Raw genomic sequence first — 144179 nt, forward strand, 5'->3', positions numbered from 1 at the left:
ATGTATGAAGGCAGGATTAGCAAATGGGAAGACTTGAAGGGAAATGTTTTTTGGCCTTTGTGAGGGGAAGGCTGAGCAGGTAGAGTTGGGGGAGGGGGAGGTCCTTTCTCTAGACAGAAACCACAGCTCTGCTCTGGATTTTGATTATGATAACCATTTAGTCTCAAGGACCGATTTAAATTTCTTACCCCAACAGTAAACAAAATACAAAACAATGTTCACTGACTAACTGTGAAGCATATTTTTTTTTTAACCTATTTTACTTTGTCCCACCAAAAGCATTCCATGTTTGCACTGGAGACATGTTACAGATGACTTACCTAAACTAATATCTTGGTTGAAGGCAGAGGATCATTTAAGGAAAATGGGGAGAAATCTGAAATATTAAGGAAACAACTTCTCTCCAGTCTCCTTGAAGGGAGGAAACAGATTGGCCAAGAGTGTTTATTTAAATTACTAAATTACCTTTATAGTGACTTGAGGCCAGGGAGGTACTTATTTGCAAAGCTGTAATAGAATGTCTTTAGCAGGAAATCTTAAATAAGGGCAAAACCACTTCAGGACCTTGGCTGGAATTTTGAACTATGAACATTAAGCAATCAGCAGGAAAATAATATAACATTATTTCATTGATATAGACTAAGCTATAAATAAGCAGAAATAAAGGAAGGAATAAATAGACTACATTGCTTTCAGTACTAAATTTCCCTGGCAAGGAAGAAAATAAAAGAGGAAAACATAATAATTGGTTTTAAAAGTAGAGCAATATATTTTGAAAGATCTTAAAAACCTGATCATTAACACCAAAGATCTATCAAAACTGGGAAAGGGTGAAATAAGAAGAAAAAACACATAACATGTTTTTCTTTCTTGAGCTTTTTTTAGTCTCTCAGTGCCAAGGAGTTAGGAGAGCAAGCTGAAATGATTTATGAAATGAAAATTTCCTGCCCACCCAGTTCAGAGACAGTCATGTGCAATAACTACTGTGTTCTGCTCTTTGCCATAATGTTTAGCTCAGATGTAGCCAGAAAAATCCCACTACATTCAGAAGAGTCAACCATAAAAAGAAACAGATTCCCTTGCATTTCTCTCATGTGTTTGTACACAGGCACACAGGAAAATAAAACAATCGTATTTTCGCACACATTGGCAATTTCCCTTTTATCTTATTCTTTTGCTTTTCTTTTTCTTCAAATTTAATTCACTTTTACTTTTGAAGTAATTTATATATAAACACCTCTTTTCTCCATCTCAATCCCCTCACCCTGTTTCCTCTCCAAAAGACTCAGAAACAGGTTGTTCCCTGAGTAATTTAGCAAATAACCACTCATGCAGATTGAATGATTGTGCCACAAAAGTGATTTTGTTAAATACTGGTTTTCTTTATGCTGCTAATTAGCTTTATTAGGTATGTGACTACTCAAGAGAGTATAATCTGGTCTGAAACAGTAAATAGTGCATTTGTGTGTACTGCTATGCAAAGCTTAATAAAAATATTCAGGAGAAACTGTGAATGTTGAATGGAGACACCACCATTAACTGACACATAACAAGACTATGGGCAAGTCCTTCCACACGTACATATTTAACTCAGAACAATATGAGGTGTTGTGGAAAAAAGGATTAAGTAGAAGTTAGTCATATAGATTTTCCTGTGAGGACCCTATGTTTATGTTGGAAAATCGTACATAATACATCATACACAAAAAAATAATACACAACAGATTATTTACAATGAGACCCTCCAGTAGTTCAAGGAGGTGAAGAAATTGTCCCAAACTGAGAGAACTGGAAAAAGTCAGTAGAAGTAGTGGGACTTAACATGAGTTTAAAATACGGCTTTGGATAATAATACCTGCCTACCATGTAAGGTTCTTGCCACAGTGGAATGCCTAGAAGTGATAATTACAGCCAAACTTCAGTCTTCCCAGTTAATTATATTTTCCCATATCCTCTGGATATCTGAGCACACAGGAAAGACTGAGAAACAACAAAGCCTGGTAAGCAAGAATAGTCATGGAGGAAATAGTATGATGGGGTACAGTAATGGAGTCTTAATTTCATCTCTCCCATAATCTCATTATGAGTTTTATGGGGAGGCATTTAAAGTCATCTATGCCTCAGTTTCTTAAGGATAAAAATTGTGTTGAGACTAGTAATTTTTAGAGGATGGATGGGTGGAAAGCAAAATGCTTCAAAGTGTAGGGGTCAATATGAAAACCTTGGGAAACTTTCTAACTAATTCCAAAGGAGAAAGTCTTAAGTGACATTCTAAGGAGCTTTTAGTCACCAGCCCCACCTTCCTACCCCTTTCTTGCCCAATACATGCAATGGGCTGAGGATTACCAATTGTAAAGGAGAAATGCAGAGGTGAATGGGGGTGGGTACAAAGTTGAGAAGTACTCTATTTTTTAATTCCTGCCCTTTTTGATCAGTTATTGTTTATTTGCATATTCTTATATCTCATCCTCAAAAATTGTTTTAGGCTTACAGCTGAACTCTAAGCACTTTTGAATGGAATTTCAGAATACTTTAACACTTGATCTAAAAACTAAATTTTATAATCTTATTGATCTTAGCTCAAGGTAGAAAATTTATGTCTATATGATCTCCTGATACATGAATTTGAAGTTATTATATATTTTTATATATGAAGCATATATTTTTAAGATTATTTTATCCTTGAACATAGTATATTTAGATTGATGTGCTATAATCAATTTATCAAAGATTTTTGTCATCAAGATCTATTTTTTCCAGTCTTTTCTGGCTAACCTGATTAATCCATAAATAACTGGTCCTGATAAAAACATACTTACCGAGGGGGGAATGGGAGGTAGAATGAATTGGGAAATCAGGATATATATATATATGTGTGTGTGTGTGTGTGTGTGTGTGTGTGTGTGTGTGTGTGTATACACACTACTATGTGTAAAACAGACAACTAAATAGAACCCACTGTATAGCACAGAGCACTCTTTAGTCTATACAATAAAGTTTAACAAAGCATTTTAAAAATATGTGAGCTATTTTAGCAGCTACATCTTATTGTTATCTTATGATAGGCATTTTAAAACAAGAACTGTTCCTGTAGATGTCTCTCATTATGAAACTACACAGTTGACTTTTTGAGCCATTATTCAGCCCTCTTTTTAGTCTCATCAAGTTGCATATTGTTTGTCACAATCCACTCTTCTAACTCAAGAATTTTAAAATTTATCGTCAATTATTTCCAGTAAGCTAGTGGAGGGATAAAATTCCAGTTGAGATACTTCAAATCCTAAAAGATGATGCTGTGAAAGTGCTGCACTCAATATGCCAGCAAATTTGGAAAACTCAGCAGTGGCCACAGGACTGGAAAATGTCAGTTTTCATTCCAATCCCTAAGAAAGGCAATGCCAAAGAATGTTCAAACTACCATACAATTGCACTCATCTCACACGCTAGTAAAGTAATGCTCAAAATTCTCCAAGCCAGGCTTCAGCAGACGTGAACTGTGAACTTCCAGATGTTCAAGCTGGTTTAAAAAAAAAAAAAACAGAGGAACCAGAGATCAATTTGCCAACATCTGCTGGATCATCAAAAAGCAAGAGAGTTCCAGAAAAATATCTATTTCTGCTTTATTGACTATGTCAAAGCCTTTGACTGTGTGGATCACAATAAACTGTGAAAAATTCTTCAAGAGATGGGAATACCAGACCACCTGACCTGCCTCTTGAGAAACCTGTTTGCAGGTCAGGAAGCAGCAGTTAGAACTGGACATGGAACAACAGACTGGTTCCAAATAGGAAAAGGAGTATGTCAAGGCTGTATATTGTCACCCTGCTTATTTAACTTATATGCAGAGTATATCATGAGAAACGCTGGGCTGGAGGAAGTACAAGCTGGAATCAAGACTGCTGGGAGAAATATCAATAACCTCAGATATGCAGATGACACCACCTTTATGACAGAAAGTGAAGAGGAACTAAAGAGCCTCTTGATGAAAGCGCAAGGAGAGAGTGAAAAAGTTGGTTTAAAGCTCAACATTCAGAAAACTAAGATCACGGCATCCGGTCCCATCACTTCATGGCAAATAGATGGGAAACAATGAAAACAGTGAGGGACTTTATTTTGGGGGGCTCCAAAATCACTGCAGATAGTGACTGCAGCCTTGAAATTAAAAGACGCTTGCTCCTTGGAAGGAAAGCTTCCATGACCAACCTAGATAGCATATTAAAAAGCAGAGACATTACTTTGCCAACAAAGGTCCATGTAGTCAAGACCATGGTTTTTCCAGTAGTCATGTATGGATGTGAGAGTTGGACTATAAAGAAAGCTGAGCACCAAAGAATTAATGCTTTTGAACTGTGGTGTTGGAGAAGACTCTTGAGAGTCCCTTGGACTGCAAGGAGATCCAACCAGTCCATCCTAAAGGAGATCAGTCCTGGGTGTTCATTAGAAGGACTGATGCTGAAGCTGAAACTCCAATACTTTGGCCACTTGATGCAAAGAACTGACTCATTTGAAAAAACCCTGATGTTGGGAAAGATTGAAGGTGGGAGTAGAAGGGGACAACAAAGGATGAGATGGTTGGATGGCATCACCAACTCAATGGACATGAGTTTGATAAACTCCTGGAGTTGGTGATGGACAGGGAGGCCTGGCATGCTGCAGTCCATGGGGTCACCAGGGATCGGACATGACTGAGCGACTGAACTGACTGAACTGATTTTCAGTAAATGGATCTATTCCTTAAAATAAATAAATATACATATTTAAATGTCTCTTGGTTTTGTTCTACTAGGGTAAAGTGAATCAACTGGACCCCATTTTTTCATTCTCCTTTAGCATCTAAAAGTTAAAGCAGATATGGTTAGATGCAATCACTGGAACCCTTCTAGTTAGAACTGATGAAAAACCATACTCAAAATAGCATGAGAGAAAAAATATTCAACAGTCTTTGAGGCCCTGTCACTAAAGTCCGGGGATACATTTCCTCAAACATGTCTGGGATCCAAGGTCCCATAGAATTCCATTAGGAAATAAGCCCTCTCTGTCCAATAGCTCTCTTCATGTAGCTGGATAAAGGTTAGCAATCATATAGTGGCTCACTACCACAAAGACGCTTTAGTGCCTTCCCTAAAGCTCTGGATTAAGCATTCTGATTAGCTATCTTGGTCACCTGCCCACCATGTAGCTTGGGACAAGGGGTCCAGTTTCACTCCCAATTGAATCAAGTGAGTGTTTTCCACATGAAATGGAGGTTCTATTACCAAAAGGAAGGAAAACGAAGAGGATAGGAAAAAATAATATGTCTGCTACACTGGGAAGATTTATAAATATGCTGAAATATGAGCAATCTGTCAACATTAGACTTTGTGACAGCTCCCTCTCTTCCTAAAAATTTCATAGAGAATGCCTCTTTTTTTCCTTTTATTTTAAAATTTATTTTTGTTTTTAAATAACTTGAGAGAAACAGGCATAAATAGACTACCGTGAAAGACTTGTTTAAGGGCCAATGCTTCAATTGCAGATAAAACTCTATGAATCCTACAACATTTTTATAGAATTTCTACCTGAGAAAATAATAGCTAACATTAGTTGAGCCCTTACTATGTTTATATTAAGTATAAGGCACTACTCTAAATGACTTACATGTATTAAATCTTTTATAACTCATGACCCCCCTATGATGCAGGAGCTCTTACTCTTATTTTTTAGACAGGAAAACTGAGCATTGAGAGATTAAGTAATTAACTCAAGTCATGCAATAAAGTTGGGATGTGAACCATTCAATTATTTTGTGTCATCTAACTGTTTACACAGCTTCATGGTTTTCCTATTTTTTTTTCTTTTTTTGATAAGCTGTAGACAATGACTTGCTTTCTTCTTTTATAGGGCCTAAACTACATATTCTAGAAAACCTATAAAAATGCATAGACTTATTTCTTCCTTCAACCATCAGCAGACTTTTCACAGGTAAACCAACAAAAATTCTCATTATGTTTTAGACTATTTATTGGTCAAACCAAAATTAAATGCAGTGAATATGAGCTTATATAATTTTTAATATCTCTCTGATTATTAGAAAGCTTCCTAGAATGAAGTTTCCATTTGGTATTTTGAAGTTATAAACACATGGTTCACTTCTTGTGCCTCAATTCTTAAATGAAACCACATGGAAGAGAAATGACTTAAGGCTAGTGAGAAATATGAAGTCATTTGCTCCCTATGCAGTATAGTAATAGAGTCTATCTGAATCAGCCTGGCATAAAAGACACTAAGGACTATTGTTTAGTGCTTGTTTGGTTGCAAGTAACATAAACCTAAGCCAAAAGGAGAAAGGATAGTATTAGTATTTCTCATGATCATGAAATGCACATTTAACTGAGCCTTGGTAACAACTGAAACCAAGAACTCAAGTTCTATTAAGATATTTGGTTTCTATTTCTGATTTTTCTGTTTTATTTGTTTAATGCTGAGCAATATTTTCTCTCACCTCAGTCTGTACAGTAGAGCAAAAATACTACTAATCTAAATTTATACAGTCCTCGCAGATACCTGTAATCTTAGTCCTGATTCCAAATTCCCAGAGAAACTAACAAATTCCACTTGAATAATTTACTTATTCCTGATCCAATGAGTTGTCACTACAGAGAAGATTAGAGTTGACTCAGATTTGGTCAGCTACAAACTGCTGGAAAAGAGTAACACATGTGAATAGGTGAAGTGACAGTTTTCAGAATAAGATGATTCTAGAAAGTCAAAACAATATGAATCTACAGTTCTGAGCCTGCTATTTAAAGTCACTTATCTGATATCTACCTTTTTGGCTGATTGGGAACTTAAGAATTATTTTTCAATACTTTTTACAAAGATAATACTTTTTTAAACAAATTTCAAAAGACAAAAGCCACATATTTAACTTTGGAAACTCTTCCATTGTGTGTAAAAGATTTTGACAAGCTTTGCAGAGGAATATATGTATAGGGTTGGCCTAAAGACTCATTCAGGTTTTCCATAAGATGCTACAGAAAAATCCAAACAAATATTTTGGCCAGCCCAATAAAATTACTCAATTGGAAAACACTAGAAAATTATACAGAATATCATCTGATTTACATTTATTCTCATCCAAAGTACACCAGTTGCTAAGAAAGAGAAAATTTAGCTGATACAATTTTTCACCTTTCTTCCTCCTTTCTTACCACAAGAGAAAAACTAATAAAGATTTGAAAGCCAAACATAAGACAAACAGCTAGAAGGAGAGGGAGAAAGAAAATGAATTCCCCAACTGACTGAGGAAATTCTGATTATAGTGAAATTATTTTAAACAGTAATTGTGATTTTATCACTAATGGAATATAGACTTGAGATGGAAATAAAGTTATAACAAAATATAGAAAAGTCCATTTCTTGGACATTTATGTTTATATACTAAAATTTGTAGTAATTACTCAAACAGCAGAATTGAGAAAATGTTGCCCATTAACTATTTTTCACTTAGTTTTCCTTTAAAAAAAAAAATGTGTTCTCTAAGCCAGAGGTTGAAAATAAGGGTTAAAAAAAAGACCAAACTGATCCCCATGCCTGACAGTGCTTTTTTTTACTTTTTAAGATTTTTCTCCCTTTGTTTAAAGGCCTTGAGAACCAAACTCTCCAACAGTTTAACTATTTGGTTATATGTTCAAATGGGATGATTTCATGTGCTAGAGATTTTTATTTGTTCCTTTGAGATTTGATCTTACTTAAAACTTAATATATGAATCTTTCTTCTTTTATCTACTTATTATCCTCACTTCCTACAACCTTCTAGTACTTAAACAGCAGCACCAGAATGAGACCTCCTTGTGTGTTATTCTTCAGTTTGCTAGTGATAAAAAAAGAATTTTTTAAATATACTTCCATAGAGACCACATGTGTACCATTTAGGGCTTAATATAAATCATGAGTGGGCCTCCAGCATCCCATGAGTAAAGTCTTGAACTTGGTATGCTATAGTAGTTGGTCTTTGATCCAAGGAAACCCACAATTGAATTAGCAGAGATGATTTCTTCTTTTTTTTTTTTTTTTTGGTTTCTTCTCTTTCTCATGCCCTTGGTAGATTTGTAGCTCAGAAAACTGTATCCCTAGAGACATATGAGGAAGCAGTGTCTGCAACTTCTCTGACTCAATAAATGGCTATTAGCAAGGGAAAGTGACAAAACTAGACAGTTCAAGAGAATGAAGCTTGTCATGGCCCTATGGTAATAGCCTGTCATTATTCCAGAGTGGGGAGCAGAATAAAGTGGTCACTATTTCCAAGTGATAAGTCAGATTACACTAAAGATCCCACTCAATCACAAAGCCTTTTAGATTTACATTTTCCTTATTTGTAGCTCTAATGGACTTGAAAGGGAGTATCATGTGGAAGATATTCATGAAACAGAATTTCACAGTGTGGTACTTCTGGTCTAAGTTGTCAGTTGTCCTCTACTCACTGATCCTATCAGGCTTTCAGCAAAAAGGGATCAAGGAAACATAAGCTTATGTGCCTAAGCATGTTGGGTTACAGATAAATAGGTCTCTAAGTACACTGCAAGCTTCCTTATAAACACCTAGACTTCTCCTGAGTATACCCCAACATTTTGTTTTATTTCTATGTTTTTGTTTTATCTTACTCCCAAAAGGATTTAAAGTGACTTCTAAGATATATAAAATACTTCAAATTGATATAAATTATAAGTGGGTAAGAAATAAGAAAAAGAAGTGTTGGGACATTAAAGACATTAAATAAAGTTAAGAATGAGGCTAATTCAAAAGCCTTTATCACGTGATCCTAGAAAGAGTCACAAAATTCATCTAACTATACAACAGGAAAAGGAAAAGGGGGCATCTGATGGATTAGTTATACTTGATTTGTCAAGATGTTTACCAGCTCATAACAATTATTTAGAAGAAGCAAAAGGAAAATATCTGAAGGCTCCTCCAGGTGGAAAAAATTCCCAAGCATTTGGCACAGTGCTAGAGACACAGGCTTATTGGTTAGCAGAAAAACCGAATCTATGACTACCATCTTAAAGAATTATTTTGGATCACCCATGCTTCTGAAATAAAAAGAAAAATCAAAATGACTTTAAAATTTTTTTTTCTTTTTTGTATTTAAACAGTTTGGCAGAGACAAATTTAAGGACACAAATGTTTAATGACACTAGAATGTAAAAGTACCTTTACTATCTTAGGAGACTTTTTGCACTGCAAGTTGGAATTAGCTTGTGTGGAAATTTATGTAGGCCTTTATACCTAATTGGTTATATCTCAACTTAAAATCTGGATGGAACAATGTGGGAAAACATGAATAGTTGGGAACAGTCCTTCCAGTTTTCACCATTTGATACATCACTCATTTCTTTAGACTATAACATGGGCTTACCATGTGAGTATGCCCTGGAATCCTTCACCATTCCACCAGGGAACTGATTTAAACTGTGTTAGAAATGTGACAGACTTTATTTTCTTGGGCTCCAAAATCACTGCAAATGGTGACCGTGGTCATGAAATTTAAAGACACTTGCTCCTTGGAAGAAAAGCTATGACAAACTAGACAGTATGTTAAAAAGCAGAGACATCACTTTGCTGACAAATGTCTGTATAGTCAAAGCTATGGTTTTTCCAGTAGTCATGTACAGATGTAGAGTTGGACCAGAAAGAAGGCTGAGTGCCAAAGAATTGCTGCTTTGAAACTGTGGTGCTAGAGAAGACTCTTGAGAGTCCCTTGAACAGCAAGGAGATCAAACCAGTCAACCCTAAAGGAAATCAACCCTGAAAATTCTTTGGAAGGACTGATGATGAAGCTGAAGGTCCACTACTTTGGCCACCTGATGCAAAGAGCTGACTCATTGGAAAAGGCCCTGATGCTGGGAAAGACTGGGGCAGGAAGAGAAGGAGACAACACAGGATGAAATGGTTGGTTGGATGGCATCACTGATTCAATGGGCATGAGTTTGAGAAAACTCCAGGAGATAGTGAAGTACAGGGAAGCCTGGTGTGCTGCAGTTATGAGGTCACAAAATGTCAGACACGACTTAGCGACTGAACAACAGAAATTTTCATTTTAATGATTTTATGAAAGTTGATGTATATCTTTATATGTTTGAAATACATGAAAATGAATAGATGAACATATATAAAATTAACTGAACTGCTTAATCTATTAATTAAGTTGCTTAATCTGTTAAACTTGATTTGCTAGTGTCTACTTTATTGACTCCTGACCAATAAAAGTGTGTGCTTAATCACTCAGTTGTGTCTGACTCTTTGCAACCGCAGGCTCAGGAGACCACCAGGCCCCTCTGCCCATAGAATTTTCCAGGCAAGAATATTGGAGTGTGTTGCCATTTCCTACTTCAGGGGATCTTCCTGATCTAGGGATTGAACCTGTGTCTCCTATATTGCAGGCAGATTCTTTAACCACTAAGCCACCAGGGAAGCCCCAATAAAAAGCCATAGAACAATGTTTGAAAGACTCTTGAGCCCTCCAAGAGGCAGAGATTAATCCTATTCTACTCTCCTTGAGGACAGACTTAATGACTTGCTTCCAAATGTTGGAGCGTGGAAAGAGGGAAAAAATAGTAAAGAAATATGGCAAATACTAGCTTAATCAAGTGATAGTTAACATCCCTAGTGATATCATGTGGATATCTTTTACTCCCAATATGATATGATGAGAAGGGCACGTCCCCTGGGATATACTTCTGCATAATCTGTAAATGCAGCCTAATCATGAAAAAGCATCAGATAAACCCAGAATAACAGACATCCTACCAGATACCTAATTCATCTTCAAGACCATCAAGGTCATAAAAACTAAGGAAAGACCAAGAAACTGCCACAGACCAGAAGAGAATGAGGAGATAACATAACTAAATGCACTATAATAGGCTCCATAGGGTCCTGGAACAGAAAGAGGATAATAGTGGGAAAACTGGTGGAATCTAAGTAATTTCTGAAATTTAGTTAGTAATAAAATATCAATGTCAATGTCTTAGTTTGACCAATATACCATGGAAACATAAGATATTAACACTGTCAAAACTGGGTTAAGAGAATAGAGGAACTCTGCGTTATCTTTGACCATTTTTTAAATCTAAAATTAAAGCTTATTTTTAAGAAGATTCTGGAGATATCTAATATTAAATAGGCTTGTGATTATTCATTTTGGGTAAAGGATAATATCTTTACATTTTAGAAGGAAAACCAGTAGCAAGAGAAAGTGAATTTTCAAATTAGCATAAGTTAGCCAAGAAATTTAAAAAGCATACTAGCTAAGACACAACAAACAAAACAAAGTTCTTTGAAGCGCAGTGAATGTGAAAAATGACTTGTGATAATTCTGCATAAAGGTAAAATTCTACATATTCTTTTATAACTCCTCAGAGACATGTATTCTCCTTATAGTTCCTCCCCTGTAACATGAACTTCTTCATATTAACCACATACACTTATCCCCATTATACATAGTCCCCTGAGTCTTTCTTTAGAAAGTTCAAAGGGGATTTTTTTTTTCACACCCAAATTATTCTGAGGTATTTTCCCTCTTTCTTCTTCTGGCATGTTTATCTTGTTTTAATCACCTTGACTCTACCATGAAAAACAACAAATGGTGTCTGAGGTTCTGCTCTGTCAAACTAGTAAGCAGTACAGGGAAGCTGGTGAGCAGCTGTTTTCCATTTCTGCTATGAGTAGAAAGAGCAAAGATCAATGGCTGCCTGAAAGAACTGTATACCTAGTCCTATGAAATCCTCTTTAAGTATCCTGTTAGAGCAGGTATCAAAGTGAAATCCACTCCCATATTTTATAAGGACTGTCATGCATTTGAAACAAAATTGACAGACAAACATTGTTCTATTGGTTCAAAATGAAAGAATGGAGGGTAAAAAGGGTTTTGGAAATACACTACATTTTTCTACAAGAATATAGATACAGGACCCTTATTTAATAAATTAGTCAAATCTTTCTCTACAAAATAGAGATGTTTGGAAATGGGAAAAGGTAACAAAGAATTGTATTCTTTTGTAGTACATTTAATCACTAACATGTGCAGAGAACTCTAATAGTTTGCTGACATAAAAAAGTACAAGCTTCATAAGCCTCAGAGGAGAAGCAATATATCATGAGGTATGAGATAAATGTTAACATTTATAATAACAAACACAGTACTGTTTTATGAGAAGCATATTGACCCGATGGCACTAATAATATGTCTGTTTTTTAAAAGTGTTTTTTACAGTATTTTAATAATTTGAATTTATAGTAGGAAGCTATCATCATCTACTCATTTCCTGCAGGGGGCAGAATTACCCTAGAGGAAATAGATGGTATGAAAACATGAGGAAACAAGAAACAAAGTGGAATAATAATGTTTGTATTTTTGGGAATCTGTCCTATTTGAAAACTACTTACATTACCAATTTCTAAGAATAAAAAGATTCTTCATAAAATATTTAGCTATTGCTACCCTAGCATTTACCACTAAAAGCAATTTCTTTCAGCTACTCAATAGAAAGATTGATTTTGTGCAATAAGTCAAAGAGAATAATTGAAGCTTTACCAGGAAGAGGACAGAATAGTTGACTCTTTCACAAGAAAATGACCCAGTGCCTTCTGAGCTTGTATGCTTGCTTTCTTATGCTGACTTGACATCTCAAACATTGTTGAAAATTTCTTATTTTTCTAACTAAGCCTTTAATGAATCAAGTAAAAAGTACAGTAAACAGTTGTAATCAGTGGTGTACTGGTAATCATTTAATAATAACTTCTCTGGAAAAAAGATTGTGTATGTGTGCATGAATATGTACATTGGTTTATTATAAGTTATACTGATATAAAGACTGTAAATACTTCTGTTGATTTTTCTAAGCTTTTGTAACCTTACCAAGCAACCTGTTGACTGCAATTGATAAGTGTGTCTGGTCCAGATATGGATGTAGATTGATATTTTTCTTTTCTTTACCCATTAAGATAAAAGTAAAACAATGAAGACCAATGTTAGAGCTTCAACCCTTCACCATGATGTGTGCAACATGATAATTCTAGTTTTAAAATACTAGATCATTTCCTTAATTTTTTTGTGACTCACAATGGAACAGCTGTACAACTGACACACTTTTAAGTTTAATCTGCAATGTTTTCTCCATCACTTTCTCAAATCTAGAGACTATAAAGAAATTAATTGAAGCCAGTGTTTGTAGCATTGCTTATTTCTGTGATATAAATATTCTTACTATGGCTCATTTTAAACTAATAATGTAATATCATTGAACACAGAGTTAGAAAGTGTTGCTCAGTAGTTTACAATCATATAGCATTGCCAGTATGTAGATACAATGAACAACCTAAAGAGCATAGATAATAGCATTATGTGTAAAAAATTTAAAAGTGCTGAGTTTTGAGTATTTATTAGCTTTGTTTTTAATGTAACAATTATTACTAAATTTAGTTGATTATAAATTTCTACAATTTTTTTTTAAATGAACTTTAAAAAAAATTTATTTATTTTTGGCTGTGCTGGGTCTTCATTGCTGCATGAACTTTTCTCTAGTTGCAGTGAGCAGGATCGACCCTTTAATTGCCATATGCAGGCTTCTCATTGCCATGGCTTCTCTTGTAGAGCACAGGCTCTAGGGCATGTGGGCTTCAGTAGCTGCAGCATGTAGACTCAGTAGTTGCTGCCTTCAGGATCCAGGGCACAGGTTCAGTAGCTGTGGCACAGGGGTTTAGTTACTCTGTGGAATGTTGAATCTTCTCAGATCAGGGATTGAACCTGTGTCTCCTGCATTGGCAGGCAGGTTCTTTACCACTGGGCCACCAGGGAAGCCCCAAATTTATATAATTTTATTTTTAATAATGGCTCATTTAAAAACTAGCTTTTAAAATTATGTAAAATTTAGCAATCCACTATTGCAATATGAGCCAGTTCCAGCACACCACTGAATGCAGCAAGAAATTTTGTGAGTTCTTTGGACAAAGGTTTAACATAAAAATTAATAAAAATTAAAGCCAATCAAGATAGACTACATTCTAGGCCATAAAATAAATCATAATAAATTTAAAATAATAGATATCATACAATGTCTGCTCTTAGCCCACAAAGAAATTGAACTAGAAATCATTAGCAGAAAGATAAATGGAAATTTTCAAAATATTAGATAACACTTATCTAAATAACACATGAATCATGGGGAAAAATCTCAAGAGAAATAAAAAAATTTTGAACTAGATGAAAATGAAAACACAACTGATCAAAATTTGTGGGATGCAATGAAACCAGTACTTAGAGGGAAATTTATAGCACTGATTATATATAATAGAAAAGGAGAAAAACATCAATAATCTAAGCCTTCACCTTAGGAAGCCAGAAAAAGAAGAGTAAATTAAATCCAAGGTAAGCATAAGAAATAGTTGGAGCAGGGGTCAATAAAATTGGAAACAGAATATCATTAGAGAAAAATCAATGAAGCCAAAAGCTAGTTCTTTGAAAAGATCAAAGAAGTAGGGACACAAATATTCTTGTTTGACACAAAATAACAAAGTTCTGTAAAGCAATTATCCTTCAATTAAAAAATAAAGTGGGAAAACAACAAAAAATTACTAATAGCAAATATGATATCCCATCACTTCATGGTGAATATATGGGGGAAAAGTGGAAGCAGTGGCAATTTTTATTCTCTTGGGCTCCAAGACAATGACTGCAGCCATGAAATTAAAAGACACTTGCTCGTTGGATAGGAAAGCTATGACAAACCTAGACAGCATAATAAAAAGCAAAAACATCAGTCTGCCAACAAAGATCCATTAGGCAAAACTATGGCTTTTCCAGTAGTCATTTACAGATGTGAGTTGGACCATAAAGAATGCTGAGGGCCGAAGAATTGACGCCTTCAAACTGTGGTGTTGAAGAAGACTTAGTCTTCAGAGTCCCATGGTCAGCAAGGAGATCAAACCTGTCAATCCTAAAGGAAATCAATCCTGAATATTCCTTGGGAGGACTAATGCTGAAGCTGAAGCTCTAATACTTTGGCCACCTGATGCAAAGAGCCAACTCATTGGCAAAGACTCTGATGCTGGAAAGATTGAGGGCAAGAGGAGAACGGGACAACAGAGGATGAGATGGTTGGATGGCATCACTGACTCAATGGGCGTGAGTTTGAGCAAACTCTGGGATACAGTGAAGAACAGGGAAGACTGGTGTGCTGCAGTCCATGGGGTCACAGAGAGTTGAACACAACTTAACAGCTGAACAACAACAACTATATGTGTAAGTAATGTTAGTTCCTCTTACAAGAACTATAAAGATGCATAAGGTAAGATTACTGAATTAATAGAAGAGAAAAATACACATAAGGTAGGTGCTTCAGGCCAGGCTAAACTCGTACAAAACACAGAGGAATGCTGGACTGGTAGAGAGCCTGGCAGCAAAGGCATAACCACTATGAGGACTGAGGAGGCACTCACAAATAGCCCTTTAGGAAGTTTGTAAATAAGAATAGAAGCTTGAAGAGAAAGCAGAATTGAGAGAATCTGTGTTTAGAATACAACTAATGAAGAAGAAGTCAAGAGAACAATTGCTACTGTGAGTACTGAGATCAATCTAAAGGAAAAGGTTCACCTTGTCAAAGAACTGGGGTGTTTTTTCTTGATAAAAAAACACAAAAAAATGTTAAATAAATAACACAATTTCTGGGGCCTCCCTCATGGGTCATAGGTAAAGAAGCCACCTGCAATGCAGAAGCCACAGGCAACATGAATTCAATCCCTGGGTCAGAAGATCCCATGGAGGAGGGCATGGCAACCCACTCCAGTATTCTTCCCTGGAGAATCCACACAGAGGAGCCTGGCAGGCTATAGTCCATAGGGTCACATAGAGTTGGACATGACTGAAGTGATTTAGCATGCACACAAGCATGCACAATATCAGCAATGTGGAAGAAGGCAAGGGTTGCCACGTGATTTAAGAAGATAGTAGTTGTGCTCATTTGGAGCTCAGGGCTGGAGTGATAATTTTAGGAATATCAAATACTGAGTTGATTGTGGTATCTGACTTTTATGTATAAATCAAAATAATATTGAAAATAAATTATTTCTGTTGAAGTTCAACAAAGTTTTGGTATTTCCCATGATGCACACTTTGGTTCCTTATTTTAAAATATTCAGTTATTTCAAAAGAAATTATGTTTACTGAGTCTGCTTTGATGCTGCCCCAAATTCATGTTTAGTCTGTCTATTGGGTTTCCAATAACAGAGTTTCTGGCTAGTTGCTTAGGACATGTACAAAGAATGGTATCAAGTTAGTGACTGCATAGAGTGATGGGTCTTTTCCTTAATTTTAGTTAGTTATTTGACTAATCCCTTAGGGATGTACCAAACTTAACAAACAAACAAGATTGTTATGTAAATGAAAAAGAAAATGAATTACTAAAGTGAGAAACATTACCAGAAATCTAGATATTCTCATTTTTAGTATATCTTTTCCTTGCACTATTTTATTCACGGTAAAAATTTTTCCAGTGCCTATAAGCTTATGTCTGCATTTTTTTCTTTATCAGAGCACCTAATGAACTGAAAAAATGATTAGAAATGTACATAATGAACAGAGAGGCAGAGCACTCATTCCTTCCCTGAATTTTCACATGTCATAAACCAAGCACGGGGCATGCATTGAAAAATAAAGGAAGCACATTATCAACCCCAAGGGTTTTAGAGCCTAGAAGTGGAGATAAACATTGAAGTAATAATCATAAAAAATAGAATTCTAAGAGAGTACATTATTAGAGGAATTTATTTAATTGATGTGACCAGTGGAGACCTCTCTGAGAAAGCATATTTTAATTAACATTTTATGATATAGTCTTGAAGTATATTTTACCTAACTTGATATTTCAGAAAAACATGTGTCCAATGACTATAAACCTTGTATCATGCACACTGGAAGTGTCAGATGGTTAAAAAAAAAAATGGTGCTTAGTAGTCATGAAGAAGGTGTGTTCTGGGGTTTAACCATCTGGTTAGAGGTGCTTTCTGCTTGTAAAACCTTGGACCTATGATTCAACTTTGTGCTATAGGTATAGTATATGCCTTGCAAATCATTGTCAAGATGAATTGGGTTAACCTGTGCAATGTAGTTAGCACAATGACTGACCAGGTGGTAAATATTCTATACTCACTGCTGTTGTGGTTAACATTAGGTTTGCCCTTTGCAAGGGCTGCATGATTTCTGCCAATTTTTGCTCTCAGGAGGGTGGGTTTTTTTTTTTTTGAATATTCATTGAGAATATTCCTGTTTGTTGAGACTTTTTTTCTTTAAATATTGTTAGCATCAGACTAAGGTAGAGACTTTGACTTGGAGACATTCTGTATTTATGCTTTACATATTCAGAAATTATTTCTGATAGAAACATTATGATTTCAGTAATTATTTGCCTTATAGAGAGGAAGTATTATACTAGAAGTTAAGAGCATGCCCCTTGGAAGGAAAGTTATGACCAACCTAGACAGCATATTAAAAAGCAGAGACATTACTTTGTCAACAAAGGTCCATCTAGTCAAGGTTCTGGTGTTTCCACTAGTCACGTATGTATGTGAGAGTTGGACTATAAAGAAAGCTGAGCTCCAAAGAATTGATGCTTTTGAACTGTGGTGTTGGAAAAGACTCTTGAGAGGTCCCTTGGACTGCAAGGAGATCCAACCAGTCCAACCTAAAGGAGATCAGTCCTGAGTGTTCATTGGAAGGACTGATGCTGAAGCTGAAACTCCAATACTTTGGCCACCTGATGCAAAGAGCTGACTCATTTGAAAAGACCCTGATGCTGGGAAAGATTGAATGTGGGAGGAAAAGGGGACTACAGAGGATGAGATGGTTGGATGGCATCACTGACTCAATGAACATGAATTTGAGAAAACTCCGGGAGTTGGTGATGGACAGGGAGGCCTGGCATGCTGCAGTCCATGGGGTCACAAAGAGACTGACACGACTGAGCGACTGACCTGAACTGAACTGAAGAGCATACATTCTACACATAGGCCACCTGGTTGGAAATTCCAACATTACCACTTACTGAGTGACCTAGAAGAAAATGCTTAAAGTTTCTACAGTTCAATTTAAGCATATGTAAAAAGAAAATAATAATAGTACCTACCTCATACTGTTGTTATAAAAATAAATTAGTTAATTAGACAGAGTGCTTAAAACCTTGCCTGGCACTTAAAATCTAGTAAATGTGTTAGCTATTACTATGCTTTTGTTTAATCCTTTCTATAGCCATATGTATTAAATACTAATACTAATTCATGGGGCAGGCACCTTTAGATCTTGGTCATTATTCTACCTTCAATACTTCAAAAAAAAAAGTAAATACAACAGTATTTAACAAATATTAAAATATAAATATGAATAAATATAAATCAATAAGTTAAATCAATGGATGGATAAATGAATGAATGATAAATGAGTCTCCATTTCCCAGATAAAGAAATTACAACAGAAAGTGGTTTAAGAATTTGTCCAACGCATAGCTAGCATGTAATAGGATCAACCTTCGTCTGTCTGACTGTAAGACACATACACTTAATGACACATTTATGGTGGAATCATTCAGTAAAGTCTTGATCTTTTGTAGCAGGGTTCAAGTCATGGAGAAGAGAAGGCAGATCAGAGAAGTTACCAATGTTGGAATTTATATGGTGTGGCAGAAGAATAAAAAGGAGTCCACATATGGTTTGTGGAAAATCCTATACCAAAGCATATTCCAAATCAGAATCTTTAGGATCATACTCTGGAATCTGCATCCCTAATGAAATCCTGGTAATTCTATGTTCATCAATGCTTTGCAAGTCCTGAGTAGAATATATTCCCAATAGACTGAAATGGTGGACACTGAAGTCGGGAAGTGAAAGGCAAGTAAGAATGGAACTGAGAGTGGAAAATTAAGAGAGGTTACAATTGGGAACTAAATACTAGTTTCAAAGAAAATCATGAAGAATCTCTCCAGCAAGAGAGCAAGTATTATCATTACTAGAGTAATCTTATTAAAGTGTCTTATGATCCATCAAAAGTATAACTTTATTACTTAAACTATCTGTTGAAAAAATTTATTTCATTGGGATTGATTTGAATAAATAGGATCATGACATTTTACAGGGGAGTTGTTGTTATGGCATGCATTTAAGCACTGTGCAATGCAAAGCTTAACTTTCCCTCAAAGTTTCTGCTTCCTGGGAACTGATTATAGTGCAGTGCCTAATTCTATGGTTGCAGTGGCAATTACAGGTATCCTAACTGCACTAAGTGGCCCCAACGTTCTCACATGTCCTGTATAGACAAAAATAGCAGTGTCAAAGCTCTCATCTATACCTCACATAGTCATAAATGAAGGTCACATGTGTATAACTGGAAATGAAAGCATTTTAATATTTATTTCTCAATTATTGTTGACTACTAAGTAATAAATCTGCCTTTCAAGTCACTCTTCTTTACAGTACTCTTAAAATTACTGTGTAATTGTAATTATATAAATATAATGTAGCTATTGTTTCACAAAACACATTTATTTTAGATTTGTATAATTTTTTAAATACTCAAAGGATTTTTAATGTTCCTAAGAAATGAGAATTGAGTTTAGCAGCAGTGTGCTCACCATCTTCCACACATGATACTAATTTAGTCCTTTTCTTCAAGCTAAAGAGGAAGTGCCTTTTCAATTAATAATTTAATGCATTTGCACATGATTAGATAAATATTTTGGATGCCATACTTAATATAAGAAATGGAAGCTACATGTTGTTTAAAAGTGCTGTGTCAGCAATAAGTTACTAAATCTGCTTACACATACATCTATATATCAGCAATGTTAGGTAATTCTCAAAAACAACTGTCACATTCTTATATATGGAATGCTTCCAAAATATATTTCAAAATGCTCATTTTATTTGATCTAGATATTTGTCTACTCCTTTTTTTTTGCATTTTATTTATCAAAAATTTTAAATTGACATCTAGTTGATTTACAATGTTGTGCCAGTCTACTGTATAGCTGAACGTTATGCTCATATAGACATTCTTTTTAAAATATTGCTGTCTACTATAGTTTATCACAGGGTATTGAATATAATTCCCCGTGTTATGCAGTAGGACCTAGTTGCTTATCCATCCTGTACACAACAGTTTACATCTGCTAATCCCAAACTCCCAGTCCTTTCCTCCCCTCTCCCCCTTTGCAATCACAAGTTTGTCCTCTGTATCTGTGAGTCTGTTTCTGCTTTGTAGATAGGTTCATTTGTGCCATATTTTAGATATAAGTGATGTCGTATGGTTTCTGTCTTTCTGTTTCTGACCCACTTCACTTAGTACCATAATCTCTAGCTCCATCCATGTTGCTGCAAATGGCATTATTTCATAAAGAACCATTTTTATTCATTTAATTTTAAAGTTTTTTTTTTTTCACTTGAAGTGACCAAAATACAAATAGTTAGGAAACATCTTAAACTTGGGGACGTGTTTGTCCAATGCATAAAAATTCCCATTTCATGTCAGTTTCCAGAAATCACAGTGCTAATTTTATTTAATCTAGATATTTATCTACACTCTTTTTTATTTAATGTTTTATTGGTAAATAGGGCTTTTCAGGTGGCTCGGTGGTAAAGGTTCCACCTGCCAATGCAGGAGAAACAAGTCCGATCCCTGCGTCTAGAAGATTCCCTGAGAGAGGAAATGGCAACCCACTCTAGTATTCTTACCTGGGAATCCTTCCAACAGAGGAACCTGGCAGGCTACAGCCCATAGTGTTGCAAAGAGTCAGACATGAGTAACATGAGTGACTGAGCATACATGAATATTTCATATTGTATTCTCAAATATCTTTTCTTGTCTATTTAATGCTTTATTTCATGCTATCTAACTTTAACCTCTTCCAAGTTTCCAAAGAGCCCCTGGCTACTTTGCTGCTCACTCAACAATTTCATGATGCTACTCTTTTGAAAGTTATTACTAAACTAATCTTTTTCCCAGTCATTATTTTTAAAATGATTATTTGTTCTTACAAATTTTCTCTCATTTTACTTCCAAAATGTTGCAGCATCTGAAGTTAAACTTTTTTCTTAGCCTCCTTTCATTTTTAAAATTTTATGTTATGCAACATTCTTACAAAGTCAGAAAATAATCATTTTATCTTGTGTACTCAGCACTAAAACAGATGTTAACATTCTGTCCTATTTGCTTTAGACCTTACCTTTCTAAAAAACATTAAATCAAGAAGATGATACACAAATACCTAAAGCCCTAGCCAGAACCTTTCTCCCTCCTTCTCCTCAGAGGAAGGTGTATGATATTTTCCTGTATGACTTTATACATTTACTACATAAATATGTTCATTAAAAATATATACTATTATTATATTAATATTTGCATGAATCTTATCATACTCTGCGTCTCTTTCTACAACTTGTATTTTTACTAGTCATGTTTTTGAAGATCTTCCACATTTATGCTTGTAAATCAAGTTTATTCATTTTCACTGATGAACATAGTGGTGGTTTAGTCGCTAAGTCATGTCCAACTCTTTTGCTTCTGCATGGTCCACAGCCTACCAGACTCCTCTGCACTGTTTCACTATATGAAAAATCATGATTAATTTATTTCCCTACTGAGTGACAATTAGGATTTTTGTTTGTTTGTTTTTGCCATGAACAAGCAGCCCTGCAATTATTATCTTTGCCTATGTCTCCATGAGAATAAATTTCTCCAGGGGAGACCTTGAGAAGAATAATTTATGACTCAGAGAATATGCCTATCTTAAATTTTATTTTGTTGACATTGTTGTTGTTCAGTCACTAAGTCATGTCCAACTCTTTGTGACCCCATGGGCTGCAGCACACTAGGCTTCCCTGTCCTTTCCTATCTCTCAGAGTTTGCTCAAATTTATGTCCATTGAATCAGTGATACCATCCAACAATCTCATCTTCTGTTGCCCCCTTCTCCCCCTGCCCTCAATCTTTCCCACAAACAGGGTCTTTTCTAACGAGTCAGCTCTTTGCATCAAGTGGCCAAAGTATTGGAGCTTCAGCTTCAGTCTCAGTCCTTCCAATGAATATTCAGGGTTGATTTCCTTTAAGATTGGCTGGATTAATCTCCTTGCTGTCCAAGGGACTCTCAAGAATCTTCTCCAGTACCACAATTTGAAAGCATCAGTTCTTTAGTGCTCACCCTTCTTTGTGGTCCAAATTGTTCCCCAAAGTAGATGTACCAATTTGCATTCCACCCAGTTTTATATAAGTTTCCTCTTCTCTACCTTTTCTTCAACACTTGTCATTACCAGTGGGAGTAATGCTTTCCTAAGTGATGTATATGATGCAACCCCTCTTTCTTTTGATTTGTGCTTTCCTAGTTACAGTGGACAGCAGAGCCTGGTGGGCTACATTCCATAGGGTCACAAAAGGTAGGACACAACTGAAGTAACTTAGCACACACACAAGTTACCAGTTAAGGGTGGGATTTCCCACCCATTTGCATACAAAGTCACACATTAGGGCTTTGATTTCAGAATGTTCACAATGCCTGATACTAGCATACTACATACTAGAAGTTGTAAAACACATAAACCCATAAACAGAAAATGTGAGCCAGCTAAGTAACAACAAAAATATACATTTTTCAAGGTGTCTACTTATGCCAAGCAAGGAGAGAGTTCCAACCTCAGTGAGTTAGAAATTGCATTGGATCCACTCATAACACATATCCCCAAAGAGTAATTTAAGTAAACGTAAGCAACACTCAGAAAACTAAAATCATGGCATCTGGTCCCATCACTTCATGGGAAATAGATGGGGAAACAGTGGAAACAGTGTCAAATTTTATTTTGGGGGGCTCCAAAATCACTGCAAATGGTGATTGCAGTTAAATTAAATTAAATTTTAATTAAATTAAAGGCCCTTTAATTAAAAGGCCCTTACTCCTTGGAAGGAAAGTTATGGCCAACCTAGATAGCACATTAAAAAGCAGAGACATTACTTTGCCAACAAAGGTCCATCTAGTCAAGGCCATGGTTTTTCCAGTGGTCATGTATGGATGTGAGAGTTGGACTGTGAAGAAAGTTGAGCGCCGAAAAATGGATGCTTTTGAACTGTGGTGTTGGAGAAGACTCTTGAGAGTCCCTTGGACTGCAAGGAGATCCAACCAGTCCATCCTAAAGGGGAGCAGTCCTGGGTGTTCATTAGAAGGACTGATGCCGAAGCTGAAACTCCAATACTTTGGCCACCTGATGTGAAGAGCTGACTCATTGGAAAAGACTATGATGCTGGGAGGGATTGGGGGCAGGAGGAGAAGGGAACGACAGAAGATGAGATGGCTGGATGGCATCAGCGACTTGATGCACATGAGTTTGGGTGAACTCCAGGAGTTTGTGATGGACAGGGAGGCCTGGTGTGTTGCGATTCATGGGGTCGCAAAGAGTCAGACACGACTGAGTGACTGAACTGAACTGAAGCAAATTTGTAGTTTGAAAGTCATGAGCAAAAAACCAAACCAAAACAAAAAACCCAGTGACCACTACTTGAAAAAGCTGCAGGGGAAGGAGGATCATTAAGTGAAAGGTAGGTCTATGTGAGAGCATTAACCTTAAGCAACTGTTCAGTGAAGAGTCAGAACTGAAGAGATTCTGTGATGATGAACTATGAATTTGAGAAAAGTACAATGGAAGTGTGAATAGATGAAATATGGGGCAAAGATGGGTTTATGTAGATCCTTATAGGAATCAAAATGAGATACACACGGGATGATCTGGTAGTCCATGCATTTTTTTTTTTTTTTAGTTGAAGGCTAATTACTTTACAATATTCTATGCATTCTTGGGATGCCATACTCAAAGATAAATGTCCTGGAAGATTCAATGTTATGATTATTGGAAGATAATGATGATGGGAAATTAGTGTCCTCTGATCCTTATAACAAAGTTGAGAATACCTGAGGGAGTGGACTGATCTTCCTGTCAGAGGACAGAAGTATAAGGAGTGAGTTTAATTTCAGGGCTTGGGGATTTCTTTCAGCCTTGTTAGAAGCAGGACTGTCATATTTTTGTGTAAGCAGGAGAGCAGAGATAATTAGAACCACTGAAATATAGAAACTCAACGGACATAACAGAAAAGTATTCATTGATATAATTTAGGAGATTTTCCCTAAAATCTATAAATGCTGAATCTTTAGTTATATGTACCAGAATATTTTATACATATCAATTAATATAAAGACATTTTCTGGTTATTTAATCTAGGAATATAGACAATTTTTTTACTCATCTAAGCAGCAAAAGGTATTTTGCTACCAGATGGAAAAATTTAGTTTGGTTTTAGCCTTCTCCAAAGCAAATTTAAACAGAAAAGAAAATTGAGCAATTGCCATAGAATTTCCAAGGTAAAGAAATTGTGACCCAAGGACTGCATCCAGCCATGGTGCCATTTATTGTAAGACCAACAGGCAGGTATTTTTAAACCTCAAAGAACTCAAGAAACATAACACTCATGATCCCTCTTGAAAATACTATTCAACAATAAATTGTAGCCACTTCAGAAATAATTTATGAATAAATAATTCAGCAATGGAGGAGCTATGTTGGAAGGTTTATTTCTGATCTTTGAAACCTATTTAAATAGACTATAGAGAGTATGTTATTTTTCACATTTGGTTTTTGGAACTGCTTTGAGAGAACTGATGTGTATTATTTGAAATGCTTCTTAAGAAAATCCCTTTCTATCAATAGAACAAAGGACAGGCCCTGATCTTGCTGAAATATTCTTTGACAAAGTATAAATTTGGGAAATATTATGAAAAAAAAAAAAGCTTCTAAGTTTACTGGTTGTTTTTTTCCCCACCAAAGGAACACAAAATCAGCAACAGTGAAATTCTGGGAAGACCCTGGAACCAGATAAAACAATCTTATTAAACACTGAATCACGGTTAAAGACCAGTTACCCAGCAACCAAGGACTTCATCATTTCCTCCAAATCTTCCACAGCGCATTTTTTTAAATCTCATAAAACTAGGACAGACTGAAAAATCATGGAAAGAGGTAGGAAATTAAGAGGGCTGAGGGAAAGGGAAACTGAATATTATTTGACTGCAAATTTGATCCAGATACCCAAAGGCTGCACTGGGTCAAGCCATTCAGGCCACAAAACACATGAAATATTCTTTTACTTCAATCATCTGAAGAGCAGACAATAGAAGGAAAACAAGTGACAAAGGAAAATTACAAAACACTGAGACAGGAAAGAATCTGTGGCCCCAAACCCTTCATTCAGCAGGTGAACTAACAGAATCAGAAAGCTGGTAGAGTGAATCTATGACCCACTACATACATACAAAGGCTAAGTGGGCCCTTGGGAACTCATGGTCTTTTTTTACCAATCATACTCTTTCTTGTATTTAATACAAGTGTTGTTAATTGACAGCATGCATCATTAAGTAGTAATTAACTAGTGAAATTTGGCTGTATTATCAGTAAGTTTCTATTCTGACAGATTGAACATTTTAATATTATTTGAGCAACAGGCAACTTTCACTGGTTTTCTAGGCTCTGTTTATTTCTGAAGCTTTATAAATCACTACTTGCTCCCATGGCCACAAACACATTACCCACTACTTTCATGTCAAATTGATAAAAAAAATCTTCAGTGTAAACACCCTGGCAATCAAAATTTGAGCACACTTGGCCTCAGCCTTAAGCCTTGAATACCTGTCTAGGAATTTAAATATCTTTAACTAAGGGGATCTAGAGCCCTATCAATTTCTACCATTGCCACATCTATCAAAATATTGTCCTACCGACAAAATCTCTCACAATACCACTGAATTACTATCTTAGCCAGTTTGGGCTGCTAGGACAAATTTCCACATATTGGGAAATTAAACAACAAACATGCATATCTCGGAAAGCTAGAAGCCTGAGATCTAGCTGTCAGCACAGTTGGGTTCTTAGTGAGAGTCTTCTTCCTTGTTAAGTCCTCAGATTGCTTTTTCTTGGTGTGTACATGCAGAAAGAGAGAGAGATCACATATCCCTTCCTCCTTTTACAAGGATGCTAATCCCACAATGGTGGTCCATCTTTATGATCTCATCTAAATTAGTTTCTAAAGCCTTCACCTCCAAATATCATCACGCTCGGGATAAGGGATTTAACATAGGAATTTGAGGGAGACAAAAACATTCAGTCCACAGCAGTAATCTTATAATTAACCCTAAAGACCCTTAGGATTACATGGACACAGATGTATACTTTATATAAACACTAGAGGAATCACTTTATTTCTAATAGGTCTATTTAATTTTTCTAGAAGATTCTTTTGAGTTCAGGAGTGGGTGCTAAACAGAGCAGAAAAACAAATGTTCTAGGCATGGGATATGGCTTGTGAGAAATCTTAAAGTTGGTAGAGGATAGGATAAAAAAACCATCACTCTGTGCCTGGAATTGTGCTAAGTGCTTTATGTAGGTTAATTTTAATTATAAACCTTATAAAATCGGCTATTTTATTACTGCTATCTTGTAGCAGAGGAAATTCAGTCTTAAGAATTTGTCAGTTCTAACGAGTGACAAAGCCAAGATTTGAAGCCAGGATTCTTGATTCCAGAACTAGGCTCTTAAACACCTCACTCTGCAGCCTTTGCCAGACTATCACAATGAATAAATTTGCATCTTTAGAGTTAACTTGGTTTTTGAAAAGACAATTTCATATTTGTTTTACCTTAGCATTCAATAGCATTCTAAATTTACTTTCCTTTTCACAAAAGGTTTAATGAATAATTAACACATTTAGAAAGCTAATAATTCAACTCACAATGATTTTCTAAAGTGAAAGTGAAGTCAGTCAGTCGTGTCCGACTCTTTATGACCCCGTGGACTGTAGCCTACTAGGATCCTCTCTCCATGGGATTCTCCAGGCAAGAATACTGGAGTGGGTTGCCATTTCCTTCTCCTGGGGATCTTTCTGACCCAGGGATCAAAACCGGGTCTCCAGCATTGCAGGCAGACGCTTTAACCTCTGAGCCATCAGGGAAGCGATGATTTTCCAAAGACATTTTAAAATGTGAAGAGAACATCTGTTTCTTTTGGTTCTATTTTTTAGTGAATATAATCCACTTAAGACATAATATAGACTAGTCTGGCTTATATGCATGTGCATGCACTCTATGTTGCTTCAGTCACATCTGACTCTTCGTGACCGTATGGATCATAACTCTCCAGGCTTTTCTGTCCATGGGATTCTCTAGCCCTGAATATTAGAATGGGTTGCTATGCCTTCCTCCAGGGGATCTTCCCAACCCAGTGATCAAACCCTCATCTCTTACATTTCCTGCATTGGCAAGCGGGTTCTTTACCACTAGCACCAGCTGGGAAGCTCTAAAGCTAATAGGGAACATGAATTATTATCTTAAAAGAATATCTTAATGAAGAGGTACTTATAAAATCATGCCCTAGCCATATCTATCACTATACCATGACTGGAATGTAACTTATACAGCTGATTACTGCAAAGGCAAGGAAGAGGGAGCAATTGAACAATCTGCTGGAGAAGTGTTTCCATATGTGTCCAAATAACTATGATAACAGAAACTGCCCCTTTCCTCAAGTTAATAGGGACAGCTCCTTTAATCTAACATCATCACCAAATAATGAGGATTAAAGGAGCAAGACAGGCAAGTTCCTCAAGAACTTGCTAAGGACACACAATAAAACGAAAACATGGTAAAAGATTCACTTCTAATCACAGCTCTCTCAGTTAAGTTCTGAACTTTAAGAATCATCAGTTGGACAGATAATTTCCTGGAAAATTATGTCTATTTTTTGACAGAGCATTGACTGGTTTGCAACTCATACAAATTATGTCACTTTACAAGCTCACCAATGCCAACAAAATTAACCTTTAATGGAAAATGCTGAAGGAATCATCAAAATTCAGCTAAAATTCTAGAAATGCTTGTATTTCTTCTGTATTCTCAAATTATTTTGTGCTTTGCCACTAGTTTTCCAAGTTTCTTTAGTGGCAAGTTAAGCCTGTTAGAAATATATGCTCAAAACTAAAGTAACAAAAAAACAGACCCATCTAAAGGGGCAAATGCTATATAAATAGTTAAGCAGCATTCTTAAGACGCTATCTCAATATGTTACCTTAAATGTTGACAAATTAGAGTTACTGTTTGAATATTATTGCTAAAATAATCAACAAAAATCCAGTAATAACCAACATTCATAAAATGGCTTATCTCATTTTCTAAAACATTAAAGATAATTTTTATTTGCACTCTCCATTGCTGTCAGATTAAAGTCCAAACTTCTGCACATGGTTTAAAATCATCTGTCCTCCACTTGCCTCTCTTACTCCATATCTTGCCATTCTCTGGCCCAATCCCTCAAACTTAATGTGTCAAACAAATTGAGCTCATTTTTATTCAGCAGGTATGTTCTCCCTCCAATTCTGAACTTTGCAATATCTTCATCTGAAAAAGTGATCCCTCTTCATTTTACCTAGTTATCTTTCAATTCATACAGTTGTCACCACCTCCCAGAAGTCTATTCCACTCCTCTAAGACTGTATTAGATATCCTTCTTGCATTTATCCATATCACACTGCAGTTGTCATATATGTGTGTGCGTGCTGTCACTTCAGTCATGTCTGACTCTCTGCGACCTTATGAACTATGGTTCACCAGGCTCCTCTAGCCATGGGATTCTCCAGGCAAGAATACTGGAGTGGGTTGCCATACTCTCCTCCAGGGAATCTTCCTGACCCAGGTATTGAACTCATGTCTCCTGTGGTTCCTGCATTGAAGGTGGATTCTTTATTGCTGAATCACCAGAAAAGCCAGTTGTTATATATTCCTTCTTCATTTATATTAATATAAATCTGTTATATTTATATGAAATATAAATATTTATATTTATATAAATCTGTTATATTTATATTAAATATAAATCTGTTATATTTATATAAATCTGTTATATTTATATTAAATATAAATATTTATATTTATATAAATAAATATAAATATTTAATATATTTATATTAAATATAAATGTGTGGTTATATTAATATATAGGCAATTGCTTATCTGCAAATTCCATATATTCAAGGGGTCTCTCTTCCATCACTGCAGCCTTAGTTCCCAACATAAAATTTTGTGACAGATTTTAAAATATACAAACTGCCACAGACATTCTCTCATTTGATCATCACACCTTTGTGAATGAGAGAAATAAATGCTATTGTTATCACCTCAATTTTCAAATGAGGGGCCTCAGATTCAGGGAGGTGAAATAATTAGCTCAAAAAGAAACAGACTGGCAACAAGTGTTCGAGTCTATGGACTTCCCTGGTGGTTCAGAGGCTAAGACTCTGCAGGTTCAGTCTTTGGTCAGAGAACTTAGTCCCTCGTGCTGCAACTAAAAGTTAACAGGCTCAACTAAAGATCCCACACACCCCAACAAAGATCAAAGATCCTGCATGATACAACTAAGATCCAGCGTAGTCAGATAAATACATAAATATTTAAAAAGGAGTTTGATTCTAAATCTTCATAAGTCATATACTCTTTTCACTTAAATGAGATCCAACCTCTAAATTAACCATACTATCCAAACATGAGCTTTCAAAGCATAAGCAGTAAATGTAAAAGTATGCATCAATTCCTGAAAACTTGTTAGTGATTTCAGAAATCGACCAGCATTTAGTGACATCTATTCACTACAGTGGCACTTCAGTGTGGTTGAAACAATCCAAAAATAAAAGCATATTCATTCTACAAAAACTAACGCAACTGTTTTCCCTGAATAGATAAAACTTAATGTGTTTATGAATCTGCCTGTGGAGACAGGGACTGTCTGTGCCTCTCCTGGGCTATTAAATAAAGAATCCACAGCATTTGACATAAGTTTTTGAAGGGAGAGTGTGTTATACTCCCTTAACCTTCCCCACCAAAAATGCTTTCTGTCAAATTCTCCCACTTCACAAACTAACCTTGTTCTATGGGAAAAGGAGAAAGTAAAATAAATGACAGACAAGCAAAAAATGTCACAAATGTAATTACTTTAAAAACCATGGAACTAGGTAAAACAAAAAAGATTGAAAATGGCTAACAAAAATCCTCTGCCCAGGTGTTGTTTTATGATTTAAAATAAGGTTTAAGGGGAAATTAACAATAACACAATAATAGTGGGAGACTTTAATACCCCACTCACACCTATGGATAGATCAACTAAACAGAAAATTAACAAGGAAACACAAACTTTAAATGACACAATGGACCAGCTAAACCTAATTGATATCAATAGGACATTTCACCCCAAAACATTCAATTTCACCTTTTTCTCAAGTGCACACAGAACCTTCTGCAGAATAGATCACATCCTGGGCCATAAATCTAGCCTTGGTAAATTCAAAAAAATTGAAATCATTCCAGTCATCTTTTCTGACCACAATGCAGTAAGACTAGATCTCAATTGCAGGAAAAAAACTATTAAAAATTCAAACACATGGAGGGTAAATAACCTGCTTCTGAATAACCAACAAATCATAGAAGAAATAAAAAAAGAAATCAAAATATGCATAGAAACAAATGAAAATGAAAACACAACAACCCAAAACCTACGGGACACTGTAAAAGCAGCGCTAAGGGGAAGGTTCATAGCACTACAGGTTTACCTCAAGAAACAAGAAAAAAGTCAAATAAATAACCTAACTCTATACCTAAAGCAATTAGAGAAGGAAGAAATTAAGAACCCCAGGGTTAGTAGAAGGAAAGAAATCTTAAAAATTAGGGCATAAATAAATGAAAAAAAGACTAAAGAGACCATAGCAAAAAACAACAAAGCTAAAAGCTGGTTTTTTGAAAAGATAAACAAAACTGAGAGACCGTTAGCAAGACTCATTAAGAAACAAAGGGAGAAGAACCAAATCAACAAAATTAGAAATGAAAATGGAGAGGTCACAACAGACAACACTGAAATACAAAGGATCATAAGAGACTACTACCAGCAGCTCTATGCCACTAAAATGGACAACTTGGAAGAAATGGACAAATTCTTAGAAAAGTATAACTTTCCAAAACTGAACCAGGAAGAAATAGAAGATCTTAACAAACCCATTACAGGCATGGAAATCGAAACTGTAATCAGAAATCTTCCAGCAAACAAAAGCCCAGGACCAGATGGCTTCACAGCGGAATTCCACCAAAAATTAGAGAAGAGCTAACACCTATCTTACTCAAACTCTTCCAGAAAATTGCAGAGGAAGCTAAACTTCCAAACTCATTCTATGAGGCCACCATCACCCTAATTCCAAAACCAGACAAAGATGCCACAAAAAAAGAAAACTACAGGCCACTATCACTGCTGAACATACATGCAAAAATCCTTAACAAAATTCTAGCAAATAGAATCCAACAACACATTAAAAAGATCATACATCATGACCAAGTGGGCTTTATCCCAGGAATGCAAGGATTCTTTAATATCTGCAAATCAATCAATGTAATACACCACATTAACAAATTGAAAGATAAAAACCATATGATTATCTCAATAGATGCAGAAAAAGCCTTTGACAAAATTCAACATCCATTTATGATAAAAAAAAAAAAAAAAACTCTCCAGAAAGCAGGAATAGAAGGAACATACCTCAACATAATAAAAGCTATATATGACAAACCCATAGCAAACATTATCCTCAATGGTGAAAACTTGAAATAATTTCCCCTAAAATCAGGAACAAGACAAGGGTGCCCACTCTCACCACTACTATTCAACATAGTTTTGGAAGTTTTGGCCACAGCAATCAGAGAAGAAAAAGAAATAAAAGGAATCCAGATAGAAAAAGAAGTGAAACTCTCACTGTTTGCAGATGGCATGATCCTTTACATAGAAAACCCTAAAGACTCTACCAGAAAATTACTAGAGCTAATCAATGAGTATAGTAAAGTTGCAGGATATAAAATCAACACACAGAAATCCCTTGCATCCCTATACACTAACAATGAGAAAACAGAAAGAGAAATTAAGGAAACAATACCATTTACCACTGCAACAAAAAGAATAAAATACTTAGGAGTATATCTACCTAAAGAAACAAAAGACCTATACATAGAAAACTATAAAACAATGGTGAAACAAATCAAAGAGAACACAATAGATGGAGAAATATACTGTATTCATGGATTGGCAGAATCAATATTGTGAAAATGAGTATACTAGCTAAAGCAATCTATAGATTCAATGCAATCCCTATCAAGCTACAAACGGTATTCTTCACAGAACTAGAACAAATAATTTCATAATTTGTATGGAAATACAAAAAACCTCAAATAGCCAAAGCAACCTTGAGAAAGAAGAATGGAACTGGAGGAATCAACCTGCCTGACTTCAGGCTCTACTACAAAGCCACAGTCATCAAGACAGTATGGTACTGACACAAAGACAGAAATATAGATCAATGGAACAAAATAGAAAGCCCAGAGATAAATCCACGTACCTACGGACACCTTATCTTTGACAAAGGAGGCAAGAATGGAGAAAAGACACCTCTTTAACAAGTGGTGTTGGGAAAACTGGTCAACCACTTGTAAAAGAATGAAACTAGAACACTTTCTAACACCATACACAAATAATAAACTCAAAATGGATTAAAGATCTAAATGTAAGACCAGAAACTATAAAACTCCTAGAGGAGAACATAGGCAAAACACTCTCCGATATAAATCACAGCAGGATCCTCTATGACCCACCTCCCAGAATAATGGAAATAAAAGCAAAAATAAACAAACAGGACCTAATGAAACTTAAAAGCTTTTGCTTTTAAGGAAACTATAAGCAAGGTGAAAAGACAGATTTCAGAATGGGAGAAAATAATAGCAAATGAAGAAACAAAGGATTAATCTCAAAAATATACAAGCAGCTCCTGCAGCTCAATTCCAGAAAAATAAATGACCCAATCAAAAAATGGGCCAAAGATCTAAACAGACATTTCTCCAAAGAAGACATACAGATGGCTAACAAACACATGAAAAGATGCTCAACATCACTCATTATCAGAGAAATGCAAATCAAAACCGCAATGAGGTACCATTACACGCCAGTCAGAATGGCCACTATCCAAAAGTCTTCAAGCAATAAGTGCTGGAGAGGGTGTGGAGAAAAGGGAACCCTCTTACACTGTTGGTGGGAATGCAAACTAGTACAGCCACTATGGAGAACAGTGTGGAGATTTCTTAAAAAACTGGAAATAGAACTGCCATATGATCCAGCAATCCCACTTCTGGGCATACACACCGAGGAAACCAGATCTGAAAGAGACATGTGCACCCCAGTGTTCATCGTCGCACTGTTTATAATAGCCAGGACATGGAAGCAACCTAGATGCCCATCAGCAGATGAATGGATAAGGAAGCTGTGGTACATATATACTATGGAATATTACTCAGCCATTAAAAAGAATTCATTTGAATCAGTTCTAATGAGATGGATGAAACTGGAACCCACTATACAGAGTGAAGTAAGCCAGAAGGAAAAACACCAATACAGTATACTAATGCATTTATATGGAATTTAAAAACATGGTAGCAATAACCCTCTATGCAACACAAAAAGAGACACAGATGTACAGAACAGACTTTTAGACTCTGTGGAAGATGGCGAGGGTGGGATGTTCAGAGAGATCTGCATTGAAACAAGTACACTATCAAGGGTGAAACAGATCACCAGCCCATGTTGGATGCATGAGACATGTGCTCAGGGCTGGTGCACTGGGAAGACCCAGAGGGATGGGATGGAGAGGGAGGCAGGAGGGAGGAATGGGACAGGGAACACATGTAAATCCATGGCTGATGCATGTCAATGTATGGCAAAAACCACTACAATATTGTAAAGTAATTAGCCTCCAACTAAAAAATAAATAAATAAATAAAATAAAAAATAAAAATAAAAAACTCTTAAAAATAAAAAAATAAAATAAAGTAAGGTTTATTCATTAGCCAGAGATAGTGAGATGACTGGTTTCTATAAAGAGAAACTTATATAGAAAGATAGACTTTTACCTGTTTTGAGCATTCTTTCCTTCAACCTACTGGTTTTAGCTATGTGTACCAAAAATTTTGAATTGATGTAGAAGATTCAAGAAGTTTTGGCATGAAAAAAAAAAAAAGAAGTTCTGGCATGAAGTAGACTTGATTCAAATTCAGAAAATGCATAAGGTGGCGGAGTTAGATATCTCTACCCCTGTCTTTCAGCTTCTCTGTCAAATAGTACGTAGTACAGGGACTTCTCCAGTGGTCCAGTGGTTGAGAATCTGCCTTCCAATGCAGTGAACTTGGATTCAATCCCTGATTGGGGAACTAAGATCTCATATGCTGCAGGGCAACTAAACCCAACTAGAGAGAAGCCAGTGTGCCACTATTAAAACTTGATGCAATCAGAAAAATAAATACATAAATAAATACAAAATAATAATGTATAGATAACTCAAGAATATGTGCCTGAAAACTTTCTATGGATTGTATTTTAAACCCTGAAATTTAAACACTTACTAAGTGAAGATTTCTTATGTAGCCAATGCCACGGTGCTTATCTTGGCATGGTTTTCTTTGTATTTCATCAGGGTGGGTATCTTATATTCAGGTAATGCTGATTCCAATGCCCTTCCACGACAAGGATCTGGTGGTGATCAAAAAATAGAAAGACAAGAACAGGGAACAGGAAGGTTTTTAAGCTCATGACTAAGCTTTATGACCCCATAGCTATCCAGTGTATTAACATAAGCCCTGGCATATATGACAAACTGACAGCAAACATTATTCACAATGGTGAAAAAGCATTTCTGTTAAGATCAGGGACAAGACAAGGGTGTCCACTCTCACCACTATTATTCAACCTAGTTTTGAAAGTCCTAGCCATGGCAATCAGAGAAGAAAAAGAAATAAAATGAATCCAGATATAAAAGAAGTAAAATTCTTACTGTTTGCAGATGACATGATCCTACACATAGAAAACCCTAAAGATACCATCAGAAAACTTCTAGAGCTAATCAATGAATTTAGTAAAGTTGTGGGATACAAAATTAAGACACAGAAATCCCTTGCTTTGCTATACAATAACAGCAAAAAATAAGAAAGAGAAAGTAAGGAAATAATAACATTCACTATTAAAACAAAAAGAATAAAATATCTAGGGAAAAACCTACTAAAGGAGACTAAAGATCTGTATGCAGAAAACTATAAGACACTGATGAAAGAAATCAAAGACAACACAAACAGATGGAGAGCTATACCATGTTCTTGGATTCAAAGAATCAATATTTTCAAAATGACTATATACCAAAAGCAATCTACAGATTCAAAGCAACCCCTATCAAATTACCAATGGCATGTTTCACAGAACTAGAACAATAAATTTGACAATTTGTATGGAAATACAAAAGACCCCCAATAGCCAAAGCAATCTTGAGAAAGAAAAATGGAGCTGGAGGAATCAATCTTTCTGACTTCAAACTATAATACAAAGCTACAGTAATCAAGACAGTACAATACTGACCCAAAAACAGAAATATAAATCAATGAAATATAGATAGAAAGTCCAGAGATAAACCTATGCACCTATGGGCACTTTATCTTTGACAAAAGAGGCAAGAATATACAATGGAGAAAAGACATTCTCTTCAATAAGTGGTGCCAGGAAAACTGGACAATTACCTGCAAAAGAATGAAACTAGAACATTACCTAACATCATACACAAAAATAAACTCAAAATGGATTAAAGACCTAAATACAAGGCCAGAAATTATAAAAACTCTTAGAGGAAAACATAGACAGAACATTCTTTGACATAAATAGCAAGATCCTCTTTGACCCACCTCCTAGAGTAATGGAAATAAAAATAAAAAATAAACAAATGGGCCCAAATTAAACTTAAAAGTTTGCAGAGCAAAGGAAACTATAAAGACGATGAAAAGACAAAACTTAGAATGGGAGAAAATAATTGCAAATGAAGCAATTGAAAAAGGATTAATCTCTAAAATATATAAGCAGTTCAATATCAAAAAAGCAAACAACCCAATCAAAAAATGGGCAGAAGACTTAAACAGACACTTCTCCAAAGAAGACATATAGGTGACCAATAAACACATGAAAAAAATACTCAACATTGCTCTTTATTAGAGAAATATAAATCAAAACTACAATGAGGTGTCATCTGTCAGAATGGTCATCTACAAAAAAATCTAAAAACAATAAATGCTGAAGAGGTTGTGGAGGAAATTGAACACTCTTGAACTGATTGTGGGAATGCAAACTGGTCCAGTCACTAGAGAGAACAGTATGGAGATTCCTTAGAAAACTAGGAGTAAAACTACCACATGACCTAGCGATCCCACTACTGGACATATACTCTGAGAACTATGACTGAAAAATACATATCAATGGTCCCAATGTTCACTGCAGCACTATTTAGAAAAACCAGGACATGGAAGCCACCTAGATGTTCATCCTCAGAAGAATGGATAAAGATGTAGCACATATATACAATGGAATATTACTCATCCATAAAAAAGAGTGAATTTGAGTCATTCTAATGACATGAATGAACCTAGAGCCTATTATACAAAATGAAGTAAGTCAGAAAGAGAAGAAACAAATATCCTATATAAATGCTAAATATGCAATCTAGAAAAATGGTACTGATGAACATATTTGCAGAGCAGGAATAGAGACACAGACATAGAGAACAGACTTGAGGACACAGGTGGAAAGGAGAGGGTGGGATAAATTGATAGCATAGCACTGAAATATTAATATAAATCTTACCATATGTAAAACAGACAGCTAATAGGAAAGTAACATATAACACAGGGAGCTCAACCCAGTGTTCTGTGACAACTTAGACATGTGGGATGGGGTAGGAGGTGGATTCAAGAGAGAGAGAGGACATATGCATACTTATGGCTCATTTACTTTGTTGTATGGCAGAAAGCAACACAACATTGTAAAGCAATTATCCTCCAATTAAAAAAAAAGAACTATTAATTAAAAAAAATAAGTTCCAGGATTGGAATGTCAACTTTATATTGCTCTCTTAAAATCATAAAATTGGGAGACTATCAGAATAAGCAAGGTGTTTAAAAAATCATCTAATATTTCAACTTCTTAGTGAATAAAAATAAAAAGAGCTCTCTCATTAAATATGTTTTGTAAATCATGCATGCCACATCACCCTCTGAAATTCTCAGAAGTATTTTGCTATATTAGAAGTTTTATGAAAATCTCCAATAAAAAAAAAGCTTTCTCACTTTGTGTAACCTAATCTCCTTTTTTTTTTTTTTTTTAAACTCACTTAATGCCATATTTTACCATCCTATGAGGACACATTTGGAGAAGTGCTAACCTGGTCTAACCCTTTTCTGAACTTTGCATCCAAGGAAGCATTCCCTCTCACTGCTACTGCATTCTTCTGAAATGCTGAAGAGATGCCTGGTTCCTCCCGCCTCGTGGCAGGACAAGACAGACTGTCTGATGAGAACATTTCATCTCTGAGTAGGTAGAACAAAGTGTCACCAGTCTGAAATGCATGCCTGTCTCATTCTCTAAATCCTTATCCAGACTTGGTTGGCTAAGAATCATGGATACTGGTAATATTGTTTGTTTGGTTTAGCTTTTTTTTAATTTGTTTTTCTTTCACCCAGTAAGCTTTCTCATCCCCTTCCCTCTGGGAACAGAACCTGCTCTCTTCCACTGTAGATTCAGTTCTTGGTTCATCATGTTCTCTTTTCTTGGCAGCTGTGATGGGTCCAGAGATGAGCACATCACAAAACTGGGCTAATTAGGGTCCTTTTGCAAGATTAACACATGAACTTTGGGAAAGAGCATCTCTCTCTTTTTCTACAGAGTTCATTAAACTAGGTAGATGTGATACCTCTGGCTGTCAGTCAACTGCTGCTCAGCACATGAAAAAAGCTATGAAGCCGAGCAGAAATAAGCAGTGGAAACAAGAACAAGGTCAAGTTGGGTTCCTTGTTCTCATGCTTGAGAATCTGAGTTTCAAAATACGCTGTGACAAACAGACACATGCTTCCCAATCCATAAATAATTTCACTTAAAGATCATTTAAGTAAAGCCTATTATTAGGGAAACTCTTTTTTACAAGACTCAAATTATCAGTGCATAGCTCTGATTATGAACAAAGCTCTTGTATATGGAATAAAATTTAAATGTAAATTACATCTTGGGTAAATTATTTCTGTATTATGCTTATTTTAGCAATTAAAGAGAGTTTATTTTCAAACCTTAAAAACAGGCAAAGGTTTCTCTTTAATTATTGTATATTCTATTATTTGAATTTGGTAGTCTTAGGCAATTATTAAAATTTGTAGCTGGGATCAGCCTCAAAGTAGCAGAGAGTCAGTGTATTTCCCTGTGGAAACCCCAGCACTTTTCATTCTGGTGTGTTTGGTAGGGAGGGAATGTGCGAAATAGTGTTCTTTATTCTGACTTCTTTACAACATTCTTCAATAAACACTCTGTACAAGACATAGAAAAAAAGTGTCCCCTTGCTTTCTGTTTCTTTCTTGTTTAGCAGAAGTCATCCTCAAAGATGTTATCAACTGAACAGAATGTTTAGTGTCTGGAGCCTTAGATCAGTGAGTCAAGCATTGCTACAATGAAAATCAAAATGCCATGCTGGCTTCAACTCCTAGAGCTAGCTCCACTCTGATAGCATTTAAGAAGAAAAGTGGCAAGGCACCATGACATGTATGCTCATGTACTGATGGATGTGTCCAGAGATGTGTTTAGTTCTTGGGCTCATTCCCACATGGCACCTCCTGCTGCAATTTATTGACACCAGATGTTCTTTTGTATCAGAAAGACTTGTAGTAATGTCTATTTAAAGTTAAATGGAGTAATTGAAGCCAGAGCATCGTACTTTGAATGAAGTAAATCAAAGCACATCACAGTCATAAAAATGCAGACTAGGGAAAGCATGAATGAGAAAAATCCATTATAAAAAGCAAACCAAACTAATAGAGACCAAAAAGCTCTGATTAAAATTTATCATCTCACATTGCACTGATAGAAATCAATTGGTAACTGGTCGGGTCTCTGACGCCAGAAATAGTGAGCAAGGCCTCACTATATAAATTAGGCATGGGAAAATAAATAAATAAATAAATTAGTCAGGAATCTTTTGTCATAATGACCTCCTTCTCCACAACAGCTCATGGAAATCAATTCTCCACTTGAATTGCTATAGGGATCAGATGCAGAAACTCTAGTTAATGATAAGAGACATGGACCTGAAGTCTAATCATTTTACTAATATAATGCTTTAGACAGAGTTTGTAACAAATCAAGGCTCAACTAATGATTGACGGTAGGAAATGGAGACATGTTTTAAAGTCTGATTTAAAAGAAAGTTAAGACAGGAAGGACAGTGTGATTAGAAAAGCTCAAAGCCAACCATGAGCCATGAGCATTAATAAATGTGGATTTTAATAGGTACAAGTCTGGCAGACAGTAGAGCTTAGAATGGTTGAAAAGAAATAGAACTTTCAGTATGACCCCTACTAAATTGATTCATCAGTGGCAATCAAAAATAGGCCAAATTATAATAGTAATTTTAAAATACAGAAATCAAAGCTAATAAGATTAAAATAATAAGTATAAGCAGGGCAAGAATCCCTGGTGAAGGAAATGGCAACTCACTCCAGTATTCTTCCATGAGAAATCCCAGGGACAGAGGAACCTGTGAGCTACAGTCAATGGGATCACAAAAGATTCAGACATGGCTTGGTGATTAAATAACAACAATGGCAGGAACATATTTTTTAAAAGTTAACCTATATTTTCCTTTTCAAAAGTTTTCCAGGCATTTTTCCTCAATCTGTTGCTATATGCAGGCTAATACTCGACTCTGCATTCATCATTTGAGCAGAATGTCACAGGACACAAAGCAGACGGAGCCTGTCAGACTCTGCCTTTTGTACTCCAAAAGCTCAAACTCCTTTGGAGAAATTTTAAGGATTTAGAATAAAATATACAGGAAATACAAAATATACAGGAAACGCAAAATAAAAAGGGATGTTTCATGCCCACTACCACTTAGACTAGAAAAATAATCCGCTGGGTAGAGAGAAGAAGAGATGGTAAAGAACTTTAAAAAGAGAAATTACAGTGTTTGAGAAAGGGGCCCAGTGCCCAGATCTCAAAATAGGATGCTCAGAGTGGGGTTGGGGAAGTCAGGAAGCCATGAGGGATAGTAAAGAACATCTGTATAATGGATCCAGACAGAGACCTGGACAGACACTGGGAGTTTCCATTGCCACATCATGGAATAAAAGCTGCAGGTTGATATTTATGCCTGAAGTCTGACTCTGATGTAGAAGAGAGATGCCAGAAGACTAGAAGGAACCTTGAGGACAGGAACATGGGTTGACTCAAAAGGAATCTTAATTCATGAATAACTAAGGCCTAAATAGGAAACGGTAGGTCTCTGAGGATTCTTGCTTCAATAGATGACTCAAGGGCCAGATACGCCACAATATCTCAGTTCTACACAAGCCCTCAGAAAAACCCCTTAGTACTCCTGCAGAATGAAGTCTTTATATAAAAAATATAAAAATTAGGGTGATATAGAAAAATAAATCATTCATATACTTATGGCTAAGGACTCATATTTATACCACTATAAAAGTATTTCAAATGCCTTTGAAGAGAAAAAAAATGCCATATTCAAAACGTGTACCCAGTTGCTCAGTCATGTCTGAATCTTTACGATGCCATGGACTATAGTGGATTGAACCCATGTCTCTTGTGTCTCCTGCATTGGCAGGTGGCTTCTGGCAACCCACTCCAGTATCTTGCCTGGGAAATCCTGTGGACAGAGGAGCCTGTCAGGGTATGGTCCATGAGGTCACAAAGAGTCGGACACAACTGAGCAACTAACACACTTCTTTACCATTAGCGCTACCTGGCAAGCCCCATATTCAAAAGAGAGGGAGATACAAAATACTGAACAGAAGGATGAATTATTGCATGAATATGAATTGCTTTACTACATCAAAATGATAAGATCAGCCAAGGGAAATGTGTCATCCCTGCAATGTGTGGGTTCCCTCATCACAATAGATGGATGGCATCTAAAGTCTTTCACTTCCTAATGATCCTGAGACAACCTAGCTCTCAGTTTTGGACATGCTGAAACATGACACAACTCCATAACTGAAGTCCAGGAAGATTCAAGTAAATAACCAAAGGAAGGTTTTCTGGCTTCAGGGTAAAAGCAGTGTGTGGATCTATGAAGAGGCAGTGGTGTGCTACTAGTCAGCAGAGGGTATAGCAGAGCACAGGGCAGAAGCAGGTGAGTCATTCAGTTGTTTACAGCATTGTGAAATTCTAAAAAAAAAATAAACTAAAAGACAAAATATCACATTGCTTAGGTGTTTTTTTTTTTTTTTTTTTAAGAAATTACAAAATGTACTAGGGAAAAATGTGAACTTGGGACATTGTTAAGGAATTTCTCCTACTGTTTTCAAGCAAAAAAAAAAAAAAAAAACACCACACATTTATCCATTTTTGACAGAAACAATCTAGGTGTCCTTGTAAGTTTTAGGTATAGATGAAATTTTTAGAAGCAGAAAAATGAACTAAGACTTAGTAAGGAATAAAACAGTCTTATATATTAGCCAACTGTTTCTTTAATGAAAAGACTGCAACTATAGGAAGTTAAGAAAAAATACAGAAAATAACTGTGTGAACAGTTCTCCCAAATCATCCCACCTCGCTCTCACCCACAGAGTTCAAAAGACTGTTCTGTATATCTGTGTCTCTTTTGCTGTCTCACATACAGGGTTATCGTTACCATCTTTCTAAATTCCATACACATGCGTTATTATACTGTATTGGTGTTTTTCTTTCTGGCTTACTTCACTCTGTATAATAGGCTCCAGTTTCATCCACCTCATTAGAACTGATTCAAATGAATTCTTTTTAATGGCTGAGTGATATTCCATTGTGTATATATACCACAGCTTTCTTATCCATTCCTCTGCTGATGAGCATCTAGGTTGCTTCCATGTCCTGGCTATTATAAACAGTGCTGTGATGAACATTGGGGTGCACGTGTCTCTTTCAGATCTGGTTTCCTCAGTGTGTATGCCCAGAAGTGGGATTGCTGGATCATATGGCAGTTCTATTTCCAGTTTTTTAAGGAGCCTCCACACTGTTCTCCATAGTGGCTGTACTAGTTTGCATTCCCACCAACAGTGTAAGAGGGTTCCCTTTTCTCCACACCCTCTCCAGCATTTATTTTTTGTAGGCTTTTGGATAGCAGCCATTCTGACTGGTGTGAGATGGTACCTCACTGTTGTTTTGATTTGCATTTCTCTGATAATGAGTGATGTTGAGCATCTTTTCATGTGTTTGTTAGCCATCTGTATGTCTTCTTTGCAGAAATGTCTGTTTAGTTCTTTGGCCCATTTTTTGATTGGGTCATTTATTGTTCTGCAGGAGTCGCTTGTATATTTTTGAGATTAATCCTTTGTCTGTTTCTTCATTTGCTATTATTTTCTCCCACTCTGAAGGCTGTCTTTTCACCTTGCTTATAGTTTCCTTTGTTGTGCAAAAGCTTTTAAGTTTAATTAGGTCCCATTTGTTTATTTTTGCTTTTATTTCCATTATTCTGGGAGGTGGGTCCTAGAGGATCCTGCTGTGATTTATGTCAGAGAGTGTTTTGCCTGTGTTCTCCTCTAGGAGTTTTATAATTTCTGGTCTTACATTTAGATCTTTAATCCATTTTGAGTTTATTTTTGTGTATGGTGTTAGAAAGTGTTCTAGTTTCATTCTTTTACAAGTGGTTGACCAGTTTTCCCAGCACCACTTGTTAAAGAGATTGTCTTTTCTCCATTTTATATTCTTGCCTCCTTTGTCAAAGATAAACTGTCCATAGGTGTATGGATTTATCTCTGGGCTTTCTATTCTGTTCCATTGATCTATATTTCTGTCTTTGTGCCAGTACCATACTCTCTTGATGTAGTAGAGAGTAGTAGAGCCTGAAGTCAGGCAGGTTGATTCCTCCAGTTCCATTCTTCTTTCTCAAGATTGCTTTGTCTATTTGAGGTTTTTTGTATTTCCATACAAATTGTGAAATTATTTGTTCCTCCTCTGAAAAATACCGTTGGTAGCTTGATAGGGATTGTATTCAATTTATAGATTGCTTTGGGTAGTATACTTATTTTCACTACATTGATTCTTCCAATCCATGAACACGGTACATTTCTCCATCTCTTAGTGTCCTCTTTGATTTGTTTCACCATTGTTTTATAGTTTTCTATGTATAGGTCTTTTGTTTCTTTAGGTATATATATTACTAAGTACTTTATTCTTTTCATTGCAATGGTGAATGGAATTGTTTCCTTAATTTCTCTTTCTGTTTTCTCATTATTAGAGTATAGGAATGCAAGGGATTTCTGTGTGTTAATTTTATATCCTGCAACTTTACTATATTCATTGATTAGCTCTAGTAATTTTCTGGTACAGTCTTTAAGGTTTTCTATATAGAGGATCATGTCATCTGCAAACAGTGAGAGTTTTACTTCTTTTCCAATTTGGATTCCTTTTATTTCTTTTTCTGCTCTGATTGCTGTGGCCAAGACTTCCAAAACTATGTTGAATAGTAGTGGTGAGAGTGGGCACCCTTGTCTTGTTCCTGACTTTAGGGGAAATGCTTTCAATTTTTCACCATTGAGGATAATGTTTGCTGTGGGTTTGTCATATATAGCTTTTATTATGTTGAGGTATGTTCCTTCTATTCCTGCTTTCTGGTTGGTTTTTATCATAAATGGATGTTGAATCTTGTCAAAGGCTTTTTCTGCATCTATTGAGATAATCATATGGTTTTATTTTTCAATTTGTTAATGTGGTGTATTACATTGATTGATTTGCAGATATTGAAGAATCCTTGCATCCCTGAGATAAAGCCCACTTGGTCATGATGTATGATCTTTTTAATGTGTTGTTGGATTCTATTTGCTAGAATTTTGTTAAGGATTTTTGCATCTATGTTCAGCAGTGATAGTGGCCTGTAGTTTTCTTTTTTTGTGGCATCTTTGTCAGGTTTTAGTGTTAGGGTGATGGTGGCCTCATAGAATTAGTTTGGAAGTTTACCTTCCTCTGCAATTTTCTGGAAGAGTTCGAGTAAGATAGATGTTGGCTCTTGTCTATACTTTTGGTAGAATTCAGCTGTGAGAACGTCTGGTCCTGGGCTTTTGTTTGCTGGAAGATTTCTGAATACAGTTTCAATTTCTGGGCTTGTGATGGGTCTGTTAAGATTTTCTATTTCTTCCTGGTTCAGTTTTGGAAAGTTATACTTTTCTAAGAATTTGTCCATTTCTTCCAAGTTGTCCATTTTCTTGACATGTAGTTGCTGATAGTAGTCTCTTATGATCCTTTGTATTTCTGTGTTGTCTGATGTGATCTCTCCATTTTCATTTCTAATTTAATTGATTTGATTTTTCTCCTTTTGTTTCCTGATAAGTTAGGCTAATGGCTTGTCAATTTTATTTATCTTCTCAAAGAACTAGCTTTTGGCTTTGTTGCTTTTTGCTATGGTCTCTTTTGTTTCTTTTGCATTTATTTCTGCCCTAGTTTTTAAGATTTTTTTCCTTCTACTAACCCTGGGGTTCTTCATTTCTTCCATTTTTAGTTGCTTTAGGTGTAGTGTTAGGTTATTTATTTGACTTTTTTTCTTGTTTCTCTAGGTATGCCTGTATTGCTATGAACTGTCCCCTTAGCAGTGCTTTTACAGTGTCCCACAGGTTTTGAGTTGTTGTGTTTTCATTTTCATTCATTTCTATGCATATTTTGATTTCTTTTTGTATTTCTTCTGTGATTTGTTTGTTATTCAGCAGCGAGTTGTTCAGCCTCCATATGTTGGAATTTTTAATAGTTTTTTTCCTGTAATTGAGATCTAATCTTATTGCATTGTGATCAGAAAAGATGACTGGAAAGATTTCAATTTTTTTTTTAATTTACCAAGGCTAGATTTATGGCCCAGACGTGATCTATCCTGGAGAAGGATCCGTGTGTGCTTGAGAAAAAGGTGAAATTCATTGTTTTGGGGTGAACTGTCCAATAGATATCAATTAGGTCTGACTCGTCTGTTGTATCATTTAAAGTTTGTGTTTCCTTGTTAATTTTCTGTTTAGTTGATCTATCCATAGGTGTGAGTGGGGTGTTAAAGTCTCCCACTATTATTGTGTTATTGTTAATTTCCCCTTTCATACTTGTTAGCATTTGTCTTACATATTGCAGTGCTCCTATGTTGGGTGCATATATATTTATAATTGTTATATCTTCTTCTTGGATTGATCCTTTGATCATTATGTAGTGTCCTTCTTAGTCTCTTTTTGCAGACTTTGTTTTAAAGTCTATTTTATCTGATATGAGTATTGCTACTCCTGCTATCTTTTGGTCTCTATTTGCATGGAATATCTTTTTCCAGCCCTTCACTTTCAGTATGTATGTGTCCCGTGTTTCAAGGTGGGTCTCTTGTAGACAGCATATATAGGGGTCTTGTTTTTGTATCCATTCAGCCAGTCTTTGTCTTTTGGTTGGGGCATTCAACCCATTTACATTTAAGGTAATTATTGATAAGTATGATCCCATTGCCATTTACTTTATTGTTTTGGGTTCTAGTTTATACACCCTTTCTGTGTTTCCTGTCTAGAGAAGATCCTTTAGCATTTATAGGAGAGCTGGTTTGGTGGTGCTGAATTCTCTCAGCTTTTGCTTGTCTGTGAAGCTTTTGATTTCTCCTTCATATTTGAATGAGATCCTTGCTGGATACAGTAATCTGGGCTGTAGGTTATTTTCTTTCATCACTTTAAGTATGTCCTGCCATTCCTTCCTGGTCTGAAGTGTTTCTATTGAAAGATCAGCTGTTATCCTTTTGGGAATCCCCTTGTGTGTTATTTGTTGTTTTCCCCTTGCTGCTTTTAATATTTGTTCTTTGTGTTTGATCTTTGTTAATTTGATTAATATGTGTCTTGGGGTGTTTTGCCTTGGGTTTATCCTGTTTGGGATTCTCTGGGTTTCTTGGGCTTGGGTGATTATTTCCTTCCCCATTTTAGGGAAGTTTTCAACTATTATCTCCTCAAGTATTTTCTCATGGTCTTTCTTTTTGTCTTCTTATTCTGTGACTCCTATGACTCAAATGTTGGGGCGTTCAACATTGTCCCAGAGGTCTCTGAGATTGTCCTCATTTCTTTTAATTCATTTTTCTTTTTTCCTCTCTGTTTCATTTATTTTTACCATTCTATCTTCTACCTCACTTATCCTTTCTTCTGCCTCCATTTTTCTAACACTCCTCCAGAGTGTTTTTGATCTCATTTGTTGCATTATTCATTATATATTGATTCTTTTTTATTCTTCTAGGTCCTTGTTAAACCTTTCTTGCATCTTCTCGATCCTTGTCTCCAGGCTATTTACCTGTAACTCCAATTTGTTTTCAAGATTTTGGGTCATTTTCACTATCATTATTTGGAATTCTTTACCAGGTAGGTTCCCTATCGCCTCCTCTTTTGTTTGATTTGGAGGGCATTTATCCTGTTCCTTTGCCTGCTGGGTATTTCTCTGCCTTTTCATCTTGTTTATGTGGCTGTGTTTGGGGTGGCCTTTCCGTATTCTGACAGTTTGTGGTTCCTCTTTATTGTGGAGGTTCCTCGCTGTGGGTGGGGTTGGACAGGTGGCTTGTCAAGTTTTCCTGGTTAGGGAGGCTTGTGTCGGTGTTCTGGTGGGTGGAGCTGGATTTCTTCTCTCTGGAGTGCAGTGAAGTGTCCAGTAATGTGTTATGAGGTATCAGTGGGTTTCGTGTGACTTTTGGCAGCCTGAATATTGAAGCTCAGGGCTATGTTCCTGTGTTGCTGGAGAATTTGTGTGGTATGTCTTGCTCTGGAACTTGTTGGCCCTTGGGTGGTGCTTGGTTTTCAGTGTAGGTATGGAGGCATTTGATGAGCTCCTATAGATTAATGTTCCCTGGAGTCAGGAGTTCTCTGGTGTTCTCAGGATTTGGACTTAAGCCTCCTGCCTCTGGTTTTCCGTCTTATTCTTACAGTAGCCTCAAGATTTCTCCATCTATACAGCACTGATGATAAAACATCTAGGTTAAAGATGAAAAGTTTCTCCACAGTGAGGGACACCCAGAGAGGTTCACAGAGTTACATGGAGAAGAGAAGAGGAGGAGGGAGATAGAGGTGACCAGGAAGAGAAGAGGGGGAATCAAAAGAGGAGAGAGCAAGCTAGCCAGTAATCACTTCCTTGTGAGCTCTCCACAGTCTGGACTGCTAGGAGATGTTCACAGAGTTATACAGAGAAGAGAAGAGGGAGGAAGGAGACAGAGGTGGCCAGGAGGATAAAGAGGGGAATCAAAAGGAGAGAGGCAGATCCATCCAGTAATGAGTTACTTAAGTGTTCTCCACAGTCCAGAACACACAAAGAGATTCACAGAGTTGGGTAAAGAAGAGAAGCAGGAGGGAGGAGATAGAGGCGACCTGGTGAAGAAAAAGGAGAGTCCAAAGGGGGAGAGAGCAGTCAAGCCAGTAATCTCACTCCCAAGTAAAAATGGGTACTGAAGATTGGGTTCTTAAAGGTACAAACTTGATAACAAATACCAAAGAGCCAAGATTAAAAATCTAGAGTAGAGGTTGGATTCTCAAAAATACAATATTAAAGAAAAAAACTAAGTCAGAAAAATTCTAATATATATATATATGAAATTTGCTTTAAAAAATAAGATCTTTTTTTTTGCAAAGTAATAGTAGGTTATAAAAATGAAAATTAAAGGAGAAATATAGGACTTAAAAATTAAATTTTTTTTTTAATTTAAAAAATGATGATAGTAAAAATATATCTAGGACTTTCTCTGGTGTTGTTGTGGACTGTGGGGTCAGTTTATTTTCAGATAGTTCCTTGATCTGGCTTATGCTTCTCAAGGTCTATAGGCCCCTTCCTATGTAGTCGGTGCTAACTGCAGGGTTTTAATCTATTGCACCTGTCACTTTCAAGGCGGTTCCCTCTGCTTGTTTTATCTTCCTCTGTTTGCTGGTCTCTTCAGTGTCTAATTTCCGCCCTGACCCAAGGGGGTGGAGGTGGACACTTTTCTAGGCTCACTTGTTCAGTCGTGCTGTGGGGAGGGAGGAACACTGCAAACAAACATCACCGGTGTGTGTGGGGAGTGTTGCAGTGTCTGGGCCACACTGGGTTTGCCCCCGCTCACGGCGTGTGTGCTTTCCCAGTCTACACTGCTCAGGCTCCAGGTTGCTCTGCTGGGAACTGTCTGAGGTGGGCCCTGGGTTGCATGCACTTCCCAGGTCTAAGCCGCTCAGGTTCAGGTTCTCGGGTACTCCACAAAGGCGCAGACTCGGTTGGGCCTGCGTTTTGTGCCCATCCCAGGTCCGAGGAACTCAGGTGACCAGGTGCTTGGCGAGCGCGGTCGCTGCAACTTACCCCTTCCCCATCCCAGCCGCTCGGTTTCCTGGGTGTACAACGGGCACGCCTCCTCAGGGGTGCCGCGCGTCTCTTCTGGTGAGCTCGATCTCTGGCTATGACCCTCCCTGCAGATGTCGACTGTCCAGAATCCCAACAAGTCTTGGTTAGCAACGAAGTCCGCTTGCAGTGTGGTAGAAGATGCTTCTGTGGTGCAGTGATTGCCTCCTTCCAGCTCTGGCTGCCCTCGCCTGCCTGTCTCTGGAGGGGGATGGGCTGGTCCGCAGCTGGCTAGGTCTGCTCAGTCCTTTGTTCTGTGAGCAGGCCTGGCAGTGTCTTAGGTTAGGGCTTTTTGTGGTATAGCTATCCCACAGTCTTCTTTGCTATCACAAGTTAGTTCCCTCAGGTTGCCCTCGGGGCATTCAGGCCTGGTCCTTACCCTAAGCAATGCAGCGGGAGACTCCCTGCCCAGCTCCTGCTTGCTAGTGGCGGATGCAGGCGTCTGCGCTGCTTCTCTGCTGGGAGTTACCATTGGGCACCTAATCTGTGGGGTTTAATTATTTATTTATTTTCCTTCCTGATTATGTTGCCCTCTGTGCCCAAGGCTCGCCACAGACTTGACAGTGAGAATGTTTCCTGGTGTTTGCAAACTTCTCTCTTTTTTAAGACTCCCTTACCAGGATGGATCTCCATCCCCATCTCTTTTGTCTCTCTTTTTATCTTTTATATTTTTCCCTACCTCCTTTTGAAGACAACGGGCTGCTTTTCTGGGTGCCTGATGTCCTCAGCCAGCATTTAGTTGTTCTGTGGAATTTACTCGGCGTTCAAATGTTCTTTTGATGAGTTTGTGGGGGAGAAAGTGGTCTCCCCGTCTTATTCCTCTGCCATCTTAGGACTGCCCAGCATTTTTATATTTTATAAAAGAACAAAAATAGAAAATCAGGAAATAACACAAGGTACTCATTTCCCTTCTCAAAAAATATATTTAAGAGATAATTTTGGAACCCAAGACCTAAAATTGAACAGATTCCAAGTGTCATAATCAAGTACACAAATTGAGTCAATTTTTATTGTATTAAAATAAGACTTCTTTAAATGTCTTAGGAGAGTAAAGGTATTGTTTTGCCAACTTCTTGGGTCATTTCATAAATTTTTCTTTAAATACCTCAAATCCAAGGTGGACTCCAAAATAAAAGTTCAATTATTTTATTAAAATAAATATATCACATCTTGCTAGGTTGAAAGAAAGGGAATTATCAAAGTGGATACATTTTTTAGCCTTGGGGAAATAAAAACCTCATTCATTATGTTCAGCATTAAATGTAAAGCACTTACTTATGTCAAAATTGTACCAGTATCTACACTGCATAGGACAGACACTGAATGCATGGAGACTTTGTTCATAGAGAAGAGGATACACGAGTAGAAAACAAAGGCAATCGCATGATGATTATATTAGTTTCCCGGCTTTCACAACAAAGCACCACAAACTAGCTTAAAATGACACAAATTCATGGTCTCACAGTTCTGGAGGCTAGAAGTCAAAAATCAAGAAACTGGCAAGGTTGGTCACCTTATTTTCGACAAAGGAGGCAAGGATATACAATGGAAAAAAGACAACCTCTTTAACAAGCGGTGTTGGGAAAACTGGTCAACCACTTGTAAAAGAATGAAACTAGAACACTTTCTAACACCATACTCAAAAATAAACTCAAAATGGATTAAAGATCTAAATGTAAGACCAGAAACTATAAAACTCCTAGAGGAGAACATAGGCAAAACACTCTCCGACATAAATCACAGCAGGATCCTCTATGACCCACATCCCAGAATATTAGAAACAAAAGCAGAAATAAACAAATGGGACCTAATGAAACTTAATAGCTTTTGTACAACAAAGGAAACTATAAGCAAAGTGAAAAGACAGCCCTCAGATTGGGAGAAAATAATAGCAATTGAAGCAACAGACAAAGGATTAATCTCAAAAATATACAAGCAACTTCTCCAGCTCAACTCCAGAAAAATAAATGACCCAATTAAAAAATGGGCCAAAGAACTAAACAGACATTTCTCCAAGGAAGACATACAGATGGCTAACAAACACATGGAAAGATGCTCAACATCACTCATTATCAGAGAAATGCAAATCAAAACCACAATGAGGTACCATTACACACCAGTCAGGATGGCTGCTATCCAGAAGTCTACAAGCAATAAATGCTGGAGAGGGTATGGAGAAAAGGGAACCCTCTTACACTGTTGGTGGGAATGCAAACTAGTACAGCCACTATGGAGAACAGTGTGGAGATTTCTTAAAAAACTGGAAATAGAACTGCCATATGATCCAGCAATCCCACTTCTGGTCATACACACTGAGGAAACCAGATCTGAAAGAGACATGTGCACCCCAATGTTCATTGCAGCACTGTTTATAATAGCCAGGACATGGAAGCAACCTAGATGCCCATCAGCAGATGAATGGATAAGGAAGCTGTGGTACATATACACCATGGAATATTACTCAGCCATTAAAAAGAATTCATTTGAATCAGTTCTAATGAGATGGATGAAACTGGAGCCCATTATTCAGAGTGAAGTAAGCCAGAAAGATAAAGACCATTACAGTATACTAACATATATATATGGAATTTAGAAAGATGGTAACGATAACCCAATATGCAAAACAGAAAAAGAGACACAGATGTACAGAACAGACTTTTGGACTCAGTGGGAGAAGGCGAGGGTGGGATGTTTCAAGAGAGCAGCATCAAAACATGTATATTATCTAGGGTGAAACAGATCACCAGCCCAGGTTGGATGCATGAGACAAGTGCTCGGACCTGGTGCACTGGGAAGACCCAGAGGGATGGGATGGAGATGGAGGTGGGAGCGGGGATCGGGATGGGGAATACATGTGTATCCATGGCTGATTCATGTCAGTGTATGAAAAAAACCAGTACAATATTGTAATTAGCCTCCAACTAATAAAAAATTTAAAAAAAAAAGAAAATTGGAAAAAAAAAAAAAAAGAAACTGGCAAGGTCAGTTCCATCTAAGAGTTCTGAGGGAGAAGCTGTGCTTCTTGCTTCTATTGACAGCCTGGGCATTCCTTGGAGTGACTCTATCACTCCATCTTTCCTCCATCTTCACGAGTTCAAATTTTCTGTCATCATACAGAGACACTAGTCATAGTGCATGAAATCCAACCTAATAATCTCATCTTAACTTGTTTAAATCTATAAGAACTTATTTCCGAATAAGGTCATGTTCATTGGCACTAGTGGTTAGTACTTCAGCATAGTTTTTGTGGGAGTTGCATGCTTGCTAAGTCATCTCAACTTAGTGTCCAACTGTTTGCACTGTAATAGACTGTAGCCCACCAGTCTCCTCTGTCCATGGGATTCTCCAGGTAAGAACAGTGGAGTGGCTTGCCATGTACTCCTCCAGGGGATCTTCCCGACCCAGGGATCAAACCCACATCTCTTATTTCTTCTTCATTGGTAGGCAGGTTCTTTACCACTAGCACCACCTGGGAAGCCTGTGGATGGTGGAAGGGGACAGAATTCAACCTATAACAATATATAGCTCAAAATCTCTTTAAAAAGGCAATAAGAACTGTGCGCGGTGGAAATTGCTTCTTTTTTTAACTTTTTATTTATATTGTATCCATTCTTCCCCACACTTCCCTCTCACACAGTCTGCCACATAAACTTGAGAGAGTTCCCTATGCTATACTGTAGGACCTTGTTGGTTATCCATTTTAAACACAGCAGTATGTCCATGATGATCCCAAACTTCCTAACTATAGAGATGTTTCTTTAAATAGATGAGACTTGAACTAGAGACTAGAAAAAACTTTTACAAGTAAGGAATATTCTAGGTCACAGGACTCAAGAATGAAAAGTGATACATTGACAAAAATCACATGCATTTAAAAAAATTATTTTATGGCTTAGAATTGGGATTTTCAGTGCTTGGGAGAACATTAGCCATTATGGGATCTGGCCCCTCATTATTGCATTCAATAAATAATTATTTAATAACATTATCAACAGTCAGGCACTGCCAATGTGCAGGAGATATGATGCTAAGAATAGGCACAGCTCTTGTCCTCGTGGAGGAAACAGAGTTAAAAAAATTATCACACAGACAAATCTAAAGCCTGTTGACAAATGCTGAGATATGAAAAGCATAGAAATCCTGTATGACTATACAGTGGAAGTGAGAAATAGATTTAAGGGACTAGATCTGATAGACAGAGTGCCTGATGAATTATGGACAGAGGTTCATGACGTTCTACAGGAGACAGGGATCAAGACCATCCCCAAGAAAAAGAAATGCAAAAAAGCAAAATGGCTGTCTAAGGAGGCCTTACAAATAGCTGTGAAAAGAAGAGAAGTGAAAAGCAGGGGGAAAAGGAAAGATATTCCCATTTGATGCAGAGTTCCAAAGAATAGCAAGGAGAGATAAGAAAGTCTTCCTCACCAATCAATGCAAATAAATAGAGGAAAACAATAGAATGGGAAAGACTGGAGATCTCTTCAAGAAAATTAGAGATACCAAGGGAACATTTCATGCAAAGATGTGCTCAATAAAGGACAGAGATGGTATGGACCCAACAGAAGCAGAAGATATTAAGAAGAGGTGGCAAGAATACACAGAAGAACTGTACAAAAAGATCTCCATGACCCAGATAACCACAATGGTGTGATCACTCACACTCACCTAGAGCCAGATATCCTGGAATGTGAAGTCAAGTGGGCCTTAGGAAGCATCACTACGAACAAAGCTAGTGGAGGTGATGGAATCCCCGTTGAGCTATTTCAAATCCTAAAAGATTATGCTGTGAAAGTGCTGCACTCAATATGTCAGCAAATTTAGAAAACTCAACAGTGGCCACAGGACTGGAAAAGATCAGTTTTCATTTCAGTCCCAAAGAAAGGCAATTCCAAAGAATGCTCAAACTATCACACAATTGCTCTCATCTCACATGCTACTAAAGTAATGCTCAAAATTCTCCAAACCAGGCTTCCACAATACGTGAACCATGAACTTCCAGATGTTCAAGATGGTTTTAGAAAAGGCAGAGGAACCAGAGATCAAATTGCCAACATCTGCTGAATAATCAAAAAAGTAAGAGAGTTCCAGAAAAACATCTATTTCTGCTTTATTGACTATGCCAAAGCCTTTGACTGTGTGGATCACAATAAACTGTGAAAAATTCTGAAAGAGATGGGAATACCAGACCATCTGACCTACCTCTTGAGAAACCTGTATGCAGGTCAGGAAGGAAGTTAGAACTAACATGTAACAACAGACTGGTTCCAAATAGGAAAAGGAGTATGTCAAGGCTGTATATGGTCACCCTGCTTATTTAACTTATATGCAGAGTACATCATAAGAAACTCTGGGATGGAGGAAGCACAAGGTGGAATCAAGATTGCCGGGAGAAATATCAGTAACCTCAGATATGCAGATGACACCACTCTTATGGAAGAAAGTGAAGAAGAACTAAAGAGTCTCTTGATGAAAGTGAAAGAGGAGAGTGAAAAAGTTGGCTTAAAGCTCAGATTTCAGAAAACTAAGATCATGGCATCCAGTCCCATCACTTCATGGCAAATAGATGGGGTAACAGTGGAAACAGTGGATGACTTTATTTGGGGGGGCTCCAAAATCACTGCAGATGGTGACTTCAGCCATGAAATCAAAAGATGCTTACTCCTTGGAAGGAAGGTTTTGACCAACCTAGACAGCATATTACAAAGTGGAGACATTACTTTGTCAACAAAGGTCTGTCTAGTCAAAGCTATGGTTTTTCCAGTAGTCATGTATGTATGTGAGAGTTGGACTATAAAGAAAGCTGAGTGCCAAAGAATTTATGCTTTTGAACTGTGGTGTTGGAGAAGGCTCTTGAGAGTCCCTTGGGACTGCAAGGAGGTCCAACCAGTACATCTTATGGAGATTAGTCCTGGGTGTTCATTGGAAGGACTGATTTTGAAGCTGAAACTCCAATATTTTGGCCACTTGATGAGAAGAGCTGACTCATTTGAGAAGACCCTGATGCTGGGAAAGATTGAGGGCAGGAAGAGAAGGGGTGGACAGAGGATGAGATAGTTGGATGGCATCACCAACTTGATGGATATGAGTTTGAGCAAGATCCGGGAGCTGGTGATGGATAAGGAGGCCTGGTATACTGCGGTTCATGGGGTCACAAAGAGTCAGACACAACTGAAAGGTTGAACTGAACTGAACTGAACTGATGACAACATATAAAAAGTCCATTTGATCTAATCAAGGCAACAGTGTTTCCCTGAGGAAGTGACAATTTAATCCACATCTGAAGCAGAAGGAAAGTTCAGTAGTCCAAGGAAGGAAAATTCAGCGTCCAAAAGAGAAGGAAAGCATGTGCAAGCATTCTGCTAGACAGGAGCTTGATGAGAACAAGGGACCAGAGGAAGCCATGATGGCTGAGACAGAGAGGGTGAGAGGAGGCATGGTAGAAGATGAAGCTAGAAATTCAAGAAAGAGTCAGAACATGCAAAAATGTGTGAGTCATACCAAAAATGGGAACAGGAGCCAGGTTTAAATATTTTTAAACCAAGTAGTGGAATTACACTTTATAAAATAAGCACTCTGGCCGAATATTATAATTTACAAATGGAACACTAAGAGCCAAATACATTGTGTCAGGCCAAAATCAAAGAGCTTTTTAGAAAGAGAATAGAGCAAAAACCAAGAGTTCTTGCCTTGTCCTTTGTGAAAAGCAAAACTGTAGGGGTTTCTCAAACACCTAAAAACATTTGGCTTCTCCCCTAGCCTTCTCCCATGTAAGTAACTGTCATCTACCACATTGCCCATATCCAAATCTTTCAGCCATTTCCAGCTCTATTTCTCACTACCATATTTAATCCGTTAGCAAACACTGTCAGTCTTAGAAAAAATTCCTCGAATCCATTGCTTTTCTCCAAAGCCCTGCTTCCACATTAGTCAATACCATCATTCGTGGTGGCCTGAACAATGACATGGCTAAATGCTCTCCTAATCACCATCCTTGCCCCCTCATCTCTCACAACAAAAAGATCTACTCTCCATACTGCTACAAAATTGATTTTTTTTTTTTGAGGGGGAGTTTAATTGGGAAGATCCCCTGGAGAAGGGATCAGCTACCCACATAGTATTCTGGCCTGCAGAATTCCATGGATAGAGGAGCCTAGCAGGCTACAGTCCATGGGGTCACAAAGAGTTGGACACGACTGTGTGACTTTCACTTCTTCCTTCATAACTGCTTTTCAACATTGTATTAGTCCCTGCTGTACAGTGAAGTGAATCAGCCATATACATTCATAATCCCTTCCCCTCTTGTACTTCCCAACCCCTCATCCTACCCATCCACCCTAAGAAAACCATAATTCAAAAAGACAAGTGTACCCTGATGTCCACTGCCTCACAATTACAATAGCCAGGACATAGAAACAATCTAAATGTCCAATGTCAGATTGATGCTTCTCATTTTTTGAAGAACATATAGTATGTAATGTCACTCCTCTACTAACCACCCCCGTCCCGTGGCTTAACAAAACTCCTAAAACTCCTAATTCAAAACAATTTACCATGGCCTAGTAGATCCTACATTTTCTAGCTCCTCTTCAACTTGAACTCAGACATTTTCTCCTTAACCATGCTTGGGTCTTGTTCATTTCTCCAACATACCAAGGTCATTCCCAACTCAAGGCCTTTATATTTGCTCTTCCTTCTGGTAAGTTCTCCTGGTTCTTTGTAAAACCGGATTCTTCTCATATTTCAGATGTCAACTTTCAGCATTTGAGAGAGAAATTTTTGGCCATTGTATCTAAAGTGGGCAATGAATCTGCATCTCAAAACTATGTTTTCTTCTTGGCTCTTTATATATATATATATATCCTCTAATATTATCTGCTTTACCCCATCAAATATGAGATCCCCTAAGAAGGAACTTTCAGTGCTACATCTCCAACATTTACCATAGTCAATGTCAAACACAGAAGTTGCTCAGTATAAATACATACAGTGCTGAGTAATTACAAATAAAAAAAAAACACACTAAGGACAAAAACATGAGAAAGATAAAAAAAAAATTATGAAAATCTCCCAAAATTTTCATCAAAAGTAATCATGACTTTTAAAGGATCCTCCATGGAAAACTATATTTTCTTTATGGGTAAATTTTTATTATTTTTTAGTCTAGAGTTTGAGACTTTCTTCCTAGAAAGTCTCAATATTGATTTTCTTATTTTCTTCCTAGAAATAATGATGATTTAATAATGATTTTCTTCCTAGAAATAATGATTTCCTTCCTAGAAAACTATGTCTGAGGTTTTCAAAAGAATGAAACAAGATACTATAGACAGTAGTAGAGGGGTGGTTGGAACCTTGGTCAGAGACACCTTGTTTTAAAGAGATTCCACTGAGGCTTTCCATGTAATAAAACAAGGTGTAGAAAACACACCCAACTATTACAGGAGCTGAGCTTAGGATTTTTTTTAACACTTTTAATTAGAACCTCTTTAGTTTTTCAAACTTAAAAAAACTGCCCTAATTACCCAATAAAAACAGCCAATTGTTGGTTTCATCTGATTCATTTTCTCTAATGTAAGCTAAAACTAAGTGGACCATTTCAATCTGAATGTTCTCTACCCAAAGTACTTTGTCTGTAAAGTTACTTGGAAAATAGAAACTATAAATAGATTTCTATGTCTGTGTAACATGTGTTTAACTTCTGATCATCTGGCTAAAACACTGTCTCACTGATTCGTAAAATTATTTCTTCATTCTTATCATTTGCTTGCAATCAACCACAAATATGTTTATAATGCTAGGAGCTTTTCATAACTGAACACATATTTACAGAACAGCTACTATGTCTTGAAACTTGTAAGATTAAAGCAATGTATTAATAAACAAAATATAATTTGCTTCTCTCTAATCTGTAATATCATAGTAGGACCTAGACATTAGTGATCAATAAAACATATTCTACTATAAGTAAGCATTGCCCCTAATTAACATCATCTTAGAAAATTTATTTAAAATTTATGGGATCTTTTTGAAGTACTTGGATTTCTCATCAGTATTATGGCAATAATAGCACCAATATCATAGTATAATTAAGCATATAGTATATTAGTAATAGCATTAAGTTAATAACAATGAAAGGTAGAAAATGGGGTATGTTGTTCTTGAAATCATGCAAAATTTGAACCAGGTGTATAAAGAGAAACACAGAACCCCTTTCAAGGAAAGAATCTTTTCTTTTTTTGGATAGCATTTATACGGTTAATTAGCAGCATATATTTAAGCCTCCTCATGGTATAGATAGCTTAATACAGTAGCCATATGAACTAAAAATATTTAAGCCTGCTTTAAACAAGAAAACCAAAAGAAAGCTTTCATGGGTTGTTGGCAGCTGTTGGAAAAGATGGGAGAACCTGGGAGGGAAGGAAGAGTGATGAGTTAAGCAAGATGGTAGCAGTCAGAGACAGAAGAAAAATTTAGCTCATATACATTTCCTGTTATAAGTTTTAGAGAATAAATCTTTAAAAACTTTAGAACAATGATATTACACAATCAATGATATGCCATATGGCATCCTTTCTTACTACAAATCAACCTATAAACCCAATATATCTGCAAATGGTCTGATGAAGAATATCAGCTCATTGATAAGTCTTCTTTGTAAAAAGCAAGTGACAGGGCAGATGCTAGAGAAAATGAAACAAATTTCCTTTCAAGAAATACTTATTTATGAGAAGATACTTCATGAAAGGAGAAAGGGAAGACATGCATATTACACATTTGTTAAATGATCTAATAAACCAGACACAAATTGCCCTGAAAATAGAGGGAAGAATATTTCTTAATTTTACAACTTATAGTACCAATAATTTGAGAGTATTGTAATAATTTGTAAAGTATTGTCATCTCTGAAGTCCATTTCATCAAAAGAATGAAATCCATAGACATAAAGTTGCTCATGACACTTTCTTCTAATGTATGTGAGAGCTAGAGACATGTCTTTTCTTTCATTTCTGATATTGATCATTTATGTGTTTTCTCTTTAGGTCTTGATCAGTTTCTCTAAGGCTTATAAATGTTAATAATCTTTTTGAAGAATCAGTTTATGGTTTCATTGATTTTTCTCTGTTTTGTTCTGATTACTTTCACCTAGATCATAATGGTTACCCAAGTGATGAACACATGACCCAGTAAGACCAATGAAACATGGTCTTACTTAAAATGATTAGAATTTTATCACTGCATTTATGTAGGCTGAGGCTAATTCCACCATCTTGCTACCACATGCAAAACCGTGCGTTGGCAAAAAACCAATACTCAGAAGCAGGCAGACCTTCAAAAAAGAAAATCTGAATCTTGGTGTATCCTTTGAGTTTCAACTGAATTGAGCTTACAGTCTCCCTTCTTCTTCTTCTTCTTTTTTTTTTTTTTTTTTTGTTATATGAGTTAATAAATTCTTTTTAATTAGGGCATTTTGGTTTGGGGTGTGTAGGTGTGCATGTATGTGTGTGTGTGATACACAATCTAAATAATCCTAACTGATAAGACAACTTCACAGCTTTAGATATGAAACAAGTATAGTAATAATAACACAGAGAATATATGCAATAAAAACCAGCATCTAAGACTTTCTGTCACGATGGTAGACCAAGTTGACACAGGAATTCTGCCTTCCCACTTGGTCTTCCTTCAATGTACATTCATATTCTTCAAACATAAAGTAGGACTATTCTGGTACACACCATGACTCATTGCTTGGGTCTCCTCTGAACTCATAAAATTCTCATAGTGATTCCTCATGCAACAGTTAGGCATGTGTGTGTGTGTGTGTGTGTGTGTGTGTGTTGCTTTCTTATATTGAGTGTGCTTTTAACATGGAAGGACATAGAGCCTTTTTTTTTTTTTTTTTTTTTTTTTTGCTCTTTATAGAGATTTTTTTCTTTATGGTGCTAACCCTAGAAAAGTGAATGTGCATTTTTATTAAAGTTCAGGTATTTCTAAAGGTAGATTTCAGTCTATAGTCATTCCACCCTGAATGTGCCTGATCTTGTCTAGAAGTAGATTTCTGGTCAAGAGCATAGTATTTTGTACTTTTTAGTAAAAATGGTACAAACTCCTAGTTACAACGTAAGTAAATTCTGGGGATGTAATATAAAACATGGTGACCAGAGGAAACAATACTTTATTATATATTTGAAAGTTGCTAAAAAAGTAGATCTTAAAAGTTCTCATCAGAAGAAAATAATTTGTAATTATGTGTGGTGATGTATGTTAACTAAACTTCAGTTCAGTTCAGTTGCTCAGTCGTGTCCGACTCTTTGCAACCCCATGAACTGCAGGGGCTCCCTGTCCATCACCAACTTCCGGAGTTCACCCAAACCCATGTCTATTGAGTTGGTGATGCCATCCAACCATCTCATCCTCTGTCGACCTCTTCTCCTCTTGCCCCCAATCCCTCCCAGCATCAGGGTCTTTTCCAGTGAGTCCGCTCTTGGCATCAGGTGGCCAAAGTATTGGAGTTTCAGCTTCAGCATCAGTCCTTCCAATGAACATCCAGGACTGATCCCCTTTAGGATGGACTGGTTGGATCTCCTTGCAGTCCAAGGGACTCTCAAGAGTCTTCTCCAACACCACAGTTCAAAAGCATCAATTCTTTGGTGCTCAGCTTTCTTTATAGTCCAACTCTCACATCCATACATGACCACTGGAAAAACCATAGCCTTGACTAGACAGACCTTTGTTGGCAAAGTAATGTCTCTGCTTTTTAATATGCTGTCTAGGTTGGTCATAACTTTCTTTTAATTTCATGGCTGCAATCACCATCTGCAGTGATTCTGGAGCCCAGAAAAATAAAATCAGCCACTGTTTCCACTGTTTCCCCATCTATTTGCCATGAAGTGATGGGAACAGATGCCATGATCTTAGTAACTAAACTTACTGTGGTAATTATTTTGCAATAAATAATTATGTCAAATCATTATGTTGTATGCCTAAAATTAATGCAAAGTTATAGTACAAGTATTAATATATCTCCATATATACATATATGCATATATATGACACATAATCAGAAAGCATTTTTCTTATTAAGAAAAAAAAACTAAATGAAATACACGGATAATTTTTTTTTTAAGAGCATTGTCATTTGACCAAGTCACTTATAACTTGTCCTTGAAAGAAAGAGAATGGTTAACCAATGCTATCTGTGTGTCTGTGTGTTTTTAATTGGAGGATAGTTGCTTTACAAAGTTATGTTGGTTTCTATCACACATCAACATGAATTAGCATAGGTATACATATATACCCTCTCCCTTCTGAACCTCTCTCCCACCTTCCACCCCGTCTCACCCCTCTAAGTCGTCAGCAGAGCACCAGGTTGAACTCCTTGCATCATACAGAAAATTCCCACTGGCTATTTGTTTTCCATATGGTAATATACATGGTATCACCTCACACTGGTCTGAATGGCAATCATTAAAAGAAATCTACAAACAATACATGCTGGAGACAATGTGGAGAAAAGGGAAGCTCTTGCACTGTTGGTGGGAATGTAAATTGGTACAGCCACTATAGAGAAGAGTTTGGAGAGTTCTTAAAAATGCTATGCATTTTTTATTTTCATTAAATGCTTGTAGAGGGTGAGGTAGGCATTGCCTAAAAATTTGCAGCCTCTGAGTGTGCAGGTAAGTATCAGAGCAGAATGGCTTTAACAGACTTTAAAGAAAAGGAACCATTGCTAATGGGGAAAAAAATTAATTATACATACAAAACTATACTCTTTCTTTTTAGGACTTTATATAGACCCATCTTTACTACTGTGTTAGTATTTGTGTTTCAGAATTTTTGTTTTATATTTTTTGAAGGGCCTCAAAATGACAATAGATAACATGTGATACACAGTTACTGTGTTATAATCATCATACCAGGCACTTCAGATACATCATATTTCCTTACAACAACTTTATTAGCCAGGTATAAATATCCTCATTTTGTATCTGAGGAACTGAGGCTCAGATGAATGCAATCACTTGCCGTGGATCAACAGATAGTGGCAGAATTAGGAACCATAGAGCCTGAATCTATAGCTAATAATATTCTTAATTACTGTATTCCTGAACTGCCTTCTTTAACCTTAGGCCTCTGTTAGCACAAAGTATCCACCCTATATTTAATCAAAACAGAGAAAGGTTTGCTAGACTTTCTCTGTCCATTATCTTTGCCAAGCCTCCCAAAATAGAGTAATCTAAGTTTCATAGTTCAGCTCATGTCTAGCTAAATATTTTGAATATCCCTGCCTTCATCCCCTGCCATGCCCCGCTAAATTTTCAACCATCTCACCACAGTAATGTCTCTAATGGCAGAACAGTGCCCATCATTATATGATCATTTAAATAAATCGTGGTTCATTCATTAGGTACATATGTAGCCCTGAAGAGTGTGTTATAGAAGAATATCTACTGAAATGGAAACTATTTCACACTATGCTTAAAAGTAATAAAATATTCTCTATTACTCGTTTTGGTAAAGAAACATACACAAATGCGAACTTTGGTTATTTTTATCTAGTAGAATTACACATGTGTTTATTTTTTCTTGGCATGTTTCATAGAGTTTATATTGCTTCTGTGACAGGAAAAGGTTATATATTTTTTATAATTATGGAAAATCTTCAACATTAAACTCAATTCCACTGCTTTCACTAAATCTTTAGCAGGCAGCTATGATCCCTCTCATCCAAACTCCTATAGCATCTGGTACCTCCATTATGAAGGCCGCACATAAACTAACTTGCTTAATTATTGCTTTGTATATATGTTTAACTCTACAAAATAGTAACTAGGGTAGAAGAATGAGGAAGAATGCTTTGTACATGCTGTTCCCTAGCCCCAAAACCAGAGTACTGAAAATTCAGCTAGAAATTATAGTTCAAGGCTTCCTATTTCCTGGTTTACCTCACATGTTTACTAATCCTTGCTGGTCTGTGCTAAGTCGCTTCAGTCATGTCCAACTCAGTTGGACATGTAGCCCATGGACTGTAGCCCACCAGGCTCCTCTGTCCATGGGATTCTCTAGGCAAGAATTCTGGAGTGAGTTGCCATGCCCTCCTCCAGGGATCTTCCTGACCCAGAGGTTGAATCTGCATCTCTCATATCTCCTGCATTGGCAGATGGGTTCTTTACCACTAGTGCCACCTGGGAAGCCTCTTAACCACCCTTACCTATCACATGATTCATTCACATAATTACTGTATATATATGACATAGTTCATATAGATCTAAAGAAAAGAAATTCTTCAGTTCAATTGCTCAGTCATGTCTGACTCTTTGCAACCCCATGGACTGCAGAACGCCAGGCTTCCCTGACCATCACTAACTCCTAGAGCTTGCTCAAACTCATGTCCATTGATTTGGTGATGCCATCCAACCATCTCATCCTCTGTCATCCGCTTCTCATCCTTGTCATCTGCCTTCAATCTTTCCAAGAATCAGGGCCTTTTCCAAGAGTCAGTTCTTCCCATCAGGTGGCCAAAGTATTGGAGTTTCAGCTTCAGCATCAGTCCTTCCAATGATTATTCAAGACTGATTTCCTTTAGGACTGACTGGTTTGATCTCCTTGTAGTCCAAGGGATTCTCAAGAGTCTTCTCCAACACCACAGTTCAAAAGCATCAATTCTTTGGCACGCAGCTTTCCTTACAGTGCAACTTCACATTCATACATGACTACTAGAAAAACTATAGTTTTGACTAGATGGATGCTTAGAGCACTTATTGTATATCAGGGCTCTTCAAAGACCTGGAGACTCTTTCTCCAACAATTCTACTTTAACCTGGGAAATATTTTGGGCTTGACCTAAGATTCAGTTTAAAAAAAGGTATTTGTCATCTATAACCTGAAAAATGTTTTTTAAAATACTAGCCTTCAGAAATAATTCACAGAATGGAAAATATTAAATTTCATATCAGGTGGAGAGTGGTGGTGGGATGGAAAGCCACCAGCTGATGGAGAGCTGGAGGTTAAGATACTGTCCTGAGTCATCTCCTAATAATATCATAGAAATTTGATTGACGTGGGTTCCATCCACCAAATATTAAATTCCTAGCACACTTTTCAACTCCTAGAATGCTTGATCTATTTTGGTATTTTACTTTGCTGAAAAAGTATTAAAAATTATTTTCTATATTCTACAAAGTGCCAAGTATGTACTAGCTGCTGATGATAATGAGTGACCAAAACATTCATCCGTAGATCTCCAGGAGCTTAAAAGTATAATGAGAAAAGGTATGAATCAAAAAAGTACATAAGTACACAATTTAAATACTACAAATAAAAAGTACATGGTTCAATAAAAAGAGATTTGACCTAATTCAGGGCTCATGGAAAGCTTCCTTGAGTAGGTGAAAACTGAGTCAATATATGGGAAACTATGAGGAATTAATTACACAAAAGGATAATAAAAAGGAATTCCACTGATTAAAATAGCACAGGGAAAAGCCCAATTACAAGTAGAAGTAAGAAGTTACAAGGGACAGAAAGAGGCAGTACAGTTGGAAGAGAAAGAACAAGAGGAAAATTGAATGAGTAAATGCTGGGAAGGAGACAGCCTTGAAAGCCAAGTAGAGAGTTTAGTTTTACTCTTAAGTACAATAGAAGGAACAACAGACTGGTTCCAAATAGGAAAAGGAGTACCTCAAGGCTGTATACTGTATACCCTACTTATTTAACTTATATGCAGAGTACATCATGAGAAACGTTGGGCTGGAAGAAGCACAAGCTGGAATCAAGATTGCCGGGAGAAATATCAATAACCTCAGATATGCAGATGACACCACCCTTATGGCAGAAAGTGAAGAGGAACTAAAAAACCTCTTGATGAAAGTGAAAGAAGAGAGTGAAAAAGTTGGCTTAAAGCTTAAAATTCAGAAAACTAAGATCATGGCATCTGGTCCCGTCACTTCAAGGGAAATAGATGGAGAAACAGTGGAAACAGTGTCAGACTTTATTTTGGGGGGCTCCAAAATCACTGCAGATGGTGATTGCAACCATGAAATTAAAAGACGCTTACTCCTTGGAAGGAAAGTTATGACCAACCTAGATAGCATATTAAAAAGCAGAGACATTACTTTGCCAACAAAGGTCTGTCTAGTCAAGGCTATGGTTTTTCCAGTGGTCATGTATGGATGTGAGATTTGAACTGTGAAGAAAGCTGAGCACCAAAGAATTGATGCTTTTGAACTGTGGTGTTGGAGAAGACTCTTGAGAGTCCCTTGGACTGCAAGGAGATCCAACCAGTCCATCCTAAAGGGGATCAGTCTTGGGTGTTCATTGGAAGGACTGATGCTGAAGCTGAAACTCCAATACTTTGGCCACCTGATGCCAAGAGCGGACTCATTGGAAAAGACCCTGATGCTGGGAGGGGTTGGGGGCAGGAGGAGAAGGGGATGACAGAGGATGAGATGGCTGGATGGCATCACCGACTCGATGGGCATGAGTTTGAGTAAACTCCGGGAGTTGGTGATGGACAGGGAGGCCTGGTGTGCTGCGATTCATGGGGTCGCAAAGAGTCGGACACGACTGAGCGACTGAACTGAACTGAACTGAACTGAACAATACAAGCAGTTGATGTCTTTCAGTGAGAAGGTGATATGATCAGCTTTTCCTTTCAAAGGAGCATTCTTGCTGCTGAGTGAGAACAGATTGGAGGGAGAAAAGAAGAGATATCAATAATCAATTTAGGAAACTATTGTAAAGTTTCAGGTGATAAATGATACCTTGATCAGAATGGTAGTGAAAATGGAGCAAAGTAGATGGACTCTAGAAATATTTAAGAGGTCAAGTAATAGGACATGGTGATACTATATTGGGCATTAGGAAGAGGAAGGTGTAATGGATACCGCTAGGATTCTGACTTGGGGAAGATTCACAACATTGGATGAAAAACAGGATTAATGAAGTCTTAGAGTCATGGGTTTGAGTTTAGACATGTTTATTTGAGGTGCTTTGAGGCATTCAGAAATAAGCTGTCTTATATATCTGGAGCTCTGAGAAAGCAAAAAAACATAAATTTGAATCACTGACATATAGGGGCAGATCTAGGAATATTTCTATGCTTTCCAATTCATAGCTTTTATTTTCTCATAAGGTAAGGTTAGGGTTTATATTGAGGTGAAAGAAAAAGGGGAAGCTAGATAGAATGAGAATTTCTGCAATTGTCACTGGCAAGTGTGTGAGAAATGTATAGTAGAATAGAAGGGTGACAGGGAAGGTTTCTGAAGTTGGTGATTATGAATTCATGATGGAACTCATCTCTACTTCTGTGACTTTCTCCAACAGAACTCAAATGCTTGTGAGCAGACAGATATGGAGACAGAAGATGGTTTGCCCATGTCAGGGCTGGAGTTGGACCTTTTTGCATAAAGAAAAGACACATTTCAAATTTCTCTTGGAATTGTTCAGAAAACTCTGTTTTATCACTTTGTCACTGTCCAAAAGTGGTAACTAAATGATTATAACTAAATATGTAGGTAGGCATGAAATACTTAAATTGTATAACAACACTAGCTGCTATAGCTGAGAGTACTTCTAATCAAGAAGGAGATAAATTAAATAAATACAAATAGGGTATCCTAGAAATGGAGGAGATTCTTTCAAGCAATACTCAGCCAGAAGAACAACAACAGCAAAACACCCCAGTATTCAATTCCAAAGCTCAAACATCTTTAACATGCAAAAGGATTTCATAGCAGGCATTTGGGGTGTTCGATAATATAGGTGTTCACACATCAACCCTAATGTTTAAAATTTTTCTATTACTTTACTGTTTCTCCAAGTGGCTTTTCTTATAATAGATTCAATGGGACATAAAGAAGATTTTTATTTAAGTAAAAATGGATTCTGCAATTAAGTAAATTTAGAAAACTGGTTTAAACAGAAAAACTTCTATACTGCCGTAGCAAAGAACTGATGCTTTCAAACTGTGGTGCTGATAAACATTCTTGAGAGTCCCTTGGACAGCAAGAAGATCAAACCAGTCAATCCTAAAGGAAATCAACTCTGAATATTTATTGGAAGGACTGATGCTGAAGCTGAAGCTCTATACTTTGGCCACCTGATGCAAAGAGCTGACTCACTGGAAAGGACCCTGATGATGGGAAAGATTGAGGGCAGGAGGAAAAGAGGGCAGCAGAGGATGAGATGTTTGGATGGCATCACTGACTCAATGGCATGAGTTTGAGAAAACTCTGGAAGATAGTAAAGGACAGGGAAACCTGGTGTGCTGCGGTCCATGGGGTCACAAAGAGTCAGACACAGCTTAGTGACTGAACAACAGCAACAACTTTTGTACAGAAATATAAGCCATAAATATCTAAATTTGATTATATCATACAGATTTCCCAAGATTATTTGCATAGGAGAGCTTCTTTATGAGAAGTAACTTATAATTATTGTTAAACAGTGCTCTAAAAAAGAAACTCCACTTTTTCACATGGCAATTCATTATGATCCTAATTGGAATATTTTGTTTTTCATTACTTCAGTATAACCTAAATTCCTTATGCTATAGCTAAAATAAGAGTTTCTTAAGTATGGCCCCATATTACCTGTAACAGTATCCTCTCGCTTCTGGTTAAAATGATAGATTATTGTGCCTTAACTCAATGCTAAAGAATCTCTCAGGTGGAAAACAGAAATCTACTTTTAAACAAGTCTCCAATTATCATGTTAAGGTTTGAGAACTGATGATTTAAGTCTATTTCCTCTTTTCAGTTGTTATCACCTGTATAATAAACTTTCAAACACACTTAGAAACTGATATGAAGTCTCTCCCTTTTCCAAAAACCTAATTTTTACAGGGAAAGTGTGACCCTGCATTCTTATATTAGCACCTGGCAAAAGATTCCTTCTTTATGTTCTCCTTCTCCAATTTGTTTTTAATTTTTTTCTGGTGATATAAATTTGCTAGTAGAACTTGATAGAAATGTTATGTAAAAACTTTCCTTCTAATGGAAAACAATACCATTAATATGTTCATACCAGTAGAGAGATAACAAATTATCTAAAAAATTTTATCCAGTCAAAAACATAGATTGTCTTGTTTGATATAAGCAACTTTTAAATTCTTCTTCAGATAAGAAATAAAAATGACTAAATTAACCAGAATATGGTATAAATTGCTCACTTTGGGTTGCCTGTACAAGCAGAGTTATAATGGGATTAAATTTCAGAGTTTTCCACTAACCAAGGGAATCAGTGATCGAGGTTGATAATTTCTGGTAAAAATCTTGGCTAACAGAGCAAAATGAAAACTCAGCAGAATTTAGATTTGTGTTCCTATTTTTCCACTAAAAGGCAAATCCTTAATCTTCCATACATTTCAATTTCTATAACTGTAAAATGGAATGGTTGGATTAGGGCATATTAAAGTCCCTCTCTCATTTTAAAACTCTAATTTCTCTAGGTTACTGCTTTGCACATGTATAAGTGCACACAACACACACAGAATTTAAACATGCTGGATTGCAAAGCACTGCATATGTATGATACATCCTCCAAAGACATGAAAGACAGTTCCATTCAATTTATCTGTGGATGTTAAAATTTTTGCCTTCCTTCAGTAATAAAGTAAATGTTGCTTTTCTTTCTGTTTGTCTCTATTCGAGTGTTAAAGTAATCTTTATAAAAAGATAATTTAATCCATAGAAAGGACAACAACTTGCTTTCAAATGTGGACTTCCATCGCTTTTAAATTTTGTTTAATTAGGGTGAGGAGTGCACACTGGAAATGCTTGTATGGTACTGATTACCACTTGGAATGCAGCATTTCGATTGAAGTCGTAATAACTACAAGTCTACACAACTTGTATCAATAGTTGCAGCCACGTAGGAGCCACAGCTCCAATGTTATGTCTGTCCTCACCAGCATGTGCCATTGTGAGCCAGGCTGCCGCACAGGGCCTGTCTGCTTCTTCACAATAGCTCTCGCCCTCTGGGGAATACAAAGGCAGACAGCAGCTTTTCTCCTCTTTTCAACAGACACTCAGAGGGTCTGTTCCTTATTATCTTTGGAAGAAATGACCCAGGTTTCCACAATCTACTTCAGCTGGTATCAGCTCTACGATCAGAAAAGATGAGGTAGGTCCTCGAGACTCTCCTGCAAGACAAGCTTTATTGTTGTTGTTGCTGGTAAAAGTAAGATTCACAAACACTAAGCAAATCTGAGGGGATTCGTTTTTACTTGCTAATATCTTTATAACCATCTCTTTTGTGGAGAAAAGAAGACTTAAGTGGAGAAGCTAAGAGCTACTAAATACGAGGAGTATTCATAATATAAGAGAGAAAGAGAAAGGCAGAGAGGGGGAGAAAGGAAACTTCCTGACCCCCACAAAGAGTTACAATATGAAAGACGTCCCTTTACCTCCAATAGCACAATGCTGGTCAACATTTACCATAGTAGACATTCTTATTTGCATTCGTCAGTTGGCTTCCAGGAAACAACCATAATAATTTTTTTTTTTTTTAAGAAAATGACAACATAGCATGGAAAAAAAAAAAAGGTGTCTTGGACTGGACTCTGGGAAACATTGGATCTAATCTTAGTTCTGACACTTGATGGCTGTGTAATGTTAGGAATATTGCTTTAACATCTCTGCCCCTTGGCTTCCTCGTTTTTAAGACATTCCATTTAGATTATCTCTAAAGTTTCTAAAAGTACAAAAATTCAATTCTAAAATACACTGAGCCTACTTTCTTTCTTTGGTCTAATGGAGTTGTACATTTCTAACATTTTAAGTTAATACAAATTTATTCATACAAACTAGAAAGCCTTCAATTTACTTACACTTTCCAACCAAATATTGATGCATTTAAAGAGGAAAACTGTATTTCAGCAAGGCCACCTAGGAGCAAGAATAAAAACCAGCTGTAGCACAATATTCTCAAGGACTGCCCTTGGTAAAAGTTCTGAATGTGTCTGTTCATGGTGAAAACCTAAGGGAAAAATCAAATGTTATATGTCCCTTTCATTGGATGGAAACTAATAATACACAGAATAAAATAAGGCACCGACCCAGAGGCCTTCTTCTGTTTTAACGAGAGCATCTGTGCGGACACTGTGGAGCCGTCAAGACTGGATTCCCTCAATCCTATCGGAAAATGATCTTTTTATCTTGAGTGATAGAGCAGTGAGTAGAAAAGAGTGAGGGACATAAAGAGGGTAAGCTGTGCTGAGAACAGAGACACATGCTTATTGATAGCCTTTGGACAAAATCTCTTGGCCAATTACACTTCCTAAGCACCAGTCCAAAATCTATCCTAGTTTAGATTCTGCTAACAGCATGTCTATTGTATGAAATCAGTCCCAGCTTGTATTTATCTCCTAATTTTTTAAACCAAAATAAACATTTACCAGAATTATCATAAAACAAGATTCAAAGAGTCAGACATGATTGAGTGACTGAACTGACTGACTGACTAGAAGACTGGGAAGTGTGACTGAGACTATTCCTCGAGATGTAGTCTGCATGCTCAGTCATGTCTGACTCTTTGCAACCCTATAGACTGAAGTCTACCAGGCTTCTCTGTCCATGGAATTTTCCAGGCAAGAATACTGGAGTGGGTTGCCATTCTGTACCCCAACGGATGGCACAACTAAGGGATCGAATCCACGTCTCTTGCATCTTCTGCGTTGGCAGGCAGATTCTTTACCACTGCATCTTGTGGGAAGCCACCAGAGGTAGATATCCCAGGATATACATATCCCAGGAATCCTTCTGGTTGAGTTACAGAGCTTCTCCTTAGGGAACAGCCACCAGTCCACCCTCTCCTAAACAAGCCTCACCAGCACATTGGATTCAATCCCTCCATATTTACTTGAAGTCAAATTTGGACTCTCTGCTCACTAGAACAGAAATGCCCTTATTTTTCTTATACATAGCTCAAACATTACTTTGGAATATAAAGATCACTCACTGAACATCTAGGGCCTCTTTATCAATGGAAAGCCCCCTGGCTCATTTATTCACTCAATCAGTCATCCTCCATTTATCAGATAATTGTGCATGTTGCATTGCTGGAGTTTTGGGGCCTGCATCATCCCATTTTCTCTTCAGATTCTAATCTAGTTTGTAAACTGGTACAACAATCAAGGAGGAGTAAAATATGATATTATCTTTATTGAAGGCATGATAGAGGTGAAAAATGTAGCTTGAACTCAGGAAAGTTAGATATCTTAATCTTTGCTGCCTAAATTGAACTCATTTAACCAGTTACACAGGGCTTCCCTGAAGGCTCAGTGGTAAAGAATACATCTGCAATGCAGGAGACCTGGGTTCGATCCCTGGGTTGGGAAGATCCCCTGGAAGAGGAAATGGCAATCCACTTTAGTATTCTCACCTGGGAAATTCCATGGACAGAAGAGTCTGGTGAGCTGTAGTCCATTGGGTCACAAAGTGTCAGATACAACCGAGAGACTGAACAACCAGTTATAGTCAAATATGCAGAATTCCAGTCATCTACAGCATGGAGGGAGAAGGCAATGGCACCCCAGTACTCTTGCCTGGAAAATCCCATGGACGGAGGAGCCTGGTAGGCTACAGTCCATGGGGTCCCAAAGATCAGACACGACTTCACTTTCACTTTCACTTTCACTTTCATGCACTGGAGAAGGAAATGGCAACCTCCTCCAGTGTTCTTGCCTGGAGAGTCCCAGGAACGGGGGAGCCTGGTGGGCTGCCGTCTTTGGGGTCGCACAGAGTCGGAGACAACTGAAGCGACTTAGCAGCGGCAGCGGCAACAGCATGGAGAAGGATATATCAATAAATTGTGCCAAGACTGTTTGCCTATTTATCACAGTTATATTCAACTTATAGAAACGTACATCCTCTAATACTGAAATGAAACTGAATTTAATTATTCTGCTTTTATTCTTCTCTTGGTTAGATTGCCTTGTGGCTTTTATTGTTTTAAGTTATGATAGCAGGTATTAAAGAGTCATCCTGCAAAAATAGAAAGGATATTTAGAAAATTATTTTAGCACTTGCACAAGTAAGTGGGAATAAGAACTACTAGCCACAGGGTTGTTACCAAGTTCACAGTTCTAAGAAAAGATTCAGAAATGTGTGTGTTCGTGTTTGTGTGTGTGTGTGTGTGCACTAGTTGGGGAGGGGGTGGCCAGAAAGTGAACAAAGCTATGTTTGAAGCTAAAGCTGTTTCAACTTTGTATTATGGCTTTCTGGAAACATGCCAAGTGCTTAAGTGTCTTTAAAAAGATACTAGATTTCCTAGTCCACTAAAAAAAAGTGAGAAATTCAGTAATATTAGAAATTAGCCTTTACTCATTTACAATAAAATCCCAGTGATATTTAGAAACAATAAAATGATACCTCAAAACCCTGTGAGAATATTTGTTTAAAAAATACCCTATTTAAGATCCTTCTTGTTATAAACCTATAGCTAGTATAAAACATTTAACTCAGGTTATTTCTATGTCTATTATTTCTCTTTATTACCACAACTACCTAATAAAAAATGAGGGCAGTGGGGCAAAACTACGGTTTTTCTTAATTTCTATTTCCTTCTTTTTTAGTACTAGGACCTTCCATTTTCACTTGGACTTATCATAGTCTTTAAAAAAAAAATCACACTTTCTTCATTCCCTTGAGCTAGATAACTCCATGTCACTAATGCCTGACCAGTGTAGTATGTACAATTTCTGGGAAGTGTCCTTAAGAGCCATGATCTAGCCATGATCTAGATCACTCTCCTCTTCCTCCTTCTTGCTGGCTGAAAAGCAAAAGAAATGGCTGGTATTCAAGCAGCTGTATTACCTGTGACATGACCTTAGGATTAAACACTATGCAATAGAATCAGGAGACAGAAGGAGACTTGGCCTCCAAAATACAGCCATTTTAAAACTTGAAGCTGCTTATCTCTGGGCTTTTGCATGAGAGAGAAATAAACCTCTTATTTGAGCCATTGTGTGTGTCTGTTTTCTATCTATAACCATATCTAATTCTAATGTAGGTAAATAAAGAGCTCACAATCCCTACTAAGGTGTCAGATGTGTTTCAAAAGTAAAATAGTGGAATTTTTAGCAGGATAATACAATGTGTAAAATGTATGTTATGTAATATATCAATGAGATCTGGAGCAGTAACATATAACCAAATTCATTAACATTTTTACAGCAATATATCAGTAAATGAGATAAATATAGCTAAAAATAGTTTCTCATTGGTTTATGCCTGATCTTCCCAATAAACCAATACAGGTCTGGTTGGTTAAGTTTTACCACTAAATCATCATAAAAAATTTCTTGGTTTTTAGAGCTTTGAGACTTCAGTATTGTGGCAAAAGAATCATATACCTACATCATCTCGTTTTTACAGGTAAAGGAGCTACAATGTAAGAGATTACATATTTGCATAATGCTTCATTGTGGTGGCTCAGACAGTAAAGAATCTACCTGAAATGCAGGAGACCCAGGTTTGATCCCTGGGTCAGGAAGATCCCCAGGAGAAGGAAATGACAACCCACTCCAGTATTCTTGACTGGAGAATTCCACAGACAAAGGAGCCTGACAGGCTATAGTCGGTGGGGTTGCAATAGCCATAATGCTTCATGGTGGGGTAGGTGTTGAAATTTCCTGACTCAACTGAAGATCCTTTTCATTACATAATAGCATTTCTGTTTTTTATTTTACAAAGTCTTCATTTATTTATTCACTCTAAAAAACACTGATTGACCATAAGCCAGGTACAAGGCTTCTACTCCAGGAAGTATACCCTTGGGAGTATATTAAGGCCAAGCTTCTTCTCAAGGGTATGTGTACTCCGTTGCTACAAAACCACAGTATAAATACGGAACATATGCTCATACAAAGATTTGCACATGAGTGTTCATTTATTCGTAACATCCCCAAACTACAACCCAAATGTCTATCATTAGAATGTTTATCACAATCCATTGTATGGTATACCCATAAAATGGAATAATACTTAACAATAAAAAAGAACAAATTATACATGCTATAATATGGATGAATCTCAAAACCATTATACAGAGTAAAAATTGGGGGAAAAGAGTAAATACTGTTTGAATCTGCTTATATAAATTTCTAGAAATACTAACATATCTATAGTGACAGAAAGTGGATTAGAGGTTACTCATGGGGAGATATCAGAGACAGGTAGAAGGGAGGAATTACAAAGGGGCACAGGAAAGTTTTGAGTGATGGATATGTTCATTATCTTGATTGTGGTGACGGTTTCACCAATACACACACACACACGTGTGTGTGTGTGTATGTCATAACTTATTAAATTGTACACTTGCAATATGTGCAGTTAATTATTTGTTCACTATACATCAATAAATCTGTTTTTTTTTTAAATGGGACATCTTCCTGGACTGTGAGTTTCACCAGGAGTTTTGAAAGGAATACTCAATGCTTAGATTTTCTTTGTATTAAAACAACATAAATACCGTTAATATAACATATAAAGCAAAACTGAATCACTTCTCAAGATAAAAACTCTAGATATCACAATTTAATGCTTACGGTGGGCTTGATCTAGCTAACTCTTTAAGATACCCAAGAACCTGGCTATTTTCACTCTTCTCTGCAGTTACAAGACTTTGGTGGTAAAGTCTGAAGTTCTGCCAAGGGATTTACAAGCTCATACACCAGATGTTAAAGGTCCCCCCATACCTATAACATACCCTTGGCTCTAAATCACATTTGGTTTTAGTTCTGTCATCATATCTTCTTAAATCATTGACTCCTTGTCTATTTCTATTTCTAGGAGTACTAGTTATTTACAATCAAAGGAATAAAAATAGAGTAATAGTCCTTGTGCTACCATAATTGTACTACCTTGGGACATGAGAAAATTAAGCCCTATTTTTAAACACCCACGTTTTGCTTCTAGTATTCTTTCTCCAGAGAATTACAGATTAAATGGGTAGCAAATCTTGAAACACTTTACAATTCTGACACTGTGCAGACCATAATGTCCTACGGACTACTTGATTAATAATATGGGCTACTATAGAAACAGGAATTTATCACAGATATTTTATTCAGAGGCTTCATATAAAGAATGCACAGTCTTCTTGATGAAAACACCATGAAATCTATGAATTCCTAGACTTTATGAAAACAGAATTCTAAAGATTCTGATAAAACATAATTGTAGAAATGAATACCTCTCCAGAAGATGGTGCATATTCATACACAAAAAAGAAAAAACAAAACGAAGCTTTTTTGACTCCTTGAGAGAAGGATACTCAAATCCTATAAGGTTTAGAAAACATCATTCAGAGATATTTGGATCCAGGTTAGATGATGGTAGGATGGTGCTTATCCAAAATATTTAGGATTAAGATCCAAATTAACTTATCTCAGGGTACTGAGAAGATTTGCTTGATATGATCTTAGAGCAAAACTTAGCAATCTTGGAGAAATCTTTGAGAAATAGCGGAGAAAACCGGAGGAATGATTTATAATCTTCTAAACAGGGAACAGATAAGTAATAGAAACTATGAAGTATGAACAATGTTAATTCCCACAAAAGTACTAGAACCAACTGCTAGACAAATGGTTTATGACGCTTTCAGAAAAAAAGAAATGTTACCAATGTAGTGTATATTCATTAAAAATTTCTGTCTAGAATAATATATGTTTTATCTCATAATAAGTAGGACAAATATATGTCTAGGTCATGATGGAATATAGCTTCAATTCATTTCAATTCAACAAATGAAACAGTATGTTGTCACACATTGATACGTGAGGTGAGGATATAGGAGGGCTGTCCCTTGGACCACATCAATCCTAAGGGGAATCTGTTTGTTTACCGTAAAGCCATACTTGGCATTTACACATAAAAACAGATATTGATAAACTAAATCTAATCAGAGGATTATAAAAAGGAAGGTAAAAGTTATGGAAATTATAGCAAAGATGAATAGCTGCAATAACAGAATGTTTTACAGGCAAATGAAAATATTCACATGGGGCTTATCACTGATGAACATAGATGCAAAAATCCTTAACAAAATTCTAGCAAACAGAATCCAACAACATATTAAAAAAATCATTCATCATGACCAAGTGGGCTTTATCCCAGGAATGCAAGGATTCTTTAATATCTGCAAGTCAATCAATGTAATACACCACATTAACAAATTGAAAGATAAAAACCATATGATTATCTCAATAGATGCAGAAAAAGCCTTTGACAAAATTCAACATCCATTTATGGTTAAAACTCTCCAGAAAGCAGGAATAGAAGGAACATACCTCAACATAATAAAAGCTATATATGACAAACCCACAGCAAGCATCACCCTCAATGGTGAAAAATTGAAAGCATTTCCCTGAAATCAGGAACAAGACAAGGGTGCCCACTCTCACCACTACTATTCAACATAGTTTTGGAAGTTTTGGCCACAGCAATCAGGGCAGAAAAAGAAGTAAAAGGAATCCAGATAGGAAAAGAAGAAGTGAAACTCTCTCTGTTTGCAGATGACATGATCCTCTACATAGAAAACCCTGAAGACTCTACCAGAAAATTACTAGAGCTAATCAACGAATACAGTAAAGTTGCAGGATATAAAATTAACACACAGAAATCTCTTGCATTCCTATACACTAATAATGAGAAAACAGAAAGAGAAATTAAGGAAACAATACCATTCACCATTGCAACAAAAAGAATAAAATACTTAGGAGTATATCTACCTAAAGGAACAAAAGACCTATACATAGAAAACTATATAACACTGATGAAAGAAATCAAAGAGGACACAAACAGATGGAGAAATATACCTTGTTCATGGATTGGAAGAATCAATATTGTCAAAATGGCTATACTACCCAAAGCAATCTATAGATTCAATGCAATCCCTATCAAACTACCAACGGTATTTTTCACAGAACTAGAACAAATAATTTCACAATTTGTATGGAAATACAAAAGACCTCGAATAGCCAAAGTAATCCTGAGAAAGAAGAATGGAACAGGAGGAATCAATCTGCCTGACTTCAGACTCTACTACAAAGCCACAGTCATCAAGACAGTATGGTACTGGCACAAAGACAGAAATATAGATCAATGGAACAGAATAGAAAGCCAGAGATAAATCCACGAACCTATGGTCACCTTATCTTTGACAAAGGAGGCAAGGATATACAATGGAAAAAAGATAACCTCTTTAACAAGTGGTGCTGGGAAAACTGGTCAACCACCTGTAAAAGAATGAAACTAGAACACTTTCTAACACCATACACAAAAATAAACTCAAAATGGATTAAAGATCTAAATGTAAGACCAGAAACTATCAAACTCCTAGAGGAGAACATAGGCAAAACACTCTCCGACATAAATCACAGCAGGATCCTCTATGACCCACATCCCAGAATTTCAGAAATAAAAGCAAAAATAAACAAATGGGACCTAATGAAACTTAAAAGCTTTTGCACAACAAAGGAAACTATAAGTAAGGTGAAAAGACAGCCCTCAGATTGGGAGAAAATAATAGCAAACGAAGCAAGAGACAAAGGATTAATCTCAAAAATATACAAGCAACTCCTCCAGCTCAACTCCAGAAAAATAAATGACCCAATCAGAAAATGGGCCAAAGAACTAAACAGACATTTCTCCAAGGAAGACATACAGATGGCTAACAAACACATGAAAAGATGCTCAACATCACTCATTATCAGAGAAATGCAAATCAAAACCACAATGAGGTACCATTATACGCCAGTCAGGATGGCTGCTATCCAAAAGTCTACAAGCAATAAATGCTGGAGAGGGTGTGGAGAAAAGGGAACCCTCTTACACTGTTGGTGGGAATGCAAATTAGTACAGCCACTATGGAAAACAGTGTGGAGATTTCTTAAAAAGCTGGAAACAGAACTGCCATATGACCCAGCAATCCCACTTCTGGGCATACACACTGAGGAAACCAGATCTGAAAGAGACACGTGCACCCCAATGTTCATCGCAGCACTGTTTATAATAGCCAGGACATGGAAGCAACCCAGATGCCCATCAGCAGACGAATGGATGAGGAAGCTGTGGTACATATACACCATGGAATATTACTCAGCCGTTAAAAAGAATTCATTTGAATCAGTTCTAATGAGATGGATGAAACTGGAGTCCATTATACAGAGCGAAGTAAGCCAGAAAGATAAAGACCATTACAGTATACTAACACATATATATGGACTTTAGAAAGATGGTAACGATAACCCTATATGCAAAACAGAAAAAGAGACTCAGATGTATAGAACAGACTTGTGGACTCTGGGAGAAGGCGAGGGTGGGATGTTTCAAGAGAACAGCATTGAAACATGTATATTTTCTAGGGTGAAACAGATAACCAGCCCAGGTTGGGTACATGAGACAAGTGCTTGGGCCTGGTGCACTGGGAAGACCCAGAGGGATCGGGTGGAGAGGGAGGTGGGAGGGGGGACCGGGATGGGGAATACATGTAAATCCATGGCTAATTCATTTCAATGTATAACAAAAACTACTGTAATGATGTAAAGTAATTAGCCTCCAACTAATAAAAATAAATGGAAAAAAATAAATAAATAAAAAACATTCAAATATATGTTACAGTGATGAGTGAAAATACTAATTTTTTATTCTTCCAAATGGCATAGCAGGACCAGTAGTTGAAATTTACAGTAAGACTGATTTTGGTTCAATGTAAGAATGGATTTATAACAATTATAAATGTTCAACAATATATTTTCTGTTTCAAAATGTATCATGTCCTTTACTTGACAGTATATTTCAATATTCAAAATGTGCATGCCTTTTGACAAAGGATTTCTATTTAAAGCAATTAATCCTGAAACTATAACACACATATTTTCAAAAATATCTGTTATACTGCTTGGAGCATTATTTATAAAGCCATCTAATAAATTATTTTTAAAAATCCATTCATGGGAGGCAGCAGTTACAAAGAATAAGAAAAATCTATAAGACAGTATTTTTTTTTCTATTAAGTGAAAAATGATTATAGAACATTGTGCCTAGTTTGATCTCATCTGTGTAAAATTAAAAGGATTCTGAGTGCTTTATATTATTACATGTATATGCTTACATATGCATAGAAAATTCTCATTAATGCATAGAAAATACACATTAGAATCATAGTAATTTCTCTAGACAAACTGGGACACCTATAAGAATTATAAAAATAACCTTTACATCTTTATTACCACTTATTTTTTAAAGCTGTGAGTGTAAATTACTTTTTAAAAATACTAATTCAAAAGTTATTGCATTTGTTATCAAGTGTTATCTAATTATCTGATTAATATATATTATTAAACCCTGTCATATATGTTATTTATATTACATTATACCTGATATATATAATTATTACATCTAATATAATTATTATATAATCATTCATTCCTATAAAACACATAATATTTCAAAGAATCTGTTTTACTATTAGGACTAGAATATTAGTTATACAACTGTCTAGTTGTGAACTTAGCCTGGAAACAACATCTGTGAGTCAAAAACTTACTTCCTGTGATGTAAGGAGAGCTTATGAATTGGAAATAAGGATTAAATGGGATACAACTAAGAAAGGATTAACTATTTCACTTAATTCTTGCAAATTGAACTTATTAATGTCTCCAAAAGCTTGAGCAGGCTTAATATAACAGAATGAAGTGTACTCTGGAGACAATATGTTTTCTTAATTCTCCATGCTTTCCCCTGTAAGACCTGGAAGTTGGTCATCACCTTAAAAATATAACAAAATATTTAAATTTCCTTATAATTGAATATGGACTTTCCTTATATTTTTGCTTTTAGCTTGCCAAGTTTCAAACTTTAATGTGAATAAAAATTACTATATAGAGATGGTATATTCAATATTGTGTACGCCATATTATATGGGGAATTTTTCATAGGCAATTTTAACAAGACACAATTTTCTTTTATTTGCTAATTTTATATTTTATAGCACACACATATATAAATTTTGACTTATAGTTGACTTATAGTTGACTTATAGTCCTCAAAAGATATATCTATCCCAAACTTCAGAATGGGACCTAATTTGGAATAAGGGTCTTTGCAATGTAATTAGGTAATGGTCTTGAAATAAGATTATTTTGGTTTAGGGTAGGTCTTAAGGTCAGTAAGTCTCTTTATAAGAGACAGAAGAAGAAAGACAAAGACACAGAGAGGAAGGCCATGTGAAGATGGGAGTAAAGACTGAGGGGATGTGTGCATGGGTGCTAATCATTTAAGTCATGTCTAACTTTTTATGACCCTATGAACTATAGCCCACCAGGCTCCTCTGTCCATGGGATTCTCCAGCCAAGAACACTGGAGTGGGTTGCCATGCCCTCCTCCAGAGCATCTTCCCAACCCAGGAACTGAACTCCCTTCTCTTATGTTCTCCTGCACTGGTAGGTGGTTTCTTAACCACTAGCACCACTTGGGAAGCCCAAGGACTGGGGAATATGATATCACAAATCAAGAATGTCAGGCACCACTGGAAGCTGGAAAAAGCAAGAAAGGATTCATCCTCAAGGTCTTTGGAGGGAATATAACCCTGTTGACATCTTGATTTCAGCCTTCTGGCTTCCAGAACTGTGAGAGAATAACTTTCTATTATTTTAAGTCACCAAGTTTGTATAATTTGTTACAACAGCCCTGGGAAACTCATTTAATATACAGACATCATGACTATAATTTGTTGTCTTAAATGGATCACTTTGGGAAATAAAAGGGGGCACAATCATTAATGATACTGAAACAGTAGAGATAAATAGCATAAATAGCACTGCTTGTTGGGACACAGAATCACCTAACTCATAAAACATGAAGTTGCATTGTAATGTATGTAATAGAGTTAGCAGAATGTGCCTCTTATATAATATGTCCTCAATAAGAAATTATTTACTGTAAATATCTTATCTGTAATTATAGTATAGAAAGAACTGGAGCCCTGAAAGTGTGGACTCTCTGTCTACAATTATAGGATGGAGGCTGGCTGAGCAAAGGAGAGACAGCAAATGGAGATAGGAAGAAAGGAAAATTATTAGCCAGAGGAAGGTCTCTGTCACACTATTAGTCAGATAATAGTCAAGAATTCTGATTACTACAGCTGCTCCCAGCTCCCATGTATCTACAGATACATTTTATATACTGAGAAAGCTCTCTTACCCCTAAATTATTGCTAAGGTTCAAGTTTTACCTCAGCTGAATGACTTGGAAAATCTGTCCCAATTTTCTATTGAGTTCTAAAACATATCATCACTACTGATTTTAAAAAGTAGGTGGATGGCTAACAAACACATGAAAAGATGCTCAACATCACTCATTATCAGAGAAATGCAAATCAAAACCACTATGAGGCACCATTACACACCAGTCAGGATGGCTGCTATCCAAAAGTCTACAAGCAATAAATGCTGGAAAGGGTGTGGAGAAAAGGGAACCCTCTAACACTGTTGGTGGGAATGCAAACTAGTACAGCCGCTATTGAAAACAGTATGGAGATTCCTTAAAAAACTGGAAATAGAACTGCCATATGACCCAGCAATCCCACTTCTGGGCATACACACTGAGGAAACCAGATCTGAAAGAGACACGTGCACCCCAATGTTCATCGCAGCACTGTTTATAATAGCCAGGACATGGAAGCAACCTAGATGCCCATCAGCAGACGAATGGATGAGGAAGCTGTGGTACATATACACCATGGAATATTACTCAGCCGTTAAAAAGAATTCATTTGAATCAGTTCTAATGAGATGGATGAAACTGGAGCCCATTATACAGAGTGAAGTAAGCCAGAAAGATAAAGACCATTACAGTATACTAACACATATATATGGAATTTAGAAAGATGGTAACGATAACCCTATATGCAAAACAGAAAAAGAGACACAGATGTACAGAACAGACTTTTGGACTCTGTGGGAGAAGGAGAGGGTGGGATGTTTCGAGAGAACAGCATCAAAACATGTATATTATCTAGGGTAAAACAGATCACCAGCCCAGGTTGGATGCATGAGACAAGTGCTTGGGTCTGGTGCACTGGGAAGACCCAGAGGGATCGGGTGGAGAGGGAGGTGGGAGGGGGGACCGGGATGGGGAATACATGTAAATCCATGGCTGATTCAGGTCAATGTATGACAAAAACCACTACAATATTGTAAAGTAATTAGCCTCCAGCTAATAAAAATAAATGGAAAATAAATAAATAAAAAGTAGGTGGGAAAATACTGATAGATATGAGACTAGATTCCTAGAAGAAATTATTTTCATACAACCATCTGAAAAAGAAGGTCTTAGTTGAAAGGAATCTTGGCCTGATAAGTCAAATTCTCTGTTTTACAGTTATAGAATCTGAGACCAAGCAACATTACATCTGCCAGGTAAAACAATATCCAGAACAGGAGTAATAATTACTTAATTTTGATGTTAAAATATTTGGGCAGATTTTTTCCTTCTTTTGGTTTGTCCATATTGTGTGTACCTAGGAAATCATGAGAGTGTATTGAAGGTATTTCATCTTTCTTTATTCTTCAAATAGTTCATAAATTATATAGAAGCACTTATTCCATTGCCTTCAAGATATCAGATTACTGATGTGTACAGGGAGTCTACACCCAAGGGAATTAAACATTTATGAATAGAGAGAGTGAACAGCTCTCTAAACTTCTGACATTAGGACAAGTTATTAAAAATGTATTATTTAAAATAATCAGAAAAGTATTTAGTGTTTACCATATGCCATTAGGGCTTCCCAGGTGTCTCAGTGGAAAAGAACCTGCGTGCCAATTCAGGAGACGTTGGGGTTCAGTCCCTGGGTTCAGAAGATCCCCTAGAGAAGGAAATAGCTACCCACTCCAGTATTCTTGTGTGGAAAATCCAATGGACAGAGGAGCCTGTTGGACTACAGTCCATAGGGTCACAAAAGAGTTGGACACGACTTAGTGACTAAACAACAATAATATATCACTTACGTGAAGTACTTTCCATGTATTCTCCTTATTGATCTATTAGTCAGCTGGTAAAGAATTTGCCTGCAATGCAGGAGGTCCTGGTTGGATTCCTGGGTCAGAAAGATCCCCTGGACATGGGATAGGCTACCCACTCCAGTATTCTTGGGCTTTCCTGGTGGCTCAGATGATAATGAAACTACATGCAGTGCAGAAGGCCTGAGCTCAATCCCTGGGCTGGGAATACCCCCTGGAGAAGGGAGTGGCTACCCACTCCGGTATTCTGGCCTGGAGAATTCCAAAAACAGAGGAACCTGGCAGACTATGGTCCATAGGGTCACAAAGAGTTTGACACGACTGAGCAACTTTCACTTTCATGCAGATATTATGTTTCCACTTTCAGATGAGAAAACTGAAGCTAAAGATCACTACACAATTTGTTCTGGAGCCCACATTCTTAATTAGGCCCTGTACAAGGTATTCAAATTCCTAGCCTCAAGAGTGTTTCATTCATGAACTTGAAGGACTATAGGAAAATCATCTCATTCTTCTAAGCACCGGCCAGACAAGAATATTGCTGAAGTATATATTGTCCATCTCTAAAACTATGAATATAAAATTCAGAATAACTAGGGTAGATGTATTCAAACACTTCTAAAATAATGAATATCTATATTTTGCATTTTGAATTTAATGCAGAAGAGTCAAGAAGGGTGAGAATCTGTTGAATGTGCAAAAAATTTTATTCAGTTTTTTTTTTAGTGTATTTCTTCATAGAAAAACTGATTCGTATGCTCCTTACACATGACTCATTTCAATGGGCAGATAATTAAGGTCTCATGTTACATACAAGTCAGTCTTGAGACCAATGCAAAAATAAAAACTGAGATCCAATATTTGTTTCAGCTCTTTTGATTGGACAAAAATTCATTTATTTTCCTGGTTGGAATAGGAAAAGTGGTTGAAAGCACATTTTTTTTTTTAATACAATTCAGTCCCTTGGCAAGAAGTTATTGTATTTGTGAGCCTACACCACATAAACCTTTCCAAGATGTTTGTGATGTTATAGATAGCCTGACTTTGATCACTCTAAGAATTAATTCTCCTATTTTATTATAAATCTTTGCTTTCAGGAAGAATTAGAAACTTTTTTTGTAAGACATAGAGTAAGACTGTTAAAAAATAAATGGAAAAGTAGAGTGTTCTTAAATAACCCAAAAGCAATTATCTACACTAACATAACTACTGTGAACATTATATTTATCTCTGAACATCTAGTCATCACAATGAAATAAGAAGCATGATATCTGATAAAAGAAAATATCAAAATTAATCAAGGGATTAGAGGTAATCAACTTATCCCAGAGTCATTTTCAAGGGACATTTGTTCAACATAACCACCATAAACTTTAGAGTATCTTTAACAATAAATGTTTAACTAATGCAGTCTTTATATTACATTTCTTACGGTGCAAGTATAACTGCCACATTGTTCTTTGAATACTTCATAGGGAAAAAAATAAAGAGTTTGCATTGAAACATCTCTTTGATAACGTGTTTATAAAAATAAAATCACGTAAGTGTGAAGGCACTTTGAAAATATAGTATTTATTACCATTGGAATGTAATCCTGAATTTTCTTCCTTTACATTGTTCAATTGTGTAAAAGTATCACAGAGGTTTTAGCTCATGATGGGAGTGCAGTGCATAGTTTTTCATATTTCTTTCTTCCCAAGGTAAGAAAAGAAAAGGTTATTTTCTTTATTCATGAATAGCTATATATTTCTTTCCCTCAATTGTACAAGAGAAGAAAGGAATAGCAATTATTATCTTAGACCAAGAAGAGTTAATAAGAATGAACATGCTGGAATGGTAACTGATTCCTCAAAGTCCTGAACTTGCCAAACTTCTGGGATGATTCATAAAAATTCTCAGCAGAAAGAATGAGTTGATTCTGGAAACTTTGAGTGATATTTTGATCAAAGGTAATGGAATACATTAAATAAGAGCATTTCCTTTTCAATTACTGGTTCTTTGATTATGGTTTCCCTATGTTTTAGAACATGTGAAGGCTATTACAAAATGTTATACTGACAGTCTTACATGAAATTCCTGCCTTTATTCACTATGTCCAGATTTTTAAACTGAAATCTGTAGACAGACAATTATATGCATGTTTTGCTTTAATTAGGCAAACACACAAATTTAAAGGTCATGTATTTTAAATAGATCCTATTAGGCAAATAAATGTGTCTTAGTATATCAACAATAAACATCAACAATATGGGTTGGACTTAATATAATTTAAATATTAAATTAAAGGAGAGCATCTGTGTGTGCTCAGTTGAGTCCGGCTCCTTGCAACCCCATGGACTGCAGCTCGCCAGGCTCCTCTGCTCATGGAATTCTCCAGGCAAGAATCCTGGAGTGGGCTCCCATTCCCTTCTCCAGGGAATTGTCTCAACCCAGGAATCGAACCCTGTGTCTCTTGTGCTTCCTGCATTGGCAGGCAGATTCTTTGCCACTGGTGACACCTGGGAATTAAGTACTAAATGGTTTCCTAAATTATTCACTACTGTAGATTAAATGTCAACCTTGAGAAGAAGAGACTACTGAAGCACAATTATGGGTTTCTGGTGGTTTAAATATCCCTCTATTTCCTCCAAAAGGCTATCAGGCTTATCCGCCCTCCACTATGCTAACAGCAGGTAATGTGAGACAGAGGGGCAACAGGAAGAAAGAAAGAAAACGTAGCAGATACAGACTCCAAAACTCATTCCAATTTAAGTTTCAAATATTCTATATAAAAGTAAGGGACAGTAAATTAATGGAAGACTGCCTAAACTATCTTGTAAAACTAAAGTTATACAGGCACGCAGTTGAGATGTTTGCTTACTTTTTCTGGTACATTTAAGTACAATTTAATATTTTCAGCATGTTCCCTTTTTACTGTTTATAAGCTTTTTAATAATTTTGGACACTGTTAGTGTCTTGGAACATAATGCATTACTTGGTAAATAATGCGAACAACAATAGCAAAAGCAACTACAATAACAAACATTTATTGAAAATATTCCATGTGCTCATACTTGTTCTAAGTAATTTTACATACAAAAGCACATTTTACTCACAGTTATGCGATGAGGTAGTTAAAATTAGCATCCACATTTTACAGATGGAAAAAAAATAACTGAGGTTAGAGAACTTAAGCTTGAGATCACAAGGCTAAATTAGCACAATAGCCAGGATTTGAATACATTAGTCTGGCTTCAAAGTCCGTGCTCTTAGGTAGTGAACATATAATAAATCTAAGCAAAATATAAATTATTTAGCAGATCATGCCCAAATATGGGCAGTTGCCATCATTTGTATTAGTAGTAATTAATTCATTTACCATTTATCATAGGCTAGGCATTAGGCTATGTAATTTATATAAATATTCTCCCTGTTTTATATTCAGAGAAACTGAGATTCAGAAAGTTTAAATTATTTAATTAAAGTCACACAGTTGATGAATTGAGTATATAAGCATTCAAAAATGATCACTTCTGCCTTTCCAGAACTGTCTCCCTGGTGTATAATTATGAAGCAACAATTAGAGCTTAAACTGGTAACTGGTAACAGGTAAGTGATAATTGGAAACAGGTAATTTTGAAGAATTGTAGTTAATACCTGTTTTATCATATGGTTATTATGCTCACTTTTTAATAACTGAAAATGACAATTACTCTTACCCAGTCTGAATCCCTCCAAATCATTGTCAACTAACTTTAGCCAAACTGCAAGAAGCTTTCATGTAGAAAAAAAGTACAATGGGAAAAAAAAGATTATTTCCTATTTTACTTAGTTGACAGCTTTATGTTTGAAACTAAAATAAAAAATTAGAAAAGGGACTGATCAATACTCGCTCTGGCTTGTGGATCTTTGTTAACCTCAGCCAGAGAACATGAAGTAAACAGCTCAGTTCTATGACCAATGCTGCTGCTTCGTTGCGTTTTTGAGACTCAAAATTGTCTCTTTCTATTACTATGTTTTCTGTAGACTATGGGGCTTCCCAGGTGGCTCACTGCTAAAGAATCTGCCTGCCAACGCTGGAGCCATAGGAGACGTGAGTTCGATCCCTGGGTGGGGAATATCCTCTGGAGGAGGAAATGGCAACCCCTGCCAGTATCCTTGCCAGGGAAACCCAATGGACAGAGGAGCCTAGCTGGCTGCAATCCATGGGGTCGCGAAGAGCTGGATACCACTGAGAGACTGAGCACTCACTGCTCTACGGTTTCTGCTATATAGGACTTTCTGCCACCAGGTGGTGATAAAGAGTCACAATTGCTTGTCAGTCCTAACTAAGCAGGTCTTTCAGGATTGTAACAATTAAAAATAGCTTAGATAACAGCATTTAAGTATGAAGATATATGAACTGAAAAGAAAGCTTAGAAAGAACAAGGCAATATTCAAGGGTGTCAGCTGCCAGCAGATGCAAGACAGTGACTCATTTCTAAAGAGTGCTTGAGGCATAAGCAAAGCTACATGGCAGGCTCCATGTTATGTTAGGAAAGAATCAGATTACTTGGGAAGTGACTATAGCTTACTCCCTCTAACCTGTGTATTTTGAAGCAAATTTCTTTTAACATTTGAGCATCTGTTTCTGCAACTGTAAAATAGAGGAAATAATTATTACCATCTCATAGGATTACTGTGAGAATTAAAAAAAGATACCCTATATAATTTACAGTGGTCTTGAAAGTGTAGTTCCCTGAATCAAGAGCATCAGTCTCAACTGGGAACTGCAAATGTTGAGCTCTACCCCAGATCCACTGAATCAGAAACTGTAAAGGCGGAACCCGAAACCAATGTTTCAACAAGCCCTCCAGGTTTTTTTCTGATGGCCTTCATAGTTTGAAAGCAAGTCACTTAGAAGACTTAAAATAAACCCTTAAAAATGGAAGCAAGCAGAATTCCTATTCCAATGGTTGATCAAAAGGTTTGTTTGGCTTTTTTCTGTAACATCTTACAGAAAAACTGGAAAGAACTTTTTGGTCAACCCAATAACAATGGAAAGAAGGTAGGAAATACTAAAATAAAAACAGCTATATGGGCCATAGGGCTTATCCAAGGCATACCAGTTCTAGGTCTGCTTATCAGTGAAGATGATTCAAGAGAAAATAAGAGCAAATTTGATCCTAACAATTGGAAATTAGTTAGGACTGGGGCTCATATTTTATTCCTAACCTGATGAATTTGAAACCGCTGACCCTTTATTCAATCAGCTGTGGTTTAGGGAGGGTCACATGATAGAAACATACCCACCTGCCTCTGACTACCCCTTCAGGGAAAAACTGGATACAATAATATTCCAGACAATGAGGCCCTGGTGGGAAGACATCCTACATATATTTACTTTAATCATTCAGAGGCCCTATTTTTTTTTTTAATCTAAGTTAAGTAGAATTAGTTTCTTCTCAAAATTTCAATATCTTCCTTCCACCTCAAAAACCTATTCTTCCTGGTCACTGTCCTCTTAAAATATGACATAGCACTCTAAAATATTAATAGTAAGCCCTTCAGTCAGTTCAGTTCAGTTCAGTCACTCAGTCGTGTCCGACTCTTTGTGACCCCATGAATCACAGCATGCCAGGCCTCCCTGTCCATCACCCACTCCCGGAGTTTACTCATACTCATGCCCATCGAGTCAGTGATGCCATCCAGCCATCTCATCCTCTGTCGTCCCCTTCTCCTCCAGCCCCCAACCCCTCCCAGCATCAGGGTCTTTTCCAGTGAGTTAGCTCTTTGCATTAGGTGGCCAAAGTATTGGAGTTTCAGCTTCAGCATCAGTCCTTCCAATGAACACCTGACTGATCTCCCTTAGGATGGACTGGTTGGATCTCCTTGCAGTCCAAGGGACTCTCAAGAGTCTTCTCCAACACCACAGTTCAAGAGCATCAATTCTTCGGTGCTCAGTTTTCTTCACAGTCCAAATCTCACATCCATACATGACCACTGGAAAAACCGTAGCCTTGACTAGACGGACCTTTGTTGGCAAAGTAACGTCTCAGCTTTTTAATATGCTGTCTAGGTTGGTCATAACTTTCCTTCCAAGGAGTAAGTGTCTTTTAATTTCATGGCTGCAATCACCATCTGCAATGATTTTGGAGCCCAAAAAAATTAAGTCTGACACTGTTTCCACTGTTTCCCCATCTATTTCCCATGAAGTGATAGGACCAGATGCCCTTAGAACATATTAATTATATCTCCATTCTATCACTCTATATCTGCTAGTTGATTCTGTTAATTATGTTTTCTCTGGCTGTCCTGCTTCCCTGATTACATTATAAGACCCGTGAAGCTCCAGGATATGTCAATCTGTCTTGATCCCTCATTTTTGTTACAATACTCTAGACTCATGTTTTTTAAAAAGTCTGAGAAAGTTATTGTATGTGACGATCTATATATACATTTCAGCTTAAACAAACAAAAGCATACATTTTTAACCCTCAGATCACTATAATTAGCCCAGATTTCACTGTGCCGCCTAGTATTTTGTATTTTTATTTCTTCTTATCGACTCTAAAATAACATCGAAAAGAAGTAACTAGCTTATTTTACCATACATCTAAACAATATCCAAACACAGGCTTAGGTTTAACATGTGGATCTGTGCCAACCCTCTGATATGTAAGCAATGCTCTAGCTGATAAAAAGTCTAAAATTGATATATATCCTGGAATTAAAAGTAATGTGTACCATTCACAAAATTATTCTTGCAGGACAATGAGTTAAGCATTTTAAGGACTACACATCACTTCTTTTGAACTTAGGTATAAAGTAAAACATTTCAAAGTGAATATTTTTATAACAGGGCTTTCAAGAAAATGAACATATTTACCAGTCTAATTATTAACACATTCCTGTCCTCTTTATCTGGCATAAGAAAGATTTGTTGAGGACCAGAATACTGTTATATTTGTAAGTCACATGTCAAAGTAAAAACAGTTGCAAAGCATTCAAAGGGAAAACTTCTATGAATTCCCTTAAAACTTTACTAGAACTACAGAAGTCAAGGAATGTTTGTATCTCACCCCCAAAAAAGAAAGAACTGTAAGCTTATCAACCCTCATTGCAATAGCAAGATTCAAAAAGAATCCAAGTACATGGTCTTTCCACAGATATATTGGCAACTGAAGGAAGACAAGATTACTAATAATGATTAATATTTGGTCTTTCTATAATTTTCAGGCTGGTGAAGCTCATTCTACATATCTTCTTTAAAAATAATTTCATAAATTTTAGCCTCAGTGTCAAAAATCAAAGGCAAACAACAAAAACATTCATAAGAGTTATTTATGGTAAATAATCTGAATCACCCTTGCTGAATAGTCAACTTATGTTATTTTGTGCTTTCACATCATTACACACACACACAGAATTCTTGTTTAAAAACTGCCTTGATTTATATAGTTTATAAGTGAATTTTTTATGTTTTTCATGATCTTTCAAATATTTTAAAATAAATGTATAATAATATTGAAAATACTTCATTCTTTGTTTTTCTACAAGATGTTTCTTCCCCAATTCTTTCTTTATTACCAGGTTTATTTTGCAGCATTACTCATCTTTACTATTTTTGAACTCTCTCCAAATTTAACACAGTATATGCACCTGAACATAATTTTGAGATAATATCCAGTATTAGTTGACATCTCTGTAATGATTTCATTGTTTTAAATCAAAGAAGTCAAACAGCCAATATTGCTGTTGGCTTTAATATCAAGAGAATTGCACCGAAAATACCAGTATGTTGCTTCTCTGAAGAGACGTTGGTTTAAGGAAGCTACACAATTTTTCTTTACATTTTATTATCACTTTCTTCTAATTAAAAAAATAGCTTGATTGTGATTTGAACATTTAAGTTTGAATGCCATCTTAAAAGAAAGTAGGAGGTTTCTCTTAATGCCAAGGGACTGAAGCTCCAACTTGGATATATCAGAGAGCCAAGTTCAACCTCAATGAGACACCAGGGGTTTGTGAAAACCCCTAATGTTATGAGTTACTCAGTCATCATTTTAAAGTAAGCACACATTTTTGTGGGAGCCAAGACTGAAATGTGAAATTGAAATAATAAATACAGAACATATACATGAATATAGGAGTCCCAAATTTGGATGAAAGCTGAGTTCTAGAAAGAGCATTAGTGTATGGAAAGAACCTGTTATGACCACATCTAAATGGTTGAATTCGACTTTTAATAGACTTAACAATTAAGAGCTATGGAAGATTCTGCAGCTAATCAAAATCATATGTGTTCCTAAAGTTTTTCAGTTCTATAACACTGCCACAAGGGAAAAGAAAAGATTCCCTTTCAAGAGTAGAATGACATTTTAAGAAAGTTGCTTTTGGTTTCTGGATGGGTAAATGCATGTAGAGTCTTGGCTACTTTTTCCTCTTGGACCATCATTGAATACCACCGAGAAGCCAATGATGATGAGAGTCTATCTGAGATCAGGATTTTTGCTGCTTCATGTTGGTATTTTCAGAAGTTTATAATATCGCCCATTCATTCTCACTTAAGGACAGAAGGCTGTCTGGAAAATCCCACTGATGAAGCTCACTCCCTTTTTTTAGCATTTGCTCAACTAACCCTCTTAGCTGCATTTATGGCCAATTAGTGAGCTCATAAACTTAGTTGAAAGTTTGCTTTTTTTTAAAGTTGTGTGTGGCTCCCACTGCTGTCAGTTTCCCTTGCTCTCACCAAATATTTTCCTCTTTGGGATGATTCTCCCCTTGCTTTGAGGCTGTTTTGATCCTAGGAATATATCCTTTTGTTGCTGCCAAGTTTTTCACTGGAACCCTCAGCTGTAGCAGTGAGATGGTTTCTCACTTCATTTTCTTTTAATTTCCCTCCTATTCCTATCAAGTCAAATGTATATTACCGTTTTACAATGATATGCTAAGCCTTTAAGTCCCTGACATCTTGGGAATCAACTTTTCACTCTCTTTATTTATCTAAGACTTTGCTCCTCTTCAGAGAGTGGTCTGTGATCCAACAGTATGTGCATCACCTAGGAGCAGAATCCAGGCCCCAGCTCAGAGCCATAGAATCAGTATCTGCATTTTCACAAGACCTCAGGTGATATATATATATGCATATTACATTATGGAAGCACTGCTCTATGATGTCACTGATATGTGGTAATATCTTCTTAAATGTCCTAGTGATGCAGAAAAGTGAAAGTGAAAGCCCTTCCTTACACTGTAATCAAGCTTACATCTCCAAGAATTCTATTTGTAGGTTTAAGTTCTACCTGCTTCGGTCAAGCCAGAATTTAATCTTTTATTTACAAGATATTCTTTCAAATATGTTAAGATAAATATCAGCCCCAATTATATTTCTTTTTCTATTTCAGAGTAGGTACATTCACTTATTTGCATCAACGGGTACTCATATCATATAATTTCAGGTTTTTTCTCCTCTGAAGACATTTCAGTTTGACTCCACCTCCAAAAGAAACTGTCCTAAGTCTTGAAAATTTCACGGTCCAGCATTCAGAGACTAGATTATTGGTACAACCTCAGGTTGGTAAGAATGAAGGGTGGAATTTCCTTTACAACATTCTCACTGCCACACTATTTTCATCAATACCCTAACCCCTAGCATTGTTTGGCATGCCATAAGTTAGAAATTTCTTACCTGTCTGATATAAATCTATGGGATTCTTTTTCTTAAAGGTTTTTAAAACACATTCAAACCTGGAAATAACCTAATAAATTTACCTAACATTTTTCATCTTTTAAAATAATGTGTTAGACCTACTGCCTTGTATGGAAGTGATGAGATTTTTTTTCCCATTCTCTCAATAAAAGCATCTGCTAATGGAAGTATAATTTGAATTCTCTGAAGCTGCATCTAATAAAAGAAAACCATTAAGTGGACTCAAGGAGGAATAAGGACACAGAATTGGAAAAGGAAAATCTTAAAAATAGAAGGCTATGTTCTCACAGGGGAAAGTGCAATCACAAGCTCTATAATGACATCTAGCCCCATGGAAATACGAGTGTTCTCTAGCATTCCAGCACTTAGACATCCATTCATGGTGGTCTCGAGCTATGTTTTTGTTCTGGCACATTAAACAGAATGAAGACATATGTCTAAATTTAAGACATCCTTTTAGTGCTGTGTGCACGAGAGCCAGCTGAGAAATTTGAACTATTTCAAAGCACTAGAAAAGGAATTGTAGACACATCCTTTGTTTAGGCATATATTTTTAATTATCTTGCCTTTTAATATTCTTCTCCATTTGAGGATAATCAGACAAAATGGATCCTGCTGGGCATTGTCATGCTTAATAAAAGTAAGACTGAACATCTGCAAATATGGCGACACTGTGGCGCGTACGATGCGCCAGTGACTGAGCTGCATTCTGATGTAATTATAACACCACATGTTGCTGTGATAATGTAACTCCCTGCTTACATTAGTTCTAGCACTTAGAGCAAACTCTTCTTGTATTAGGTGCTAAGCAATTTCAACCAGGATAGGCACAAAGAATAATGAAGGAAGAAATGTATTAAATGCAGGATGTAGATAATAGCCAGGGAAGGCAGGTAAAAGTCTACATACTATCATGTTTGAGTCTGCAGGCCAGACGTAAACTCCCTGCATTTGATTTCAGCTTCTTTAGTTACCAGCTGTATGACCTTGAGCAAGTCCTCAGCCTCTGTGACATGGAGATAATGATCATACTTTTCTCATAAGATTATAATAAGATTTAAATGTATTAACATATGTAATGTTTTCTCTTCTTCCCTTTCTTATTTTCCCTTCTCTTGATTTCTTTCTTCTCTCTTTTTTTTTTTTTTTTTTTTTGCTTTTAAAAAATATTTTATTTTACTTCGGAGAATAGTTGATTTACAATGTGTTAGTTTCAGGGGTACAGCAAAGTGATTGAATTATATACATACATAAATCCATTCTTTTTCAAATTCATTTCCCACATAAGCTTTACAGAATATTGAATAGAGTTCCCTGTGCTATATAGTAGGTCCTTATTGATTATCTACTTTATATAGTAATGTGTATATGTTAAAAACAAACTCCTAATTTATCCCTCCCCACCTTTCCCCTTTAATAATCATGTCTGTTTTTGAAGTCTGTGTGTCTGTTTCTGTTGGATAAGTAAGTTCATTTTGTACCCTTTTTTTAGATTCCAAATATAAGTGATATCATATAATATTCATATTTATCTTTTTCTGTCTGACTTTATTTAGTATGATCATCTTTAAGTCCATCCAGCTCCTCCAAATGGCATTATTCATTCTTTTTGTAGCTGAGTAATATTCCATATGTACAACATTTTCTTTACCCATTCTGTCAACAGACACTTAGGTTGCTTTTATGTCTTTGCTAGTGTAAATAATGCTTCAGTGAACACTGGGGTACATGTATCTTGAAATATGGTTTCTCTGGATATATCCGCAGAAGTGAGATTAACTGATCATAGGAATGTAGGTGTATTTCTGAATTTTCCATCCTGTTTCACTGATCTGCATTTCTGTTTTTGTGCCAGTAACATACTATTTTGATTTCTGCAGCTATGTAATATAGTCTGAAGTCAGGAAGCCTGAATCCTCCAGCTTCTTTTTTCTTATTTTTTTCTTTGATTATTCAGTGTCTTTTGTTCCATACAAATTCTAAAATGTTTTCTTCTAGTTTCACAAAAAAAGCCATTGATAATTTAATAGGGATTGCATTGAATCTGTAGGTTCCCTTGGATAGTATAGTGATTTTGATGATATTGATTCTTCCAATTCAAAAGTATCATATTTTTATTGCCTTTCTTCTTTCCTTCATCAAAAAGTCATTAAAAAAGTAGATAGTCCAAACTTGTCAGGCCTCAATGACAGTTGGAGCCAATGTGCAAAGAGAGTGGCAACCAGGTGGTATCACAAAATTGACTACACTTAGGCACTTGAGGTAATGAGAGCCAGACTTTTCACTGTCAAGGAAGGGAGATACAAATGTGGAAGGGAAAGCCAGAATGAACCCTGTGATGTTGGACTGGAGTTGAGGTATCAACAGAAACTCATTATTTTACAGACTTCACATATATATATATATGCATTCGCTATGGTCTATGGTCTGAATGTTTGACCTGAATTCATATGTTTAAACCTAACTCACAAAGTGATGATTCTAGGAGGTGTAGCCTTTGGGAGGTGCTTAGATCATGAGTAGAGCCCTCATGAAGGGCATTAATGCCCTTATAAAACAGACCCCCCAGAGCTCTCTCATCTCTTTTACCATGTGAGGATGCAACGAGAAGTCTGGGACCTGGAAAATGGCTCTCACCTAACCATGTTGGCACCCTGAACTCAGATTTCCAGCCTCCAGAACTGTGAGAAGTACATTTTTATGGTTTATAAGCCACTACTCTCTGATATTTTGTTAGGACTAAGTCTGTGGTGTGTGTGTGTGTATGTGTGTGTGTGTGTGTGTGTGTGTGTGCATGCATGTATTTCCTATTTCCCATGAACAGCTTGGGAAAAGAAATATTACAATAGCAATGAGCATGCCTCCTGTTAAGACCTTGCTAACGTTTCCAAAGAATATTTTGCATTAAAAGGAACCAGGGCACCTTACTGAAATGACTGATTCTAGGTCTGATTTAGGAAATGAACAGGATGAGCATAGAATTTCTTGTTTTACCAGATAGTAAGGAAATACTCAAAGAATAAGGACTTGTCAAAATAATATGAGAAGCTAGCTTAAAGGAGGTAAACTAGTCAAATCTAGGATAATTTTTGATCATCAAAATAAATCATAATCATAGTAAATTATAAGCATTGAATAAAATAGAAACCCATGGGTCCACAGGGAAATAAAGAAATTAATGAGAAAGCTCCTCCTTATAGAAAGTCAACTAATAAATATAGAAGAAATGATAGAGTAGAAAACCACCATTTACCAACCATCAGTATAACAATTCAGAAAAGAAATATTAATGATGTTATGACTAAAACATGATTTAAGGAAAGGGATTTTTTTTTTAAACTATCACAAATTTATTTCAAAAAGAACTAAACATTTCTATTTAAGACATCCTTGTGACAGCTCATATAAGGATTGCACCTGATTCAAAAGTAAGTCTTTTAGTTTATATTCAGATTAAGTCATTATTCACATTTAATATGATCACTTCACCAACCTTTATCATTAGTAGGAATATACTTTTTATTGAATACCAGAAGCTGCTTGCAGATCCACAGAATGGGATTTTTATATGGTCTCTAAATATCCTCCCACAAAATATTAACTGCAAAGGGAGAAGATTAATTTCACGGTGGAGAAAAACTTGGCAGACATCACTTTAATCAAATGATAAAAGTTAATAGCATTAGTAAAAATCACTACCACTCAAAAGAATGCACCAAAGTTAGTTACTAACCCTAACTTCAAAGGTCTCCTACAAAAGGAAGAGTCCATAATTCTTTAAGAATTTCAAGGTCATGAAAGTGAAGAAAAGACTGAGGAACTGTTCCAGTTGAAAGAAACTGGAGAGACAAGACTAATGGGTACAAAGCATAATTCCTGGATTGAATTCTTTGCTCAGATATTAGTGTGATAATTGGTGAAGTCTGAAAGATCTCTGAGCAAAGGATATGTGAGAGTTCTTTGTTTGCTTTTGCAACTTTTCTGTAGGTTTGAAACTTATTCAAAATAAAATATTTAATTTTAAAAATTTAGGAAAAACAAGTTTTGTCAAGTAGCTGGCACACAGTAAGGGCCCAAAAAAACTTATCATTGTTTTTCTAGTTGCTGTACTATAAAAACTTTTGTTTTTTGTTTTCATTTTTTCATTTGTCCTTGCCAAGAATTCCCAGAAATAATCAGTTCAGTTCAGTCCAGTCACTCAGTCATGTCCAACTCTTTGCTACCCCATGGACTGCAGCATGCCAGGACTCCCTGTCCATCACCCACTCCCATACTCAAACTCCTGTCCATTGAGTCAGTGATGCCATCCAACCATCTCATCCTCTGTCATCCCCTTCTCCTCCTGCCTTCAATCTTTCCCAGCAACAGGGTTTTTTCAAATGAATCAGTTCTTTGCATCAAGTGGCCAAAGTATTGGAGTTTCAGCTTCAGCATCAGTCCTTCAAATGAATTTTCAGGACTGATTTCCTTAGCAAGACTAAAACTTTAAACCTGCAAAATTTTAATATCCACAGCAAGATTTACCAATGCTGTTCAAATTTCCTAGGTATGGGTTAAAGGAACTCAAGCATCTATTTCAGTAAATACTCTAAAAATTCTCCATAGAGCCATATTCTTCATAGGTATGTATGTATATATATAATATATATACATATATATGTATACACACACACACACATATAATGAACTGAAAAGGAAGAGAAAAAGAAAAAATATGAGAAAAAATGCAAAGGCTTATACTGATTTCTCCCAAATGAAAACCAGCATCACAATTACAAGGTCACATTTCATACAGCTACTTTTTTGAACAAATGACTAGTCCTTATTTTCTGAGTTGGAGGCTTTCAACTATATTTTTCAACTTTTTTCTCCACTTGGTTTCAATATAACTTCAATAGTTCCAGGTACTACAAGCTCACATATCTCCACCAGCAAAGAAGACAGCTATTTCTTCATATGAAGGGCTTTCTTCTTTAAGAAGAAAAATTTTCCCAGAAGGTAGTGAAAGACTTTCTCTCAGATCCAATTTGTTAGAATTAGGTCAAGAAATGTTTAAAACCAATCACTAGTAAAGGGAATAAGGCCATGATTGAATTAAATTTATGATCAATTTTTTGAAGCTCAAAAGTAGAGTTTATCTCTTTCCCTGGGTATGGTGTAAATACCAAAACACAGTCAAGACTTTTCCAGAAAGGGGGGATAGAGGGTGGGGACATGGTTACTGCATAAGAAACTTGCAGTGTCTGACTACAGAGATAGGAAAAAATATAAGAGAAAGGTAAGAAAAAAGACCTACAAAAACAAACCCAAAACAGTTACGAAAATGGCAATAGAAACATACATGTTGATAATTACCTTAAATGTAAATAAATGAAATACTCCAACCAAAAGACAGCAGAATAGCTGAATGGACACAAAAACAAGACCCACATATATGCTGTTTACAAGTGATGCACTTCAGATCTAGGGACACATACAGATTGAAAGTGAGGGTATAGAAAAAGATAGTCATTGCAAAGAAAATCAAAAGAAAGCTGGAGTAAAAATATCCATATCATTAAAAAAAAGACTTTAAAATAAATACTGTTACAAGAGACAAGGAAGGATATTACATAATGATCAATGGATCCATCAAAGAAAAAGATATAACAATTGAAAATATATATGCACATGTACCCACATAGGAGCATCTCCATATATAAAGCAAATACTAACAGCCATAAAAGGGGAAATTAGCAATACACAATAATAGTGGGGGACTGTACCACTCCACTTACAGACATTCCATCCAAAAACAGCAGAATACACTTTCTTCCAAAAGTGCACATGGAACATTCTCCAGAATAGATCACATCTTGGGTCACAAATCAAGCCTCACTAAATTTGAGGAAATTGAAATTATATCAAGCATCTTTTCCTAACACAATGATATGAGACTAGAAATCAATTACTGGGAAAAGATATTGTAAAAGGACACAAACACATAGAGGCTAAACAGTATGTTACTAAGCAATGGATCCCTGAAAAAATCAAAGAGGAAATCAAAAAATAACATAATCTGGCCATTCATAAATCACCAACTTCATTAAAACAAGAATGCTTCTTAATATCTAATACGTGTGTGGGTGTATGTGTTAGTCACTTTGTTGTGTCTGACTCTTTGTGACCCCATGAACTGTAGCCCACCAGGATCCTCTGTCCATGGGGATTCTCCAGGCAAGAATACTGGAGTGGGTTGTCATTTCCTTCTCCAGGGGATCTTAAATGTTATTAATTCTAAAAATGCACATCTTTTTATTTTTAAACATCTCTGAAATTGAGTTTACCTTTAAGATGTTATGTAATTCTTTAAATAGCAAGTCTCCTCTTTCTTTGTAGTCTGCAAACTAATGGTACATCTTATATTTGTTGCAATGTTAGATTAGATAGCATGTAGTAAACAGTAATAGTTACCTTATTCACTGGTGGCAAATATTATCTCACTTAATAGGGGAATAGCTCTATGAGGTAAGCACTATTATTTTCCCTATTTTAAAGATGAGAAAACTGAGGCTTATTAAGGCTAATATGCCAAATTCCACAGGATTCCACAGTAATTTAAGGGTGGAATTAAGACTGAAATCCACAGTTTGTCTGATAATAGTTTGTACTTTTACCAACCCCACACTTGGCTATCAGTTCCTCCATTCAACATATATATGGTGGATCTACCAGGTGCCAAACACCATATGTGACACTAAATATGAAGTGGTGATTAACAGAGCTTTGGGGCTTAAAGTTGAATAAGGGAGAATAATGGTATTAATACAAAATATGTCATTAAAATTGCAATAAGTAATTAACACTATGATGGACTTTTCAAAAATGTCTGATATCCTTCCTTAGGGAAGGATTTTATTTCCCAGTTCCATTAATGGCGGGCTTTTTGGCCAATAGGAGACACTTTTTGTTGGCCAAAAAAATGTGGGAGAATATAGCATAAATTGTTTTGCTGAAGAACTTTAAGTACCAATATATGGTTTGATATATCTTTTTTCCTCTGTCACAATGACCAGCAGTTTTCCAGATAGAAGCAGTTCTGTCAGTCTAAGTTCAAAAGTGAAGAAAATATAGAGCACAGTTGCAACCATCCTGAGATGTACTAGTAGCAAGAATATAAAATACATTTTTGAGGTTGCAAGCCACTGAGATTTTTGAGGTCACTAGCTACCACAGCATATCCTAGTCTGATGATTCACTGACTTCTCTTTTAATTGAAAAAATTAAACTGCAAGAGTGTGAGAGGCCACATAACATAGTCCCTAAAAGCAGGAACTCTGCAACCAAACTGCATGGATTCAATCCCATCACCCCTATTTACTAGAAAACCAGTCTTAGAAAATGTACCTCTTCCTCGGTTGTTCATAGGATAATACTAGACTTAACTCATAGCATTATCATGTGGATTAAACACATTAATATTTACAAACTTTTGAGGACAAGGAATGGCATATGGTGAGTGTTACACAAATGTTTGTTAAGTAGTATTTCTCTGCTAGGAAATAACAGAAGGTATTTAATTTGGGGGGGTGGGGGAGTAGTCATAAAAGGGATATCCTGCAAAGCTTTAAATTATATCTTTTGTCTTCTGTTTGGTAATTTTCCCCAAGAACAAAATTTCCTGAGAATTGCTGCATATTTAAGGATGAGAAGACTATACAAGGCCATACTGAAATGTAAGTTCTGGATGGTCAGCTAGTATACCCTAACGGATTATTCCCATAAAATGGTCTTTTAGAGCTCAAGGTTCTGATTGGTGCTTCCACTTAGGTACAAATTTCTACCCTTCACAGACTTTCTGGAGGGCTTCAAAACAGCTGAGTATACAAATGTGTAACATCCTGAATGCTCAGGATATTCCATAATTTAACAAAATGAAAGTCATTCAGTCGTGTCTGACTCTTTGTGACCCCATGGACAATATAGGCCATGGAATTCTCCAGGCCAGGATACTGGAGTAGGTAGCCTTTCCCTTCCCAACCCAGGGATCTTCCCAACCCAGGGATTGAACCCAGGTTTCCCGCAATGCAGGTGGATTGGCCACAAGGGAAGCCCATAATTTAACTAACCCTTTTTTAATTTAAAACTGGAATCCTCAAAAACCTAGAAGTTCACTAGTTACCTTCCTGGGTGGTTGGTTGAATAGTTCATGGTTCTCTGATGGGATTTTAAATGAATATAAAACCTTCTTCCTTTTCTCATCAGCATTCTCAGCCATCATCTGCTTGCTGAACACCCAAATCTTTCAGAAGAAAAAGTCTTCCTTTTTTCATGTAGAGATGAGGCTTAAAATACAAATCTTCCTGATTAGGAGTAATATAACTGGAGTTAAATTTACATTAGTTGTACGTTGTTGATAACAGATTCCCAACAGCCAAGAAGGATTTCCTGGAAGAAGGCACAAACCACAGAAAGGAAAAAAGTGCAAATGATGGTTTCTCAGCTGTGCTTAGGGTGGGGCCTTAGATCTTAATAACTCTGTCTTTTCAAATCACTCATAATTTAATTCACATTGGACTTTCCTCAATAGTTTCATTGGCTGAATGTTTGTATTTTCATAAAGTCTTTCCCTAAACTGCGGAGAAGGCAATGGCACCCCACTCCAGTACTCTTGCCTGGAAAATCCCATGGACGGAGGAGCCTGGTAGGCTGCAGTCCATGGGGTCGCAAAGAGTCGGACACGACTGAGCGACTTCACTCTCACTTTTCACTTTTATGCATTGGAGAAGGAAATGGCAACCCTCTCCAGTGTTCTGGCCTGGAGAATCGCAGGGATGGGGTCGCACAGAGTCGGACACGACTGAAGTGACTTAGCAGCAATAGCCGTTCCCTAAGCTGATTCTCTTGGTTGCCTAATACTAATCCGTGGATCAGACCCTACCTCCAGAGGTTCTGACTCACTGCATCTGGGAATTTGTATTTTATCTCTGTAGGATTTACTAGCATACCATGATACATACAGAGGAGAATAAGCCATGTTAAAAGACACATTCTACAATACATACTGTTCCACTAGACTGCACATTTTGGAAAACTAGAATTTTTGTTAATATCTATTAGCTTCATAGTAATATATGCTTACTATAGACTGTGGAAAATCACATAGGTAATAAAAATTATTTCTAATAAGTCCAACACTCAATGATATCCATATCATTCATGAACATTTTCCAGGCTCTTGAGTTTTATAAAAAACATTTATTTCATTGAGCAAATGTAGCATGATTTATTTGACCATGGGAGATAGAGAATTTTTTTCCTTCTAATGTTTTACATTAATTTCAATAATATCACAAGCATACTTATAGTTAAAAACTGAGCATATCCATGAGGATAAATTCTCAGTTTCAATAATATGAAGTTTTTTAAAGTTAGGAGACTGTTGCCAAATTTCCATCTAGAAGCAATTTAAAATCTGAGTTCTTTAAATCAGAACTTTATGAAAACAACACAATGATTTTTTGAGAATTGAGCTCACACTATCACATGAAAACCTTGAAAGTCTTTGGCTTGTTGGAAGTGAAGAGTGAGATGCTATACTACCAAGGAGCAGTATGACAGTCCAAGACATGGTCATATGATTTTAATGGGCGAAAATTTGAAAAGGAGGGCTTCCCAGGTAGTGCAATGCTAAAGAATCTGCCTGCCAATGCAGGAGGTGCAAGAGATGCAGGTTCGATCCCTGGGCTAGGAAGATCGTCTAGGGTAGATAATGGCAACCCACACCAGTATTTTCGCCTGGGAAACCCCATGGACAGAGGAGCCTGGAGGGCTACAGTCCATGGAGTTGCAAAGAGTTAGACATGACTGAGCAACTGAACACACTGATATGAATATCTAGTTGTATCCTTCTGAGAAAGCATAAAGGCTACCCAGAAGGAAGGTGTCTGAATCTAACCTCTCATTCTTTCATTGTGCCTTTTCCTATAGTTCCCTTCTTGTCCTTCCTCTGTGTGACCCAAGCTAATCTTTCTCCATCTTGGCTGGGAGTTGTTCACTTTATTGTATTAGGGTCCTTACAACTATTTACAGATTTTTACAGTCTATTTACAATAGCCAGTTCTCTTTTTTCTCTTTTTAAAAATTCATTTATTTTTTATTGAGATATAGTTGCTTTACAGTGTTGTTAGTTTCTGCTGCACAACAAAGTGAATGAGCGATATACGTATACATATGTCCCTTCCTTCTTGGACCTCCCTCCCACCCCTGCCCCCACACCACCCACCTAGGTGACCACAGAACAGCAAGCTGAGCTCTCTGCCTTTTACAGTACATTCCCACTGGATTTTGGTGTTATTCTGTTGGTTAGTTGCTGAATCATGTCTGATTCTTCTGCGACCCCATTGACTGTAGCCCACCAGGCTTCTCTGTCCATGGGATTTCCCAGGAAAAAACACTGGAGTGGGTTGCTGTTTCCTTTTCCTGGGGATCTTCCCAACCCAGGGATCAAACCTGCATCTCTTGCACTTCCTGCATTGGCAGGTGGGTTCTTCACCACTGAACCACCAGGGAAACCCACGCTATACAGTAGGTTCCCACTAACTTTGGTAGCAATGTTTTTAAGACAGGTCTGTTGTGAGCTATTTGAGGCTCCAAGATTAACTTTCATGTGGTTTGCTGGGTCCTAAAACTTTGCTCTCTAACATAAGCATTCTGTGTGCGGTTAAATTCTGTGTGTTTTATGCTTCTTTATTACTATCTGTTTGGGATCTGAGTTTAAAACAGCACACCATTAGGCACAAATATGGGCACCATGATATATTCTTTCTTAAAACTTTCTTTAAAACATTGTATTAGATGGCTCAGTCAGTAAAGAATCCGCCTGCAGTGTAGGAGACCAAGTTTGATCCCTGGCTTTGGAAGGTCCCCTGGAGAACAGAATGGCAACCCACTCCAGTATACTTGCCTGGAGGATCCCATGGAGAGAGGAGCCTGGCAGGCTACTGTCCATGTGGTTGCAAGAGCTGGACATGACTTAGCAACTAAACCAAGCTTCCTTGGTGGCTCAGCTGGTGAAGAATCTGCCCACAATGAGGGAGACCTGGGTTCTATCCCTACGTTGGGAAGATCCCCTGGAGAAGGGAAAGGTTACCCACTCCAGTATTCTGGCCTGGAGAATTCCATATAGTTCATGGGGTTGCAAAGAGTCAGACATGACTGAGCTACTTTCACTTTCACTTTCTTTAGCAACCAAACCACCAAATAAGCAACAAAATGATCAACTATCATTTACCATAGCCATCTCTACTCATTGTGGAACTCTTGCTCCCTCATAATATCTACCACAACTCAGTTCAGTTCAGTTTAGTCACTCAGTGGTGTCTGACTCTTTGCAACCCCATGAACTGCAGCATGCCAGGCCTCCCTGTCCATCACCAACTCCCGGAGTCCATCCAAACTCATGTCCATTGAGTCAGTGATACCATCCAACCATCTCACCCTCTGTCATCCCCTTCTCCGCCTGCCCTCAATCTTTCCCAGCATCAGTCTTTTCAAATGAGTCAGCTCTTCGCATCAGGTGGCTAAAGTATTGGAGTTTCAGCTTCAACATCAGTCCTTCCAAAGAACGTTCAGGACTGATCTCCAAGATAGACTGGTTGGATCTCCTTGCAGGTCAAGGGACTCAAGAGTCTTCTCCAACACAACAGTTCAAAAGCATCAATTCTTTGGCACTCAGCTTTCTTTTTTTTTTGCACTCAGCTTTCTTTACAGTCCAACTCTCACACCCATACATGACTACTGGAAAAACTATAGCTTTGATGAGACAGACCTTTGTTGGCAAAGTAATGTCTCTGCTTTTTAATATGCTATCTAGGTTGATCATAACTTTCCTTCCAAGGAGTAAGCATCTTTCAATTTCATGGCTGCATTCACCATCTGCAGTGATTTTGGAGCCCCCAAAAATAAAGTCTGCCACTGTTTCCATTGTTTCCCCATCTATTTGCCATGAAGTGACAAGACCGGATGCCCTGATTTAGTTTTCAGAATGTTGAGCTTTAAGCCAACTTTTTCACTCTCCTCTTTTATTTTCATCAAGAGGCTCTTTAGCTCGTCTTTACTTTCTGCCATAAGGGTGGTGTCATCTGCATATCTGAGGTTATTGATATTTCTCCCGGCAATCTTGATTCCAGCTTGTGCTTCTTCCAGCCCAGCGTTTCTCATGATGTACTCTGCATATAAGTTAAATAAGCATGGTGACAATATACAGCCTTGACGTACTCCTTTTCCTGATTTGGAACCAGTCTGTTGTTCCATGTACAGTGCTAACTGTTGCTTCTTGACCTGTATATAGATTTCCCAAGAGTCAGATCAGGTGGTCTGGTATTCCCATTTCTTTCAGAATTTTTCACAGTTTATTGTGATCCACACAGTCAAAGGCTTTGGCATAGTCAATAAAGCAGAGATAGATGTTTTTCTGGAAGTCTCTTGCTTTTTCTATGATCCGATGGATGTTGGCAATTTGATCTCTGGTTGCTCTGCCTTTTCTAAAACCAGCCTGAACATCTGGAATTTCACGGTTCGTATATCGCAACCACAATACTGCACTGTATTTTGTGCAGTTAAGAAATATACTGAAATGGAAAAAAATCAACTGGAAACAAGTTACACATTTTTTCAATTCTGCTATACTTTGATATAATATCCCAAAGTTTAATACTTCCCATAGGAGCAGATTATTAATACTAGTCATCTAATGGGTAAAACAGGTGCTTACAAAATGTTTACTGACACATAAAGACTGCTTTAGCATCAGCTATAATTTTAATGATGTCCTATTACAGAGATAGTGACTTTATTAATGACTGACCAACAGTGACTTGGGCTTCCCAGGTGGCACTAGTGATAAAGAACCTGCTGCCAGTGTAGGAGACAAGAGACTCAGATTCAAACCCTGGGTCGAGAAGATCCTCTGGAAGAGGGAATGGCAACCCGCTCAGGTATAGTTGCCTGGAGAATCCCAGGGACAGAGGAGCCTGGCGGGCTACAGTCCATGGAGTCACACAGAGTTCAACACGACTGAAGAGACTTAGCACATAGCACAACAGTGACTTAGAGGGTAGAATTCATAGGCCTACTCTCAAGTTTTAAAATTTTTCTTGTTTTTAACTTTCTCTTCTGTATTAAGAAATGGCTTAATACAGGTGAGATATTTTCACTTAGAGAATCATTCTATTGTTCTAATCTTTACCATCCTTTGTCAATGCATGTGGTCAACCATACTGAAGGCCAAGGTGGGCAGAGGACTCATAAAAACAGTCAATGTATATATTACAATGTCTTATGCAAAATGAACATAGGAATTCCTTTTTTGAAAGAGAATGTAAAACTTATTTTAGACTCACTACTTATGGAATACTGTTTATTTTCAAGGCATAGTTACTTTTAAAAATTGTTTATTAATTTTAAATGAAAACCCTACCAATATATCCTTCCCCTCTACCCTCCCCTTCTTTGTTCTTTGTCCTTCTCTCTCACCATTACTCCCATATATATGTTTTAAGGTTAACTGGATTGGAACATTTGCATTTGGTATTATGGTGCACAAACCAAGGCTGCCCCATTGTTCAGGCATGTAAGGAAAATCTGTTTATCCAAGAGCTGTATTTAACCAGCTCTTAAAGGTATTTTTATTTATTTGGTAGGAACCAAAGTTGGTGAGTGAATCATGAGGGTCAATTTGGGGCACTGCAGCACCAAAAGACATAGACACACTTCTTTCTGCTTTTTAACTCTTCAAATTAGAAATAAGAAAATCAGTTTTAGGCTGTAAATATTGAGTCAGGAAACATTTCCATTTGATCTAAAATTGCATTAAGAGATGAAGTCCAAGTAATATACCCTTTCCCATAACATGTCTTACACACATTTAACATCCTTAACCTGAGAAAGATGTGAACAAGCAAGCTCTCACCACTCATTCACACTCTAAATTATCCACCAGCTTTAAAGCTCAATGAGAAAAAGTACAAGCAATGAGGATATTATGCTTTTTCCAACCATACAATGGTAAATCAGAAAAGACATTCTGTGAGGTTCTTACAGAACTTATTAACTAAATAGTGTTTATCTTACCTTCCTGGCTAACCTGCTCAGAGCAAGTAATGAGCTCAGAGGAAATAAAGCAAATACTGAGCCCTTTCCAATCCTTCCAGCTCCTCTGCTACACACCAGTTCTTTGAATGTTTTCTCAATTTTGTGTTTGGTTGACCTAAGTGCTCCAACTGAACTGAGCACGGGCATCCAGGAGGTGGTTTGGAACAGGCAAAGCAGGTTTCTTTGTTTCCCATGTGCTATTGGTAAGGTTCTCAAAGACATATGTCAATCAGCAGTAAATACTTTCCCCCAAGCATCCACCTTTCCTGGCCAGCAACAGATTGAAGATTATGAAAAGAAGTCTCTTCTAACTTGAACACTACATTGCCTCAATTAAACATGTAGCATTCAAGTTAGAAGAGACTTCATTTCATAGTCTTCAATCTGCTGCTGGCCAGGAAAGGTAGATGTTTGGGGGAAAGTATTTACTGTTAGATGTCTGTGGCTTTAATCTTGTTCTCCACTGCTATAATCTCTACCTTCTCTTCTGTGGCCTTCTCTTCAGCTAAAGAAAGCTGCTATTCTACTTTCAAGCATAGTGGAGAGAGCAAAAGGATGTATCTTTTAGCATCACCAGCAGAGAGATTTATATCAGTAGGGAGGATCAAGTGCATTACCACTTACTGAGAGTTTTATCATAAGTTTTATTAGGAGGAATTCTTTCAATTTCCGATAAAATAATATCAAAGATTAATGACTCATAAAAAACTTTAACTTCTATTTATTGTGGAGAATCACAAAGTGTAATATGAAACTTCTGTGATTCAATTAATAGGAGGTGGGGATTATGGAAGAAAGGATGAAAGAGGATGGCTGAAGTTGAGGATCAACAAATGACAAAGAGCATGAATTGCCAGTTTTTCCACAAAAAGGCACTATATAAATGGAAAAAAGTTAGGAAATCACCCACCATCTTTGATGTCTCCATGACTTTTTCCAAGGCCTTCTCGTTCCCTTGGAGAAGGGAATGGCAACCCACTCCAGTATTCTTGCCTGGAGAATCCCATGGACACAAAAGCCTGGTGGACTATAGTCCATAGGGCCACAAAGAGTCAGACATGACTGAGTTACTAACACTTTCACTTTCTCATACCTACAGCCATTAAAACAGTTAATGAAGAAGTTGAACCATACTTCCTGTGCAGGGCATTGTATCCACTTCCACTATCTCATTGTGTCAAAATATTTCTAATACAAACTGATTAGATTTCCAGAACTAAGAATTTATTTTGACTGTTGCTTCCATGCAGAGAAATAGCCTTACTTTGAGAGTGCTCCTATGTTGTTTATAGTTGTTAAACCCAGTTATTTCAATACTTTGAAATTTATAATTCATTATTTTCATTGCTTAGATTTATATTGTAGTTATGAAATAAATTAAAGCCATTTTTAATATTGTGGCATATTAGGAATTATGCATATTTGAAAGTTCTTTTCAGGTGACACTGTAAACATAGTCAATTTATTATCATTTTCTTCATGTAGCGATAAAATCTGAATATTAAAAAATTCCATTTTCCTAACAAAATTAAGCATAAAAAAATTGAGTTTAAGTAACTTTCTGCATATATAGGTCTCCCCAGCTTAGATCTTGTGCCAGAAAACAGAAAAAAAAACTATATAAAAACTTTAAGCATTAAGATGCATGCATGCTCAGTCACTCAACTATGTCCAGCTCTCTGCAACACCGTAGACTGTAGCCTGCCAGGCTCCTCTGTCCATGGGATTTTCAAGGCAAAAATACTGGAGTGGGTTGCCATTTTCTCCTCTGGGGGATCTTCTCAACCCAGGGATTGAACCCATGTCTCCTGTGTCTCCTGCATTGACAGGAGGATTCTTTACCACTGCACCATCTGGGAAGCTCAAGCATTAAGATACTTTATAGTAAATAAGAAAGAATATGTCAATAGTAGGGCAAAATGATAGATTTTTTTTTATCTTCCACACTTTCTACAGTAAGCATTTACCACTTCTATCACATAAAATAACCAGTTTTAAGTAGAGAAGTTTCCTTTTGCCATAATACAAAAGGAGGTAAGGAGAACAAAAATGAAAGCTATAATAATAACTCTAACAGAAACATTATAACTTTACAACTTAGATGCTTATAGCTACATGTTAAGAGACTGAAGAAGATCGCTTCCCATATCACTAATCTTTAGGATGATGAAACTAATGTTTAATTTACATGGGCTTCCCTGGTTTAATTTACATGGGCAGCTGGTAAAAAATCCACCTGCAATGCAGGAGACCCCGGTTCAATTCCTGGATTGGGAAGATCCCCTGGAGGAGGGCAACTCCCTTCAGTATTCTTGCCTGGAGAATCCCCATGGGCAGAGGAGCCTGGTGGGCTACAGTCCATGGGGTTGCAAAGAGCCGGGCACAACTGAGAGATTAAGCACAGCACAGAGCAATGAAACTAATGTTTAAATTATATTTAAGTAAATTGACAAAAGTCACAAAGTGAATAAAGGTTAAACCTGAACTGGAATACAAATTGTCAGCTCTTAGACCCTAACAAATGCCCTCTCCATCGCTTCATTATGGGTCACTCTAGAGGATGCCATCATATCCTTACAACAACCCTGGAACTGCTTATCCATGCATGCTGTAGCTAATGATAATAATGAACATTCATATAGTCCATACTAGGTCCTAATCTCTGTTCTACGTACTCTGTGAATATTAACTCTTGTAATTCTCACAGCAACCCTACAGACTAGGTACCATTCTTATCATGCTATCTTACAGATAAGAAAAGACAAAAAAAACAAAACTGAGGTTATAAAACTTGAACCAAGATCAAATAGCTAGTGATAAACCTGGGACATGGTTACCTGGCTTCAGAGCCTATGTGCCTAACAACCACACTAAATGCTGCACCAACTTGCCTTTATCAGTTATGTTAAAGGGGAGGATGATCACCTCTGGTGCTAGGTAAACCTCAAAACTGAGGGCTTCTCTGGTGGTTCAGACATTAAAGAATCTGCCTTCGATGCAAGAGGCCTGGGTTTCATCCCTGGGTCAGGAAGATCCCCTGGAGAAGGGACTGGCAACCCACTCCAGTATTCTCGCCTGGAGAATCCCATGTACAGAGGAGCCTGGCGGGCTGGAATACACGGGGTCACACAGAATTTGATACAACTGAGTGACAAACACATATAGACACACAAGTCTCAAAGCAAATTATAGAAAATAGTCTATAAAGAGTGAGTGCAGCATTACTATTTTTCCAAGGAATTGCTTTGCTTATGTATTTACTGATTGTCAGAATCCAACTTGAATAAGTTCACTCCTACACTGAACCCCAGTCAATGCTTGGCTCATTTTATGGAAAAGGAAACGAGGTCCATAAGAAGCATCAATAAGGTAGAGGTAAGAATATACTACTCAGCAGATTTAACCAAAGACAGTTTCATTAAACTCCACCATTGTTGGCTCATTAAACTGTGGCCTGTGACATTTCAGGGAGCAAACACAAAATGTGCCACTTATACTAAATTGAAACTTTTCCTTACAAGGAAGTTGATTCTAGCAGGAGTAAGACTGCCTAGAAGCAAAAGGTTACTGTAAAAAAAATTCGGAACTTGACTTCTTCATTGTACATATGCATTACATCTGGGCTGCTACACAAAATAGGCCACTGACAAAGACTGTGTTCAGACAGAGAGAGTTACACTAGGCATAAGAAGTCAGAAAATAAACTTTTCTTTATTTAACTGTACTAGAGTATATATAAATTTGGCATTTTAACTTTTTCTAAGTGTACAATTCAATGGCATTAAGTGTATTCACATTGTTGTGCAATCATCACCGTCATCAATCTCCAGATCTTTCATCTCCCCAAACTGAAACTTTATACCAATCAAACAGTAACTGCCCAGTCTTTCCTTCTTTCAGCTCCTGGCAGCCAGCATTCTAACTTCCATCAATGTAAATTTGACTACTCTTGGTACCTCATAAAAGTGAAATAATACAAAATTTGTCTTTTGGGCGACTGGCTTATTTCACTTGGCCCCTGGTGGCTCAGATGGTAAAGAATCCACCTGCAATGCAGGAGACCCAGGTTCGATCCCTTGGTCAGGAAGATCCCCTGGATAAGGGCACTGCAATCCACTCCAGTATTCTTGCCTGGAGAATTCCATGGACAGAGGAGCCTGGCAGGCTACAGGCCATGGGGTCACAAAGAGTCAAACATGACCAAGTAACTAACACTAACTAATTAAACTAATGCCTTCAAGCTTCCTCCACATCATATCATGCATCAGAATTCCCTCCCTTCTTAAGGTTGCATAATACTTCATTACATGTTTATATCTCATTTTATTTATCTATTCATCTGTTGATGGACACTTTTATCACTTCTACCATTTGACTATTGTAAATATTGCTGCCATAAATACAAATATCTTTTAAAGCTGCTTCTTTCATTTCTTTTGGATATATACCCAGAAGCGGGAATTACTGAATCATACAGTAATTCTACTTTAAATTTTGTAAAAAAAAAAAAAAAAAGAAAAGAAAAAGAAACCATACTGTTTTCCAAGTGGCCACACTATTTTACAAGAAATAGATTTAAAAGCCAATTTAAGGAGTTCAGTTTTCCTTCCCCCCTCTACTTCCTCAATAAGACCAAGTTCTTAACCCTATGATTGTCAACTATACTATTTTTCTCCTCAGTCCAACCTAGTCTATAGCCTCTCCATCTGCCCTTACTTTAGTAAGCCACAATTTCATTGACATTGCGGAATTTGTAGAACCATAGGACCTGAATTATAGGCATCCGCTGTGAAAACTGCACCCTTAAAATTTCATAATAGAGTCAGCCCAGGAGCCATGCTGGAGCTGTTTCATAAGGAAGCAAGACTGGCCCCAGATAGTTGTCCAAGTTACTACATTTAGACTATATTGATTATTATCATAACTTATCTTTTGCCATTTCATAAGAGAACTGTGATATTAGCCACAGAAAGCATAGTATGCCCCTGTTTTACAATATTCTGGTAAAGAATTTCATGAGTGCTTTCCTAGATAGACCCATGTATCACCCACATTTGACTCCGCCATGGTGCCTAGTAAGGTTACTTGTACAATGTATGAATTGATGACAAACTCAGATGTGTCCCAGATCTGAATTACTCGCATTACCTCCCTCCATGACTTTTGCCATGTTCATATAAGGCAACTCACTTTTCTTTTACTTAAGTTATTATCTTTAGCAAGAAAATTTTTATCACTAATATAGATGGAAAATGTATCCCTTGCAATAAGAAAATAAATACACTATAAGAAAACAAATTCATCCAAGTACCACCTAAAATTATTTTACATACCACCAATAGAAATGCTAGACTAATTGCCTTGATATATGAATATGAATGTATTCACCTCCATCTATAGTATATCAATAAATGTTTTGAACAGAGTTACAAATAATTGGAGAAGGAAATGGCAACCCACTCCAGTACTCCTGCCTGGAAAATCCCATGGATGGAGGAATCTGGTAGGCTATAGTCCATGGGGTCACAAAGAGTCAGACATGACTGAACGATTTCACTTTCACTTTAGGGTAAAGAATTTGGTGCCACTATGTTAGCAGTGATTTTTGGGGGGATGCAATCATGGATAATTTTATTTTTTATGCTTCTCACATGGAAACAGGTAATTTATAGAAACATAATATGTATGTCTACAATATGTATAGTTATATATTTATAAAAAATCACCTATTTCCAGGTGAATGTGCATATGTGTATGTGCATATGTGTGATATTTTGTTAATAGAAACAGTGGGTGAATGAAAAAAAGCAAAAGATGGTGAATCCTAAAAACCAGGTCCATCAAATTGATGTTTGACATCAGTGGGATAATGACTATTGCAGCCAGTAGTAGTTCATTCTTATGTCTAGCAATAGAGTGCATCAGAGGAATAATGTAAAACGAAAGCAGACATAAGAGATTATCTGATGAAGAGTATATATGTGAGTTAAAGGAATGACAGCCAGTTTAGCACAAGCATCTTCTGAAATGCTTTCCTCCATATTTAATCAATGAAATGTACTAATGGAGGACCCACAATACACAGAGTAATATGCCAGGGGGTAATATATGCTAGGAGAATTATAAATCACTGTTCTTGCCCCATAGTTTTAAAAATCTAAATGATACAGCCATGAAAAAGTCTATTACAAATTAGAGTGTTGCAAAGTCTGAGTAGAGAGAATAATCTCTGAGTACAGAGAGGAGGAAGCTGAAATAAGAGTGGGAAAGCAACCAGGGAAGATTGCTAGGATGAAATGACGTTTAAGGCTGTTGATGGTTGGAGTAAAGTGTATGAAAAGATTCCTTTGTCTCCACAATACACGTACACGTTTCTCCAGGACTGAAGAGAGGAAGGGATAATCGTGAACATAGAGTACCCCATTTACCTGGTTAGAACTCGAGAATGCTGGAAGGGTACAGCTGAACAGACTGCCAAGGAAGAAAAAGTGAGTTCAGGGAAGTCACAAAGCCCTGAAGTTTGGCTAGTTAAAAAGGGTAACTCATGCCAGCAGCTCACACTCCTCTGAGGCCTGGCCTAAGCTGGCTCACTTCCCGACATCCTTCTCCAGCTCAGTTATTTCCTGGGCTGCTCCAGACTCGTCCCTTCACACTCCCTTCAGAGCTGTGGTTTGGCATCTTTGCAGCAAGAACCCCAGTGGCCAAAGTGCCCTCTGGGCTTGTCTCCTGGGAGGACCGTCCTGCCTATTTCCACTACTGAATTTACCCACAGAGACAGGCGGAGGAAGCTTTTTTTAGATGGCCAAGCAAATTGGCCTGCAGAAACTACATTGGAGTCGTGTGGTAATAATCAAATTTGGTGTCTGGGACACCCAAGCGGCACATGCATAAGCTGTAAGTAGCTTAGAACTTTTCCTGCTGCATCACTGAAGCTGTTGGCTTAAGAAATGGAAGCATTTGAGGGATGAATGAAAACTCCTCCTCATACATGATGTTTGGCTGTGGCCATAGGGAGTAGTCAAGTTGAAGTTATACAACAAACAGTTGTTTTTTTCCAGAGCCAAGTAAGTGACTAGAATTTTCTATATCTGGATGGTGATAAAACAGGGATCTGTAAACTCTGGCCTGCAAGCCAAGTCCAGCCTCCTCTCTGTTTTCATATAGCCTGCAAGCTCAGAATGGTTTTTTCCATTTTGAAAATAGCTGAAAAGAAATCGAAAGCATATCTTGTGACACATAAAAATCATATGAAATTCAAATTTCAGTGCCTACAAATAAAATTTTATTGGAATACAAACACACCTATTCACCTACATGTCTCTGGCTGGTTTCAAGTTTCAGATGTAGAGTTGACTCATTGTAGCAGAGATCTTATGGCCTGAAAAGACTAAACTATTGACAGTCTCTCTGGCCTTTTGCAGACAGTTTTTAACGTCTGTATAAAGTGATGGCCAGTGTGACTAAGGGCAAGGTGAAATAGCAGTAAGTAGGAAACTTTTAAAATAGGAATATTGTGTGTGTTTTCTGAGATGCATTTTTTAATGCTCTATTATACTTGGTTAGATAGCATCACAAACTCAATGAACAGGATTTTGAGCAAACTCTCAGAGATGGTGGAGGGCAGAGGACTCTGGTGAACTGCAGTCCATGCATGGTGTTGCAAAGAGCTGGACATGACTTTGTGACTGAACAACAACATCCTTGGTTGTAGATTGCAACACACTGAGGAAGAGCTGCATGTGGAGCTCAGCTCTAATGCTTAAAATGAGACTTAGATTTCATTTTTGACTTTGTGATACTCCCTTCCTCGCCCCCCATGCAAGCATGTACATGCAAACATGCACACACACACACAGTTCACACACACATGGAAAAAAATGATAGGCACACCACTCATGTACCTCACAAGAGCTCAGCAACATGCCTATGCTCACAGAGGCCCAGTGGTAGGAAGAAGTACAAGAGCAGTGAATTACAGACCCCCCACGATGGACCCCAAAGGAGGATTAACTGAAACAATTTTATGGAAATGTATTCAGTATGCACAGATGACATGCCAGCAAGCCATTTCAGTGCAGCATTCTAATTATAGACACCACTCTCAAAGCTTAGCCAGGCTATACAGTATCCTCTCTTTTACAGGGTGTGGTTGAAATTGACCACTTAAAAACTGGAGAGGTCACTTTTGGTTAACTAGTACAATTTGGTAGCTCAAGGAAACACTGTACCTCACTCATCCTACAGGACTGGTTTTATTTTTGTTCTTAGAATTCTAAGACGATTCACCCAAGCCAGACAGCTGGAATGAACAGTTAAAAATACTGTATTAATCAAGAAAAAAGGTCTAGTGTTTTGTCACAAAGAAGTTTATAAGGAAAGCTAGTTTCTGAAGAAAGCAAGCTGAGACAGAGGTGTGTTGATGAGCTGGAGTGTGGCAGCAGTATACACAGTTGTTGGTGGAGGAAGAGGGAAGAGTAGGCAAGGAAGTTTTCAGAAAAATCCCTTAAAGATGTGCTGGTGGGATAACTGCTCTTGCCCAGGCACAAACCCATCAAACCATTGTGGTGAAAAGACAAAGAGCAGTGAGTGTAATCTATTTAGTCACATGGTAGTCTCCGGCCATACATCTGATTCATCCATTTGGTAAAGGTAATATAGTGCCTTAAAAGCAGCATCAAGCTATTAAATGACATTAAAGCTGTACCTGAGTAGATGTGATCAAAAGAAGCTATCACAGAAGCCATCATAAAACACAAAAACAAGTGAAAAAATGAATTCAGTGTTGAGTACGCTCTTGCTTGAGCTAGACAGACTTCTAGGTAATAGAAAAGAGAGGGTGGCTTGGGAGTGAGCTCCAGAGAGCCAAACCCAAGGAGAACTAAGGCTTGGGAAGGGGGCCTGGGGAACAATTCTGGAAAAACTCAGGGCCTACACATTCCCTAGTTTGTGAGAAATCTATAGATTTGTGAGAAATCTATAGATTTGGTGACAGGAGCAGGTACATAAACTCTATTTTTCCCTGTGAATACTGAAAGCCCTTACACTGCCAGGTGGTGGAAACTTGATCCCATCTCTACCCCCTTACTAGATCATATTAGAGCTAGAAGAGTTATACAGCACCAAAGGATTTTCAGGAGCATAGGGAGGGCTCTATCCCATTTATTGTAAAAAAAAAAAAAAAAAGCCTATTAAAGTCCACCAGCTCTCTTGTTGAACTCAGAGCCACAATCATTCATACTGGGATCTTCTGCTACTTCTCTCTTATTCTGATGCTTCAAGTACTTTGCTAAGACTAATTTTATGACTTCACAATTTTTCTCTGCTCTTGCATACAGTGGAATCATTCTACAACCTCCATCCCAAGCCTGGATGCAGGGAATCTGTGGGGCAACTCAGGGAATCTGTGGGGCAATCTGTGGAGCCCTCCTTTCTAGAAGCAATATATAGTCATCCCAAGCTTTCCTAGGAAGGAAGACACAGCTTTCTTCCTTCTGTTGTCCCCTCCCCTAAGTCTTGAACCACAGTCAGGGTGCAGGGGTCTCTGAAGGGAACTTCCTTTCTCTCTGACTCTCGACCCTCCAAGCTCAAGCTACAGAGAGGTCAGAGGGACAGAGAACATTTACTCCTCTGGTGTTCATCCCAATCTTTTGTTTTATGGCCATGGCTAGGCTTTTAGATTTTAAGTCAGAATTTGATCACTTTTTTATCTGAATTATTTTGTGAGTTTCAATAAACTAGTTGCTTCCTTGATTGGGGAATGTCAGGATTACTATTCTAAGATATTTTCCCACTATCAACTTATGATCTTTGTGCAAACTTAGAGATACCTCATTACAATCAAATGTCCACTGTTTTATTTCATATTTGGTTAACACTTTAGAAAATTGGTCTTTAAAAAAGAAATATACAGCAAACAGTGCTTTCTTAGACCAAAATGCTTTAATGATGCTATTTTACAAGTCAAAAATATGTATGATTAATTCCAAAGTGGCTCTTCTAAGTACTCATCATAAAGATTGGATCAACAGAACAGTTTACACTGATCCTATATGTTAGAAACAATGCATTATCTTTGTTTTGAGGCAATTTTATTTTTCTTGGGAATGCCAGGCACCTTTGAACACCAACACTATGCCCATTTTTAGAAGATAATTCAGTGTGGAAGGTAAGGGAGAAACAAACAATAACTCTGACTGAAACAGTATGTTTTGCCTTAATCTGAAAATGAACGGAGTTGTCAAATTTCACAGCACATAATCCAGCCATTCTTCTTTAAGAATGAACCAATAAAATATGAAAAATGTAATTATCGCCCCCATCCTCCACCATTGATTTAAAGTTGCTTTGCTCAGTCTTACTTGGCATTGAACCTATTTCTGTTGGGAATGAATGGGATAGAGACTTTCAAAGGGCAGATCACAGGAACAAATTTTGCCTTCACTACTAAATGTTTGAATATTCTTCATATTCAACAAAGCACTACAGTTTGAAGAAGCATGTCTTTACAAAGTTCAGGGATAAAAGTCTGAGTTCTGGCTTTCAATTTGAAGTGAAAAAGAGGAATTCAGATTTTCAGCACAGAAAGACGCTCAAGGAATATATAATTAAATACTCCTTTTATGGATGTATCCTTGCCATAATTCAGGATGACCCTCAACTTGTCAAGGTATTTTTTTGTTTTTCCTTCGGATTTTAGTCATCTGAGTCAAAAGAAAATCTATCCAGTACTTTGAATCTTGGAAATATTTTTTTTCACAGATTCAAACAGTTATGTTTTCTGTTGAATTATCATTGCATGTTCATACAGTTAATTATTAGATAGCAAGAGACAACAATACCTTTAATTTGCATATATTTCTTTTCAGTCCTTGCATATATTTCTTTTCCTCGGCCCTTGATGTGTGCTACTTATTTCTCTTTACCACATCTTTATAAAGTAGAAAAGAAAAAGTATTAATGTGTCTATCTAAAGATAATAAAGATCTTGCATGCATTCTAAGCCGCTTCAGTTGTGTCTGACTCTTTGCAACCCTATGGACTGTAGCCCACCAGGCTCCTCTGTCCATGGGATTCTACAGGCAAGAATAGTGGAGTGTGTTGCCCTTCTCCAGGGGATCTTCCTGACCTAGGGATTGAACCAACATCTCTTACATCTCCTGCACTGGCAAGCGGGTTCACAACCACTAATACCACCTACCTGTATGTCATATGTTACACATATTTATAAAAGTTTATAAAGCATTTTTACATATATTATTTGATTTTGGTTTTTACCTTCACAGTACCCTGTGATATACGTAAAAATAATCAGGTGTCATTGTCTTCAATTTACATATGGAAAGTCTAGAATTCAGAAAGGTGAAGTGTCTGCCTGTGTTCTGCATTTAAGAAGTGAAGGAACCATCTAGGGAGGCCTATTAGTAACTTTGCACTGCAGAGACGCAAAAGACCAGGTGAATAGTTCTATATCAGATAAGAAAAATACACCAATGGTCTTCATATTTTACTTTACAGGTTTACTCTCTTGTTACATTTTTCCAGTGCTGTTATTATGTCAAATATCCTATGAAATACCTCCCATACTGTATGTATTAGAAACAGCTCTATTTGTTCCATTCTCCCCAGAACTCCAGGGGGTATTTTGGATTTGGGGATTATTTTTTTCTCTGGTTTTACGTTTTGAAAGTTTTGCTCCAGCTCTCAAAAGACGCTATTAAACACAGAATAAATATTGAATTGTCTCTCTATCCTCATGGTCTTAGTGGTGGCAAATAAATGTTTCTGTGAAAGAGTTTGCTCCCTGAAGACCCACAAGTGGTGGTTAGAAAGTGTCCACAAATTAAAGGCAATGAAAGAACAGTAACCACAAGTAATAGATGTTAGAAAAAAATATAAAATACATAAAATAGCTTTTATATGCATGTATAATCTGGACTCTTAACTAGGTGGCTACCATGTGAGTGTTTTCCCAGTTATAAGTGTTTTTATACAAAGATGCTTTCATAGTGGCAATCTGTGCAGGATAAATATTTTCCATAATTACATGATTTCTTCTAAGTTTGAACAGCAGAGCAGTGTTAATCTGCAAGAAAACACATTTTTTAATCCATTCAAGTTTCTGAATGAGTTGTCATTCTGAAAGATTTCTGATTTTAGGAAGGAAGGAATATAGAATAAAAACATTGATTCAACATTGGAAACCATTTTCAATGAGTTAGGAGATGTGAATGTATAATTTCTAATAATTTGTATTTCTTCTCATTTGAAAGTCATCAGGAACTTAATGGCCACCCACTGTATATCTAGTTATCTTTTGGAAAACTCAAAAATGACATGGCAAAAATGAACATCAGTTCCAAAGTAGGATACTGAAGCCTGGATAATTCTCAGAATAGCTGGAGAAAGACAGAAGCCAAATATTTGCCTATTTTCCCCACTAATAATGCTTCCTCTCTCTTTTCTGCCTAGTAAAAACCAAGTGTATCTTTCAGGGCTCATTTCAAAACCCTTCAGAAACTGCTGTCTCCATCTTCTGAAATCTACTCTTTTGCTCAGTCTTGGTTGATTCTGTATCTGCATTTTTCTCAAATCTATCTATTTCTCTGTATCCAGTGACAATGTTCTAGCCTACATCTTTATTACTCTTTGCTGGAAGTATAGCAATAGCACCCTAACTTTTCCTTGACTTCTGTCTTTTTCTCCTCTGATGCCATTTGCCAACATCTACAGCATAATGGTCCCAAAGAACCACTAAGAAAATGTCATTTTTTTCTGTTCAGGATAGGCTTCTCATTGCCTACCAAATAAAATAATAACTATTTAATCCTGTGTTTTAGTCTTCTAAGAGATGTTATAGGGCTTCCCAGGTGGCTCAGTGGGTGAAGAATCTGCCTTCAATACAGGAGATGCACGAGACACAGGTTCGATCCCTGGGTCAGGAAGATCCCCTGGAGGAGTAAATGGCAACCCATCCCAGTATTCTTGCCTGGGAAAACCCAAGCACAGAGGAGCCTGGCGGGTTACAGTCCACGGGGTCAGGAAGAGAAGGACACAACTGAAGCAACTTAAGCACACACACAAGGACTGTTAAAACTTGCCTTTTGCTCCCCAGCATTCTCTCACTCATTCTACACTCAAACAGAACACAGCAATTCTTAATATCAGTTCAGATTGTGATCACTAAGTTTCCCCAAGTTCCATTTCTCATATCCAAACAGTATCCAATTCTCAGAGCTCCATGTGAGTATTAGCATTCTTATTGCCTTTTCTGAACCTCCACATCAATATATCTACTCATGCTCTACAATAATCTTTTTACTCCATGCTTTTGTGCAAAAAGAATCACTATATTCTTGGGAGTCAAATTTCCTGAGATTTAATTCCTGGCTATACTTATGTGAATCTGAGAAAGGATTAATCTGTGATAGTACCAACATCAGAGGATTGTTGAGAAGACTGTGAGTTAATATATGTAAGCTTCCCCAGTAAGAACTCAGTGTAAAGGTAAGCTACCATTGTGTACATCTTCTCTCTTCTAATACAGTAGGCCCTTGGGATGGGACTTCTAGCTACTCATCATTGCACCTCAGCATGGAGTCAGAACACATGCCAGTGTTCAATGCATTTATGTTGAAAAAACACTGAGGAAAAAGTCATGTTCTGTGTCTTTCAGTGTCTTAGATAGAGTAACAGAATTCTGTAAAAGACCATTGTTTACTGATGATCTCAGCAGCCTTGCCCCCTCCCCCTTATGATGTAGATGGGAATGATGAATGGGACTTGAAGTGTATAACCCAATGTCCCCCATAAGAATGCTTCCCATTCTTCCTAAAAGTGAAAGGGGTCATCCTTGCTCATTCCCTTTCTCCAAAGAGTTAGAAACATTAGTGGCAAGGAGACATAGGAGAGGAGACATGAACAGTTCACCCAGGGAAATCTCATTCCACAGTTTATTTATACAACTCTGAAAGATACTCTTTGTGTCATATACAATTCTAAGCAGGAAAAATTAGGAATCAGCAGACTGTGTACATGCTCAACTGGAATATCCAATATTCTGAGGAACAACTTTCTCTACCACTTGATGAGGAGATCAAACCAGTCAATCCTAAAGGAAATCAGTCCTGAATATTCACTGGAAGGACTGATGCTGAAGCTGAAGCTCCAATACTTTGGCCACCTGAGTTGAAAAGTCAACTCATTAGAAAAGATCCTGATGCTGGGAAAGACTGATGGCAGGAGGAGAAGGAGACGACAGAGGACAAGATGGTTGGATGACACCACTGACTCAATGAACATGAGTTTGAACAAGCTCTGGGAGATGGTAAAGGACAGGGAAGCCTGGCATGCTGCAGTCCATGGGGTCACAAAGAGTCAGACATGACTGAGCTACTAAATAACAACAAATGCACATTTTAAGGGAATGGGATGCTGACTCTGAGTTGTGCACAGAAATTCATGAGAAAGGATTGGCTACAGAATCAGAAAGTCAATAAATATGGTATTTATTTAGGGATTCTTAGACTCTGATGTGTAACATTAATCCAGGCATAGACAGAATGAAAAGTAAGATTTCTCCAAATGGCACTCATGTCTGAACACCAGCTTTATAAATACTAAATTACTCATCAACCTGGAATATGTGTATTTTTTTTAGGAGTACCTATGTTTAGCATCTAAAGTTTCTTAAGAAAGGACATTTATGATGGATACATTTTGTCAAATCTGTAATTTCACATATATGTACACAAAGCTAGAAAAGCTGCATTTTCACTAAAATACTAAAGCTCTTTTTTCACATTAATAATGTGTGTGTTCTCCTGTGGAAAAGAAGAGTTTCCTTAGCTTGGCTCTCAGTCTGTATCATCAACAACCATAAAACTTGTAATAGAAAAAGAGCTACCATTTGCTGAGTGTGCATTTCATGATTGGTATTATAGTGTTGAAAATAAGCCTACAAGGCAGGTATTATTATCCCTGCTTTAGAGGGAATGGAGGCTCAGAGTAGTTCAATGGTTTGCCAAAAGTCATGTCATTAATCAGCAGCAGAGCCAAGACAAATTCATGTGTCTCATTACAAAGTCCCTTCACTAGTTCTAGTTCACAAGTTTGGATTTACAATGTTTTATAGTTCACAAGTTTGGATTTACAATGTTTTATAAGTTTTACTTATAAATTTATTGTATTTATAAATATTTAAAGTTTTGTTCTCTATACACTTCAGTCCTACTTTTGATCCCCCTGCCACATGCTTAGGACTGTGTCCTGCCTCTGACCAACTACCCAACATGTACAAATTTATTAGCGGTATTCTTAGCAATTCCCCTCTGGGGTCCTGGATGTAAATCTGCCTAAGCACTTGTTTCCTAACCCTGGATCTTTTCTCGTGCCTCACTTTCTTCAATAACATACGTTCAGAGTGATTATGCACACCTCAATATTAGTAAAAAAAAAAAAAAAAAAATGAGAAAGAGACATTTCCTGGACAAGTTTTCTAGACTTTCTCAGATTTCCTGATGGAGAAGTGCTTTCACTTCATCTGTTGCAAGAGCCCTCTTATGTGTCATGAAAGTGAAAGTATTAGCCACTCAGCCATTTCTGACTCTGCAACTCCATGGACTATAGCCCACCAGTCTTCTCTGTCTCTGCAAGAATACTGGAGTAGGTTGCCATTCCCTTCTCCAGGAGATCTTCCTGATCCAGTGATCAAACCCAGGTCTCCTGCATTGCAGGTAGATTCTTTACCATCTGAGTCACCAGGAAAACCCCCTTATGTGTCATATCTCATGAAAAATAGTTTAAAAGTCTCTATGAAAAGGAGTGTAGTCAGAGTTGAGGACACACAACTAGGGTTATAAAAAGCAATGTTTGTACATGCATGTTCACTGTTGACAGCATTACAATAGCCAAGGGGCAGAAGCAACCCAAGTATCCATCGATGGAAGAACACTTGGATTCTTAAATGGATCAACAAAATGTGATATATACACACACTGGAATATTACTTAGCCTTAAAAAGGAAAGAAATTCTGACACATGCCACATTATATTAAACCTTGAGGACATTATGCCAATGAAATAAGTAAGTCACAAAAAGACAAATTCTGTCTGACTCCATTTCTGTAAGGTATTTAGAATAGTCAAATTCATTAAAATAGAAAATAGAATGGTGGTTGGCACAGGCTTTGGAGAGGGGGAAGTTGGGGGAACTTGTCATTTAAAGGGTATATGGTTGCTATAGCATGAGATGAAAAGTTCTAGATATTGGTTGCACAACAATGAGTATAATTCACACTACTGAACTTCACATTTATAAATGGTTAAGATGATAAATTATATATTATGTGTGTTTTGCCACAGCATTAAGAAAAAAAAATGCAGGAAATGTGATCGTGGTAAATTTCTAGGATTTCAGTGTGAGAAATAAAGACATTTGGAGAATGTGGAATACCAGAAAACAATGAACAGTGGTACCAACAGCTAATTCTCAAATCTAAAATGATCCCCACTTTATCCTGGAAACTATTCTTAAGTCTCTGCTTAGGGGACAAGCAGGAATAAAAGTGAACCTAAACAATTAGGATTTCATTTCATTTATTGATATGAATTATTTGGGTAAGTGCTTTATCCTTCACAGTCTTTTCAAGAACTTAAAAATCAGTAAGACTAATGGCTTTCTCTCCCATAAATTTAAATTTAATTTAAAGGTGGAATAATTTCCTTTGAGTTAACAGTAAATTGAGTCCTTCTAATTGAACATATTCAGCTACTGGTATTTTGTTGCAACTATTTCATTTTTTATTGACAAGATAGTTCCATGATATGATTAGATTTTGTTACCAAGTCCAAGCTCGCTTTACTTACCACAAGGAGACAAGGCATTGAGTCAAGGAAAATTACTTTATTTAGAAAGCCAGGTGGCTGAGAAGATGGCAGGCTCAGTTCAGTTCAGTTCAGTCTCTCAGTCGTGTCCGACTCTTTGTGACCGCATGAATCGCAGCACACCAGGCCTCCATGTCCATCACCAACTCCCAGAGTTTACCCAAACTCATGCCAATTGAGTCGGTGATGCCATCCAACCATCTCATTCTCCGTCACCCCCTTCTCCTCTTGCCCTCAATCTTTCACAGCATCATGGTCTTTTCAAATGAGTCAGTTCTTCCCATCAGGTGGCCAAAGTATTGGAGTTTCAGCTTCAACATCAGTCCTTCCAATGAACAATCAGTACTGATCTCCTTTAGGATGGACTGGTTGGATCTCCTTGCAGTCCAAGGGACACTCAAGAGTCTTCTCCAACATCACAGTTCAAAAGCATCAATTCTTCAGTGCTCAGCTTTCTTTATAGTCCAAGTCTCACATCCATACATGACTACTGGGAAAACCATAGCCTTGAGTAGATGGACCTTTGTTGACAAAGTAATGTCTCTGCTTTTCAATATGCTATCTAGGTTGGTTATAACTTTCCTTCCAAGGAGTAAGCGTCTTTTAATTTCATGGCCTCAGTCACCATCTGCAGTGATTTTGGAGCCCAGAAAAATAAAGTCTGCCACTGTTTTCACTGTTCCCCCATCTATTTGCCATGAAGTGATGGGACCAGATGCCATGATCTTAGTTTTCTGAATGTTGAGCTTTAAGCCAACTTTTCACTCTCCTCTTTCACTTTCATCAAGAGGCTCTTTAGTTCCTCTTTGCTTTCTACCATAAGGGTGGTGTCATCTGCATATCAGAGGCTATTGACATTTCTCCCACCAATCTTGATTCCAGCTTGTGCTTCTTCCAGCCCAGCATTTCTCATGATGTACTCTGCATATAAGTTAAATAAGCAGGGTGACAATATACAGCCTTGACGTATTCCTTTTCCTATTTGGAACCAGTCTGTTGTTCCATGTCCAGTTCCTCCTGACTGTTGCTTCCTGACCTGCATACAGGTTTCTCAGGAGGCAGGTCAGGTGGTCTGGTGTTCCCATCTCTTGAAGAATTTTCCACAGTTTGCTGTGATCCACACCGTCAAAGGCTTGGGCACCTACTGACCTGGGGAGTTCATCTTTCAGTGTCCTATCTTTTTGGCTCTTCATACTGTTCATGGGGTTCTCAAGGCAAGAATACTGAAGTGGTTTGCCTTTTCCCTTCTCCAGTGGACCACTAGAACCTCAAAATCGCCACCTTAGCAGGATGAGGAGAGGTTTGTTGGTTTGTCTCTGACAGTAAAGAATCTGCCTGCAAAGCAGGAGAGCCAGGTTCAATCTTTGGGTCAGGAAGATCCCCGGGAGAAGGGCATGGCTACCCACTTCAGTACTCTTGCCTGGAGAATCCAAGGACAGAGGATTCTGGTGAGCTAGAGTCCATGGGGTGACAAAGAGTTGGACACAACTGAGCGATTAACACTTTCATTTTCATGGGCGGCTGGATACCGGGCTCTTTTATAGATTAGAGATGGGGGTGGGGGTGGGGGAGGTGAGATTAAAAGGACATTAATCTTGCAAACATTTCCCAGAATGGCAAGCCTCAGGCAGGGGATATGTTAATTTATTCCTTCCTGTCATCCACAGGTGGACTGGGTTCGAAACAAAGGCGCTTTTAGTTCAAACAGTCAGGCCAAGCGGCAGGATTCTCTGAGGCAGGCCATTCTGTGTGATTACAATAACAAAAGCAAAAAAAAAAAAAAAAAGCAAGTCAAAGAAACAGTTCCAACATGGAGTCCGAATTGGCTTCTCTGCAACAGTTTCTTATTTGCGGTATAAATATTTGTCAGTTATTGTACATGCAAGGATGTCTAAGAGATGTCTCACATAAAGCAATTCTTAAAACTGTCCCAACCCTCATCTTCTTCTCAGTAAATGACACCTTTAACATCCAGTTATCAAGCCAAAAATCTAGGTGCCCTTCTAGCTCATTCCCTAAAACCTTTCCCACACAATCAAAACTGCCAGCGTTTGTCTGAATACCTCTTGTATAAGAAGAAAGGAGAGTCGAGACTCTGGACAGCTGTGTTCAAGACAGAAATAATCAGAAGTATTCTCATAATAAAAGTACATGTAAATATCATCAAGCTGTCACTGGCAAAGTCCATGAACAATTCCCGGGAAATAAAAAATAGGCTTGGGTAATAATATAGAGTCTAACCTTTTTCTCCTATTTTGTGATTGGTGTAGTCTCACTTGCTTACAGGGTACTCCATGCAGAGGCCTGGTCTCCACACTTCAGATGCTGCCCTTGGCCCTTCAGCTATACAGACCATGTGCAGAAAGAAGCACTGCTCAGGCACCTCCATCTAAGATGTCGGCCACAGCCCTGCGCCCGAACACTTCCCCCCACAGTGCGTCTGGGGCCAAGAGGGGCATGCCTGCGCCTGCGCCGACCTGCGTGAACTCCACCCCGCTCCCTGAGGCCAAGATCCCTGTATAACAGCCCCTCACATGGCTTATCTGGCATAGCCTACACTGAAAATTTCAACCTCCTGCCTCTCCACTCTTAAAGAAAAAACTTTCCTTTGCTTCTAAACTGAATTCAATCTTGATAATTGGCTCCAATACCATGACACGACCCAGCTACAAAAGATCAGCAATAAAGTCAGCCCCAGAACAAATCTGAAATACATCCACTTCTTTCCACCTCCACTACTATTAGCTGGAGACCCCACTGTTGTGACTTTCATGAACCACCATTGTGCCTTCTAATGCTGTCTTTTCTTCTCTTTTCAAATCCAGCTCCACCCCTCCAATCTATTCTCCACAGGTTAGGGAAATTGATCATCTTAAAACCTAAGTCATATTTTGCCACTCCCTGATTAAGATTTTTTTTTTTCTTCCCCCTCCCGCCCCCCCCCCCCCCCCACCACACACACACACCCATTAATCTGATATATGGTATTATCTACTCACTATGTACCTGGCATTAGTTTCATTGCTGAGACATGTCAGGGAACAAGACAGACAGAAATTCCTGCTTCATGTAACTTTCATTCTAATGAGGGGAAATAGACAATAAACTGGGAAAAAAGAAGTAAATTAGGAAGCAAGTCAGTTAGTGATAAATACTGTGAAAAATAATAAATTAGGGAAGTAGGCAAGGGTAACAGGAGTTACAACATTAAATAGAATGGTCAGGAAAAGGCACCACGGTGAAGGTGTCTTTTGAGTAAAGATCTGATGGAGGGGAGACAGCAGGCAGATGGAGTTTGCAGGGAATGATTTTCCAAGGAGAAGAAAGAGAAGCTTCCAAGGAACAGTGAAGAAGCAGAGTGAGTGAGGGTGAGAGAAATCAGAGGAGTCTGAGATTAGAGACCAGGATCCTGTAGAATCTGGATGAGGTGTTGAGTTGGGAAGAGATGTGCTCAGACTTGGTTAAGAGGAACATGGGCTACTGTGATGGGGTTGTCTGAAGGGGAACAAGGACTGAGGCAAGGGTACTAGCTAGAACTTCACTGCAATACTTGAGCCAAAATATGCTCAGCTTCTGTAGGTGGAGCAGAAAGGAGTCAAAGATGACTTCCAAGTTTTTAGTCTGATCCACTGGAAGCTCAGAGTTGCCATTATCTAAGACGAAGTCCAAAGAAAGAAAAGATTTGGGGAGGACATATCAGGAACTTGGTTTTGCATGGGACAAAAAGTCTAATATTTGAGACATATTAGACTTCTAAGCAGAGGTTTCAAGTAGGGGGTTGGATATTGGGGTTTAGAGTACAGAGGAGAGGGACAGGCTAGGGATACGTATTTGATGGTTATTCATATATAGATATTATTTGTAGCCATGGGGCTGGGTAAGGTCATCAAAACAGTGATTGCAAATAGTCAAGGGAAAAAGTTCTGAAGACTAAGTCCAATGTACACTGGAAGACAAGGAGGAGGCAGCAAAGGAGACTGAGAAGGAACAGCCAGTGAAGGTGAAGGTAAATGGGTAGCATGTAGTATCTGAAAGTGTGAGTGTTAGTCTATCACCATGTCCAGCTCTTTGTGACGCCATGGACTATAGACCCACTAGGCTCCTCTGTCCATGAAATTCTTCAGGCAAGAATACTAGAGTGGGTTGCTATACCCTTCTCCAGGGGAACTTCCTGACCCAAGGATTGAACCTAGGTCTCCTGCTGAGTGAAAAAAGAGAACCCAGGAGGAAGGAGAAATTAGCTTTGTTAAATGCCTCATATAGGTTGAGCAAAATTAGATTGTCTAAGTATAATATGTTCTAAAATTCCTCTTAGTGGAACTTGAAAGCACCTACATGTCTGATCTCCATTACCTCTCTGACCTTGTCTGTTATCTCTCCCTTCTTCAATATGGCCTGGCCTCTGAATACCTCTGCAGTCTTGTTTCCTTACTGTCTCTCACATTCACTCTACTCAGCTATAGATACTGGTCTTCCTTCTGTTTTTCCAGCCGGTCTATATTTTGTTTTCTGTCATTCTCACTGCCTAAAATGCTCTTTCTCCTCATTATTACTTTTTATCATTAGTTTCTTTTCATGACCGTCCACTCTAAAACACCAATATCACCAATACTATTTCGATCTCCTTCTGTTTACTATCACACCACTTGATTCTATTCACTTTATATTATTTTTCTTGACACTCCAAAATTACCAGTTTATTATTTGTCTTTTCACATGATAGCAAGGATCTAGTCTATCTTGTTCTCTGCTTTACCTCAGGCTAAATCAGAACTGATAAGTATTTGATAAATACTTGTGGAATATAGTAATTAATCTATATCCTAAAAGATGAACAAAATTGTGTATAAAATACTCTGGTGAATAATTTTGAACTTAAGTACAGAAGAAGAAACCCAGAGTATATTTTCATTTGAGATGATGTAAAGTATCTTTTCAAGTTTCTTTCAATTTAGATAAAACCAAAACTATAGGCAGCCTTTACCAACTTATTGGAGACATAATCTATCTCATTTCTACAGCACCTCAAATATAACCTTATATCTGCCTAATAATGCTACAGTACTATAGCCTCACATTATTTTTCAAACTCTATAGTTGTAATAGCTTTTTCTTTATATAGGTAGCAACACACCTTGGTTGTTTACTAAAAAAAAAAAATTGTTGAAATGAGTGAATGCGTTAATACCAAAATACTTGAGTAGCTGGTGAAGAGTCAAGTTTTCTCATCCATTCATTTCCTACCATCCTTCTCAAGATGGTTTCCTTTTAAAAAGTCTAAATGAACACTACTTATCATTGAAATCTTTTTTTTTTAATCTCTCTAATTAAATTCAGGGGACAACTAGAAATGGGGTATGGGCAGGCTTTACGTTTGATAACTTGCTGTGCTCTTTCATCTCCCTTCTGCAGTCTTACACTCATTGTTTGTTGCTTCTAAAGCAGTAAATGTTGTTTGTCTTAGTTGCAAAACCAAGACTAGGAAACTTTGAAGTGTTTTCTGTTGCTTAATGTCACCTACTGTTCCTGTCAGCAAACTGAGATAAACCTGATGGACTGAGGTGTCTGGTCTAATTCCTTTATTGACACATAGTCCTGTCTTCAAACACCAGTGTAAATGCATAAGTACTGAGATAGTAATGTGTCAGTAATAGGCTGCCAGATAAATGCCATTGTTTAGGTACTGATCCCTGCTTCCTAAAGTCCAAACAGCTCAAAAATCTTACAAATTAGCACCTCGCTGAGATCAAAGAATTGTCTTTTCTTTCTGCAATTACCTAGTCGGAGAGCTGAGCAAGCAAATGAGACTAGTTTAAGCTCTCTCTCTCTCTCTCTCTCTTTCTCTCTCTCCCCCTCTCTCTCCCCAGCCCAAATCTTTCTTTTGAGGAGAACAAATGGTGGAATTATACACTTTTTCAGAAGGAGGTGGTTAAGAATAAGAGACTTTTACTTTATTTTGCCGTGTAACAGTGAAGGGATTCTGTATTTTTATGTTAATTATTTATTATATCCCCATGTATTGCAATTCTTATTTCTAAAATGAGTAGAAAGAAGCATGTTCATCCTTAACAACCAGTCTTTTGGGATCAAACTTCAAATTACAGGGACAAAAATACTTTTAAATTCAGTGGCATCATAGTACCTACAACCTCAAACAAAAGATTAAGTGTTTTCTGAAGAAGTGAAAATTTAGACTGCAAATCTAGTTTCAGACTTAATATATCTTAAACAGAAAAGTGCACTGTTAGTTTAAATTTGAACTAAATGAACTTTATTTGTTCATTTAGCTTCCCAAGAACATTCTGGCTCTATTAGCCTATGTCCAAAATGATTTTTTTTTTAATTTGAAAACATTGAGAAATGAGAAAATAAAAGTGATTTACAGAATGTCATTGACTTTACACTGTTTAGTAATCATGTCTTTCATACTAATAATATAACCTGGAAACAAAAAAATCAGGTAGCCAAACATCATGGCTTAGGACAATATTGGCTTATTTATAAGAAAAGAGAGATTTTTTTTTCCCCAGTGACAGAATTTTATGTAAATGAAGAAAATGTACTTTCAAATTCTAACAATACAATGACCAAATTTTGTCTTAGTCAAAGTCTTGACACCAATGAAAGAGCAGTTTTAAAAAAATGAAAATTGACTATATCTGTTCCTTGAAAAGTAATTACCAGGAACAGTAAATATGGACATCCTTTTTTCAAATATATGTTTTACTTCACTATTCATGACCATGGCTTATAAAGGGGCATTAAATATGTTTCTTATGCTAAAGAGCTCATGAAAATGAGCAAATTTTAATATAATTTGTCTCATTTTAATTTTAATATAATTTGTCTAAAACTACTATCTGCAGAAAAATTCTAGCATGTTTGGAACCATCCTAGGTTAGAGTAAGACTCCCTCCCAGGATTCTATAATCTCCAAGTTTCAGGAATGCTGATAACTCCAACCTTTGAAAACTGGCTATGAGACCATCAACATGTAGACAATTTTAGAAGAATTCTGATAATTATCATAAAACACAGTCTTTTCAGTAACCCTTGAAATTATGCTTAAGCATTTTATTATATTTAGCCTCTTAATAACTGTTGGCTTCTGATTTAAAGAAAAACATGAGGAAAAAGTAGAAATGTTAAACCAGTGCAGGGTAGTCAAATGGCAAAGAAACTGCTCAAATGTATATTCAGTGTGAACATGGTTCAACAAGTGTCACTCAAACTTTTATTTACATACTCAAGAAATTTTACTTTGTGGCCAAAACTTGGAACTGGTAAAGCAACAGGGACAAACATATCGACTATTTTGACTGTTCTACCTTTTAGTGGAGAGAGATTTACATAGAATAGATGAAGGAGCATAGTATTTGACGGTGGAATGTCCAGCAGGGCTTAAGTCTTTCCATTTATGTGACTGAGGCAACTCATTTATATTACAGAGCCTCAATTTCTCCCTATCTAATATAACATAATAAGTCAGCCTTTCCACATTATTATAGAGCTGTTGTGATGATCCCATGGTATTTTCCAGGCAAGAATACTGAAGAAGGTAGCCGTTCTGTTCTCCAAGGGATCTTCCCAATCTAGGATTTGAACCTGGGTCTCCGGCACTGCTTCCCTGGGCTTCCCTGGTGGCTCAGATGGTAAAGAATCCACCTGCAATGTGGGACCTCTGTGCTTGATCCCTGGGCTGGGAAGATCCTCTGGAAAATGGAATAGCTACCCACTCCAGTAATCTTGGGCTTCCCTGGTGGCTTAGATGGTAAAGAATCTGCCTGCAATGCGAGGCATTTGATTCCTGAGTTGGGAAGATCTCCTGGAGGAGGGCATGGCAACCTACTCCAGTGTTCTTTTTTTTTTTTTCCATTCACTTTTATTAGTTGGAGGCTAATTACTTTACAATATTGTAGTGGGTTTTGCCATACATTGACATGAATCAGCCATTGATTTACATGTGTTCCCCATCCCGATCCCCCCCCACCCCCCCACATCCCATCCCTCTGGGTCTTCCCAGTGCACCAGCCCTGAGAACTTGTCTCATGCATCCAACATGGGCTGGCAATCTATTTCACACTTGATAATATACATGTTTCAATGCTATTCTCTCAGATCATCCCACCCTCACCTTCTCCCACAGAGTCCAAAAGTCTGTTCTGTACATCTGTGTCTCTTTTTCTGTCCTGCATATAGGGTTATCATTACCATCTTTTTAAATTCCATATATATGTGTTAGTATACCATATTGGTGTTTATCTTTCTGGCTTACTTCACTCTGTATAATGGGCTCCAGTTTCATCCATCTCATTAGAACTGATTCAAATGAATTCTTTTCAATGGCTAATATTCCATTGTGTATATGTACCATAGCTTCCTTATCCATTCGTCTGCTGATGGGCATCTAGGTTGCTTCCATGTCCTGCCTATTATAAACAGTGCTGCGATGAACATTGGGGTGCACGTGTCTCTTTCAGATCTGGTTTCCTCGGTGTGTATGCCCAGAAGTGGGATTGCTGGGTCATATGGCAGTTCTATTTCCAGTTTTTTAAGAAATCTCCACACTGTTCTCCATAGTGGCTGTACTAGTTTGCATTCCCACCAACAGTGTAAGAGGGTTCCCTTTTCTCCACACCCTCTCCAGCATTTATTGCTTGTAGACTTTTGGATAGCAGCCGTTCTGACTGGCGTGCAGTGGTACCTCATTATGGTTTTGATTTGCAGTTCTCTGATAATGAGTGATGTTGAGCATCTTTTCATGTGTTTGTTCGCCATCTGTATGTCTTCTTTGGAGAAATGTCTGTTTAGTTCTTTGGCCCATTTTTTGATTGTGTCATTTTATTTTTCTGGAATTGAGCTGCAGGAGTTGCTTGTATATTTTTGAGATTAATCCTTTGTCTGTTTCTTCGTTTGCTATTATTTTCTCCCATTCTGAAGGCTGTCTTTTCTTCATCACTCAGTCATGTCTGAGTCTGTGACCAGGGCTACAGCCCATGGGGTCACAAAGAGTCGGACATGACTGAGTGACGAAGCACTCCCACATTGCAGGCAGATTCTTTACCCTCTGAGCCACCAGGGAAGCTGGATCTAATCACAGAGGAAATATATTTATAGATATTTGCTGATAAATATGTTTTGCACCAGAAGATGGTCTATTTTATGTCACAGAGCCTAAAAAAGATCTACTGCAAGCCACTGAAGTACACAAATGAGTCTGAATAATCAAAAAGGAAGCATGTTTAATTAACTAACTTATACAAAAAAGAAAGTTATGGAGCCTGGAAAGGAAATTTCCCTTTCGCATTGCTATTCATTCCTACTTTCCTTGAAATAGAGATTATGATACTCCACCAGCGATTCTCAGGCCCCAATTCTGGGTTGAATATTGGAGGGAGGGGTCCAAGGCCACGTGAACTGAGAGTGCCAATGAGTGTCCCAGGGCAGAATGCAGAATCATAGATATTAATTTGTAAACTTATCTTGCTATTCAGACTTGGGCAGCTCAATGCCACATTAGACTCAATTTTTAGCCTCAACTTAGTAATAATGTCTCTGAGGTTAATGAGCCATGAAATAGACCTTTCAACTTTCTTGTTTTTCTTAAACCTATGAGGAAAATATAAGTTCCTGTGCTTTCATATTATACCTCTTTTTGGTCTCTATAACAAAAAATAATAGCGGCATGTAAACTTGGCCAGTGTATATGACAACACTCATTTCTATATTCTAAGTAATAGTTGTAGAGGAGGGATGGTAAACTTTTGATGCTGTTCCATAATTGAGCAAGCTGGGACACCCCTGCGTGAGTTTAGTGCTTACACAAGCACCTGAATGCAGAGCTGCCAGCCTGGGTCCATGTGTCAAATTCTGCTGAAGCCCTGAAAGCACCTGTTGTGAAAAGCTGGACAAAGGACTTGGCTACCAAACCTCGTGCTGATTTTTGTCACCCTTTTGAGCAAATATCCTTTGCAGATCAATAGTCTACTCATTTATTTTTGAGAATGTTTTCCTTTGAATTTCCTTTCCTCTCAATGTGGTTTCAGAAACTAGTCTGTTAGAAAATAATCTTTTTCATGGAGTAGTAGAATATAATACTCAGAGTGGTCAAATTCTGAATTTCAAAGATGCTATTTTTTTTTCTTTTCTGCAAGTCTCATTTTCAGTTAATTGCCTTGAGACTATTGACAGCCCATCACCTTCTCTGTTACAAATTTGGATAGTGTATTGTCACACAATATGAAAAGGCATTAAAATTCATTGTGCCAAAAAATTCCCAAAATGTACAAATTTTGATATTTTTTTTTTTTTTTGGTTTTCTTGTATTTAAAATTTTGAACTTATTTTGTGTCAAAAACATCAGGGAATTTGTTCCTTATAAGCACTGAGGAATCATTATTAAATAAAATTTACAGTAATTGCGCTTTGTAAGAGTTCTTCAGAAAGAAATATCCAGAGTTATTAGCCAGAGGAAGGGAAGGGATAAATGCATGCATGAATGCAAAGGACCCAGTGTTTTTCCAGCAGGGTACTGAAAACTCATTCTTTTGGTGAGGGGAAGGTAAACAACTCTCTCTTTACTGTGATTCATTTCTTCGTCTAAGTTCTTTCCCAGAGGAAGAGTGGACTTCTCTTCCTGAGTCTCTGTTGACTTATCTGGCTGCCAACAAAGGAAGGCTACTAGTCTCTTGGAATCCATATAATTATATTCCTGTGGGTACTTACGAGGAGTCATCAGCTCTGTCCTTGCACACCCCACTTCTAGGCTGGCCTCCATCTGTGGGTGGTAAGAATTTAAAAGAAAACATTTTCTGACCTACTTTATACCTCATAAATCAAACTTTATCCCTTCAAACAACATTCGAATACCATCTTGTTTATAAGTGCCAAACTGAATCAACTCTAATTTTACTTTCCTGTTTACCTCCTATATGGTCAAAATTAGTATTATTCTCATAATAATATTTTAGCAGATAATGCATCATTTATCATTCACACCCTCACAAAATGCTAGGAGATTTTTAAAACATTTAAGAAAGTCAGACCGCCAATGATCTTGATTTAAATAAGTTCTGGCTAAATGTTTAACCATAATGTTCCTTTAGTGCTACTCAAAAAATGTTTATTTATTTATGTATTTATATAACACTTCTCCTTTGAAGAAAGAATTTGCTGTAGTTTCCAGAAACGTATACATGCAAATGGAAGAAAAACAGACCAATTGGTGGAAAATATAAACAATGAGAAAGATAAATAGATTGGAAAATAATTAAGGTAGGATAAATTAAGGTAAGTACCCACAATACTGGTTCTTAAGATCCTTCTCGATGTGCAGCATAGAGAGAGCAATTTTGAAACAGATTATCCTAATAAGGCAGCCAGTATAGTTTGAAAGTACAATCAGGCATGAGACTAGCCATGTTGCTGGCCAAAATCAAACACTTGGAGAGAGCACAGTTTCTGTGATACGTGAAGAATTTTTCCTATGGTTCCTCAGGGACCATGAGTGGAAACTGAGTACTTAGTGACTGCTAGTGAGCAAAGAGACTTCTGGGGAAGAAGGTGAAATGAATGACAGTGTTGAAGGGTGGCAGTGAGAGGGAAGGTCTTTATCATATTTAATGTGAGCTTCTAGTGATTAATGAGTTTGTGGTGCCAGAATTGAGTATGTGTGTTTGATTTCAGGAAAGCTGGAGTCCAACAGTTTGTATGAGAGCTACTAAATTCATGGGTATGGAGTTTTCTGCCCAGGACCCTGGGCTACCTTTATTGCAAATTCATCAGAGTAAGCCCCGGTGCACTAAGCAATCAGGCTTACCACTTATTATTTACAAATCTTCCAGGGCTCTCAACAAATAGCAGCCCCAAATTTCTGGATTTCTAGAATTCCATGCTCCTTTGTTCTAAACACAGTGCAGAAGGGGTTAGGGATCTAGATATACAAGGGAGACTTGTTCTACTATCTATAAGATGGCACTTTTTTACTTAGAGATACAGAAGGCAGATTTAAGTATGGTCATTTGGAAGTTACTTGTCCTCAATTTCATAGCTTGCCTATTGTTAGAAAAAAGGACTTACTCTTATTGAGTGCCTACTCTATTGAAGTACAAGACAAACATTAATATGTTTTCTAAGAGATGAAAAATTTGAAAGCCCCAAACCTTACATATTAGCAGTGGCAGAGCCGCTAAGGAAGTTATGAATGTGAAATTTACAAAGATATGCATGCATATACATAATATTCTATCTAACATAAGACAAAATTTCTTAGGTTAATCAGACAGAGATTACCTATCCAATTATTAGAGTTGCCAGATTTTGCAAATAAAGATAGAAAACTATTAAATTTAAATTTCACTATGTAACAAATAATTTTTTAAATGTATATTCCCTAAAATGTTTGGAACATATTTATTCTTAAAAATGCTCTCGTGGTATCTGAAATTCAGATTTATCTTCTCAGCCTGCTTTTACTTGGCAACCCTATGAACAATAAACAGTCAGGCTTTTAAATGCAGGTTTATTGTGTATAAAACTCAAGTATATATCACTTCTTCCTTACTATACCCACCACATACATAACAATTATTAAGCACACTCATTTTCTCATTAAATGAAAATAATTTTCAATTAAAAAGTTTATTTAAATAACTAAAATTATATATGATATTCTACTCTTAAAAACTTACTTTTAAACAAGCAATAATAATCACATTGAAAAGTTTAAATACAAACCAAATAAGAAATAAAAATACAAATCTCATTGTAGATAACTTCTTTATCATTTAGTTTATATACTCTTGGCTTTTTTATATACGTACCTACATATAAATCTAAAAAATAGAACCAGTACTACATATCCTTTGAAATACAAAGTGACTTAAAAAAAAAAAAACTTTTTTTTCTTTGTTCTGGGCTTAGTAAGTGATGATAGAGATTTGGCAATCAATTATCAGGATTTGGATTGCAAAAATCAGCAAGTAGGATACCAGATGTGAAAGCTTCCCACTGAAATTCTCACTTCTTTTGAAGTGTGAGATTAATGATCTATATCAGATGGTTGACCTTATTATAGCCAGACTTAATGTGAAGTATTTCAGATGGCTACAGGATGATACAGGTGTGGCTGGTAAAAAAAAAACTCTCAGAATTGGGATAAATTAGCTTGGCTTCATCACTATGATTCACTTTCTCATAGAGCATGCAGGGAAGGGGAAAAAAAAGTTCCTTGACTGATGAATTAAGTTCTTATTGCAGATTAAAAATAAAGTAAATCAGTAACTTTTCAGTGGACATATATGTCAAATTCCTCTATCAGAATTGCCACATATGTCATATGTATAAAGTAGATATTTGGTTTTCTTTCAGAGCAAGGGAAGACAAAGAATAATTTGTCATGAATGTACAACTTCTGAGCTAACTGAAGAAGCATGCAAGTTAGCTTTTTACAGATAAAACTTTTTTCATCTATAGAATAAGCCTGTAGTAAGCAAAATCAGTGACCCAGATCTTTGCTCAAATGCCGAATTTAGGGGTGTGTTGACATAAAACAAAGGAAAGTATCAAACAAATTGTTGGCAAAATGTTCTCCTCTTCTTGCATTATCTTATTTGACCATGTTTACCTAGCTCATATTTCCAGAGAATTTCCCAGAAATTTTTACTTAGCATTCCCGTCTGGTTAAAGTAGAATGGTCAACACAATCACTCCTGATTTCCCCTAAGGATGACCCACCCTTGACTCCAGCCCTGACTTCCATCTTTGGAATCAACATCAGGTGTTGCCTGAAGGAGGGAGTAGGCAGCAATATCTACAATTAACAGTGATTCTACCATCAATTCCTCAGTATAACAGAGGAAAGGGACTCTGGAGTCTTGGAAATTGGTCCTGAATCTAACAATGTCCATACACATTTCCAGGTTAACACAGTGTCAACTTAACCAATTTGTACATATTTATTATAGATTTCAGTGGGATTTTATTGATTCTTTAAGTCCACTCTCTGGATTCCTGAGTTATTTCAAAATTGTTTTCTTGCCCTCTTTTTCGTTTGTTTGATTTTTGGTTGTGCTGTGTGGCATGCATGATCTTAGTTCCCTGACCAGAGATCAAACCTACATCTTCTGCTTTAGAAGCATGGAGTCGTAACCACTGGACTGACAGGAAAGTCCTGAAGTTACTTTTTTTTATCTTTTAATAATTTCTATATGCATATTTCTATTTGGAATTTCTTTAAGCAGCTTCTACTGAAAATTTACTACCAGACTTACATTACAGACATCTCTTTGTGAATGAGGGATAATCATTGTAGCAAATTCTTGCTGCTATTTTGAGGATTAAACAGTAAAACATATATTCTGCATATGTGTTTTACTATTAGAATTTCATTTTTGTTAAAATTTCAACTTTGTTGTAAAATGTTGTGTATATATGTATCTTATGAATAAATATAAGTATGTATGTTTAGGGATAAGTAGATATAAATATATATAAACATAGTAGCATATGTATTGAAAACAGTGTCTCTTTAGTCCAGTGCTTTTCAATCCATCTGTAATGAAGAACCAGAGTCTTTAAAAGTTATTATTATTGAAAGTGAAAGCTTTCACTTTCAATAATAATATTTATATCTGTTTATAATATTATATCTACTTATAATATAAATATAATAATATTTATATCTACCTGTCCATATACATTGTCCAAATTTCTTTACATACATATATTTATTCACAAGATATATATACAAAAATTTTACAACAAGATTTAAAATTATATAAACATAGTAGCATATGTATTGAAAACACTGTCTCTTTAGTCCAGTGCTTTTTAATCAATCTGTAGTGAAGAAGAAGTTTTTTAAAGTTATTATTATTATTATTATTATTATTATTATTATTATCTTAATCCCATGGGAATCCAAATTTTGTAAAATATAATTAAAACATCAAATTGCTACTAAAAGTTTTTGTTTCCTGTCTCCTTGCAGACTAGTAACAGTCTGAGATAGACCATCCAAGGCCTGTCAACCACATTTTGAGTAGAATGGCTCCAGAGCATGAGGTTACATAAAACTTTCAATTTCTTTCTTTATATTTTACATAGTTTGATTTTCATGCACATTTTATCTCTAAAATAAAGAGAAGAGAAAAATAAAGTAATTTTAGTAAAGTGTGCTGCTGTGCTTGGTCGCTCAGTCGTATCCGACTCTTTGCAAACCCATGGACTGTAGCCCGCCAGGCTCCTCTGCCCATGGGGATTCTCCAGGCAAGAATACTGCAGTGGGTTGCCATTTGCCTTCAGGTTTTAGTAAAATAAATTTAGTTTTATATACATATCTATGTGACTAGAAAAACATACACTCAATTGTTAATCTAAGTGATCCTTGGTTGAAAATAAATGGAAAGCATGTCTTTCCCTTTTTTAGGAGGTGGGTATTTGTATTTCTCAGTATTCCATGATCATCCATTGTAAAACAAAGAGCAATGTAAAGGCTGTTACCAAGTTGGGTTAACTGTTAACTTTTGGGTTAATGCAACTCTTCCCTTCCATTTATATTCTTTTAAGAGGATTTCTCAAGGAGGAATTTTGTATGGCTTTGGTATGATTCCAGTTCTAGCTCTGTATAAATTCTAGCTAAAAAGAGATGTAATTTGTCCCCCCAAAATATCATTCATCAATTTTCATTCATTGGCCAATATTCACTTAATCAAGCTGCAAATATTAATGAAGAAATTCTTCAAAGAGTAGTTGCCTGGTTCTCTAGCAATAGTTGATCTATTATTACCAAGGCAACTGATGCTGATATTCAACATGCTTTAATTTTCTAGCTAGCATTTGAATATACAGCTAAAAATTTACCAAATATTTAATGGCATAGCATTGTGAATGAATCAGGCATCGTACTAGCTCCTAAGAATAAAATGTGGAGGAAAGAGACACAGTCCCTGTCTTCCTAGACTGGATAAACTGGCAGAGATGGTTGATACGGAGAAAGTATCTACATGTTCTGGAAGCAATGTGGAGATGAAAGGAAAAGGAGAGCAAGAAGGGTGTGGGAGACTGCTTTCAAATCAGTGTGAGCCAGCTAATCAGAAATTAGTATGATTTATTTCTTCAGATAGTCTATTTATTATACATTACAAAAAAGAGTCACCAGGACATTCCTAACTGACCTCACATTTTTTTAATTTAAAAAGTTTCACTTGTTTGTATGAAAAACAGCAGAGTAAGAAAGGTTAAGAGAAAATAAAACTGCCCCTTGAAATGGTACTTTCAGTCATAGAGCAGCATGCAGGCATTATTACTGAGTCTTTCAGTGGCTGACGTGGGGATGCTGACATCTGCTATTATTATTCCTGAGTAGACATAGACTTGCAACCCAACAGCTCAGAATTTAATGATGTGGGTTCATTGATGATTTTTCTCTCGAGAGGGATTGCAGGAGTTCCAAGGCAGTACCAGTTTATCCTTTTCTTGTTTCTGTCCTTTTACAAATTCCGTGTGGTAAACATAGAGTTTTCACCATAATAGCTAACATATTCCGTGCACTAGTCAAATGCCAATAAAGTACTGTGCTAAATGGGATGGGGAGGGAGGTGGGAGGGGGGTTCAGGATGGGAGACACATGTACACCCATGGCTGATTCATGTCAATGTATGGCAAAAACCACTACAATATTGTAATTAGCCTCCAATTAAAATTCATTAATTAATTTTAAAAAGTTACAAGCAGATCTCTTACTTTGTTTGACTTTATGAAAGCATTATTGTTTTTATCCCATTTATCAGAAGAGAAATTGCAATGTGAAGAAAATAAGTAACTTTTCCAGCATCACAGGGCATAGGGACAAAACCACTCACAACAAGTGGTTTGAGGGTCTAAACTGCCACTGCAACCATCTTCCAGAGACAATCCCAGTGGCCCAATGGGCATAACTGCAATCTATTTTAAGTGGTGGTATACATTTTCTTAAGGGATTAGATCCTCTCTTTAGAACAGATTCAGGAATCAGACTCACCAGTTTGACAGAGTATCAAATAATGATTGCAATGAAAATAACAAGGAAGAACCAGCTGCTCATCAATCAAAAGAAAACTCGGCTCTGAGACAGTGAGAAACTATAGCTCAATATTCACAGAAGAGTAGCTGTCCCAGCCGACACTTGAGCTTCAGTGAAGCTCTATCAGGGGGCTCCCCAGTGGCTCAGCAGTAAAGAACCTGCCTGCCAACTGAGGAGGCATAACAGACACAAGTTCGATCCCTGGCTGGGGAAGATATACTGGAGGAGGGCATGGCCACCCACTCCAGTATTCTTGCCTGGAGAATCCCATGGACAGAGGAGCCTGGCAGGCTACAGTCCATGAAGTCACAAAGAGTGGGACATGAATGAAGCAGCTAAGCCACACACGCTCGAAGCTATATCAGCAGCACCCAGAGTGGGTGTGATCAGGGCCTTTGCCAGACAAAAACTCGACCTTCATATAACACAGAGTTAGAGCTGTTTTGCCTAGCTGTTGTTCTTCTGTCTTAGATGGGGCTAACTTAGCATGAGTAAAGAGGAACTTGCACTGTGCACCCCCCCAACCCAATTGCACACACACACACACACAGGTGACCTCCCTATGAAGAAGTCACTGCTCCCTAAGGGAAGAGTGGCACGTGAAACTGGTATTGTTTGTATCACCTATAAGGTGACATGAGTGTATATCAAACTCTAGTCCAATATTGATCAAACTGAACCTTTCTAAAAAATATTATTGCTCTAGCAGCATTTCCCCTCTGGATCCTTACACAGATACCAAATCATTCTCATAAAAAAATAAAAAAATATATATATTAAAAAAAACAAGTAGTGGAGGACCATAAATACTCAGAGGATAGTCCTGAGTTTATTATTCCGAAGCTCTGAGAGATATCCACCTGCTGCTTGGTGGCTGCTGGGACTGTTATTCTTGCCTTTCCTAGTGAATTAAACAAGTCTCAGGGTACCTGTTATCTATATCTAATGATGAGGCCGCCACCCACTGGTGTACGTAACCTCATCACACACTATTTTCTTATGGTGAAAGAAAAATAACTAAAAGTAACAGATGGACTCATTTCTTATTTTTACTCAGGGACCACAAAAATTTTCTGCTACCCAAGATCAGAGTAATGGTTCATAATCTTTTATCTTTCCCTATCTTTTGTCCCAATGGAGACAGATTAATTAAATATTAATAATACTCAACTAACTCATTAGTTCTTTGGGGATTTGAAAAGCAAATTGCCAATAGGATCACCTTGCCAATCCTGAAAAATTTAAAACTGTATTTAAATACAGCTGTATTATTACAGGTGTATGTTCATTATTCATTCATTTATTCAACCATAATCCCTGCTAAATACTAACTACATTTAAAAATACTGCCATTTCCCAGAGGGAGAGAAAGAAGAAAGTCACCTAAATTTTCCTTTCTATCCAACCACCACCCCTGAAACTAGTGCAGAATACATGTACATAAATAACCATAATGTAAGACACAGTGTCAGTTCTATAATAAAAGATTAGGATATTATGAAAAGAAAATGTGGGTAGATCAAGAGTTCTATAGGGTAAATGAAAACCCTACACAAGTTGGCCAAAAAAAAGAAAAAAGATGTTTACTGGCTTCCTTAGCCATAATGCACCAATGCAGATCTAGCTGCAGGCTAAGTTAAATCCAACAATTTCAATGTCTTCCCAGTGGCTGCCCTGAGCCCCATGATCTTACCTTATGGTAGCAACATGGCTATCAGTATTTCACAGCTCACATATTCTTACCCCACACCTAGGAGAAAAAGAGAAAGATTCTGTTTCATGGACACCCCAGCAAAGTCACCTCTCATCACTTGGACTATGATTGTCTTAAGAGTTCAATCCCAAACCAATCATTTTGACCAGAAGTGTGGGTATTCTAATTGGCTGAAGCCAATCAGGGCCAGCCTTGGGTTAAGGAAGGGATCAAGAGCACCAAAACCACATGGCAGAAAATAGAAGGGTGGCTTCACAAAAAAAATTAGGGTTGTGTAGGTCAAAGAAAATGACATGAATGCTAGACCGGCAATAATACCTAACAGTGGGAAACAACTCTGAGAGGGAAAGGAGGAGGAAGGTAGAGGGTAATAAAGAGGGCTCCCTAGAGACCTGGTTAAACAGGGTCTAGGTTAGAAGATAAGAATGATCTATGATATTAAATGTATCAAGCAGATGACTTCAGTCTACTACCCTTGCTGGAGTACCAGTCACTTCTATACTTGAAAATGCCACCAGAACTGCTGCTAGTAGTTTCACAAGATCATCAGCTCCTCCTCACCTGCCTCACCAGCTACAGGACCACGGCCACAACTTTTGTTAATGTTTGAACAATTGCTAAGAACATAATAGAAATAGCTTCCAGGGGACCCCTAGTAAGGTAGCCATGGCTTGAAGATAACTGTTCAATAGAAACATGACTGAACTTAACTATCTCTTCATGAAAAAGCACTGGGTCTACGCATACACTAGATGGCTTGCCTAGTGGCTCAGTGGTAAAGGATCCACCTGCCAATGCAGGAGATGGGTGTTCAATCCTTGGTTCAGGAAGATCCCCTGGAGAAGGAAGTGGCAACCCACTCCAGTATTCTTTTCTGGAAAGTCACATGGACAGAGGAGCCTGGCAGACTAGGGGTTTCAAAAGGGTTGGACATAGCTTAGCAACTAAACAACAAAGCACACAGATGTGTGGACCACTTAATGAACAGCAACCACTTAATGAAAATTCATTGCAAAGGAGGAGGAGGGGGTAATTGCTTTACATACATTATATCTGATCATCTAAAACATACAGGAAATTAATGAGGTGAACACTATTTTTATACTCATTTTTACAGATAAAAAATTGAGGTCTAAAATTACAGGGAGAGTATAGTGAAAATGGAACCTGACCATAAAGATTTCTGACAACAAAATCTGAAACCTATGCTCTTACACTTTATAACTAAATTTGATGGGTTGGAAACTCTTGGACTGTGTGTAATTCATAAAATGAGATACACGTGCTTTATGTTATACAAATTATGAATTGGCAACACAAAACACCTAAAGGAGATTCTGTAGTCTGTTTCCTGAAGATTTAAATTTTCAGTATGGCCAATTGTCCACAGTAATGAGAAGAACTAGAATGTAAATAATCTGAAACAGTGTTTTTTAAAGAAATTATTTGTATTTTTCTTGGAATACATTATATTATTTTTCTCTTCCCAGGCACACTCATACATATATATTATCCTGAAAAAGTGAAAGTGAAAGTCGCTCAGTCGCGTCCGACTCTTAGCAACCCCATGGACTATACTGTCCATGAAATTATCCAGGCCAGAATACTGGAGTGGGTATCCGTTGCCTTCTCTATAGGATCTTCCCAACCCAGGGATTGGACCCAGGTTTCCCAGGTCTCCCACATTGCATGCAGATTTTTTACCAGCTGAGCCACCAGGGAAACCCAAGAATATTGGAGTGGATTGCCTATCCCTTCTGCAGCGGATCTTCCTGACCCAGGAATCCAACTGGGGTCTCCTGCATTGCAGGAAGATTCTTTACCAGCTGAGCTATCAGGGAAGCTATATATTATATGAGTTGATCTAAAGATGTTTGGATTAATTGTGTCTGTGTGTGTGTGTGTGTGTGTGTGTGTGTGTGTGTGTGTGTGTGTCACTCAGTCGTGTCCAACTCTTTGAGACTCCATGCATGGGCTGTACCTCACCATCTCCTCTGTCCATGGAGTTCTCCTGGCAAGCACACTGGAGTGGATTGTCATTCTCTTCTCCAGGGGATCTTCCCTGGAGGGGAAGACCCAGGGATAGAACCCGGGTCTCCTGAATTGCAACCAGACTATTTACT

The sequence above is a fragment of the Odocoileus virginianus genome, chromosome 7 (genome assembly GCF_023699985.2).
Source record: "Odocoileus virginianus isolate 20LAN1187 ecotype Illinois chromosome 7, Ovbor_1.2, whole genome shotgun sequence".
Taxonomy (NCBI): domain Eukaryota; kingdom Metazoa; phylum Chordata; class Mammalia; order Artiodactyla; family Cervidae; genus Odocoileus; species Odocoileus virginianus.